Source organism: Carya illinoinensis, chromosome 14 (assembly GCF_018687715.1).
Source record: "Carya illinoinensis cultivar Pawnee chromosome 14, C.illinoinensisPawnee_v1, whole genome shotgun sequence".
NCBI lineage: Eukaryota > Viridiplantae > Streptophyta > Magnoliopsida > Fagales > Juglandaceae > Carya > Carya illinoinensis.
Window position 1 is genome coordinate 7,011,444 of NC_056765.1, and position 125,290 is coordinate 7,136,733.

General features: G+C 36.9%; 9 protein-coding genes and 1 pseudogene across 17 annotated transcripts; all 10 read left to right on the plus strand.

Moving 5' to 3' along the window:
• Positions 1–2,212: 2,212 nt before the first annotated feature.
• LOC122293516 lies at positions 2,213–17,808 on the plus strand (annotated as a pseudogene).
• Positions 17,809–19,584: 1,776 nt separating this feature from the next.
• LOC122293517 (protein FAR1-RELATED SEQUENCE 5-like) lies at positions 19,585–22,804 on the plus strand. Its single transcript, XM_043102089.1, has 3 exons — positions 19,585–19,656; positions 19,842–19,970; positions 20,561–22,804. The coding sequence occupies exons 1-3, from the start codon at positions 19,585–19,587 to the stop codon at positions 22,802–22,804; spliced, it is 2,445 nt and encodes an 814-aa protein (XP_042958023.1).
• A 14,711-nt stretch (positions 22,805–37,515) lies between these two features.
• Positions 37,516–39,835, plus strand: LOC122294768 (cytochrome P450 714C2-like). The gene is made up of 5 exons (XM_043103704.1): positions 37,516–37,881; positions 37,985–38,211; positions 38,292–38,539; positions 38,696–39,050; positions 39,165–39,835. The coding sequence occupies exons 1-5, from the start codon at positions 37,581–37,583 to the stop codon at positions 39,588–39,590; spliced, it is 1,557 nt and encodes a 518-aa protein (XP_042959638.1). The 5' UTR covers positions 37,516–37,580; the 3' UTR covers positions 39,591–39,835.
• An 8,152-nt stretch (positions 39,836–47,987) lies between these two features.
• Positions 47,988–51,256, plus strand: LOC122293447 (bifunctional bis(5'-adenosyl)-triphosphatase/adenylylsulfatase FHIT-like). 2 transcript variants are annotated; one of them, XM_043102026.1, is made up of 5 exons: positions 47,988–48,119; positions 48,251–48,361; positions 49,907–50,053; positions 50,687–50,785; positions 50,888–51,256. In XM_043102026.1, the coding sequence occupies exons 2-5, from the start codon at positions 48,251–48,253 to the stop codon at positions 50,999–51,001; spliced, it is 471 nt and encodes a 156-aa protein (XP_042957960.1). In that variant the 5' UTR covers positions 47,988–48,119; the 3' UTR covers positions 51,002–51,256. The 2 variants fall into 2 exon arrangements, with proteins under 2 accessions (XP_042957960.1, XP_042957962.1); XM_043102028.1 differs by having other exon boundaries at positions 48,251–48,359; positions 49,989–50,053.
• A 2,227-nt stretch (positions 51,257–53,483) lies between these two features.
• Positions 53,484–55,813, plus strand: LOC122295168 (calcium uniporter protein 6, mitochondrial-like). The gene is made up of 2 exons (XM_043104247.1): positions 53,484–54,494; positions 55,169–55,813. The coding sequence occupies exons 1-2, from the start codon at positions 54,039–54,041 to the stop codon at positions 55,652–55,654; spliced, it is 942 nt and encodes a 313-aa protein (XP_042960181.1). The 5' UTR covers positions 53,484–54,038; the 3' UTR covers positions 55,655–55,813.
• Positions 55,814–61,314: 5,501 nt separating this feature from the next.
• Positions 61,315–64,873, plus strand: LOC122295119 (CBS domain-containing protein CBSX3, mitochondrial). 3 transcript variants are annotated; one of them, XM_043104174.1, is made up of 6 exons: positions 61,315–61,474; positions 62,537–62,820; positions 62,953–63,034; positions 64,085–64,158; positions 64,285–64,345; positions 64,470–64,873. In XM_043104174.1, the coding sequence occupies exons 2-6, from the start codon at positions 62,563–62,565 to the stop codon at positions 64,610–64,612; spliced, it is 618 nt and encodes a 205-aa protein (XP_042960108.1). In that variant the 5' UTR covers positions 61,315–61,474; positions 62,537–62,562; the 3' UTR covers positions 64,613–64,873. The 3 variants fall into 3 exon arrangements, with proteins under 3 accessions (XP_042960108.1, XP_042960109.1, XP_042960107.1); XM_043104175.1 differs by having other exon boundaries at positions 61,467–61,607; XM_043104173.1 differs by lacking the exon at positions 61,315–61,474 and adding an exon at positions 62,266–62,423.
• A 7,141-nt stretch (positions 64,874–72,014) lies between these two features.
• Positions 72,015–77,379, plus strand: LOC122294772 (TLC domain-containing protein 4-B). 4 transcript variants are annotated; one of them, XM_043103707.1, is made up of 10 exons: positions 72,015–72,130; positions 72,213–72,418; positions 72,577–72,794; positions 73,308–73,388; positions 73,498–73,636; positions 75,034–75,108; positions 75,605–75,726; positions 75,811–75,886; positions 76,551–76,610; positions 77,073–77,379. In XM_043103707.1, exons 3-10 carry the CDS (start codon positions 72,610–72,612, stop codon positions 77,208–77,210), a joined length of 876 nt encoding a protein of 291 aa, XP_042959641.1. In that variant the 5' UTR covers positions 72,015–72,130; positions 72,213–72,418; positions 72,577–72,609; the 3' UTR covers positions 77,211–77,379. The 4 variants fall into 4 exon arrangements, with proteins under 4 accessions (XP_042959641.1, XP_042959645.1, XP_042959643.1 ...); XM_043103711.1 differs by having other exon boundaries at positions 72,577–72,723; positions 73,300–73,388; XM_043103709.1 differs by having other exon boundaries at positions 72,039–72,130; positions 72,260–72,418.
• Positions 77,380–78,145: 766 nt separating this feature from the next.
• LOC122294773 lies at positions 78,146–83,335 on the plus strand. 3 transcript variants are annotated; one of them, XR_006237720.1, is made up of 7 exons: positions 78,148–78,363; positions 78,469–78,500; positions 80,435–80,584; positions 81,411–81,461; positions 82,588–82,645; positions 82,718–82,840; positions 83,041–83,335. XR_006237720.1 is itself a non-coding variant. In XM_043103713.1 (6 exons), exons 1-6 carry the CDS (start codon positions 78,290–78,292, stop codon positions 82,719–82,721), a joined length of 312 nt encoding a protein of 103 aa, XP_042959647.1. In that variant the 5' UTR covers positions 78,146–78,289; the 3' UTR covers positions 82,722–82,970. The 3 variants fall into 3 exon arrangements, 2 of the variants coding, with proteins under 2 accessions (XP_042959647.1, XP_042959646.1); XM_043103713.1 differs by lacking the exon at positions 83,041–83,335 and having other exon boundaries at positions 78,146–78,363; positions 80,492–80,584; positions 82,718–82,970; XM_043103712.1 differs by lacking the exon at positions 83,041–83,335 and having other exon boundaries at positions 82,718–82,970.
• A 1,618-nt stretch (positions 83,336–84,953) lies between these two features.
• On the plus strand, positions 84,954–99,114 carry LOC122294769 (monocopper oxidase-like protein SKU5). The gene is made up of 9 exons (XM_043103705.1): positions 84,954–85,216; positions 87,811–87,920; positions 88,002–88,272; positions 88,344–88,482; positions 95,631–95,994; positions 96,310–96,675; positions 96,773–96,851; positions 98,284–98,480; positions 98,725–99,114. Exons 1-9 carry the CDS (start codon positions 85,085–85,087, stop codon positions 98,831–98,833), a joined length of 1,767 nt encoding a protein of 588 aa, XP_042959639.1. The 5' UTR covers positions 84,954–85,084; the 3' UTR covers positions 98,834–99,114.
• A 2,760-nt stretch (positions 99,115–101,874) lies between these two features.
• LOC122294771 (scopoletin glucosyltransferase-like) lies at positions 101,875–103,662 on the plus strand. The gene has a single exon (XM_043103706.1). It carries the CDS (start codon positions 102,006–102,008, stop codon positions 103,467–103,469), a length of 1,464 nt encoding a protein of 487 aa, XP_042959640.1. The 5' UTR covers positions 101,875–102,005; the 3' UTR covers positions 103,470–103,662.
• Positions 103,663–125,290: the final 21,628 nt, after the last annotated feature.

Consider the following 125,290-nt stretch of genomic DNA (forward strand, 5'->3'; position numbering starts at 1 on the left):
CGCCATTATTGAAGATGTCTCCTTTCCACTAACTGGATCTAACTGTAGCACGAAAACCGACTATAAACCTGATGCTCTGATACCATTGTTAGGAGGTTGTGGTACGGGGCATACAATTACAACTGAAGTAGAAATGAGAAAGAATAAAAGAAATAATAAGGAACTCCAATTGTAGAAGAATTTCACTTATAGCAAAAGGATTACAAGAATTTCTCTCTTGAATAAGGAGAGCACAATTGACAATACCCTCTCTTATAAAAGGAGAAAACTCACTCTTTCTTATAAAAGGAGAGACAATATATAGGAGAAACCTCACTATTTTTCTCTCTAAAACTCTCTCTCTTTCTCTAAATTTTTCTTTCAAAATTTAGGAGTTAAAGGAGGTGGAAGATGGCGAAAGCAAATGTGAACGCAAGCTTGATGTAGGTTGTCAACTAGCCACCATTTTTGACCCATAAAGGTGGCGGTGGAAGATAGCGAAAGCAAGTGGAAGATGGCGGAAGCAAGTGTGAATGCAAGCTCAACTAGCCACCATTTTTGACCCATAAAAGTCCATAAAAGTGGCTTTACCGCTACACCGACTCCATCACTTAAGTTTTTGGGACGTTCAATGACTTCACAGTTACCTCAAAAAATAACGTTTGCACTTTGGCAATGACACAGCCTCAAATTAATTAAGGCATTCCAAAGCCTTTTCGATCTCACCTTTCTTCTCGTGTGAATACGCTAAGGCCCAGTGTCTCTCTGCCTCTGATTCCATCTTTGTCGTGCACCCACGCTTGCTCCGGAAGGCGAGCTTTTTCAGTGTCGGCAAGGATTGATGATGTAGTGGGCTTTTGGTTTTCGTGGGTGGGAGGCCATGGCACGAGCAATAATGCCAACATGCGAACAACCATGGCCTTGCCAACCTCAAATATGACATGACATGCATGGGTTATCAGTTGGAAGTGTGCTAAGAGTTCAAGTAAATTTGATGCAAGCTGGATGATGCTATATATTCATATACATCATGATTTTATATGGTTTTTTTTTAATAGTTTTAGTTTTAATCATTTAAAGATACATTTAATAATAGAGAAATTTTATTTAAGAGTCTTACTTTTTACGCACTAAGCACATAAACAAGCTTTTCACGTCAACTATACTAAAACATGATTGGTGGCTTGATTTTTTTAAAATTATAATAGATCTCACTTTAAGTACTGGTATATATGCTAACACACATACTTATGTGTAGCAAAATTCTAAATAATGATTTTGTAATTATATATGAAAATAACCTAGTATTCTCAAATTTTAAGAAAAATTACCATATAGAACTTGGATGACTTTGAGAGTGGCCCTATATTTTAGTTTTTAATCACAATATGCATCTTATCGCTTTTTTAGTATCTTGTATCATAAACCCTCTATTGTATATATTGTTGACAATCCAACACCACATTCATAATGCCTTTTTGTATGGTAATCTTTCGTTGAATTTGTGCATATGACTCAACCACCAAGCTTTGCCCATCGTCAATTTTCTCATCATGTCAATAAACTAGATAAAGCAATTTATGGGCTTAGACAAACTCCTCTTGCACGGAGTTTATGGCTAAGTTGTGATCTCTTTGAAGTTGGGTTCTAAACTTCAGATTCTCAGAATTGATCATTTCTTTTTTCATATTTAGAATACCAACAGATTTATGTCAACAATATTTTTGTTATCGCGGCTTTTCCTAGGTTGTTATTAACGATCTCATGCATCATCTTTAAGTTGGACTTTTGATTAAGGATTATACCTTCGGATTTTTGTTTTAGATTGCCATGTAGCATCCTACTAATAATCATTAGATTGATATTAAGCGAATCCTTCACTATCTCAAATTCACTTCCTCTCATGGGCTTCTAATCCCTTGCAATTCGCCATCCTTTCTACAAGCTTTATTTGATACTTTTTCGGCACAGAGTGAACTCATGATCACCATTTCTAGATATCATAAAATAGATCTAATAGATTAATAAAGTCACATCAAATATACAAGAAGAGTAATATTGTATAGATGTACGTATTTTTTAAAAAAATTTAAAAATTCAATTTTTTCTCTTAATTCAAAGAATCAGACAGATAAATTAATCCAATAATTCGTTCCAACAACCGTAGAGGAAAATTAAAAGGATCACGAGAGAGTTCAGGTTTGACCAAATTGTCTAGCCAAACTCATCATATATGTACGTATGTATGGGGAAACAAACCAAGCCAACCAAGCTCATTTCTATGTACGTGAACGGTGAAAGACAAAGAAGACTACGACCATGGAGGATCAACTCAAGTTTGATGCAGCAAATTAGATATTCATTGCCATTGCATTTCTTGGTTTTGTTGGACTGCTTGTACACCTGTATAATTCACTGGTGCTGAAGCCTAACAAGCTTCAATCTGCATTGAGAAAGCAAGGCATCACCGGACCACCGCCAACTTTGCTACTCAAAAATATTTGGGAGATAGTGAAGGCCACCACAGTTAAAGCTCATGCAGGAGAAATCCTCGCCTCCCATAACTATGCTGCTCTCATCTTTCCATTTTTTGAGCGATGGAGGAAGCAATATGGTGTGTCTCCTGCATCACCTTGCAATATCCTATATATTTATCTCAAATTCTTGTGAGTTTGATCTCATCATGTTATGAAAGAAGATTGATATTATTACAGGATATCAGTTGTCCCTTTCCATATTTCAAATTGTACAACTTACTTTCCTTGTATACAACTCAATTATAGGACAAATTATAGGTCTTGTTCCTTGTATTTAAACTCTTGTATTCCTTCCGTAAATAATATAAAATATTTCAACAATTTTGCACATATTAACTCTGTTTCTTAACATGGTTTCAAAGCCATCGACGCTACCTGTCTAGGGTTTCATCGTAAGATTCTTCCATGGCTATCGGCGACGAAACTCAACCCATTAGTGATGTTTCTTCTCCCTATTTCATTCACTCTGCAGATCGCTCGAGTTCTCTCCTTGTATCCTTTCTTCTTTTAGGCAATACCTACTCCATGTGGCATCGAGTGATGATGATGGCTCTTAATGCCAAGAAAAAACTCGGTTTTGTTGATGGCACGCTCAATAAGCCAACCAACAACAATGCATCCCCAAAATTATGGGAACGATGCAGCAATATCGTTCGCTCTTGGCTTCTTAATAGCATCGATAAGTCTCTCACAGGAAGTCTTATCTATTGTAATACCCCACAAGAAGTCTAGATTGATCTGGAATCTCAATTCTCACAGAGCAACAATCCACTCATATTTCGCCTCAAACGCAATATCGCCACACTTCGTCAAGATGCCATGCCGATTGCTCAACATTACAACACTATCAAACAATATTGGGAAGAGCTGGCTGCCCTTCAATCAACGCCTACTTGCACTTATGAAGGTTTGAAAGACTTAGCCAATATTCAAGCAGTGGAGCGAGTTTTTCAATTTCTAATGGACTTAAATGATTCCTACGCCCAAATCAGAAGTCAAATCTTAGCAATGGATCCTTTACCTCCAGTTAATCGAGTCTATTCTATCATTCACCAAGAAGAAACTCAATGACTTCTTCATCTACCTCTATTGACTCTAGACGTTTCTGTTGGTATTTTTGGTACAGAGATGTGGTAAAAAGATGAAAAAATAGAGGAGAACTTCAACTAAAATACTTGTTGATTGATATTGATGTTCTGTCGATTACAGATGGAGAAGTACATTATATAAACAGCATTGAAAATGACAGAGAATTAATAGTCATGCTGTCCCAAGATGCGTGATAACAGAGTTTGACTACAATAACAATAGACTAAAAATAGACATTATTGAAAACTGCATCATAAACAGACGTTAGTTTCAATACTCCTCCTTGATGCATTTTTCTGACACCCCAAGTTTGAGCCTTAACATCTGGAATTTGTCTCTTGGAAGTGCCTTTATGAAAATATCATAAACTTGTTCTTTGGACCTACAAAACTCTAGCTTCACATCTCCTTTTACCTCTACTTCCCTCAAATAATGATACTTGATTGCAATATGTTTAGTTCTGCTATGAAAGACAGGATTCTTTGCCGTAGCTATTGCTGATTTGTTATCACAATAAATCACAATTGGTAGCTGCTGTTTTGCACCCATATCTTCAAGAATCTTACTCAGCCAAATAGCTTGATTTGTAGCTCCAGCAGCAGCCACATACTCTGCTTCAGCTGTGGATTGTGCTACAGATCCTTGCTTCTTTGATCCCCATGAAAACACACCAGTTCCAAGATTAAAACAATACCCGGATATGCTTCTCATATCATCCACAGAACCAGCCTAATCACTATCAGTAAAACCAGTCAAAGTTGAATGAGAACTTGGTTTATACCAAATGCCGAAATCCTTCGTGCCTTGAATGTATCTCAACACTCTTTTTGCAGCTCCAAAATGGATTTGACTAGGACATTGCATGAATCTTAAGTGGAGGCTGGTTGCATCAATGATGTCAGGCCGAGTGGCAGCCAAGTAGAGTAAACTTCTGATTAAGCTCCTATATGCTGTTGCATCAGCTTCTTTTGCAACATCTTCCTTCTTCAATTTCTCATTAGCAATCAAAGGAGTGGCTACTGATTTGCATTCAGCCATATTGAACTTGTTGAGCAAATCAAGAGCATATTTCCTTTGTGAAATGAAAATGCCTCCTTCTTGATATACTTCCATTCCAAGGAAATAGTGCATTAATCCCATGTCACTCATTTCAAATGTTTTCATCATCTCTTGTTTGAATGATTCAATCATAACTGAATTATTTCCTGTTACAATTAAATCATCAACATAAAGTGAGACAATGAGCAAACTTTCACCTTTGAGCTGGACATAAAGTGTAGGTTCACTAACACTTCTCTTGAAGATCACAAAATAGCCATCTATTTTGCTGTACCAAGCTTGGGGTGCTTGCTTAAGCCCATAAAGAGCCTTTTTTAACTTAGATACTTTCCCTTCTTCCTTCAGAAAGCCTTCAGGTTGCTGAACATACACTTCCTCCTCGAGTTCTCCATTGAGAAAAGCTGATTTTACATCAAGTTGTGAGATCTTCCAACTTCTTTGAGCTGCAAGTGCAACTACTGTTCTGATGGTGTCCAACCTAGCTACGAGTGCATAGGTTTCATTGAAATCTATCCCAGCCTGTTGTGAATAGCCCTTTGCAACCAATCTTGCTTTACACTTATTTAAAGAACCATCTGGTTTGAACTTTGTTTTGTATACCCACTTAACTCCGATAACATCCTTGCTGCCAGGATATGCAACCAGCAGCCATGTATTGTTTTTCTCAATCATTTTAATCTCCTCTTTCATTGCATCCACCCAAACTTGTTCTTTAGAGGCTGCTGCATAATTTTCAAGCTCTATGGAAGTGAAGTTGCAAGATTCATAGATCTCATTCAATGCCCTGAATCTTCTTGAAGGAGTCTCGGGTGATAAAAGTGATGAACTTCTAGAGTTGCCATCACTTCCTGAAACCGAGAATGGTGATGAAGGTTGATCATTTGGAGATGATGTTTCTAGCCTCTCTTCAACTTGCTCGATAACTGGAACATGAAGAGTCAGACCTGGTTCATGCTCTTCTTCCCATTTCTAGGTTGAATGCTCATCAAATTGAACATCTCTACTTGTGACCAGCTGCTGAGTTTTGAGATTGAAGATCTGGTATCCCTTGGATTGAGAGCTATACCCAAGAAAAATCCCTTTCTCTGACTTTTCTTCTAGTTTGTGCCTCTTTTGTTCAGGAACATGAATGTAACACAAACATCCAAAAACTTTGAAGTGATTAACAGTTGGCTTGTGTCCACTCCATGCTTCGATTGGAGTCATATCTTTCACTGCCTTTGTGGGGCATCTATTTAGCACATATACTGCTGTATTAACAGCCTCTGCCCAGAATTTTTTTGGAATGCCCTTCGCCATTAGCATGGACCTAGCCATCTCCATAATAGTCCTATTCTTCCTTTCCGAGACTCCATTTTGTTGTGGAGTGTAGGCTACTGTCAATTGGTGTTCCAACCCTTCTTCTTGGCAAAATTCATCAAACTTACTAGAGTTGAATTCACCCCCTCTATCACTTCTCAAGATCTTTATCTTCCAACCACTTTGATTTTCAACCAGCATTTTGAAGTTTTTGAAGACACTAAAAGCCTCTGCTTTTTCTTTGAGAAAGTAGACCCAAGTCATTCTTGAAAAATCATCAATAAAGAGCATAAAGTACCTGTTTTGGCTTTGAGAAAGTGTCCTCATGGGACAACACAGATCAGTATGCACTAGCTCAAGTACTGATTTTGCTCTCCAAGCTTCTCCTCATGGAAATGGCTTCCTATGTTGCTTTCCCATCATACACCCTTCACAAGTAGGCATGTTTTGGTCCAACAAGGGCATATCTCTTATCATGTTCTTCTGATTTAACATCCTTAAGGCATTTAGGTTGTAATGACCAAACCTTTGATGCCAAAGAGTTGTTTCATCAGATTTGGCCATCATTGCTCTTGGGTACTGCCAAGTAATGGGAAAATTTCTCCCATTTCCCATTTTAACTTCTGCCACCACTTGGTTGTTTTTCTTCAAATCAAGAATAACACATAGCTCTCCCTCAAAGTGAAGTGAGTAGCCATTTTGCATCATTTGCCCAACACTTAGCAAACTTTGATCAAGGCTAGGAACATGAAGAACATCTTTTATGAATCTAGTCCCTCTCTTGGTTTCTATGGCAATCGTACCTTTGCCACTTGCCTCCACCAAATCTCCATTTCCAAGTTTCACTTTAACACATACAGATTTATCGATTTGAGGAAATAAACTCTCATTTGGTGTCATATGGTTGCTGCACCCGCTGCCTAGAAACCACTCTCTTCTTTGCTCGGCTGCAACATGACAAGCATAGAACAACTGCTCTTCCTTGTCCTCGGTAAAATTTGCTTGCTGATTTTTGTTCTTGAACCAGCAATCTTTCTCCTCATGCCCAAACTTTTTGCAATTTGAGCATTGTGGCTTGCCCCGATGGTAACAATCTTTCTCCAAATGATTAGTCTTCTTGCAAACACCACAAGGTGAAAATTCTCCCTTCTTTTTTTGAGAATTTTCTCCTCCTTTTACTACGCCCTTGAACTTTTTCTTGAAGTCCTTTTGCTTTTGATTCTTTAGGCTAACTTTGGATTGAAATGCATTTTCCAAAGACACCTCATTCCTTCTGCCAATCCGTTGTTCATGAGCATAAAGTGATCCCATTAACTCAGTGACAGAAAGTGAAGAGAGATCTTTAGCTTCTTCAATGGCAGCCACCACATGGTCATATTTTTCAGTCAAGCTTATGATGATTTTTTGAACAATCCTTTCATCTGAAATATTTTCATCATAAGCCCTCATTTGATTAACTACTTCAATGACTCTAGAGCAATACTCATTGATATTCTCAGATTCTTTCATTTTGAGATTTTCAAGTTCCCTTCTTAGCCCTTGAACTTTGATAGTTTTAATTTTGGTATTACCTTGAAATTCTTGCTGCAGGATCTCCCAAGTTTGCTGGGAAGTAGAAGCCCTCATCAACCTTGGAAAGATGGACTCACTCACAGCCTGCTGCAGAATAAACAAGGTTTTTGCATCCCTTTGCTTATCAGACTTGACTCGGGTAGGATCATAAGCTCCTTCAGACGTGCCTTCAACAGTTGAAGAGACTCCATTTTCAACAACATCCCACAGATCAAGAGATAGGAAAAGGGTTTTCATTTTTATGCCCCAATAGTCATAGTCACCAGAAAAAATGGGAAGAGTTGCAGATGAACCAGGCGCAGCCATCATATCCCAAAGAGATCGTAACCTTGGGCTGATACCAATTGTTGGTATTTTTGGTACAGAGATGTGGTAAAAAGATGAAAAAATAGAGGAGAACTTCAACCAAAATACTTGTTGATTGATATTGATGTTCTGCCGATTACAGATGGAGAAGTACATTATATAAACAGCATTGAAAATGACAGAGAATTAATAGTCATGCTGTCCCAAGATGCACGATAACAAAGTTTGACTACAATAACAATAGACTAAAAATAAACTTTATTGAAAAACTGCATCATAAACAGACGTTAGTTTCAATAGTTTCTACCATGTCTGTCAATCATTTTTCCAGCACATCCACTAATGATTCTCACAATAAGTGTCGTAGCTACACCATTTATAATCATTGCAGTAAACCTGGCCATTCTAAGGCTTCTTGCTACAAGCTGATTGTGTATCCGTCGCATTGGAATCAAACCACTCCTCTCAATGTTCTGACTTGCATAAACAATTGGTTGCACATTAGGTCTCTAGTAGTTCAATTGCCCCTAAACCGAACAGTGCCATTTCTGGACTCACTAGCAAGCAATACAGGAGCACATTATTTCTGACTATTGTTACAATTATTCTCGTGTTACTAGGATGTATTTGATGTGTTTCAACTACGAAACTTTACAATACCTAAAAAAAAATCCTGCTATGGTTCACATGCAATTTCAATGTAAAATTCACCACATTCGAACTGATAATGGTCAAGAATTTTCACCTCATCAAACTCAAGCCTTTGTTAATACTCATAGTATTTTACATGAAAAGACTTGTGGTGAAACACCTCAATAAAATGGCGTTACTGAACGCAAATATCACCATCTCCTTAATGTTGCACGATGTTTGTGCTTCCAAGCAAATCTCCCCCTCTTTTTGGGGTGAATGCATACTCACCGCCACCTACTTGATAAATTGGACACCGTCAACTAGTCTTGGTAATATTACTCCCTATGAGCGTCTTTTTAACAAAGCACCCTCTTATGATCATTTGAAAATTTTTCATTGCTTATGTTATGCCCAAACTTTATGCTCTCATAGGGATAATTTCAGCCTCGTACCTCTCTTTGTATTTTAGTCGGTTACCCATTTGGTCACAAAGCTTACCGTGTATTTAATTTAGAAACCAAAAAATTATTTATTTCCCGCGATGTCACATTCTTCAAGCAAGTTTTTCCTTTCCATCGTCACTCGCTACCATCATAGCCTATCTTCGTCATCCCTCAACCAATCCAGGACGTTCTCATGTGTACACCTACCCCTATATCATCAGCACCAATTGAGTCCATGGATCCTTCTTCCTCTATTGATCCTTCGCCACGTATATACCCTCCACTACCTGTCAGATCCCGTCGTACCATCACTAGACCATCTCATCTCTACAATTATGTCTGTCCTACCTTACAACCAGAGTCCACTACGCTCTCCTCCACTTTACAGCATCCCACAGGTACGATCCATCCTCTTGCCAATTTTCTTTCTTATCATCGTTTCTCTCCCAAGAATTTTGCCTTTTTATCTGCTTTGAATAATCATCCTGATCCGCATAGTTATTCTGAAGCTGCTTGTCATCCTTATTGGCATGATGCCATGATTTCTAAACTTAATGCTTCAGGTGCTAATCATACATGGAGTCTTCAACTGCTCCCTCCTCGTAAGAAACCTATTGGTTGCAAATGGGTTTTCAAAACCAAGTTTCATGCTAATGTCCATCAAAAGGTATAAAGCTCGCTTGGTTGCCAAAGGTTACACTCAGTTGAAGGGCTCGATTACCATGACACCTTTGCCCTAGTTGCCAAGGTTCTCACGGTTTGTTGTGTTCTTGCCATTGCTGTTGCTCGTCATTGGCATCTACACCAATTAGATGTTCATAATGTCTTTCTTCATGGTGACCTTGACGAGAAAGTCTATATGGTCCCTCCACCGAGATATTGTCGTAAGGGGGGAACTTATTTTGCTGCCTATACAAGTCTATATATGGTCTCAAGCAAGCATCGAGGAATTGGTACTCCAAACTCTCTTTTGTCTTTATGTCTGTCGGCTTCAACCAATCACATGCTGGCCATTCTTTACTTACTCACTGTCAAGGCTCTTTTTTTATTGCCATAATTGTGTATGTGGATGATATCTTGATGACAGGAAATGATTTTGCTACTCTTAATTCAATCAAACAATTCTTGGCCGCCAAGTTTAAGATCAAAGATCTTGGCGACTCAAATATTTTCTTGGCTTGGAAATTTCTTGGTCATTTCTAGGATTTTTTTTCAATCAACGCAAGTACACCTTGGACATTCTCTCTGATTCAGGTCATTTGGGTACTCATCCTGTGCATTTTACCATGGAACAAAATTTGAAGTTGACTCATGACAAGGGTGAACCGCTATCGGATCCTAGCATTTATTGGAGACTTATTAGTCATCTCATCTACTTAACCATTACACAACCTGATATTGTTTTTCTTGTTAATGTTTTAAGCCAATTTATGCAGCAACCTTAGCAGCCTCATTACCAAGCAGCTTTGCGTATTCTTCGCTACCTCAAGACTTCTCTTGGACATGGTTTATTCTTCTCCTCTGCATGTACTTTCCATATCTCGGCCTACTCTGATTCTGATTAGGTGAGTTGTCCCATAACTCGTCTCTTGACTACTAGCTTCTTCATCAAACTTGGTGAAAGTTCCATTTCTTGGCACACCAAGAAACAATCAGTTGTGTCTCGCTCCTCCGCTGAAGCAGAATATCGTGCCATGGCCACTACCACTTATGAACTTGTTTGGCTTAAGCTTTTACTTCAAGATCTAGCAATTTTTCATCCATTACCCATGCTTCTTCATTGTGATAATCAAGCTACACTTCATATCACCCACAATCCAGTTTTTCACAAAAGGACGAAAGATATAGAAATTGACTACCATCTTGTTCGTGACAAGTTTCATGTCGGCCTCATTTCATCTACTCATATCTCCGCTTCCAACCAATTGGCCGACATCTTCACTAAAGCTCTTGGTCAAGAAACATTTGATCACTTCCTTAGCAAGTTAGGCATTACGGATCTTCATGCACCAACTTGATGAGGAGTATTACAGGATATCAATTGTCCCTTTCCATATTTCAAATTGTACAGCTTACTCTCCTTGTATACAGCTCAATTATAGGACAAATTATAGGTCTTGTTCCTTGTGTTTAAACTCTTGTATTCCTTCCGTAAATAAAAGAAAATATTCCAGCAATTGTGCATGTATTAACTCTGATTCTTAACAATAATTGAGATTAAGTTTTGTAAGTGTTTGTGAAAATTACGATTTGATAGGTTTGGATAGAGAAAGTACTGTATGATAAATATTTAAAAATATATATATTGAAGATGAAATTAATATTTTTTTTTAAAAGTTATTTATTTTCTGTTCTTTTTATGTTTAAATAGGTGATTTATTTGTGTTTTCTCTGGGTACCTCCCCAAAAATATTCATAAACGAACCTGGCATTTTAAGAGAGAGAACCACATGCACATCCTTGGACTTTGGGAAACCATTGAAACAGCAAAAAGAGTTTGGTCCTTTGCTTGGTCAGGACATTTTCACTTTAGGACATTTTCACTTCAAATGGGACTATATGGGCCAGGCAGAGCAAAATCCTTTCTCCTGAGTTTTACATCGAGAAGGTCAAGGTATGATCATTTTAGTACATTAAATAATATTGGTTGCTAGTAGGTAATCTATACAAGGCATACTTAGATATACAAAATATCTTATAAAAATAAGTTTATAAACAATAATGTCAATTTGTAAACTTACTTTTATAAGATTTCTTTGTAAATTTAGCAATTTTCAATTGAGATACACACGAGTAGATTGTGATCTTATACGCACACGTAGATTGTGATCTTAAACCCATGTAGGGAATGATAAACTTAAATTATTGAGTCGACCACCCCACTGCTAAACTCATGGAAGAGTAGAGACTGAGGGTGGAACCGCAGACATACACATCAACTATTACCTTAGAAGTTTCTCTGGTGATATGATCACAAAGGCCTGTTTTGGCAGCAACTATGCCGAAGGGGAGCAGATTTTCCTAAAACTAAGAGCTCTAGTAGGAGTCATGTCCTTGAAAGATTTGTCCACTGGGATACCTGGCTTAAGGTGCGAGCTAGCATTCTTTCATGAGTTTTTTCTTTTATTTTATCCAAAAAAGTGACGGTTCTTCAATTTACTAAAGATAAATGATGTTATTTCTAAAATTATATTATTACTTACATAGCCCTTTTAAGCAATAGCTTGTACATTATATCCACTTTACATGTTACAGTTACCTTCCCACGAGAAGCAATAGGGAAGGATGGAGGTTACAGAAGGAAGTCCGCAGTTTGATACTAAAGGTAGTCAAGGAGAGACAGAGAGCCTCTGATCATAAGAAGGATATTCTGCAGATCATTCTTGAGGGCGCTAGGAACAATGACCTGAGCCAGAAGGCTATCGAACATTTCATTGTTGACAACTGCAAGAACGTATACTTGGCTGGATATGAGACCACTGTAGTTTCTGCTACATGGTGCCTCATGCTTTTAGCTTCAAATCAAGAATGGCAAGACCGTGTGCGCATGAGGTTCTTGACATCTATCAAGGTTGTACACCTAATGCTGATATGCTTCATAAGATGAAACAGGCAATAATATAAATTTGAATTAACATAACATCCTATGATATGAAATAGGTACCATTTGTATGTATTTTGCGACTACTTATAATAATTACTCCGTGTGCAAACCAATCTATTAGCTCAAAGAGTAAATAATGCATTTCTAAGCACAAATTTCAATATGGATATGCAGCTAACGATGGTAATACATGAATCGTTGCGTCTTTATCCACCTGCCGCTGCCATGACTAGGGAGGCCTTGAAGGACATGAAATTGGAGAACATTAATATCCCAAAAGGTGTCAACATTTGGACAGTGTTGTTGACATTGCATACTGATCCAGAAATATGGGGACCAGATGCCTTAAAGTTCAACCCAGCTAGATTTGCAAATGGAGTTAAGGGTGCTTGCAGTCATCCGCACTTGCATTATAGATAATTTGAACACTTGTATTTTATTGTAATTTTTGTCACACTATGTATTACAAAGGAGACTCCTATTTATACAAATATACCTATACAGACAAGAAAGGAAAGAGCACGTAATTGGCTCTGCTGTACGTAAAACAGAGAAAAACAAAAGACTAAAATATGGAAAGTGAATACAGTTGACTTTGTAATTCTTGCTAGACAAAATCAAGGAAAACGATTTGCTGTGATTACAAAGATTTGTTGTGATCATCTATTATGCCCCCGCAAGATGGTGCTCCCATCAGTGACACTAATCTTGGAACGTAAAAGCTGGAACCGCGGACGAGAGAGTGCTTTAGTCATTAAGTCAGCAAGTTGATCCTGAGTGGATACATGGGCAACGTGAAGAATACCTTTGCTGACATAATCGCGGACGAAATGTAAATCGATGGCGATATGTTTCATCCGAGAGTGAAGTACCGGATTTAAACTTAATTGGGTAGCGCCGACATTGTCACATAAAATTTTTGGAGTAGATGAGAGAGTGACGCCAAGCTCATGGAAGAGAGACTGGAGCCATGCAATTTCAGAAGTGGCACTCGCAAGTGCCCTGTACTCCGCTTCGGTGGAAGAGCGAGCAACAGCTCGCTGTTTTCGAGTGCACCACGAAATGGGATTGACGCCTAGAAAGATGATATATGCGGATGTAGAAGAGCGATCATCAAGATTACCTCCCCAATCGGCATCGGAATAGGCAAGGAGCTGAGGAGTGGATGAACGACGAAGGTGAATACCATGATAGAGGGTATTTTTGAGGTACCGAAGAAGCCTCTTGACAGCAGTCCAGTGAATTTCAGACGGTGCATGCATAAACTGAGCAAGCTTGTTTACAGGGAACGCAATGTCGGGGCATGTAAGGGACAGGTACTGGAGGGCACCAATGACACTCCGATATGTGGTACTGACTGCAGCACTCAAACCATCATCCAGACAGAGTCGACTGGAGGTTGCCAAAGGAGTAGTGACATCTTTGGCACCGTCCATTCCTGTTTTGAGAAGAAGTTCACGGACATACTTATGCTGTGTAAGAAATAGACCAGCAGGTGTGGGAATGACTTCAATGCCCAGAAAAAAATGAAGAGGCCCAAGGTCTTTTAAGGAAAACTGAATTCCAAGTTGATGAATGACAGTAGAGATAAATTGAGAGTCATTGCCAGTGAGAACCAGATCATCAACATAGACAAGAAAGTAAGCCACGGTGCTGTGTTGTTTGTAGATGAACAACGATGGGTCAGAGGCAGACTTGGTGAAGCCAAGACGATAGAGACAGTCATGAAGAGCACGATACCAAGCCCGCGGGGCTTGTTTCAGTCCGTAGATAGATTTTTGCAGATGACAAACATGCTGAGGATAGGAGGCATCAATAAATCCGACAGGTTGCATCATGAACACATCTTCATGGAGGGTGCCATGCAAAAACGCATTATTAACGTCGAGTTGGCGAATGGGCCAACTATTCATCACGGCAAGGGAGAGGATGATGCGTATGGTGGCAGGTTTGACAACTGGGGAGAAGGTTTCGGTGTAATCAATTCTGGGTCATTGATGAAATCCCTTGGCAACCAAACGTGCTTTGAAGCGATCAATGGAGCCATCAGATTTTCTTTTGATGCGAAACACCCATTTGGAGCCAACGAGATTCTGGCGGGGATGAGGAGGAACCAACTTCCAGGTACCATGTCGAACCAAAGCTGTGAATTCGTCACTCATGGCCTGACGCCAGGAAGGGTCTTTGAGGGTTTGCTGAATGCCAGTGGGTTCTAAAACTGGAGGTAAAGGATGTTTGGTAGCCATGAAAAGTCGCTTGGGTTTATAAATGTGATTCATGGAGCGAGTAACCATGCGAGAAGGCTGAGGTGGTCTGGGTTCAATGACTGATTCAGGAGGTACAGTAGGAGAAGGCAGGGGAGAAGGTACCTTATCACATGAAGGCTGTGCAGGGGAGATACTAACACAAGGCAGTGACGACGTCGATGAACTAGCAGCTTCCAACAGCAGACCCGAGACAGCATGATCACTGGAGGGTGTCGTAGACTGAGTTGGGATAGAAGAATCAAGAATGAGAAGCTGAGAGGAGGAGTGCACGGGTGGAGCAGATGAAGAAGTGGACGGCTTGTGAGAATGAGGAAAAATAGTTTCATCAAAGGGAACGTGCCGAGAGAGAAAAATGCGATGAGTGTCAGGGTCGAGGCACTTGTACGCACTCTGTGAGGTGGAATAGCCAATGAAGATGCATGGACGAGACTTAGGATCCAGTTTGTGTTGGGAATAAGGTTTGAGCCATGGGAAACATAGACAACCAAAAATTCGGAGTTTGTGGTAATTTGGACTGGATTTAAATAGAACCTCAAAGGGAGATTTGAGAGAGTGGAGAGGGGTCGGCATTCGATTTATTAAGTAAACAGAGACTTGAAAGGCTAAGTTCCAGTAGGATGGTGGAAGATGAGCTTGATGGATTAAGGACATGCCGGTTTCCACTATATGCCGATGGCGTCGTTCAGTCACCCCATTTTGTTCAGGGGTATGAGGAGCCGTGGTTAGGTGACTGATGCCATGTTGGCTAAGATATCCTTTTAGAGCAATGAATTCCCCCCCATTATCCGAATAAAGATTTTTAATGGGTAAGGAAAATTGATTTTCAAGAATAGCTTTGAGTTGGGGAAAAATGGTGGAAACTTCCGATTTTAGTTTCATGGGAAAATACCAGCAGTACTTTGTAAAATGATCAACAAAGAGAACGTAATAACGATAGCCTTCAAGGGAGGTGTGAGGGGCAGGACCCCAAACGTCCGTGAACAAGTACTCAAGAGGCAAGGAACTGGAAATAGTTGAAGCATGAAAAGAAAGTTTATGACTTTTATTGATAGAACATGCAGTACATAAGGATTTAGAGATGCTTTTAGTAGAAGGCAATTGAAAACGATTGATTAAATGATGAACAAGAGACCGAGAGGGATGACCCAAACGGTTATGCCAAATTTCTGAAGATACACGTTCAGTAGAAAATGCTGTCTTCGAGGTACCAGAACTGCAGGAGAAAGCAGGTAGTGTATAGACGCCGTTGTCACAGTTGCCTTGCATGAGTATCGCCCCCGACGTCGGATCCTTCACAAAAAAATGATAAGGGTGAAATTCAAGAGCAAGTTTATTTGTTTTGGTGAATTGATGGACAGAGAGAAATTTTTATGGATGGTAGGAACACACAGTGTGTTGGTGAGAGTGAGATTTCGAGTGGGCAATCGAAAATGCACAGTGCCAGTATGAGATATTTTCAAACCTGTTCCATCACCGATTATGACCTCGTCAGTGCCATCGTATTCAGAATGAATAGAAAGCTTGGACAGGTTGGAAGTAATATGATGGGAGGCTCTGGAATCAACAACCCAAGACTTATCTGTTGAAGGACTAGTGGCAGAACAATTAGCATTTGGTGAAGAAGGAGTCCAGAACTTCCGGCATTGACGAGCAGTGTGACCAGCGATGGAGCAGAATTGGCAAACCACAGAATTCTTAGGAGCGGATTGAGATGTATGTTGGGACTGATTGGAGCGCTGGTTGGGCCGTGAATGATGAGAGGTGCGGTTGGACTTGCCTCTGTGTGAGGGAGAGAAAGATTTTTTCTGGTGATAATTTGCAGTGGCAATGGTGTTGTGCTGCAGTGTCTCAAGGCGTTTGAGATAGGTCTCATGACTAACAAGCAGGTCATGAAGTTCCTCAAATGTGAGAGGAGTTTCGCGAGTACGAATTGGCCCCACAATATCACGAAAGTCAGATCCAAGGCCATTAAGAATATAGAGCGTTAAATCATCATTCGTGAGAGGAGAATCAACCAATGCTAGTTCATCAGCAGTGGTTTTAATTTGCTGAAGATATTCAGTGACACTTTTGGAGCCACGAGTCAAGGAATTAAGAGAATCCTTGAGTTGCATCACTCTGGTGCGAGAGCGATTGGCATAAAGCCGAGTCAATTTGAGCCAAGCTTCTCTTGAAGTGCTAGAGGTAGCAATCAATGGCAAGATGCTTTCAGAAATAGAAGCAAAAACACCATTAAGCAAAAGTTTGTCTTGACGAATCCAGCGACTACGAGCAACAAATGCTTCAGCAGTCGGGGTAGCCCCAAGAGTGGGACATAGATTAGAGCCATCGATGAAGCCCTGAAGGTCATACCCAATGACAAGGCTTTCAAGTTGTGCACGACATGCAGCAAAATTAGAGGAGGTGAGCTTGTAAGGAAGCTGAGCATGAGCGTTAATGGCAACAATATTATTGGTTGGTAAAAGGGTGGAATGGAAGGAGTTGGTGACAGAGGGAGAGGGAGGGGATTCAGACATAGCGGAAGAACAAGGAAAGGATCAAAACTCGTTTGAGAGAAAAACTCGTGATACCATATAGATAATTTGAACACTTGTATTTTATTGTAATTTCTGTCACACTATGTATTACAAAGGAGGCTCCTATTTATACAAATATACCTATACAGACAGGAAAGGAAAGAGCACGTAATTGGCTCTGCTGTACGTAAAACAGAGAAAAACAATAGACTAAAATATGGAAAGTGAATACAGTTGACTTCATAATTCTTGCTAGACAAAATCAAGGAAAACGATTTGCTGTGATTACAAAGATTTGTTGTGATCATCTATTATGCATGCCATTTGGATTTGGGCCCCGCGTGTGTGCTGGGCAGCACTTGGCCATAGTCAAACTCAAGATACTTATAGCACTACTTCTCTCCCACTTCTCATTCTCTCTCCCCAAACTACAGCCATGCACCTACTATTAGGATGGTGATAGAACCTGAAAATGGAGTAGATCTTAGGGTGAAGAAGTTGTAAGCTATACATTATCGAAAACTCTTCTTGCAGTCGACTGAAGGAAGCACCGCGCAACCGTGTCTTACGTGGTTAATGAAACGGTTCGTTTCATGCGTTTTTGGATTCCACGAAGACAGGCTACCCTTACAGTTCGTTTCTCCTTCTCCCCTCCACTTCGCCGTTCCCCTTCCTCCTCCATCTTGAGTTTCATTTCTCTCCTCCTTCTCCCGAGTTTCCATCCTCCTATGATATTCTCCTTCATTTCATTTGCTGAATAGACTGAACAAGCATTACTTTGATCTCAAGGGAAAATAGACAGACAAATGCAACGATCAGAGAAAAGGAATTTCTTATTTGTGCTGTTCTTGTGCTCTAGAACTTTTTTCAAAGAAAAGTGTTGTTCTTGTGCTGGTCAGAAAGTGCTGCTCTTGTGCTCTAGAATTTAAAAAACAAAAATAACAAAAATTGATCTTAAAGTCTATCTTTACTTCCTACTTGATAATTATGTAGTCTGCACAATCAAGTTGTTCAAATTTTTTAATTATATTTAGGCAAACACAGAAAGGTATACAATTATTTTTTTAACAAAACTCAAATCGATATTAACAGCAACCTAAACATATCCAAAACTTCGATTATTTGGAAACTCACCCAAGTATAATTATAGAGCACAAGAACAACACTTCATAATATTTCATATTATTTGGAAACTCCCCCAACTAGCTTCGAACTCACCCAGGTATGATTATACAAATATATTCTTCCTCTAGCCGACTGCAAGAAGAGTTTTTCTTTCATGGAAGGCTACCACAGTATTCCCCTTAGGTATTTAGTTAACAAAAAGTTATACAAAGGTAAATTTCAAATTTTTTAATTACATTCAGGCAACCTGAAACTATGGCTTTGCCAACCGAGAGAGATCCGTTCCAAAATTTTTCAACCCTGCTCAAATGAAGCCCATATGCCTATATGTGGATGAACCCATGAAGAGAACACCTCCAACCCACGAAGAGAAGGTCGATTACGCATGTAGACAAGCTCCACGAAAACGACGAAGCTCCAACCCACGATGAACAAATTGAAGAGAATCCACAAAGAAACACCAAAGAGCAACTCAGTTACGCACGCAGACAAGCTTCTCGAAGATGATGAGAACCTCCAACCCATAAAGAGAACCCACCGCTCGATCGATTATGCACGAGATGCTCCACCCACGAAGACGAAGAGAACCTCAACGAATAGAACCTCTGCATCTGTATATTTCGAGACTACACACATAAAGCGAACGTCTATTTTTGTTTTTGTTTTTTTTTTATAAATAAAATAGCAGCTGACGTAGCAGCCGACTCCGCGGCAATTGAATAAGACGACTAGCAGTTTTGATATAGGGAAACGCTTCAGACCGGTCGGGCTGTTTATACTCAAATAATAGCCCGCCAATCATCTGATGCCACGTAGGAGAAAGCTGTAAATAGCCCATAGACCGTGAAGTAGGGAATCAGAAGGCTTCAGCTTGGCATTTTCGTCTGCCCTTCCCACGATCGCGAGCCACGGGTTTTCTCCCTTCTGCCATTTGCCTCAGCCTGACGCCGACGGACGGCCAAAATCGCAGCCCGTCGCCGATTAAAGTATCTCAGCCCGACGCCGACTCAATCATCCAATCCGAAACCGACGCCGAAGTAAATCGGGGATTGAACCATTTGAGTCCGAAACCATTCACCCTTCCGAATCGGGCTGCCCTTCTCAGTCCAAAACCAGCTCAGCTACCGTTGTTCGCACTGCCTGTATATCAGTCCAATGCCGACGCAGCTTAGGATATTATTGGCCGACACAACCGGTTACCCAGAAGGAGTTATCATGGCTGACACGGTATGTGTTTGATTAAATGTCACAAAGGCCTCTGTTATGTTATATTCACATATTCCGGTTGGATTTTTGGCTAAACATTTGAAATATTTGAGATAGCTAGAAAAGAATAAACATTTGAAATATGAATTTCCATAGATACGTAAAAAGTGGCGAATATTAATATAAAAAATCTTGTTATTTCTTAGGGGTATAAAGCTCTTACTAAATCTGGATCTTCGCATGGCTTAAGCACATCATCAAACTTGGAAGATGAAGAACAATTTAGCCATGTATTGATTGATCCGTTATCACCCAGAAAAACAGGCATCCTGTCTGTAATGTTAGATAAAAAAAAAAAAAAAACTAAAGCATACTACCACTCAACTCTGGCAACATGGAAAAATTGGTTAGTAGATGGAAAGGAAACATCCTGCACCTCTTAAAAGAAAGAATTTGAAACAAGTAGACATGGGAAGTTGTTATGTATGACCCATTCTAGCCGTACCCGAAGTTTCTAAATTTGGATTCTTTTTTTTTTTTTTTTTTGAATCTTGATTTGTTTTTTGTTTTGCCCTTTTTCATTGGCCAATGATATTCCAACCATTGCGGGTTCCTATTTATAATACCAACAAATTAATGACGTTGTGATAAGTAGCTGGAAAACCACTAGGGAATATCAATTCTAAAGCCATATGTTATATAAGCAACAATCATGTGCATATATCTTCATAATTATTTATCAGAAAAATTTATTCAACTTTTTGCTAGTTATTAGATCATATATTACATTCCACTCTTTTTGAGGATTTTAATTTTTTTCTCAAACATGGTGGTGTTGAACCATGTTAGATAGATTTATAATTTGGTTGTGGTTGTTTTTTAATAAGTATTGAATTTACGATGTGGTTTTGTTTTTTTATGAAAGGAACAAAGTTATTGGGTTGATAGTGACGAAGTCGATGATGATAGTGTAGATGCACAATTTGATGTCAATGCTGAAGATGGGGTGGATGATGAGCGTAATGTGACTCTTGAAGATTGTGTGAATGTCGAAGATGGGTTGAATGTTGAAGAAGGAGTCAATCTTCAAGAACAAGTGAATGTGGAAGATTCGAGTAGTGGGGCTTTGGAGCCATTTATTGGTATGATATTTGATGATGTGGAAGACGCCCAATCATTTTACAAAGCTTATGCAAGACGGAAAGGTTTTGCAATTCGGACAAATCATACTCGATTGTCGAAAGATGACAAAAAACTTTGTGCAGTAGACTTTGTTTGCACAAGGGAAGGATTTCGACAGGTAAGTCGAAAAGAAAAAGAAAGAACAGTTCCTGAGATTGCTGAGACAGAGATTGAATGTAAAGCAATTATGGGAGTAAAAAAAGATGGTGAAAAGTGGATGGTGAACAAGTTTGTGGTTAGACATAACCACATTCTACTTACACCAAGGAGTGCTAGTTTGCTCCGCGGAAATAGAAAGGTTACTAAAGTCCAAAAAAAACTTATCATGACTTTGAATGAGTCCAGTGTACCGACAAGAAAGATTATGTCAGTGTTGAGTAAAGAATCAGGTGGTGACTTCAATGTTGGCTGTATTGGTAAGGATGTTGAAAACTACTTAGGAAACAAAAGGAGAAAAGTATTTGAAGAGGGGGATGTACAAAGGTTATATTCTTATTTTCTTGAGCGACAACTCACAGAACCTGGGTTTGTGTACTCCATGCAAGTTGATAAGGATGGGTGTATGGGAAGTTGTTTTTGGGCTGATGCGCGATCAAGAGCTGCATATCAGTATTTTGGAGATGTTGTTACATTTGATGCCACATACCTGACCAATGTGTATAAGATGCCATTTGTGCCATTTTCTGGAGTTAACCATCATCATCAGACCATAATGTTTGGTTGTGCGTTATTGGTTAATGAAACAGCTGAATCATATACATGGTTATTGAGGACATGGCAAGAGGCAATGCTTGGTAAAGCTTCTGCAACTATTATTACCGATGATGACAAGGCAATGGCGAAGGCAATTGCAGAGGTACTCCCGAATACAACTCATAGGTTATGTTTGTGGCATATTTTACAAAGGTTTCCTGAACACTTGGCCCATGTTTATAACAAATTTCCGGACTTTGGCAAAGATTTCCGTCATTGCATCCATGAGACAATTACAACTGATGAGTTCGAGCAAGAATGGGGCTGTATATTAGAGAAGTATGAACTAGAAGAAAATAATTGGTTGCAGAATCTTTATAGCCGACGGGATAAATGGGTTCCGGCTTACTTGCGTTCGACATTTTGTGCTGGCATGTCAACAACTCAAAGGAGCGAAAGCATGAACAAATTTTTTAAATATTACGTTCGTTCAAGCACTATGGTAAGTGACTTTGTGTATCAGTATGAAAAGGCAATAGATGCACGTTACTTTAAAGAAAAAGAGAAGGATGTGCGGACAAGATCTACACGGGCTATATTGAAGACACCTCTTAAAATTGAAGAGGAGGCGGCAATGGTTTATACAAGAAAGTCTTTCATGATCTTCCAAGATGAACTGTTCAATAGTTTACGGTACAAAGCTACAAAATTATCCAAAGAGGGTGAAAGAAAGACATATGTAGTGGTAATAAGTGGTAAAGAGAAACCACTTTATCATGTGACATTGGAGAATGGTGAAGAACAGACAACATGTACATGTCATCTGTGGGAGTTTATGGGGCTTCTTTGTCAGCATATCTTATGTGTTTTTGGCAAGAAATCGATGTTAGATAAATTGCCACAGCATTGGGTGAAAGAAAGATGGACTATTAATGCTAAGGCTCGACCCATTCCTAACATACCATTAATGGAAGGGCAAGTTCAGGTAGGACAAGATGATCCTATAATGAGAAAAAGCAAGTTGATGATTCAACTTTATGACATTGTTGAACTTGGCTCACAGTCAGCTGAAAAACACAATCATCTATGTATTGCATTGGAGAAGGTTCATAAAGAGTTACTTGCAATGGAAGATCATGTAGCATGTTCACAAAGAGGGGAGTCAACCAATATTATCCAAAACGAAAGAAGTCAAGTTGTATCGAATTTTTCACAAACAGTCCAGGATCCTCCAAGGGTGCCAACAAAAGGACGGCCAAAATCGTTAAGATCGAAAAACCCAAAAGAAACATAGACAACAAAGAAAAGACGTTGTAGCATTTGCAAGAATGAGGGACATGTTAAAAACAATTGTCTTTCAGTGAGGTATATTCCTGTTTAGTTGTATTTTATCAATTTATTATCATGATATGAAATTAGTTTTGTTTATGTTTTGTTGTTGTTTATGTAGGGATTTTGGGCAAGCAACTGACAACACATCGATACATTTAGAATAATTGATGGCTTCCCATGTGAAGATTTTGTGGCACTTTATTGGTTTTCGGATTTTTGTTTGAAGATTTTTGTTTGAAATTATTGTAATGGGATTTTGATAGAAGGTTTTTGCCTTTTTTCATAATTTCTTCAATTATGCCTTCGAAATGATAGCCCTTTATAGCATGTTTTGGACAACGAAAAAAAAAAAAAAAACTATACCAAAGTCGAAATACATTCCAAATTCATTCTACAATTGATCTCAGAATAAGGTCCAGAAATTTTAAAAGCATCATATATCATAGGATGTTCTCATTACATAAGAGACATTTAGTACATTTACTACAACGGCTTACATGAGTCGTAGCAGTGGCCGAGATACACTATAATTTAGCGGATTCATAAAAAGTACACTACAAGCTATTATTAAAAAAAACCATGTCAAGATTAATACTTTTAACACTCTCATGTATTTCTTCTCCAATGCTTTAAATTTGGATTCTTCGATGCGTAGACGCTCATGAAGTACCCTCTCGTGCCTCCGTTCAGCTAACTCCAATGTCATCTTACAGCAATTGTTTTGCTGACTTTGAAGATCAATCCACTCAAAAAAACCACATTGTTTATTCATCTTATAGTTTGGACAATTGAAAAATCTTCTACCAAAAGTATTTGCTTTTCCAGAAATCCGTAGCTTCGCTTGGCAGCCACAATAGCAAAGTGCAAGAATGAGAAGCAGAACTCATTTACTAAAAAGGACATAATCAAATCAACATATATTAGACAACAATTAAGAGGAATTCTAAGTTAGTAAAAAGAACTAAAAGAACTACATGAACTAAATTTAGTCAAAAGAACTAAAAGAAATAAAAGAACTAAAAGAATCACATGGGTTTAGGGCTTAGGGTTTAGGGTTTAGGGTTTTCGGTTTAGGGTTTAGGGTTTAGGGTTTAGGGTTTTCGGTTTAGGGTTTAGGGTTTTAGGGTTTAGGGTTTAGGGTTTAGGGTTTAGGGTTTATGGTTTATGGGTTTAGGGTTTAGGGTTTAGGGTTTTAGGGTTTAGGGTTTAGGGTTTAGGGGTTTAGGGGTTTATGGGGTTTATGGGGTTTCGGGTTTTGGGTTTCGGGTTTCGGGGTTTAGGGGTTTAGGGGTTAGGGGTTTAGGGGTTTAGGGTTTAGGGGTTTATGGGGTTTAGGGGATTTAGGGGTTTAGGGGTTTAGGGGTTTTTGGGGTTTAGGGTTTAGGGTTTAGGGAGGCCTTCTAAGTTGTCGGGCAAGCAAGTGATTTCTCAAAGGTTGACTAGCACTGACAAACTGTGACAAGTTTTAGATAAAATCATTAGAAATATCAAAAGGGCACTGGTAGTTGCATCAACTTTCAAAGCTAAAAAAGTATTTTGAACAAATTTTAAAACATAAGTGTGGTTGCGTACCAATACCCCAGTTTTAACAATTCCTAAGACTTCAGGAATACTTGGTGAACAAGGTGGCCAAAGAACCAAAAGATACACCAAGAATTGCAGACAAGAAAACTCCAGTGAACAATCCTATCTAGAAAAACATGCACATCAAGTCCTCAAACAGAATCTGCTCAACTAAAGGATTGCATCATACAATCAGAATCAATGGAAAAGCATTCATGACAAGCTTACCTTTAGCACAAAGAATGATTTCTAAAGCCCAACCTTCTGCTCTTTAGAACATTTTTAGGGTCACAGATTATGTATCTGCTAGCATTTTTATTTGTAACTGAATGTGGACAAATCCAACCTCTTTTCGTCATATACACAAACAGTTGGCAAGCAAGTGGACATCAAACAAAACCTATATATGTACTAGTTACTTTTACCCTTAATTACAACAAACAAATCCAGTTATTCAGAATGTAGAATGTAGATTTCCTACCAATACCATCAAACAAATCCACTCAAACTTGGGCGAGATATATTTCATTGCCATGAATACCATCAAACAAATCAAATATTTTCAGTATGTATTTTGTTTGAAACCAAAAGAATAGAAAATCATTGCTATGAATATGAAGTTAAAATCATTTAAGTAAATAACATCACCGAAAATCTTCCGAATCGCGAGGGCTGAGAAATCGATCTGAAATGGCGAGCGACGGCAGGCTGTTAATCGATCCGGTCGTGCCAACGTGAGGGATCGCTTCGTGGTTTCACAGGCTGAGATCGGAGATGAATATTGGAGAAATCACAAGCTGAGATCGCGTTAGGGCAAGGGACTCAACCACGTTCGGGAATCGCGTTAGGTTAGGGCTTCAACGTGAGGGAGGGCAGGGGACTCAACCACGTTCGGGAGAAGATTAGGGCTTCAACGTGAGGGAGGGCAGAGGGCTTCAACGTGAACGAGGAGAGGGGACTTCCACGTTCGAGAGAAGGGCTTCAGGGTGAACGAGGAGACCGGCCTCAGTTACAAATGAGGGCAGGGGGCTTCCATCAGATGCTGGTCCACGAGTTACTCGGTGGAAGTCCTACGTGGCATAAGATGATTGGCCGGCTATTATTTGAGTATAAACAGCCCGACCGGTCCTAAGGATTTTCCTTATATTATATGCCACGTGATCAGGTTGGTTCGATATCTACAAGGAAAGAGAAAATTAAATTCACGCACACTGTTTTAGTTTTTCGTTTCTTTGTGTAATATGTAGTAACTTCAGTCGTTGAACATTGTATCGCTTGATGTGACAGCAGGTAGACTTTAAAGTCCGAAGTGAAGTTGTTACATATGCGTACAACTTGAAAAAATAATGTTTAAGAAAAGCTTACTATTCTCTTACGATTTTTTTTTTTAATTTTAATTTTTATTTAATGGTTAAAAAAGTAAATACTAGTAAAATTATATATTTTTTTTAAATTTTTTTAATGTTTAAGAATGTTAAAAAAATATTTATAAGAAAATAATTAAAAAATAAAAATTTTAAAAATATTAAAATAATAAATGAGTGGTAAAATTGTGTAAACCTATCATTACCCTATCGCTTAAATTTTAGAGTAGTGACTTCACTTACCGCGAAAAATAACGGTGACACTTGGCTATGACACAAAGCCTCAAATTAAGGCATTTCAAGGCCTTCCCAATCTTACCTTTCCTCTCGTGCAAGTACGGTAAATCCCCAGAGTCCCTCCGCCCCTGCTTCCATTTTTCTTGCCCGCGCCTCGAAAAGCAGGCTTTGTCAGTATCGGCAAAGGCGAGTGCCTAACCAGACCAAACTTACGGCAACGACGAGGATTGACGATGGAGTGGGCTTTCGGTTTTCGTGGGTGGAAACAAAGTGAAGACGCTAATCCGTGTAGAATGGAGCTTGGTAGGCCATGGCACGAGCAATAATGCCAAGTTGCCTACCGTGCATCAAATATGACATCACATGGGTTATTATCAGTTGGAAGTGTGCTAAGAGTTCAAGCAAATTTGATGCAAGGATGATGCTGTTCATATTATACATATGTGTATATATATATATATATGATTTTTATTTTTGGTTTATTTCTTCTTAATAGCTTTAGTTTTGATCATTTTAAGCGACTTTTAATAATAAAATTGTATTTATATATTTAATGAAACTATTCTTCTTATATTTTAGTTTTAGTTTTTATTCACATTTTATCATTTTTTGTTGTTTCTGATTTTTTCTAATATTAAGTTCCCTATTTGATTTTTTAATCTTTTCACTGTCTAATTTTGGTTCTTTTTTATTTAATTGTTTTTAGGAAAAAAAAAAATATATAGTCTATGAGTTGTTGTTTTGTTTCTAAATTTTTAAAACAAAAATTAAATTTTTTGTCATTTAATTTATAATATAGTTGATTTTTAAAAAAATATTTTATTTTATTTTATATTTGGTAAGCTTTTCTTTATTTTAGTTTGTAATTTGAATCATTTTGATTTTTTGAAAAGGTTTTATTTGATGAGTTTTGATTTTGTTTCTAATTTCTAAGTATCTTTTTAAAAAAAAAGATTGTGTTTAAATTTCTAATTGAGTTCATTTTTTAAATTTTATTTCTTTATTTTATATATATTCAACATTTTGTATTGACATGGCATGCTAATAGTACTACATATGTGACACGTACGTTCCGATTCGTGATTAGTCATGATGTGATCATGAGTAAGTGCTACATCTTTAATTTTTCAATAACGAATTAATGAAATCTAAATAGAGATCTCATTAGGATATATGAGTATTTCGTGAAGGCTTTTTTAAAAAAAATTTCAACCCTAAGGACCATGAATCTATGAGTAATGTTAAGACAAAAAATCATGGCTCAAGCACCTCCAATACACACACAAGGAAAGACCTGTTGTCCACTGCATAATGCTCTGCCTTTGTACTCACTAGTTGGAAGAATATTCAAGAAGGAAAATGCACTTCCAACAAAACAATGATGTGGCTAAATCTTATTGTAACACCTGGCTGATTTTACTTTATAAATACTTGTACACTGTAGTGAAATATATTGAAAAATATATAGAGATGAGCCTTTACATTAAAATACAAAATTGTTCTTTCAAGACCTTTTATCAAACACTTGTTATGGTTGCTAGTATCATTCTTCAATATGGTATCTAGAGACGGTTAAAGGCCAACGCCTTCAGCCCTCCTGTGCTCCTTCTTTCGTTGGTTCTTGATCGTCTTCCATGGCGTCTCCAGGACTCAACACAGACACTCCCACCCCTAACTCAAGTGTCTCGAATACCACCTCTCCCAATAATGCCATTGTCACGGCAGCCAACCACTCTATTACTATCAATCTTTCTGGTGATAACTATCCCCTTTGGAAAGCTCAAATAGTACCTCTCTTAGTAGGACATCAACTTGAATCTTATGTTGATGGTACCTTCCCTCCCCCCTCCCCTCCCGCAACCATTAATGGCTCTATGAACCTCGAATATTGTCGATGGGTGTTTCAAGACCAGTTAATTGTTTCTGGCCTCACTAGCTCTCTCTATCCTATGGTCCTTTCCCAGGTTCTTCAGTGTCGCCCTTCCCATGAAATATGGTCGGCACTTGAAAACATCTATGCTGCCCAATCCTCAGCTCACATTCTTCAAACCCATTATTCACTAGCTACCTTGAAGAAGGGTTCTGAATCAATCACCGATTACTACCATAAAGCCCAATCTCTCTCAGCTTCTCTTAGTGCTGCTGGAGAACCTTTATCTCAAGCACAATTTATTGTTTACCTTCTGGCGGGATTGGGGACTGAATATGAATCTGTCATCTCCTCAATCACCACTCAGCCCGAGCCTCTCACAGCCCACCAGATTTTTGGTTACCTTCTAAACCATGAAGCTCATATGGTTCATCAAAATCAATCTCTACTCTCTCTCTTAGTCCCATTTCAGCAAATGCCACTTTTCGAGCCCCTGGTGTTCCTCAACGAGGCTGACATTCATCTTTTCATGGAGGAAGACGTGGTAGAGGCCGTGGGCCTCATCAAGCCGAATCTAATCAAATAGGCCTCTTTCCCTGTCCTGACTTTACTAAATCCACGTGTCAAATATGTCACAAAGTGGGCCATACCACTGTCACTTGCTACCATCATCTAAATCAGTCTTACCAAGCTCCCCTTCTTCCCTCTCTTACAGCCAATTTCACTTCCCTACCATCTCCCGAATCCCCATCAAATTATTGGTTTCCTGATACGACTGCTGCAAATCATTTCACATCAAATTTTGCAAACCTCAACTTAGATTCTATGCCTTATCAAGGCCTTGAACAAGTTAGCATTGGAGATGGCACAACTCTTCCTATACAACACACTGGCTCAATACACTTTAACACTTCTTCCGACAAATATCTTCTTACTCAACTTCTGCATGTTCCTTCAATCACAAAAAATTTGCTCTCTGTTCATCAATTTTGTGTTGATAATCCTGTATATTTTGAGTTTTACTCCACTTGTTTTCTTGTGAAGGATTTACAAACCAAGGAGGTGCTACTTCAAAGACCAGTTAAGAATGGGCTCTATGTCCTTCCTATGCCCAACACCATTCCTTCGTCACAATCAACTCCTTGTGCTTTTCTTGGTGAACGTACTTCCAGTCAACACTGGCATGCCCGTCTTGGTCACCCGTCCTCCTGGATCACAGCTTTCACTCTTCGGCATTTTCAACTTCCTGTAGCAAATAAGACACCTATATCCATCTGTTCAGCTTGTTCACAAGCTAAAGCTCATGCGTTACTACATATGTCATCTCCTTCTAGGTCTTATAAACCTTTTGAACTTCGTTTTTTAGACGTTTGGAGACCTGCACCTATGCTCTCCTCAAATGGTTTTCATTTTTACTTTTCCATTGTAGATGACTTTTCTAAATTTACTTGGTTATTTCCTCTTCAAACAAAGTCTAACATTTCCAATATTTTTGTTGCTTTCTTACGCTTTGTTTCAAATACATTTTCCACTAATATCATATCGATGCAATCTGATTGGGGTGGTGAATTTCGTCCTTTTACTCAAATTCTCACCTCCTATGGTATTTCTCATCATCTTACGTGCCCTTATTCACATGCCCAAAATGGCACTGTTGAAAGGCGTCATAGACATATAGTAGAAACTAGGCTCTCATTACTTGTTTATGCCTCAGTTTCACATAAATACTAGTCTGAAGCTTTTCAGACTTCTATGTATTTAATAAACCTTATGCTCACATCTATTCTTGGTAATAAATCAACTTTTGAAACTTTATTTAAAAAAATTCCAGATTACAATCTTCGACCATTCAATCACCATGAAATAGACTTTCGTTCACAACTCTGTGTTTTCATGGGCTATAGCCCCGATCATAAATGATATCGGTGTCTTCATTTGCCTATGGGTCTCACATATATCTCCCGAGATGTTGTCTTTGATGAAACACATCAACCCTTTCTATCTCAAGCCCATTCGGACTCCTCTCTAAGGTCTGCTACATCCTTGCCTAGCCCAAATACATCTCAACCCAAGCTGGCCCAACCCACCTCCTTAAACCTGCCAAACACTATGCCCGTGTCAGTCACACTAGCTCAACACTTCAGCCCATCTACAACTTAGCCCTCAAGTCCAACTCAATCACCCGTAAGCGTCCTGCCCATTTCCCTCGAACAACCCAATTCAACACATCTCGTAAGCTCATCGACGCCTCAATCTGACCCGGTCCATCACACACCTTAACATAACATTTTCCCTTCTGAAATCTCCAACCCTAATACGTAGCCGCCAGACTCACCTTCTTCCCAACCTTCAAACCCTAACCCGTTGGGACCTCCATCTCTTCCTTCTTCTTCATCAATCGGTGCCTCTCTCTCTCTCATCACCCTATGATCACAAGAACCAAAACACAAACCACTCGCCCTCTCATCCGAACCAACGGCACCATACCGTGGCCACCTAAACCTTCCATCTCCCTTACCACGTCCTCTATTGCCATCCCAAAAGAACTTTCAAATTTCACTAAAGCTTCTCGATTTCTGGAATGGAGAGCAACAATGAATGATGAATTTGCTGCTCTTCTTAAAAACAAACATGGGACCTTGTTCCATTCTCTCCCTCACTCAATATTTTAGGCTCAAAATGGGTCCTAAAATCCAAGAGACGGGCTTATGGCTCCCTTGAACGCCGTTAGGCTCGCCTTGTGGCCAAGGGATTTCACCAACAGCCCGGATTGGATTACGATGAAACCTTTAGTCCAGTTGTAAAACCGGTCACCATTTGTCTCATCATTTCTCTTGCAGTTACTCACAAATGGCATCTACACCAAATGGACATTCAGAACGCATTCTTATATGGTGACCTTGAAGATGATGTACACATGCAGCAACCTTCAGGGTTTGTCAACCCAGATCTCCCTCAACATGTTTGTAAGTTGAAAAAGTCGATCTATGGCTTGAAACAAGCCCCTCAGGCTTGGTTTTCCAAGCTCACAGATCAACAACTTCATTTCAGTTTCACTGGATCCAAGTCTGATAGTTCACTGTTTATTTTTAGAAATAACTCTGATTGTGTTTATGCGTTGATATATATTGATGACATTGTTGTTACGAGTTCAAATCCAACTTTAATAACTCAGCTTATTAATGCTCTGCGTGCTTACTTTCCAGTAAAAGATCTTGGATCCCTACATTATTTTTTGGGCATAGAAGTTTCAAATACTAACTCTGGTATTTTTCTTTCCCAATCTAAATATGTGTCTGATCTTCTCCTTAAAACAAATATGTATCAATCTAAATCTGTGTCAACTCCACTTTCGGCCTCTGAAAAATTGACTAACTTGGATGGACTTGCCTTTGAGGATCCTCACATGTATCGTAGTATTGTAGAAAGTCTGCAATATTTGACATTTACTTGGCTAGATATTGCATTTGCCGTCAATAAGGTGTGTCAATTCATGCATTATCCGTGGCTGCCTCACTGGTAAGCCGTCAAATGCATTCTTCGATTCTCAACTTCACTAAACATCTTGGTCTATATTTCTGCATAAACTCACCTATTAAGTTGTGTGCATTCTCTGATGCTGATTGGGCCGAGTGCCCTGATACCGTAAATCTACTGGGGGGTTTTGCATTTATCTTGGGTCTCACTTGATCTCTTGGGGGTCTAAGAAACAGCCCACTATAGCTCGGTCTTCCACTGAAGCTGAGTATAAAGTTGTGGCTAATGCTACTTGTGAAGTCTTATGGCTTCAATCTCTATTACAAGAACTTGGAATTTTTCTGGTTGAAGTACCCACATTATGGTGTGACAATCTAGGAGCTATTTATCTCTCTGTAAATCCTGTGTTACATGCTCGCACTAAGCTTGTCAAGCTTGACTATCACTTTGTCTAGAGAGGGTGGCTGTCAAAACACTCCAAGTCTCATTCATTCTAAGGAAAGATAAACTTGCTGACATTTTTACTAAATCATTGTTTTTAGCTCGTTTCTCACAATTCCGATAAAGTCTCACTCTCACTCAAGTGCCACTTGAATCGTGGGGGGATGTTAAGACAAAAAACCATGACTCAAGTACCTCCAATACGCACACAAGGAAAGACCTGTTGTCCATTGCATAATGTTCTGCCTTTGTACTCATCAGCTGGAAGAATATTCAAGAAGGAAAATGCACCTCCAACAGAACAATAAAGTGGCTAAATCTCATTGTAACACCTAGCTGATTTTATTATATAAATACGTATACACTGTAGTGAAATATATTGAAAAATATACAGAGATGAGCCTTTACATGAAAATACAAAACTGTTCTTTCAAGACCTTTTATCAAACACTTGCTATGGTTGCTAGTATCATTCTTCAATAGATAATATATATTTCATATTTTAAAGAGTGACCATTCTTCACGAAATATATATATATATATATATATATATATATATATGTCATAAAAAAAATCCAACTAAAAAACAAAGGCTCTATTCCATGAAATAAAACATGTGTCTTAATAATAAGTGCAAATTAATACAGAAATAATTCAATTGGGCCGCCTTATAAGAATATTCGTGAGATCGAGCTAACCATCATTTAATTTTTTCGGTTATATATAAGCCACGTTTTCTATTCCTTAATTTTTCCTATTTATCACGGCAAGTTGTTTTAAAAAAATGTACAAAATCATGAACTTCTTTGAATTTCATGTTTTCTTTTGTTTTTTCTTTTTTCTTTTTTTATAACCAAACGAACGAACCCTTCTCTATATATCGCAATTTAATATGAGCTTAATATTTATTTATTTATTTATTTTGGGTTTATTGTGCCTTAATTAAGAAGATCACTTTCTACATCATAAATTAGTTTTTCTTTCATCTCCCATAAAGAGATAAAAGAAAATAATATAAATATATATATAATTATGAATATAATTACCAGAGAATATTAATCTTGAAGCATCTATTTATGTATTTTTCTTTCTTTATGTATGAGTTGAATTAGGTAGTGTTTTGCTAGCAAAGACCGATACTAGGGAAGCATTGGATTAAAACTAATATTGTTAATGTATTGACATAACTTCATGTGATAACGACACGTCAATTTGTAAGCTGTTTAATTTTGAAAAACCTAATTCATGTAATTAAAATATTTATCTACAAAATATTAGTCATGAACATAATACATGCCTGCTTGATCTTGAAAGGGGTCCAAAACATTTGTCGATCCTGATCATATTTGCGTTATAGTAAATAAAAATTAACTCAGCAGTGATTAAAAGGGTAAGTAGGAGCACGAGTTCATGATGTTGAGAGCAATGCTATGCTTCATCTTCAATTATATTATTCTCATGAGCTATATCGATTGATATAGTTCATTTTTAAGTAGTTTTTTATGCCATAATTAATATGAATAAGGGATCTTTTTAATTAAAAAGTAATTTCATCTCATTTTATTATTATAATTTTTTTAAATTCTTACAAAAAATATAATAAATAATTCAACTTTTTTACATTTCAATTTAATTTTTTTAAATTTCAAAATAATAATTATATTAAAAATAATATTTTTTTTAACTTTTATCTAAAATTATTTTATTATCTAATGAATCTAAAAAATTATTTTGACACGACACATAAAGAGTAATTACGTACTTTGATTGATGAATCATGAAGGACATTCGACCTAGTACTATTGATATTGACGTCTCACCATTCATACTGCATGATGAGTTCTTAATTACTTCTTCTTTTTTCTATTTTTTGTGCACATTTTTAAGGAAAATGCTTGAAACCCACTTTGGGTTCCTGTTGAATGATCCGCTTGACGTGTAAAGTACACCTATATTCTAATTTTTATTTTATTTTTTTCTTCTTTAATTATTTAAGAGTTTTATTACATATAAATAAAATTATATACTAATCTATATTAAATACTGATTTTTTTATATTTAAAATTTAAATTATCATTATTTTTAATAAAATTTACTTTTTAATCAACCATATTATATTAATGTACATATTAATATTTAATTATGCTTACAATTAAATTTTTTCCTAACTTAAAAGCTTGTACTCTGACTTTTATTTCTTTTTTTTTTTTTTTTTATCTCCATTCACTTGCTAACAGCGTGTTCGATCCCCTCCCCTCCTATCCATTTTCCCTACCTTGCATGACTACCCCACCCATCCCCTCCATCTCCCCGACCTCCAGCTCTGACAACCAGTTCCAAGCACTACTGCTACATTTCCGACCGTCTCCCCTCCCATCACCCAGTTCGGCTACTTCAAAGTACTTGGAAAAATCTACAATTTTTTTATTTTTTGTCATTGTTTTCAAAACAATTTTACTTTGTTTCCAAAACAATCACAAACAAATCCCAAACAAATTCCAAAATAAATTCCAGAAACAAAGAGATATCCACAAATCGCAAGCATTTGAACCCACAAATCGCAAAACCTACAAATCCTTGATCTTCTTCTTAGTGATCTCGGAGACGAGTTTGGCCTTGACAATGATGAGTTGGTTCTCTGCCTTGATAAATAACGACAGGCTGGTTCTTGGACAACAATGGGCTAGTTTGGCCTTTGAAGAAGCTGAACTAAGTAAGGGGAGGGGAGACGGTCTGAGCATTTTCCTGGGTTGTCAGAGCTGGAGGTCAGGGAGATCGAGGGGATGGGTGGGGTAGTCATGTGGGGCAGGGAAAATGGATAGGGGGAGAGGGTAACAAAGTAACAAACACTCTCTAAGCATTTGAAGGAGAAAAAAAAAAAAAAAAAGTAAAAGTAAAAGTCAGAATACACAATGTAAGCAATTGAAGGGGAGAGAGAGGGGAAAAAAATAAGGAAAAGATTTAAAAAAAAAAAAAAAAAAAAGTCAAAATACAGGTGTACTTTACATGTGAAGCGAGATCATTCAATGGGAATCCAAAACGGACGGATTCCCTAGCATTTTCCCATTTTTAATTAGGGTGGATCTTTTGACAGATAACGAGATGGATGTTTAACTAATGTAGCAGACATTTTTGACCTTGAAATGAATATAAAAGAAAATTATATAAATGACGGCGTAAGTACGTTAAACTTATTCATATTTTACTAGTCGTTTTGTTTGAGAATTTAAAACGTCCGTCTATTACAATGATCTCATTGCATTGTGATCAACACAAGTCATAAAAATAATGATGACGATAAACTTGGTGCATGCATTTAATTCATTGCATGACTTTGGTGCCTTTAATCTTATTTGTTAGATACAACCTCTCACCAATTCACCCATTCTTAATTTCTTCCATCTCTTTAATCTCCATTAAACTATATATATAATTTTGTGATGCCTGCAGCAGCCTGCTGTTCTTCGTGTCATGGTCTTGCCGGGACTGTACATCACTTTGCCGGTCCTAAATCGGGGGAACCATGAACAAGTCATTTGTATTTGTGTGTGTGTGTTTTTTTTCCCATTCACTCTCTTTGTTTGGATGGTAAGGTGTTTTTATGTTTTATTGGATATTTTTAGATATTTATTTCTTAAATATCACTTAAAAATAAAATATTTTTAATTTTTAATTTTTAATTTTTTATCTAATTATTACAATTTTTTAAAACTAAAAAAAAAACACAAAAATAATATAATTTTTTCAAATTTTAAAATAAAAATAATATTATAATATTTTTATTTAATTTTTTCTCTCTTTTTCCAAAATCTCATAAAATGTCTTAACTAAAACTATTTTATTACTACATTTACAAATTCTAAGTATCAAAACAAGCCATTAGTTTCTGTTCAAACTCAAATTAGAATTTAAAGTAAGAGAAAAATAGACATATATTGTAAATTAAGTTTTACAACATTAATTTATAACTATTAAAGTAAATTTCTCAAATACTATTAAATATTTCAGAAATATTGTCAACCCCACTTTCTATAGCTATCAATTGGCCCTAAAGGGTAAAGTTTAGACGGAAACTTGTGACAAGTTTCTACCCATTTTAATGATATGCTTATAACAATATTTCTAAATAAAAGGTTTTAGTAATATTTGTAATGCAATAGCGTACCATTGCATTGGTCTATGTCAAAATAATTAATCTATTATTTTAATAAAATAATACCATCACATTGATCGGAATATTTAAATTATATTTATATTATGGGAAAACTTGGAATTCCTAATATTTTTTCAAACCCACGCGGTGACCACGAGTCTAGGTTTGTTAATCAAACATCTACAACAATGACCGAGGCTGATAGGCCAGGGTGGTTTGTGACCAATTAAACGTGGAACTAGTTGACCTGATAACGTATTCAATTCCAAAGTGGACCATTTTTTTAATAACTTTCTAGTTAGGGGGTTGGCCGACTTTTTTTAATAAGTTTTTTATATGAGTGGTGACCATTTCATGACATGGTAGCGAATCAAAAGTTTTGAATTCCATTTTTGATTTTATAATCTATTATATTTAATTAAATATTTTACGTGTTGAACTACTTATTAGACGATAGTTTGGCCTGTATGTGATGGGTATGATAAGAATATAATACAATTAATTAAATCTGTATTTTCTCATCAACTTAACTTTTGGAGACAAATACTAATTTCACAAACTGGCGTGATTTGATATGATACGTACGTTAAATTATATAGCTATTTTTATTTTGAAGTATATAAATCTAACGTATCTTATGAAATCATATTAATTTATGAGTTTACTTATATAGAATATATTCCAAATTAGATTATCTAATTTTAAGGTAAAGATAGACAAATCATGGACACCATATCATATTTGTTCATGTTTAATGGTTTTTTTTAATTGTTTTAATTGAATCATCTTATTGGTTCAAATGATCTAGAAGATCATCTTAATCTGCAATTTAAGAAGATAGATCGTCCTAATTACACCTTCACAAGGAAAAAGAAAAAGGAAGAATTCATTTCTTGATCTATACGTACATAAGTTTGGCGTTTAACACACTACTACTTACGGCGAAATTAATCGATAATATTAATAAAAAATTAAAACATCTGTATTTTTTTTATATAAGTTGATGTGTTAGGCTTTCACATAACAATGTGTTCAGTGTGTTAATAAATAAGCTTACAAATATAAAAAATTATTAGACTTATTTGTTACCATGACAGTGTGGATGAGGCAGTTTTAATTTTCCATTAAAATTACTTATATAAATACTATTTTTAATAACATGTTGTCTTATGTAAAGTCTTTGCACCGCATATCATTTACGTAACATGAATTGATTTGTAATATTTAAATTTTAAAATTTATTTTTTAAAATAAATTATACCTAATAAATTAAATGAGACGTAAATATTTTAAAATAGAATTGGGTTCGTTTGGATAGTGAGATGAGATGAGTTAAGATAGTTTGTGAATAGTAATAAGATTTTTGAGTTAAGATGAAATATGATGGTATTTTAAAATTATGTGTTTGGATTAAGAAGTAAGAAGAGATGATATAGTTTTAGATTTGAAAATGGTTTTAAAATAACTATTTAAATAAAAGAGTGTCTTGTTACTCGACAAATGCATTGATTGTTCACGTTATGACCGAATTGTCCGGCCAAGCACACTATATATATGCCTGTTTTGAGCTGCAAGGTGAACAAACCAAGTCATTAAGAGAGAGAACGGTGGAAGACAAAAGAAGACTCCGGCCATGGAGGTGCTCCAGTTTGATCCAGCAAAGATATTCGTTTCCCTTGCATTGCTTGGTTTTACCGGACTGTTGGTACGCCTGTATAATGCGCTGGTGGTGAAGCCAGAGAGGCTTCGATCTGCGCTGAGGAAGCAAGGCATCACCGGACCACCGCCAACTTTGCTACTCGGAAATATCAGGGAGATAAAGAAGGCCAGATCCAGTACCTCAGTTAAAGTCGCTCCCGCCGGTGAAAGCCCCGTTTCCCACAACTGTGCTTCTCTCCTCTTTCCCTTCTTCGAGCAATGGAGGAAAACATATGGTACGTTTAAACTCAAAACTAAATTAATATTCTTGCTTGGGACAGAAAGCTCATCGACTTTGTTATAACTAAATTAATTATTTTGTGTGTTTAATCTAAACAGGAAATGTATTTGTGTTTTCCCTCGGCAACACACAAATATTATTCATAAACAAAGCAGACATCGTGAGAGAGATAACCACATGCACATCCTTGGATTTGGGGAAGCCATCATATCAGCAAAAAGAACGTGGTGTTTTGCTTGGTCAGGGAATTCTCACTTCAAATGGGGCTATCTGGGCCCATCAGAGGAAAGTTCTTGCTCCCGAATTGTACATGGAGAAAGTTAAGGTACAGATTATTTTAGCCAACAAATCCTAGCTAGCTGGTTGATATACGTAAAATATTTGATGATCTTAAAACCCATGTAGGGAATGATAAACTTAATTACCGAGTCTACAATCACTCTGCTAAACTCATGGACGAGTAGGATCGAGACTGAGGGTGGAACCGCAGACATACACATCGACGAGTACCTGAGAAGTTTCTCTGGTGATGTGATCTCAAGAGCCTGTTTTGGCAGCAACTATGCCCAAGGGGAAAAGATTTTCCTAAAACTACGAGTTCTGCAGGAGGCACTTTCCAAGAAAATTTTATACACTGGGATACCTGGGATGAGGTACTGTGCGCATTCTTCCTAGAAATTAGTAACCAAAATCAATGTCCTTAACTACAATATTTCGTTCAATTACATAATTAAACGATACAAAAGCCTTCCTCTAGTTTTATCCTGAAAAATTGACTCACTTCAGTGTACGTATGTAAATGTTATCAGGTACCTTCCCACGAAAAGCAATAGGGAATCATGGGAGTTAGAAAAGGAAGTCCGCAGTTTGATACTGCAGGTAGTAAAGGAGAGGGAGAAAGCCTCGCATGAGAAGGATTTACTGCAGATGGTCCTTGAGGGAGCTAAGAACAGTGACCTGAGCAAAGAGTCTACTGAAAGATTCATTGTTGACAACTGCAAGAACATATACTTGGCTGGGTACGAGACCACTGCAGTTTCTGCCACATGGTGCCTCATGCTTTTAGCTTCAAATCAAGAATGGCAAGACCGTGTCCGTGCTGAGGTTCTCGACATCTGCCGAGGTGGTAACCCTGATGCTGATATGCTTCGTAAGATGAAACAGGTATCCTAAACAATTTTAGTATTAATGTGTGTCCGGACCCTTACAAATCTATAAGCATAGAGTAAAGATCATGTATTAACTTCTAAACACAATTGAATCTGCATCCTCCTGCAGCTAACGATGGTGATTCATGAATCTTTGCGTCTGTATCCACCTGTTCCTGTGGTGTCTAGGGAGGCCTTGAAGGACATGAAATTCGGAGACATTGATATCCCAAAGGGTGTCAACCTTTGGACCCTGGTGCTGACATCGCATACAGATCCAGAAATATGGGGACCGGATGCCTACAAGTTCAACCCAGAAAGATTTGCAAATGGAATTACAGGTGCTTGCAGTCTTCCACACTTGTACATGCCATTTGGAGTTGGGCCCCGCGTGTGTCTTGGACAGAACTTGGCCATGGTCGAACTCAAGATACTGATAGCATTACTTGTGTCAAACTTCTCCTTCTCCCTCTCCCCAAAGTACAGCCACACACCTGCACTTGGGTTGGTGATAGAGCCTGAACATGGAGTTGACCTCTGGGTGCAGAAATTGTGAGCTATGCCTCGTGATACAAGCTGGAAGTAGAAAATAAGATTCACGTACCAGTTTTTTTTGTTTTTTCTTTTTCCTGTGTGATAGTAACTTAAATATTCTCTCGTTGAAAATTGGCTTGCCTGTTGTCACTGCAGTAAGATCTTTTTATCTCTTCTTTCTGTACTCCTAGCTAGCTAGCTAGGTGCTTGTAAGATGTATATGCCCACGAGGTACTGAATATATACGAATAATGAATATTGGACTCATTGATCTTGATCATCACCACATAATTACAAAAAGAGGGTCTTCTTTGCATGCATCACGGGAATGTTCTGATAATTTTGGTCATGAATCACGGCAATATTGAATATTGATTTTTATGAATCTGGAATAGCTATATATATACATATATAGTTGCCGCAATTTCTACTCCCCCCACCGCGCTAGTCATTTTTTAAAAGAGTGGAAATTAGGAAAATTTTGGTCATGTTCAACCAAATCATCTTTTCCCACCGAAAATGATCTCTTTTCTTTCCTTCAAATTGGATTGCGATGGAAGTTTGAATTCAGTTTTGGAGCTTATAAGGTGAAGATAAGGTTTCTGTGAACGGAATTCACGAACCCAAGTTCCATGCAATTGCTAGCTGAAATGTACAACAATATGTTTGTTTGTTTGTTGTGACATTGCCTTATTAAAACGACATTAATGTACGTACGTAATAATTAAGTAGTCCCGACTACAATAATATAAGCACTAGTTACGAGGTCATGCACCACGTGACGAAGAAAATAATATTAAAACGACATTAATTATAATATTAATGCATGGTTGTTTATTTTGTTTTGTTTTCATGTGTTTTCAAGCTGTAAGTTGATTATATTAATAGATCATCGATAAAAAGAGGATGCCGTTCTTCCCCTTATGAAAATTTAGCAGACATTGTGATATTATCTTTGACCAAGGAAATAGAATCATAGAAAGTCTTGGTCCCATGCATTACAACAACAAATTAACAAATTCCAACGAATGAGTTTGTCATTTTCGTATAACTACAAATGTTGGCTGGGAGAAAAATGTTACAACACTTACTATTTCTCATATGATCGATTATAGGTCATACTTTTGGTTGATCGTACGTGGCCGGTCAATTCTCAATTCTTGGACTTAGACCTTTCCAAAACAACGAGATAAATTACTAAATTTATTGATCTTTAGCTGCTTACTTGAAGTAATTCAAATTTGTAATTGTTTCTTTTGTCATGGACAAACAGAAAATAAAAGTACCAACGCAACTGGCAGAACCCAACAAATACTCCATTAATTAATATAGATCACTAGTATGGTACGTACTTATATAAACATGAATTAAGGAATGGACCGTAAAGCTAGCTAGCTAGTCCCTTATTATTATTATTTGGTTTGAAACTAATAAAACGTACCTCATACTTAGGCCTGCAACCCGGCCTAGTACAGTGAGGTTTGGGCCCAACCCGATGTGGAAGAAGTCCATTTTAGAGTCCAAGTAAATCTGACCAACCCGACCAAAATAAAATTGGGTCCTACTACAATAGGAACCCATTTCTTTATCTTTACTCAATGTTAGAAATCATTTTCTCTTTTGTTTTTTCATGAGCAAAACAATTAAAACCACAACAGACCATATTCCACAACAAGAACCCATTTCATTTTTCTTTACTCAACATCAGGATTCATTTTTTCCTTCATTTTTTCATGAGCGAAACAACAAAATCACAACAAATTCTATTCAAGTACGGGGAAAAAATCCCCGTAGGTGTATTTGAAAACGTTGATATCTCTTTGCAACACCTTACGGAGCACGTCGGTTTATTCTTCTTCTTGGAGTCACAGTTTCCTGACTTATCATGCCTCTCCAACATCACCTTCTCGTTCTCTCCATCACGCCCCGTTGTCTCAATCAACATCGAACAATTCTCACAAACGACAACCACAACCTTTCTATTGTTGTGGTCAGACTTGAAAGTGTCCTTTTCGAAGACAAGGCCAATGGAGTAGACAAAGACGGGCATGAGGGCCTTGAGCGTCTGGATGAAGGAGACAAAGACGCAGACCTAATGTAGAGGCGGGCTCCTTCACGACTTGAAGACCAGACAAGGAGGAAGGAGATGGAGGAGCAGAAGGCCATATGAATCATGGTGAGTGAAATTGGGAAGGGCCAATTGTAGAGCTTGCAATCCAAGATGTAGTACTTGTTGTAGACAATGACTGAGAAGCTCAGGAAAATCCAAATCATCACGTATAGGTACGAGAGAATAGCTTTTCTCATGACGCCATCAGAGAGTATGGTTTGAGAGCTTAGGCAGTTAGGGTTGCAGAAGTGAAGATAAGTATGCTTACAAACGGACGGGTTGAAACAAAATGCAAACCTGTTAACTAGTCAGGTTGGAGACCTAATCAGATAATAACTCTGTTGCCGAGATGACTAACACAAAAAGGGGGTGAATTGAGTTGTATTAAAAAAATAACAATTATAAATCAAATATACAATATATAAACAAAATACAAAATAGTAATAAATATAAAGAGTAAGGGTAAGAGAGAAGCAAACTCAGTATGTTAACGAGGTTCGACCCCACTGCTTACGTTCTCGTCTCAAGCTACCCCTTGAGGATCTCCAAATTCACTATTTAACCTCCTTCAAGTGGAGATAGAAACATATTACAGCTTTGAACAACACTGCTACAAAGGATCCGTGTAGAACACCCTCTACACTTGCAACCACCTTACACGTGGTGATTCAACTATTCCCTATATAGAACACTTTCTATACGCACAAGGGTTATACACACCCTTTTACTGATACAAGAGTTGATAGTGGGTAGGTTATCAGAAAACACTCCTTAATGAGTGAAATAAGAACAATATAGTGCAAACTATATTTCTCTCAAAATGAACAAGGATTAAGGCTCAATGCTTAGATAAGAGATGATGAAAGTTTTGAGTAAATGTTGTATGCTCTTGATATTGTAAATGTGAAACTCTCAAATGATTTATTTATAGGCATATGAGATTTCGTATTCAAGTTTAAAAAGATTCACATATCAAAGACAATATCATTCACTTTTCAAAAAATTCAAATAAAAAGGTTCTTCTTTTTCAATTGTCAAATACAACATCATTCATTTCTCAAAAACTTCAAACCTAATCTTTTACTTTTGGCATATGAAAAAATGAGCACACTTTACTTTTCAAAAAATTCAAACTTAATCTTTTTACTTTTTGCATATGACAAAAGGAACATACTTTACTTTTCAAATATGTCAAACTAAAATCATATACCTTTTGCATAAGTAAAAAAAAGTATCAATCACTTTTGAAAATATTCAAATAAAACATGCACGTGTAAAAGATGACAATCAATCATTTTTAATATTTTCAAAATTCAAACATTTAATCATATAATACACATGTGAAAGATGACAATCAATCATCTTTCAAAATTTTCAAATTTAATTTTCAAAATATTCATACACATGTGGAAAATGTATTTTAATGCTTTATGATAAAATATTAATTTTGAGTTTTAATCCTAATTTCAAATTTTTAAGAGATTTACAACATTACTCTATAACTTTGATGTGAACTTGTTCTTTTCTTACTCATGCTTGTTTCGTTGATGTGTTTGACTCCATTGTGTAGATAACTTGAGCTTGAGACTCTTTTATTCTTTGAATTCATTTGTTATCATCAAAATCTTTGTGTAGATATATAATTACACAAAATTTGAAACTTTGGATTCAACAAAATCGATAAAATTCGGGTTGGATTGAGCCATTTTAATCGAGTCCATCCGGTTTACGGGCCATATGCACAACCCTAATCATACTACAAGAAAAATGAGCATTTGTGATGGATTATTTACGATGAAAACATAATCATTTAGCAGGAAATAGTCATTTTTGCCCAAAATAGTTAACCATAAATAAACAGTTTTCTTCTAGCGTTATGGCTTAAGGTCATTTAAGGTAGTCCAAAATAGTATTAGCCAGACAACATGTGCTTTATAAAAAAATTCACCAAATTAATTAATCTACGTTGTTGAATTGATCTAGTCATACGCTGTAATTAATTAAGTAGGTGGATCTTGAAGTTCTTAACAAAAAGTGATGAGTTAAGAGGATGAAGAAATTAAGCAAGATCAGCATACAGTGCAATACTAAAGGTGGTTGATTTCAAGAAATGGAGGGACAAGGATTCCCTACAATTTTCTTCTCAAACATTTTCTACAATTTTTAGAAAAATAAAAACAATATTATGTGATTCCAACTTTAATTAATGTTATGTGTAGAATTTACATTGCGCACATAATAGTTAATATTACTGTTAACAATTTTTGTTCATCTCTTTCCAAATTTTAAATATATATATATATATATATATAATTTAGAGCATAAAATTGTAAAAAATCATAATCCAAATGAGAGAGATCAACGACTTACAAGCTGTTGAGAGGCTGGGGAGGTATAACTTGTAAGGGAGCAGATCGAGTGAGATTGTTTAAAAAATAACCTATTGATGTCGTGTTTCGCAGCCTGAACAGTTCTACGATAACCAAACTCACAAGGCCTGCAACAAGGAAGAAGAGAGGGCAATGAGGTCTAGAGTCCCTCTAATGCCAAAGTCAGTGGAGAGTATTTAAGAATTAGAAGAGTTCAGAGAGCTTCCCTCTAGGTGGGATTGTAGTATTTATACCAAGCTTGGACACGGTTGCCGAGGGAGATCGTGCGGTATCAGATTATGCTTGGGTCAAACTTGTTGCCACTCTCCTGCCATGGTAGGGTGTCAGGCCAAGGTCATGTCATCCTACGGCACCTCAGGTAGCATGTCGTTGTGTGTACAGGTTCCCTGACACGCATTAAATGCAGCATGTCTCTGGCCTGGTGAGCCCAAGACCAACAGGCCCAGTTGCCTGTGCTCTACGACAGTTGTCTGTTACATAACTTTTTGCAAGGCTCGATTGTCCACCGAGGTCCCCGGTAACTGTTGCTCATGGTGGGCTCATCGATTGGGTCGGGCTCGATGCTAGGGCCTCTTTAGATGAGAAGGTGTGTCATGGGCTTGGCACATGGCCTCCGTCTTGGGTCCCTGGTTTTGCTTAGATTCCTGCGCAATGGGCCTGGGGCTTTCTCGCTCTCTGTGGCCCGATCCTATCGACCTGAGCCCTTTCCCCCTCACAGAACCAAATTGCATTATCAAAATCCTGACAATATCTCATTATTGTTGTCCATGATGACCATATGTATTTGATATTAGTTGAGATTATCTTTCAAGTTCTTTCATTCTTCACCACAATCTTATTTCTACAGTAAGGAGGAAGACATATGGGAATAAATTAAAAAGCTTCGACAATAGAGCTTCAATTTGATGCAAAGCTACTCTTTTCCCTTCATTGCTTTCTTTCATTGGATTGCTAGCATGTTGCATCTCTATTGCATTGGTGGTGAAGCTGGCCCTTATCTCCCCTAGTTGGGCTCTGCCTCATATTTGAGAAATCATGTAGGAACAAATGGAGTATATATGTACCAAGTTCTCAACATTATTCCATCAATATACTATCTTATAGAGTTGTATGCAAACTTCATTAACTTTAACTCCTAGTTAGTAATAGATAGGAGAAATTTCACACTGAGGAGGAAAATGCTCAAAGGCTTAAGAGCACTCTCATTGGAATAGCTAAGTCCAAACCCAAGTTTTAGCTAATATGACATAAATTTTTCTTTATCTATTACATTCACATTCAATCCCCACATTGGATTATCCATATATTCTTTATATAATAATAAAATAATATTAATTTATTTTTAAAAAAATTTAAAATTAATTAATTTTATTATATTTTACTATTCTATCGATTATATGTTAATTAGTAATAATATTATAGCCCTAAAAAATTGCTTCAACCAAATCATTGTAAGAAGTAAGGAAGAAAATATTTTTTATTCCTTTTGGACATGCTACAGTAACTACCAAATTTAACCCACAACACTAACTTAGAGTAGCAAAAAGACATCCCTTTTGACGTTTACATAATCCAATGCAACACATATTGAGACTCTATTAGCGAAACACCCCATTAGAGCACTAGCAATGTTAGTGCCTAGTCAAATTTTGGCTAACTTAGGCAAAAGTGATCTGTATTGGAGTAGTCAAAACTCCATGGCTTCAATTTTTAGGTACATTAATTCCATTTCTTTCTCCAAATTTGACCAGCAACTACTCATCTCTAAAATAATATTTTACTCTTAAAATATTCTCAAATGTGTTTGCTGGATAATTAGCTTGAGAAAGAAAATAATGTGGAAACAATTATTTAAAGTAAAACTTAAATTCTTAATTAATATATGGAGTGTATTCGCAAAATATTAAAAAAAACAATTATTAAAATATATAATATTATATTATTATTTTGACTTTAAAATTAATAGTCTAATATGAATTAATATCTCTATTGAATTTTGGCTTTAGCCAAAACCTCAACTTTTAATCAAATTTTGAACTATTTGGCAATGACTAGATCATTGTCAATACTTTTAAATTTGTATTTGCATAATCCAACGAGAGTGCTTTAATAGAAAATGAAAATTGTTTTTACCCCGTAACCTCTTCTTTTGATCCAGGGGCAAAAAGAGTCCCCTCCATCCAATGATCCAAATTCATACTTTAGGTAAGGTGCCATCCATTTTTCTGGTTTCACAAATTGTAGATTGGCAGGATGAGAGGCTAATGCTTCTTCAAAACTATATGCTTCGAAGCTGTCTAATAAAACCCGATCCAGTCGTAACTTCATGAACCTGCCAAACCACACAATTAGTCAAAGATAAATATGTTGGGTATGTAAATGAAGATCATGTTGATTAGAGGAGATTTAGATGATAGGTACACATTGATATTGCTGTCTTTTTCATTTAAGGGTGTGCTAATTCCCAATGCACTAAATTTATCTATAATCAATGAGAGTTGCTATATACAATTATTTTTGTGTATTCTTTGCACACTCTAGTAATATCATTGGCCAAAATAGTTATTTTATATTTAAAAAAATGATGCAGTCAATCATATTAATAGAGTACGCAAAGAGTAAGTAAAAATAACTGCACATTGAGTTTTTGATAAGAAGATATGAAAATGTTATGCAATCATCATTACATAATCCAATTTGGTTTGACAGAGATTCCAATTTAATTTTTTTTCATCATCAAAAAAATCAAAAGTTGAAGATAAGTGCCAGACACCCTGGCAGTCAGGTTGTAACTGTCCATTGCTTACCTATAATAAGAAGGTAAATGAAAAGAAGAAAAAAAAGTGATATAGAACATCAAGATTATCTGGAGTCCAACATCTTTTTCAGGAAAAGCAAATCAACAGACTGGCTACAGTTTGTAGTGTGTAATATCCCTTGCAAGCAACTCCATATTTGTTTGGATTCAATAGACAACTACAACATATAGAGTAATGCAATTATGGAATCTCAACATTTTCAAGGATCCATATCAGAGTTTTACAAAAGCGCACACACAAGGTAGGGGGAGAAAGAACAAAAATCAGAACTCATAATTAGCAGACACTTGAGCAAGGGTGTTCTTACATGATTCAGGGCCCATTGGGCATGTGTGGATGGTTGTTAGTGGTAGCATTGCCGTATAGAGATTTTCATAGCCGTTAGACAAGCTATTTTCTTGTGTAGCTTCAATAGGATCAAGCATGGTAGTCTGCACTTGTACGTATATGAAAAACCCAAAAACCAGCAAGTCAACTGAAAGGTAATATAGGTATCAATTCACCAACAAACACACACAACTACATACATCATACATACACTGAGGCAAAATGGGGTAAAAGAAGAAACCTTTCCGACGGCATTAGAGGAATTGATGTGGTTGGAATCAACAGCGCCAACAGCAGTCTTAACAGATGAGGAAGACAATAAAAGAACTAACCGTGGTGGACATCGAGATTACCAAACGTGGACACCAATCCCAATCGCAAGCCACAATGATGATAATGACCCAAGTGAGTCGGCAACTGCCTCCAATGGCTTTGATAATGTCTACACAGGCACTACAACTTACAGTGAATTAGAGAAATTGATGATATTCATAATATAAAATATAAAGTGTGCATGCGCACTGATTTTAAAAAATTGAATAAATATAGAATTTATATAAAAAAATTATTATTTTAATAATAAATTTTACTTTTTTTTAAAATGAATGTATAACACTTACAAATTCATGACTGTATCTAATATTAAAAATTAAAAAAATTATAATAATTAAATAAGATAAATTAAATTGAATAGAATTAAACTTAATAACCAAATGCAGCCTTAATCTAGCATTACTTTACTTTATACTGCTTATTATATAGGGTCCTGTACTGCACGATTCGTCAAGATAAATCCAGTTGGCGTAGAACCGGTAAAAAGTGGATGCTGCTGCATTCGTTGACCTCTCGCACTTCCAGACCAAGCTGCTTCATCAAGAGGGCGCCGATCAATCTCCACCATCAAGGCAAGTGGTCATTTCGTTCTCTTTAGTACTTATTTCACTGTTTACTCATCGTCCACTTCAATCTATATACATATATATATATATATATATATATATAATATGAAGTTCTTTCATCTGCAAAATGGACACAGATGTCTTCGGAATTCTACACGTTCGGGCCTCACAAAATATCCCACACGGGTGTATTCTACACTACTCAGCTTTCCTTTGCCATGGTTAATCTCCGCCCTGTCGCTCCTGGTATGCGTCTCGACTCTCCCCACCTCTTATTTACCAAATAGAAAAAGAAAAGAAAATGCGTGACCTTTACGTCTTTGAGAAAACAGGAAAGGGAAAAGATGATCTTTGTAATGATGCAAGTTAAAATTATGATTACTCATCTAGTGCTATGTAAAAATCCAATTTAGAATCTGTGCTGTACTCAATGACTACAATAATGGGTTGGGTTCAGAAGTACTTGTATGCTCTAAACTAACAAAAGGAGAAGGCTTCATTCAGAAGCGTGTCTGCCTTATAATCTAAGCCTAGAAGATACTACTACCCACTAAACAGTAAAATTAAATATACTCGTAGAAAGAAGTAATACTATAGTCGTGGCGCTTCGCAATCGTTTTGAAAGATAGTAAGTTTGTTATTAAAAAATATTTTTTTCTATATAAATATCGTATTTATTCATTTTTTTTCAAAAAAATTACATGACGTTTGCTTACCCCACAACTGTAAATATAATTTCTTACAATAAGTTAATAATTTGGAGACACCCACTGAACTTCGAGAAAGAGACAATAATCGAGGCCTTTATATTGAATCAAACGGATTGATATATCAATAAGAGGTGCGTCATACAATATTATTTGATTTTTCATTGAATCACCTTTAGTAAGTGAATTAGATACTGTTCTACAATCATGTCACTTGATTTCCCATTCTACATGTATTGGTGTGCTTCATACTAGATTCATTGCTTCCTGCAAACTTTTGGCCTTTTTAATTTCTGCAGATCCTCTCTTCATACATGCGTACCTGTTAATTGTTATTGACTTAGACATGGTTAATTTGTTGTGACCCCGGTGGAGGGGTGCTAGTGAAATGATAGGATGGCCCAGAAACTGCATTGTGCAGTTTTATGAGGAAAGGCATATATAGTTATATAGAAAAGGCGCTAGTGGTCTTTGCCTGTTTTGCTTTTGGGGAATTCCTTTTGTACCGTTCTTATAGTTTGAATGACCAACTATTCTTCTCTTGTTGTGATGTGATTCTCTTTTCTTTTGCAGGTCATATCCTTTATCCTCAACATTTGAATGATATGTTGGGATTGATTTTGGAATTATTTGATGTTCATGCTAGATTTATATTAGAAAAAAACCATCTTCTTGCCTTTGTTTTGTTTTGAAAATAAAGTACAACCATGCTGGATTCGATGCAATATTTTGTCATCTGGTAATGTGCAGTACATGCTATGTGCAACGCGTTTTCTCCTGCAGAATCTTAATTGAGAGGAACATCTTTGTGAGTGAGCATATGACACGCATTTATTCACACATACAAGGGCTGTCTTGAGAATCAGAAACTTTTTAAGGCATAAATCATGCATCTTTATCTCTACAATGGACCTGCATCACCACTTGTTATGATCACCACTTAAAATTGTACATGCTGCTATATGCGCCCCAGAATTGAAATTGAGAGTTTTACATGACAATGCAAATATTTGGATTTTGAGGTATTTTGTTGTGGATCTGTTATCTTATGTGGTTCAACATTCAAGGTTGACTTGACATTATGTACATGTGCTCATATGTTCAATGCGTGAGGTTAAGCGTGTTGCTGATCTCACTGCTGATGAGATTTGTGATTTATGGCTCACAGCACAAAAGGTTGGTGGTATGCTTGAGTGCTACCACAAAGCATCATCTCTCACATTTACAATCCAAGTAAGTTGGTTGTTATTTACCGGAATATCAGTTACTATCCTTCTTTTATATCCCTCTTGCTATTGTAGAATATTTGCTTGAGTGTTTAAGAAAATTGGCATGGAAAGGCGCATGATGTTGGAACCATCTTGGTGGTCATGTTGGTTTCTTAGACAAAAACATTGTCGGGTCAAGGCCATGGCTTTCAAGATCCAATACAAGTTAGATTCCAAATTTAAGGGTGTGTGTAGGATACAACTTCATGTAATTATTGCTTAAGAAAAAACTACATGACCTTCTATTATTCACGCAACTTCCACACACCACACTTTTTTTAATTTTCTTATTTTTTTTATTTTATCAAATATTTAATATACGGATAATGAATAGAAGAATTCAATTAGTTAAAAAAGAATAAACTCAAAAAACAATTTTAAAAAAATATTAAAAAATTAAAAAAAGTGCGTTACATGTTCAAACTTTTTCCAGTTTTCTAGAATTATGTAACCAGGTGATAAAGTAGCAAACATCAATGGTGTTTGATGACAGACAGCACTTCATGATCATATTTTCACACCCCAAGTCACTACTCCTGAGTAATGATGTATTTTTAGGTCATTTGAAACTAAATGCATGATTTTGTTTAAACCTTAGGATGGACCCGAGTCTGGACAGACAGTACCCCATGTTCACATCCACATCGTGCCAAGGAAAGGTGGTGACTTTGAGAGGAATGATGAGATCTATGATGCTGTAAGATGGAAACTTTCTTCACTGCTTACTATTGGTTTTTATGCTTGTGTTTAACCTTTTACTTGAATATTTACATTTTTTCTGCTTATTAACATGGTTTAGATAAACGAAAAGGAGAAAGAATTGAAGAAAAACCTTGACTTAGATCAGGAAAGAAGGGACAGAAGCCTTGAGGAGATGGCACAAGAGGCAGATGAATACAGAAAGATCTTGTAAATCTTCCATTTTATCAGCCAGAAGCTTCTACACTAGGTTATCTTTTCCGCATAAAGTTCATGTTAAATAATAATATAATAATAAATTTATGCGTGATTATCTTTGTAACTTGACCTTATTTTAATTGTAAAGAGGAAAACTCTTTTTCCTTTTTTTCTGAAAGGTAAAGATATTTGTCTTCCCGATGTCTAATGAGAGTGGAGATTGATATTCTTTGCTATAAGATTATATATTCTTGTCGTTTCCATTTGTGGAGACATGGTGTTCCCATCTAGGATAATTATATAAGGGCAGTTCTACATAGACCTATAGGTCTAACTATAGAATTGACCTATCGATCTCTGTAGAACTGACCGATGTCACCGATCACTTCAAAATGATCTTATTCTTTTTTCCTTAAATATTAAGAAAAACATTTCTTAATAGTTAAGGAAAAAAAAACACCTATAGATGCAAATGCTTCGGTAGTCTATCGGTCTACCTAGCATTTTTCATTCTATAATCATACTTCCGTTAAAATTCATATTCAAATGGTTAAATAGTTCAAAGTTGTGATGAACATTTGTATGGGAAAATTGGAATGTATGTATAGTTTCCCTCAACTCGGTTAGAAGGAAAATTCTATCAATAAAGATTCCGACTAATTTCAAGGGTGCACATGTATTTTTGTAAATAGTTTATCCCAAATATATTTTAAGTAATTAAGGTGATGTTTGAATAATGAGATGAGATAAAATAGTTTTATATGAAGAGCAGTGCTACTCTACTCTCTACTCTGCCGCTTAAGTAGCACTAGTCTTCCTTACCATTAGGCCAAAATCAATTTTTCATTTTTTTTCAAATTTCTAATTTATAATTTTTTATCATTTTAAAAAATTTTAAAAAATATAAAAAAAAATATCAATACACTAATAATCACTTGCTTAACCATTAAGTAAAGTAAAATAAAATAAAATAAATTTGAAAAAATTATAATAATAAAATGAGATGAAAAATTTTTTGGTCAGTTTTGGACCGGACCGAACTAATTAAAAAGTTTTATGAAAAATTTGTATTTTATTAAAACCGAAAAATCGAACCAAACCAGACCGGAAACTGGTAAAACCGAAATACTGGTTTAGGAGGAAAATCGGTACGTAATCGGTTTTAAAAAATACAAAACTTGTACCTACCGGTTTCGATCCTAGATTTTGTCCAAAACCGGACCGGTTACACCTCTAGAACCTAACTTTAAACAAGAAGTTCTATCTGTATGTATGATAATTCTTAAAATTTATTTGCATTCAAGAATTCGAATTTTAGAACTAGAGGTCTTACCATTGGAGCCAATCCTTAAAACTTCTCTCATTACCAAATAAATGTGTCCAATCCATCTTTTAAGAAAAGGGAAATACTCTTAATTACAAAAAAAATTACACAAAAACAATCATTCACACTGACATAATTTTATTTAATATGTTAAATTTACTTTATAATAAAATGAAGAAAACATAATTCGAATAATTAAAAAAAATGATAATTTATTTTATATTTGTTTGAACAAAGAACCAGTATATGTAAAGTGTAGTTTAAATTTGCATAAATTCCGGATCTAAAAACAATAATTTCTTCGCTTAATTTTAGGCATTGAAGCGGCCATTACGTGGTTAGAAATAGAATGACATAGATCACTTCTACTATTTAATTTACTACAGTTTAGGCAGGATTTGTTTTTTTTTTTTTTTAACCTTTAAAACCTAATAAATCGATATTTTTACCTCTTACGAAATAAAAATAAAAAATAAAATATGAAAATAATCATTTCTTTTAACTCAATCTCTAAATTAACTAAATTAAACTCTTAATTTAAGAACTATCCGATCGACAGTTAAAAACATAACACATCATTTAATTTTTTTTAATAAGATTGTCTCTTTTTTTTTTTTTTCCTTAAACATTAAGCAAAACATTTCTTAATTTTTAAGAAATAAATAAAATAAAAAAATAATTTAATACACTTTTTAACAATTCATATATAAACACCCATCGGAGTACAGTATAAATATAATTTTTCAATAAATTAAAAAAAGAATATAAATAGTGAGTATGCTTTTAAGAGTAATGCTGATATATATATATTTTTATTCATTTAAAATAATTTCAAGTTAATAAAATGGGAATAAAAATCTAATTTATGCTTGTAAATAAATATAATTTCTAATCTTTTCTTGATTTTTAATATAAAAAAAAAAAAGAAAAGAAAATCAGACACATTTAATTAGAGTAATAGAGGTTAAAAACGGGTTAATTACGGTTAAAAGCATAATTTAAATTTAAATTAACGATACGTACAGCACAAGTTTGGCATATTTTTTCTTAAAAAAAAAGTAAGATTTATTATTAAAATAATAATTTTTTTATATAAATTTTATATTTATTTATTTTTTTAAATAAGCTAGACTTACTGTAACTATTTTTTTTTCTTTTCTCAAAAAACAAAAAGTACATAGCTTAGCAAGTTAGCGGTTCCTCCTCTCCTTCCTAGTTCCTTGAACTTCCTTCCATAATTTGCTGCTTCTCTTGGCCTTTCGCGTTGTCCGATGGCGGGTCACTCTCTGGTCCACCTATCCTTTTGGTGTCTTTGTCAGTTAATTTATTAAGATAACGCCTTCCGTTTCTGGCTAATAAATTATGCGTACCGAATGTATTTTATTTTATTTTATTTTTTCTTGGAGATTTGGGAAGGGAGCATCGAGCTGATTCGTTTTGGGATAGTTTGGGATTTTTGCGTTTTGTTCGAGAAAAATAGCCGTGGGCTATGTTTTGGCGATTGTCTGAAAGTTTTTGGTTGGTGGGATTTGTTTGTAAATGCGTTATCTACTGTTCAGTTTCCCCTGTATCCGTGTTTGGGTTCGTGTCCCCGCGTAAAGGAGGTGTTGTGACTTCTGGGTGCGTGTGTACGAGAGAGAGCGATTGCCCAGCAAAAGAAGAATCTTATATTAAGGCGGGGAAAAGATTTAGATAAGGATCGAAGAAACAAGAGAAAGAAGAAGAAAAGATGTGGAGGCGATGGTGGAGTGGCGGTGCAGTGAAGCAGAGCGTCTCGGTGGTTTTGGGCCAATTCAATGGGAGGAAGATGAAGCCTCCAAATCCTTCTCAAATTCTGGGATTGAGGGTTATTGTTCCTGCGTCATCTTTATGGTTGAGGACCTCATCGACGTCGCCGCCGTCGTCGTCGCCGTTGTGTGCTGATTCAAACACTGGCGGTAGTAGTGACAGTGTCATATCGTTCGCGGAGGCGAAGAAGGTAATGAGACTGGTGAATGTGGAGGAACTGAAGAGGAGATTGGGTACAGAAGGGAAGGAGGTTATCAGCTATTCGGAGCTTCTGGACGCCTGCCAAAGCATGGGTGTCGCCAGATCCCCCGAGGAGGCCGCTGCTTTCGCCCGAGTCCTCGACGAGGCAGGTGTTATCCTCCTCTTCCGCCACAAGGTCTACCTTCATCCCGATAAAGTAAGCATTTTTCCATCTTTTATCCTACTATAATATGCTCTTGTGGGGCAGTTTTCTTTCCTGATTTTATAATATGTAGGGGGCACCCTTTAGATTATGCTTATTTTCTTTTCTGCTTTCCTTAAGAGGGAACATCAAGATCCATCTTAAAAGGTTGGTGGCTATGAATGTTGTTGAAATGAATAATTGAGATGACTCGGGAAAAAGAACAGAAAACAAAAAACAGCTGGACCAAGTTGCAAACCAAAATATGGCCTTTAATGCAGACTGCAGCCTACATCAAATTGTTATTAGGATGGACAATGCTCTTGTTTCTTTTAAGTTTTTCCCGTCCAACGTTCTGGGTATTTTGAAGCTATATCTGAAGGTGGAATATATACAATGGAATTCCGTGTTGAGTGCTCTCTGCTAATCTGCATACTATATTAAATTGTTAACCAAACCTGTATTGGCCAGGTTTAGTTTGAATTGGTAACTTCCAACTGTTTGCCCCTTTTCTTTTTAGCTTATTCCAGCTGTGGACATCGGTTTTGAAAAAGAACTGATAGTATAGTTTGAGCAAGTGATAAGGGTCTTTCCACAATACATTTTGGTCGTCTATATTGAGATGCCCTGGATTATTAACCCCCAATCATATTAACTGGTATTGCTCCACCTCATTCTTATTTGTTTAGGTGGTTGATCTGGTCAGAAGAGCGGTGCCCCTTGCTCTGACTTCTGAAGATGATCCTGTGAGGGATGAGTTAAAGAGGCTTCAGGAGAAGAAAGAAGAAATTGATGTGTTGGCACATAAGCAGGTCAGGCGCATCCTCTGGACTGGGTTGGGGATTGCTGTGGTACAGGTCGGGCTCTTTTTCCGGCTAACATTCTGGGAATACTCATGGGATGTAATGGAACCCATTGCATTTTTCACAACAACCACTGGTATAGTCATAGGTTATGCCTACTTCCTGTTCACTTCAAGAGACCCCACGTACCAAGACCTGATGAAGAGGCTCTTTCTCGCAAGACAGAGGAAGCTAATTAAAAAGCATGATTTTAATTGTCAAAGATACAAGGAGTTACAAGATAAGTGCAAAACATGTCTTCATGCCACTGCCTCTATTAAAAATCGGGTGGGACTGGAAGTGGAACTGGAGGATGCTTTACACAGGGACTAACATTTTCTGGAGGAGTTTATTGGCGGATCAAGATCTCTTTTAGGTCTGATTTGGATAATGACCTGAAATGAGTTGAGTTGAAATGAAAGTTGAATATAAATATTATGAAGTCAAAATATTGTTAGATTATAATTTTTTTATATTATTTTTATTTTAGTATTTGAAAATTTTAAATTATTTATTATAATTTATTTGGAAGTTTGGATGTTGTATTGATTAGATGAAATAAAATGTTTTCTCAAAACATTCAAGGCCTTAAGTTCTCTTACATGAACTTGATAGACTCGAGCGAAAGAAAGACATGGGTGCCACAACTTTTATTGCTGCGTGTGGATTTTAAAGACAACATAAATGCATAACAAATGTTGTAGGGTTAACTCCATGTGTTCATCTCTTACTTGAGAGTTCTTTCACTTCAATGATCTGGTCCCTCTTGTTTTCATGCAGGGTGCCTACACTTAACGTAATCTTTTGTTTTGCTAGCTTCTTCCAGTCTTTGGCGCTGTCATTTTTGCAGCTTCTCCTTATACAAAATTAGGAGTGGTAATATGTTACATGACTCATTAATCCAACACGAACACGATACAATAATAGCAGGTTGGGGTTTAGTTTTAAAGAGTTCGGTTCAAAACGGATTGACCCATTAAAACACGATTGCTTGACGATTTAATAACGGGTCAACTCGTTTTGACTCATTATGATACGTTAAGAAAGTTAAAATTATAATTATACCCTTATACCTAAAAGTAAAATTGTTAAAATTTTAATTTCGATATTTTTATTATTTGAACTTGTAGTTAGTTTTATAATTTTTATAGATATTGTAATTTTAACATTTATATAAAATTCTGCTAAATTTAATCAAGTCAAATGGGTTAATTTCAGACTTATTCAACTCATTTATATAAATAGTTTGAAACAGATTATATTATGTCGTATTAACCTATTTTGTAGTTTTTGCTAATGGGTCAAAACGGGTTGACACGACACGATTCGTTATGTTAACGGGTTGTGTTAGAATTTGAGATTTTGACACGATAAGTTTAACGGGTCAGGTTAGTGTTGATCTATATAATATAATATACATGTTTTGATACGATCCGTTAACACGATTTGACACCTTTATACAAAATAGAATAGAGGCATAGATGTATTAGATATGAGTATTTTCTAAACCTTTTTAGATTTTTAAAAATAATATTTGCAATTATAAGTGTGTAAAATTCATGCAATTATTTTTAAAAAAATGAATAAATATAAGATTTATAAAAAATTTTAATAATAAATTTTATTATTTTTTAAAACGATTTACCCACTATGTAATATTACTCTTAGACTTTAGTTTTTTTTTGGGGGGGGGGGGGGGGAGGCGTACATGCGTCCATATTCCTCATTCATTAACGTTGAATTACGGAAGAGCAAAATCATGGATCCAACATATTGAATATTTATTATCTCAAATCACATTCCTTTTGTAAGCCAATTATGAATCTTCTGCCAAACCTATTTGCAATATATATAAATCTGAAGGTTGGAGAAACGGTAATTTCGACTAACATTTTTATTTTCAATTTTGCCCTTACTTGCATTCTTAGATTACATTATGATTCTTTTTATTCTTCTTTTACCAACTACTGATTTCGTCTTTTTGCCAAGTACTGAATCTTTTTAAATTTTTGAGCTGCACACACCGTCTCTTTCATTTTCTGTTTCTTTATTTTCTACTCTCAACTAGTCATCTTTCCACACAATCCTTTCGTCAAAATTTATAATTCATCATCCTCCTCAATCTCAGCATCTACTAGGTATGGTTTCTTTCTCATGTCTGTCATTACAAGATGTATTTGAATATGCATATGCATAAGAGAAAATGCCCACCGACGCATATTTCCTTTGAAATTGTTTAACTTTAACAAAAAATTTATATCCACATAGACGAAACCAATGCAAATCCAAACAAACAAATGCAAATCATACCCATTCAGTAAATAAAACCCTTCAAATTTCTAAATTTCTAACATGTCTATATTTAAAGAAGATAAAAAATATCATCACACCATTACAAAAATTACCGCTCGGATCTGTAAAAAAATAAACATAATGTGAAAGGAAATCATACACATATGGCAACCAAACAAATCTGTTGAAATTTTTAACAATTGAGAATGAAATTTTGTAAGAGAGAATAGACAGAGAGAGAAAGAGATGAAAGAGATAGAGAGGTAAGGGTTCTTCTTCGTGGACAACGGTCAGATTTCTATACATTGAATGAGTCGGTCCTTGTGTGGTTGCAAGCCGTCGAGAGTGGTGGTTGTTCTTGGTAGAAAACGAATATAACACAGACTCGAGAGAAGAAATTGCATCTCAATGACAGAGAGCGAGAGGGAAAGAGTTTTGTTACAAATCTTCATGGCGTCAATGTTGGAGGAAGAAGAATGGGAAAGAAAGAAAGAGAGAATGAGAGAGAGAAAAAGAAAAAGAGAAGAAAATGTTTTTGGGTTTCAAACCTAAATGCGAAAGAAGCGGCAAAGAGAAGAAGAAGACTTCTGGAAATCGAAGTGATAAGGATGCTTTTATATTTGAGTTTTGCTATATACAAGTAAATTTATGTACTAATCTGTGTACTAATATTGATTCTTTCATATTTAAAATTTAAATTAGTACTGTTTTCAATAAAATCTACTTTTTGATCAATCACATTAAATTGATATACATATTAGTGCACAATTATGTTTGTAAATAGATTTTTCCTTTATATTTAGGGTTACGAGGATATGTTTGTCTTTTTTTAATTATATAAGGTTATTTCTGTCATTTAGTATTTACTGAGTTATGTGTTGGACCGAGTCTTAGGACGTGAGTCGTGGGCCAAGTGGGCCAGTTGTTAGTTAATAGGTTAGTTATCACGTTGTTAATACGTGGGCTAATTTTTTTTTACTACGTACAAATAAAGTCACGTACTAATATGTATATCAATACTGATTCATTCATTTTTAAATTTTAAATTATCATTATTTTTAATAAAATATATTTTTTGATCAATCATATTAAATTAGTGTATATATTAATGCGCAGTTATACTTATAATTGCAACTAAATTTTTCCTTCAAACATTCAATATTTTTACATCAATGATAATCAGAAGAGTTTTACTATATACAAGTAAAACTTGTGGAGGTAGTGGCTCCTCAAAAGTCATAATTCATCTTCATTTCTCTTGGAATCACTGAGTGTTTCAAAATGTTTAGGCTTTTCTGAGAGGGAGACCAAGATGGAGAGAGTTTTGTAAGTTTTATTTATTTATTTATTTATTTTTTTGACATTTTCATGGTGTCAGCTCTCAAAGAAGAAGAAGAAAGGGAAAAGGAAAACGAAAGGGATAGGGAAAGAAGAAGAAGAAAGGGAAAAGGAAAAGGAAAGGAAAAGGAAAAGAAAGGGGAAAAGAAGAGAGAGAATTATTTAGCATTTTCTGAAAAGTATTAATGGGGTTAATGCACTGGATGGGTTTTGGGTTTCTCATATTAATTTTTGGGCTTTCATATGAAAAAAATTAATATTTTAAAAATCCATCAATGTAAAATAATATTATAAAAAATACTAACTATTCATAAAATTGTTATAAAAAATACTGAATTCTTAAAAAAATAAATATGAATCTTAAAAAATAATATTAATCTTGAGCGGCATGTTATTTTCTTAGGTTTTAATTTTTATACTCTATAATTATTGAATTTATTTATTACATTTTAGTTTTATTTCGCATCATATTGCTTTTGCTTCTTACTATTTTACATATGATTAGTTACAAATATAGAATAAAAAAATGTTCATTTTTTTTATTAATGTTTCAAACAAAGTTTGTCAAAAATTTTGACATCAATTAAATTTATACTTTTTTTTCTAAAACTAAAAATTAAACTGTATTTCAAGTTGTACAGCAAAAGCCTTTTTTTTTTTTTTTTTTTCTTTTTCGGGAAGTGACGAACACTCCTTTAGATCGAGTTTTAGGTTCCATTTGGATAATGAAGTATTCTAAATTTATTATTTTATTATTATTTTTAACATATTTTTTATTATTTTTTATTACTATTTACAAAATATATGAGATCACTTCACTACCCAAACTTAACTTTAATCATAATTTAGCCTCCAATATTATTAAAAAAAAAAAAACTCAATAAATTTTTACATTTACGCGTTTAGTTCCAAATAAAAGAATTAATAAAACATTTTAAAAAAAAACTCTCCTTTTAAATTTTCGTTTCCTAATAAGTTGTTAGAATGGCCAGAGATCGGCCTTCTCTTGAAGGACACCTTCACGATCAGAACCAGACAGACTCACGCCCACGACTCATGGACTAAGCGTTAGACTGCAGATAAGGTAAGGCAATAATGAATGGGTCCTCAAGTATAATTGGATTAATAATTCATAAAAGAAATCTTTAAGATTTTATGGGTTTGTCCTCTTAAATTTTATTTTACTTTTTTTTAATAATTAATAAAAACTTTGGTCCATTTATTTAGTATATAATTTTTAAACTCTTTTTTCTAACATTTAAATAAAACTTTTTAGCATTTTTAATAAAAAGGGGCATGAATATTATTAGACAGTTTTATTTATTTATTTAAGATTAGCAATAAAATAATTTTACAATACTTTATTTGGGAGAATTTTCGTTAGGGGCCTAAAGTCCATGCTGACAGCCCCAAACCTATGACCTTCCCCCAGTGCCATGAGTTAATATGTCACCGATTCAAGCCTGCGAGGGTATCTCCCAATTCGTGGCAAGCTCCTGATCCATACGGGTCAAAGGCAACCATTTTGCGTTGAAATGGGACGTTCTAGAACAACATGGTAAATATCAATCAGAAGAAAGGGAGAGAAACACGCTAAGATGAATAGACGAAGCTAAGCAGTAATGCTAGAGGACCACATTGCATTAAATAAAGATACCAGACAATCAAGCCGCATTAAATGACTTACACCAAGATAACACACCGCATTAAAGACAGCATGGCGATGGAGGCTTCGAGAGAGGTCTCCCTCTTCCCCAGAATGCAAGGTAGGGTCTCCTCACTTGAGGAGTCAAGTATAAAAGAACGCTCAGAATTACAAGGTAAGGGAAATCGATTCATGATAGAAAATTATTATTAGACTTTTGTATTTTTTTTTAAAATATTTTTCGAAGAAGAAGATTGACTTAGGCATCGGAAGCTTCTCGGGTCACTGAGGGCCACTCATTTTCTTGTTGCAGGACACCGATTGAGCAGCCCGGCCTAAAAGGATACGAAACACGACATTTATACTTCTATTTTAAAGCATCTACACCACAAGTTATTTACGTAATATAATTTTATTTAAAAAATAAATTTTAAAATTTAAATCTTACTATTTAAGTGATATGAAAAATGTACTCTATATACCGATTTGAGAATATAATAAATCTTACCAATATCATTATTTATAATTTTTTCTAATTTTATTTTTATCGTGGGGCTCATTATAATTATAAATACATTGAAATATTAACTTTTTCTGATATAGGGGGTGATGGATTCGAACCAAAAAGTGACATTTTTATATTTTTCTATAATATAGTCTATATTTTAATAAAGATATTGGACAAGACTGGTATATTAGAGGTTGTATACGTCATTTCTCATATTCTAAGGCAAGAACTACGAACGTGTGAAGTAGGGAATAAATCTCGCAGGGAACGTGGACCAGACCTTCATCACTCGACTCCACTTCACTTCATTCATTATCCCAGAGCCGAGTTCTCCCCCAGGCCACTGCAAGGATCGCTTTCTTGTATCCGGGTATGCTTTGTTTCATTTTCTTTCTTTGCTAGATGATACTCCTTCCTTCCATTATCTGTGATTTGGGAGAGTTGGTTCGCTGTTATCACTGGGCGTTTAAGACCCCACCCCCACCGATCTTCTTTGCGCTCCGGTGCGTGCTCTAATGGATTCATCGGTGTACTTTTTCTGCCAGATTTGTGCTCATTTTTCTTGTTAGATATATTTCATACAAATTCGCTAGAGAAACTGGGATCAGTACGAATAGTGGACGGATCGATGCTGCATATGTTCATGATTTCTCCCCTTTTGGAAATCCATCTTTTTTCTTTTTCTGAATCAATTTCCATCTCTCTATCTGACATATTTATCTTCGGATTAAAATCCTGTAGTATTTCCACGTAAGCTATGGCAGAATTCCTTAATATAGTAATAAATTATTTAAGGGGGTTCATATTTTTATCGCTTTTGAAATAAGGGGACATATTGGATCGGTGAGAAGCGGTAAATACTAATGATTACAAAATATCATCCTTTCGATTTGAAAGCTAGATCTCATTTAAACGTTCGAGGACCCTTATCCATTTTTCTTCCTTATCATAAGTTTAATAGTAGAGCTTTTTCTGATGGGAGAAATTTGTTATACGACATATCCAGCCAAGTATGATCAGAGTTTGACTTGTCATTAAGAGTGGATCAGACCAAGTTGTATCTGCATTGCCTTTTTCTGATCGGAGAAATTTGTTTCCCAATGTTTTTGCCAAGTTTGATCGGAGTTTTGCCTTGTAAATGTTGAATAGATCAGACAAAATCGTAGCAGCATTACTAATGTGATATTACTTTAAACAAACCAGTCAGCTCGAAATCAGTTCTTTTTGGAGGTTATGGATTGATATAGGACTTGAGAATATCATTTCAAATTTTCCGTTTGTGTATCTGGAGTTGATACCCATTATGAACTTCTCTTCCAGTTAAGCAATAAATTTTGAATGTGATTGGTTTTTGGTGTACTTGTCACTTTTTCCCTTGTGAAGGACAACCACCATCGTCTTTAAGTGTAACATCATTTATCAATTTATGCAGCACCACCTCGCTTGATAACAGGGAAAATGCAAGGAGCTCTTCAATCATTTTCATCTTGTGGAAACATTGTAAAAAATACAGTTCTGAAACACTTCCGTCTCATGAATCCACTGATGCAACCTGTTATGTTCTCACGCTTTCAGTCAATAACACCTGCTCGAATGGAAGAGCATGGTTTTGAGAGCACTACAATTGCTGATGTCTTGAAAGCGAAAGGTAAAAGTGCTGATGGCTCTTGGCTTTGGTGCACTATGGATGACACTGTTTACAATGCTGTTGAGTCGGTATGCATCTTTGAGCTTAATAATGTCCTTTTTATTTTCTTTGTATGACAAGTATTTAAATGATTTGACGGGCTTTTCTGTAGAGAAAATTAATCTATAGACTACACAATGTCACAAACCATTATTTTGCAGATGACACAGCACAATGTTGGAGCCTTGGTGGTAGTGAAACCTGGAGAGCAGAAATCAATTGCAGGAATCATTACAGAGAGAGGTTTGTGCTTATTAAAAGATTTTTTAGCTCATTTCCTTTCCTACAAAGAACTATTGTATTTGTCCGAAAATCATGATATGAAGGGTTGTGTTTAGAATTTGCGCTCTTATTTGATATACCACGACATATTATATCATTCACTGGTATATGAGAATTTAATTATTTACTTCTATTATAGTTTAATTGCATTAACTGATTTAAACTTTTTTTGAACTGCAATCTGATATTCCACAAGATTCACTGACATTATTCTCCAATGTGGTTTCTAATTCATTCTACCACCTGAAAGGTCTATCTTGCTTCTTATGTTGGATGGCATAAAATTTAGAATAGTGGATATAACATGAGAAACTTCAAGAAATATCTATGATCTGATGATATGTTGAATGAATGCTGACCATTTCCTCCCCTCAGAAGAATAGGGTGTATGGTGAGGTTCCGGATTCAATAGCACTAGGTTGCATCTTTAACTTTTACCAATTGAAAAAAAGCAGCTGGCAACTATTGGATTCTTTTTTTTTTTTTTTTGAGAGAAGTAAAAGAAAACAACTATTGGATTCTACGTGGGAATACTTCAACATTTAAAAGTGATTGAGGGAACGAGCTCTTACACGTTCCAAAACCCACTTCATTACGAGATGACAGATTTTCCCTGGCCACAACAATTGAAGATGATTTGTTCGGCTTAGTTGAGATGACTTTCATATCTCACTTGAGTTTAGAGTTGATTCCATGGACAGTTGGCTCATGGCTGGTGCCATAATTGACAGGTGTGATATCACTGGAATCTTGCCAAAAACTCAACTGCCAAAAGTGGGAAAGAAGTGACTTCCTGGTTTACTCTGAGAGAGAGAGAGAGAGAGAGAGAGAGAGAGAGAGAGAGAGAGAGAGAGAGAGAGAGAGAGAAGAAGTGACTTCCTGGGCTTGCAAGCTCATATACTATCACCGTTATTTACTTGTCAAAATATAATATCCTACCTGCAATTCTTGGAAGGCATGTCTGTACTTGCCTTAGTTGATCATGTTTTCTATTTGATGATATATTTGCAGATTATTTAAGGAAAATTATAGTGCAGGGAAGATCATCCAAATCAACCAAGGTTGGGGATATTATGACTGAAGAGGTATAAAATTTTCTCCCCATTTGCAGAAAGCCACGGTTCTTGGTTTTTTTCCCCCAGTTTTACATTTTATTCTATCTTGCATTGAGCAATCTGTGACGTTATAATTCTGTAACATGATGTCCACAGAACAAGCTTATCACAGTAACACCTGATACAAAAGTTCTGCGTGCAATGCAACTGATGACAGGTATTATATGCCGCTTATTGTTATTGACGGTTATTCTTACCCCCTCTCTTTCTCTCTCGCTCACGCACGCACACATACACAAATTAAGACAATTTAAGCTTGGACCTAATGTTTGGGTGTGCAGATAACCGAATCAGGCACATTCCAGTCATAGATGAAAATGGGATGATGGGGATGGTGTCCATTGGAGATGTGGTCCGTGCTGTGGTGAGTGAGCATCGGGAGGAGCTAGACCGCTTGAATGCTTATATACAAGGAGGATACTAGATGACATATGACAATGGTGTTGATGCACTTACTTGGAAGCATTGCCTGCTCCATGAGCACTAATAAGCTTTAACTGCTTGTAAATATATGTTTTATGGGTCTCTTTGTTTCAGATGTGGATGTATGAATGGTACAAACTACCTGCATATGGTCGAGTGGAAGACAAGCTGATAATAAGTACTGGAATTTTTCTTGAAACTCTGTTTTCAATTCATAGCTTAGTGCGTGTTGCAAGCGACACGGCAGATGCTTTTGACTTCATCAATCTTTTTACTTAATGCCTGAAAATTCATCTCCATGTTTGTTGAAAAGTGTACGTGTTTATCAAGTTTCAGAAACCAAAGTCTTCGCATCATTAATTCCATGTCTTATTATTCTCAACCGAAACAGGAAGCAAGGCCCCATAAGTATGATGAGATCCTCCTGTCGATTGACTTTAATGCACAAACACACAGAGACATATACATATATAATATTTTATCTGTACACCTTTTTACTTTCAACAAGTAATCAATTTTAACCCATCTTGAATTCGATTCTGAAGTAGAAGATGTAGATTTCTAATTGTAGGCATTCAAGACTCGATTTCGGTGTTATTTAAATTTTCTTTAACAAAAATAATACTTAATTATTCTATATCTTTCTAGCATCATCATCATCATCTTTATTTTCGGGTGGAATGATGAATGCATAATTTTGTAGCATTTTAGTTTGAAAATGATATGCAAACAATCATATTTATGTAACATCGTTTTATTTAAAAATACTCTCAATTTAAAACATGATTAAAAAAATATTGTAAAAAAGATTATAAGTATATTATTACTCTTTTTGTTTTGATAGGAACGCTTCAAAAAGGCCAAAATAAATGACTAAGGTCCCGTTTGGGGAATGAATGAAATGAAAAATTTGTAAATAATACTTTAATTATTTGTAAATAATACTAAAATAATTTGCGATAAAATATTTTATTGAATTTTATGAAATAAGATAAAAAAAAATTGAATATAAATATTATAAAATTATATTATTTTTAGAATATAAAATTATAATATTTTGTATTTTGTTTAAAAATTTAAAAAAGTTATAATGATTAGATAATGATTAAATGAAAAATTTAAAAATTTAAAATTAAAAAATATTTATATTCAAATGATGTTTAAAAAACATGAGAAGGGTTGAGAGTCAATATGCAAGAGTTTTATGATCCTAATACACTGCTAATGGTAACAATTACTAAATTGTTTATGTTTTTCCTCTAGCAAATAATTTATTTATTTTTCACAGCATTTTCCACCAATTTTCTCTCTCTTCTCAAAAATAAAACTTTATCTTTTAAACCTTTAGTTTAAAGCTTAGTTTGAATAAAGAAACGGTTTCATCTCATCTCATCTCATTATTATAATTTTTCTAAATTTTCACCCAAAATATAATAAACAATTCAACTTTTTCAAATTTCAAAACAATAATAGTATTAAAAAAATAATATTCTCATAATATTTTATTTAACTTTCAACTTTTATCTAAAAGTTTAGTGCTGCATACCTGACTCACAGGCAGTATTAAGGAGAAAATCCTCCTTGTACACTTTTTTTCTGTATAGTTTTTTTCCTTCATGAATTTTCATCCCGATGGTGTTCATGAATGTTTGATTGTCTGTGCTTGTTTGGTTGGGAAGAAAAATGGCTCCTTTAAAAACTGTTGTGATTGAACTGAAAAATTTTGAGGAATCAAGGGTGGGCTAATGGTTGATTCTTACTGAAAGAGGGTGGAAATTTATGAAAAGCATGAGATTGGAGTTAGCCACTGCACGGTGGTTTAGCAAAGCCTTGAAGGATGGCGTGAATGGTAGAAGGAAAGGGTTTTATGCATGCCATTGGGAAAAGGACAAGGGCTTCACGGTACAGAGGTGCACAAATGCTCAAGGTGTTTTTATGGATTTGGAAGAACATCATGGGGGTGGGTGTCGTAACTACATATTTGTTCCTGAGTATAGAGATGGTAGCGGATGGTGGAAACTGGCAGAGGTGCTGAGGGAGGTTGCTCAATTTGGTGGGCAAGCACCAGCTGCGACGACGATAGCGCCTCTTTCGTTGTCTTCTCAATCGAATAAGGAGGCTCTCCAAAGACTGAGGTTTTTGGACCTATCCCGTCAACTAGACAGGAGGGCTACAAGTGGGGCTGCATTTTCTATATGTGGCGCTATTTCTACTAGTAATGGCTAACATGCAAAAGCAAATGGGAGAGTTGTAAAGTAACCCTAATTGGATGAAACAATGCGTTGAGAATGAGAGTGGGCTGGGGGTGGCTCAGGCTTGGAGGATGGGTTATCTTATGGGGCAAGTCCCTCTTTCTTTAGGTCTAAATAGTCTTACGGGCTACTTATTAAGGGAACTAGCGATGGGCCTATAGATCGATCCAAGGGCAAGGAGCCCATGGTGCTCCTAAAGGGTTTAGCTGCTGGCTCGACTCAAGGGTTGGTTGGTGGGCTTTGCATGGGTAAGGGCCCCTCCAATGGACCCAAGCCTCTCGAGTAAGGGGTGTGAACAGACCCAGCAGTCTGTCTGGAGGCTTTGTGAGACTTCTCAGCAACTCGCCGCAATGGGCTTTGTTGAGGGTCGTGGGTCTCAGCCTCCGGTGCCGACAAAGAGCCTGGAGATCCCGACGAAAGTAGCAGAACCCAATTTGGAGGTTTAATAGAGTTCTAAGTGTGCAGATTCATGCAACATGGCTTGTCCCACCTCGGGTGTCTCTGACTTGATGGAACCTATACAGAACAAATCGATGGAGGTTGTTGGACCCTTAACGGCAGCCTTAGCTTTGATGCAACCACCGGCAGCTGTCATTTCTTCTTAAGGGGCTCCGATGGAGGTGGGAAGCCAGCTTTTGTCACAGTAGATGGGTGGGGAGCCTATTCACTCGATGACAGTCGTGGCCAGCTTGAGGGCCCTAAGCGAGGTGGGTGGCTAGTTTAAAGAGCTTCTGTTAGAGGTGACGGCTGGTAAGCTTAGGGAGAACATTACGGATCTTGCTGTGACCTCAAATCATGTTGAAATGGCAATGACCATTTTTGACAACAAGCAACCTATTTTTTTGGGAGGGGGGGGGGGGGAGGAGGGCAGGATGAACCAACTCCTTTATGCACATTTCCCCCTAACCCAGATTTGTATGTATTGGATTAAGTGTCCAATAAGGTTGAGGAGATGCAATCAGTTCTTGGGTTTTCTTGTGTAGGCTTTAAAGAACAAGTTAGAGCCCTTCTTATATCCATTGAAGATAGTCGCTCAAAGTCGGCCATGAAGCAAGAAATGGAACTTAAAAGGCTCTCGTGCTCTATTAATTATGAAGGCAAGGAGGGGGGGAGAGGGATAGATTGAAAGGGAGGGGCACTCTTTGTAATTATGAAGTCTAAGATCCTATCGTGGAATGTGCGGGGGCTGAATGATTGTAATAAGTGTCTTTGCATAAGATCCTTATTGCGATCATGGAAGGTGGATGTGGCGTGTTTTCAAGAAACAAAGTTTAGGGTTGTGGATAGAAGAATCATCCATAGTTTGTGGGGGTGTTCGTATGTGGGTTGGTCTTATTTGGCCTCGTTGGGGGCTTCCGATGGTGTCCTTTTAATGTGGGATAAAAGAGTTGTGAAGGTGGTTAAGTAATGCATTGGGGATTTTTCGATTCCTAGTCGTTTTAAAAATATAATTAATGGATAGGAGTGGGCATTTACAGGCACCTATGGTCCAAATTTGGATAGATATAGGAGGCGACTTTGGGAGGAGTTGATGGGGCTAATTTATTTATGGGAGGTGCCGTGGTGCATGGGGGAGTTTCAATATTGTTAGACTCCCTAGTGAGCGTTCGGGGAGCCAACGCAGCTCGGCAGCCATGAAAGAGTTCTCGTAGTTTGCATTTGATTTGGATCGTATGGACCTCCCTCTTATGGGGGGCGAGTTCACGTAGTCAAATAGTCGGGGATGGTCAAGATTGGATAGGTTCTTTGTCTCTCCATTGTGGGGGGGTATACTTTTCAGAGTTTTCTCAAAACCAGCTACCTCGAGTGTGCTCAGATCATTGTCCTATTGTATTGGATTGCGGAGGTATCCTTGGAAGATGCCAGTATTTCAAGTTTGAAAATATATGGTTAGTAGCGAATGATTTTGTAGAAAAGGTACATGCTTGGTGGTCTTCTTATTTGTTTTCAAGCATGCCCAGTTTCATTTTAGCATGTAAGCTTAAGGCTTTGAAACAAGATCTTAAAAAGTGGAACATATAAGTGTTTGGTAGTATTGACAATTAGAAGAACACCCTTATGGAGGAATTACAAGGGTTAGAAGGAACATAATTGACTGGAGATCTCTCGGAGAAGGCCTTAACAAGGAAAATGGGGGACGTGACTAATTTGGAGATGGTGTTATTGATGGAAGAGATTTTGTGGCGACAAAAATCTAGGGCTCTTTGATTGAAAGAATGTGACAACTATTCAAAATTCTTTCATAAAGTGGCAAATTCTCATAGACGCAGCAACACTATTGAGTCACTTCATTCATGTACTCAAGTGCTCTCATCCCTTGATGATCTAAAAAATCATATTGAGCATTATTATGAGAACCTCCTTTCGAAACCGACATGCTTGAGCCAAAGCTCGATGGCTTGTTGTTCGATTCTATTGATTCACAAAGTGCGAGTGGTCTAGAAAGGCCTTTTGATAAAGACAAATTTTATAAGGTTATCCGTAGTATGGCGAAGGACAAAGCATTGAACCTGGATGAGTTCTCAATGGGTTTCTTTCAAGCTTGTTAGAATGTTGTTAAATGTGATATTATGTAGGTTTTTTTTATGGAATTCCCCTCTTTCCAAAAATTTGTGAATAGCCTCAATGTGACGTTCATCGCTCTTATACCAAAGAAACATGGGGCTAAGGTAGTTGAAGATTTCTGCCCCATAAGCCTTATGAGCACAATATACAAAATCATCTTAAAAATCCTTCCTAATCAACTTAGCCTGATGTTGGAACACATTATCTCTAAGCCTCAAAATGCTTTTATTCGAGGGAGACATATTCTGGATTCGATGCTTATTGCCAATAAGTACTTGGATCATAGGATGCGGGAAGGAGTCCCAAGTATTCTTCACAAACTTGATATGGAGAAAGCTTATGATCATGTAAACTAAGATTTCCGTTTATACTTGCTAGAGAGGTGTGGTTTTGATAATAGGTAGATTTCTTGGATTCAATATTATGTCTCTATTGCTTGTTTCTCGGTGCTAGTTAATGGCACTTCTGCGGGTTTTTTTAATAGTTCAAGCAGCCTGAGGCAATGGGATTTTTTTTTATCTCCCATTCTGTTTGCCATTGTTATGAAGGCAGTTGCTCGGATTGTAAAGGTTGCTGTTGGATGAGGGTTTCTTTCTGATTTTTCAGTGGGTAATGGCACAAATGGCCCTATTTCACTCTCACATCTCTTATTTGTAAATGATACTCTCTCATTTTATGATGTGGATCCTGACCAGATTCAATCTCTATGAGATCTTTTGCTATGTTTTGAAGCAGTGTTGAGGCTTAAGGTGAATTTTGGTAAATCTGAGAAGTTCCGGTGGGTGCGGTGCCCAATATCAACAGCTTGGCACTGTTTTTGGATTGTAAGGTGTCCTTCATTGCCTATGAAATATTTGGAACTCCCTTTGGGGGTGACCTTTAAGGCTCGAGCTACATGGGATGGGGTGATGGAAAAAGGAGATAAAGTTTGCGAGGTGAAAATGGATGTTTTTATCGAAAAGGGGAGACTTCCTTTAATTAAGAGCTCTTTAACTAATTTCCCCACATATTTCCTATCGCTCTTTCATTTTTTTGCAGGGGTGGAGACTAGAATTGAGATATTATTCCGGGCCTTTCTATGTGGGGTTGTTGGGGGGGGGGAAACAAAATTCCGATTGTGGGGGGGGGGGGGGGGAACAAAATTCCACCTGGTTAATTTGAACAAAGTTTGTTCTCCAATTCTGAATGGCAGCTTGAGAGTATGCGATTTAAGGACTTTCAATAAAGTTTTGTTGGAAAAATAGTTATGGAGGTACCATCTAAAGGGGAACACACTTTGGAAGGAGATTATTATTTCTAGACATGGGAGTGCGTGGGGAGGATGATGCTCCAATGTAGTGAGGGGGTATGGCTTGGGCTTATGAAAATTTATTAGGCGGAAATGATGGTGTTTTGAAAGTCATATACGGTTTGTGGTGGGAGAGAGGTCTAAAATCAAGTTTTGGCATGATGTTTGATGTGAAGAGTGTGCTTTGCACAAGGCTTTTCCAGCACTCTATCGTATTGCAGCTAACAGTAAGGCCTCCATGGCAGAGATGCGGGTATTCTCTCATGGTTCTTACCATTGGAATGGTCTTTTTACTAGGGATATTCATAATTGGGAATTTCACTCCATGTATGATTTTTTCAGTTTGCTCTATTCCATGGGAAATACCATGGCACATGAAAATTAAGTGCAATGGAGGGCCAATGACAGTAAAAAACATACAGTCAAGACATATTACAAGATTTTTTCAGGCCAAAGCCATGCTTCATTCCCATGGAAGAGGATTTGGAGGTCATGAGTGCCTATTAAAATAGATTTCTTTGTTTGGACTGCGGGTCTTGAGAAGATCTTGATTATGGATAATTTGAAAAAGAGGGGACTCATTGAGAATGATTGATGCTATTTGTGTAAAAAACATGGAAAATCTGTAGATTACCTACTATTACATTGTGAGTTTACAATGGGGTTATAGGATGAAATATTTGGAAAAATGGATATTACTTGGGTAATGCCTTCGAGAGTGGTAGATTTATTGGCTTGTTGGAAGGAGCTTCAAGATTGCCCTCAAGTAGCAATAGTATGGAAGATGATCCCGTTATGTATCATGTGGTGTACATGGTCGGAAAGGAATGTGAAGTGTTTTGAAGATAGGGAGCGCATAATGGTGTAGCTGCAGAATTTTTTTATGCACACTTTAATGCTTTGTTTTTCAGTTATTGTACTTGATGAAAATAATGTCCATGACTTTCTTTCCTTAATCTAGAATGCATTTAGGTGGTATTTTGTATATTTCTTGTGTACGTACTATGTCTATTTCATTCGTATGAATAAAATTTAATTCTTACTTATCAAAAATTTTTTTTACATAAAATTATTTCATCTCATCGATCTCAGTGTCGCAACTACATGTAAAACAAAAATTTTAACTTATGCTTTGTTGAGAAACTGAGATCGGTTCATAGACATTAAAAACAAATAACATAAATAATTTTAGCAGTTCAAATGAGTAGTAAAATGGCCTAGAAAAAAAATTACTGTAAAATATAAAAACTAAGAAGAGTCATAATTGGAGAGAGAAAATATAATTAAAGAATAAAGAAAAAAGAAAAAAAACAATTGACAAAAATTAATGTATATAAACATCTTGCGTGCACACAACATTATTCTATTAACTTTACTCCATCTTCCTCCAATCTTATCCCGGCGACTCTTTCAGGTAAAGAATCCGGGCAATTTCTTGTGTTCGCTTAACGTGCTGCTATGATTATTCTAATCATTCTTCCTTAGTCTTCTTTCAGTTTCTTTCGTGTTTATGCTCTTTGTTTGACTTCCTGCCTCCTTAAAGACTCCGAAGTTACAAGGAGAAAGAGAACCGAAAGCAAGAAGAAGAAGAAGACCCTTCCGGCTGCTCCGTCCCCTACTGTACCGTGTTGCGATATTCACGCCGGCTTGAGTCAAATTCAAGCGGCTTCCACCCTTCTATTAGTTGGGCTGTTTTCTTGAGGTACTGATTCTTCTGAACGTCTGCTCTGCCCCTACCCTGCGCCCTTATTTGTATTTTTCCTTTTTGTTATTCTTGGATTAATTTTTTGGATTGACATTGAATCCCCAGAATATTGTGTTAAAATGGGATTCTTATGGTTCTCTTTGGGTTTGGCGCAGTTTCCTTTAAGATAGCCGTTCCAACAAAGCAATATGATCGAATTTCCCCTTCCTCATAATCTTCTCTCCGACATTGGCTACGTCAGTCCGATCAAAGTATATCACTGGCTGGCGTCCGTCTTTTCTGGCATACTAGTCTGCATAATTGTAAGCGTGCTTGTAAACGTTAGCGCTACAAAGTTACATCTTGATGCATACAGTATACGAGAATACATGCAGTTGAGCTTCTTGGTGCCTTCTTTCTTTTTGTTTTGGTGAAATTTCTTTCCAGATAAGTCATGGGAAATTCAAATTCTTGGAGCTTCTTGGTGCCTTATTATTTGTCTTGTTTACTAAAAGAAGAAAGAATGCAGCGTAGGGCATTCTATAACATCACACCAGGAATTATTTTTGTACAAAACTAATATACATAATCAAGAACTGATTTCAGTTGTAGACGAAGTAATTTCTGGCTCCTGCCCCACCAAAGAATAAGTGACCGAAGTTTGCTTGCAACCTGTGGATCCAGGTTTAGAAATGAGTTTTTGAGATGAATTTCTTTTTGCAGTTGTTAGTTTAGGAATAATATGACTTCAACTTATATTTCTTGGTACCTTCAAAGTTTGAAATATTCAGGTCAAGTATCTTATCACTTTATACATTTCTTGTTCTTATGTTATATTATTAATGAATTTTTACTTTTTTTTTTTTTTTAAAAAAATTGGTTCCTTTATCTTGTTGAAGGTTTACAGATTAACAGGTCGTATTAGCCTCCTATGCTTCAAGGGATATGGCAAACTTAGCACTGCACAAAAAGTTGAATGGAACAACCGGTGAGAAACTCTTCTGCATGCTAATTCCTGTTTCTGCATTCAAAATTTTTGTCCATAATAGATTTTTGGTTTCGTCATGGGCATAAAGGTTACAGTTTCTGTCATGCAGGGGATTCTCGACATTCCATGCTCTTCTAGTGGCATTTGTTTCTCTTTACCTCTTATTATTATCAGATACTTTTGATGAGAACTCCGATGGTGACTTACTAGTTAGGAGAACATCTGCTTTATCAGATACGTTATTGGGGGTAAGTTGACTCTGAAAGAAGCATTATTTGGCTTTCTTGGCATGATTTCTCACCCTCTAAGTAATCAATTCAACTTATTTGTGCTGTATAAATAAACATGACCCTCTAAACCGACATAATTTTACCGATACGTCTAGCTAATTCCAATTGGATGGGATGTCAAACACTTTGTATTTTAGCTTCACTTTTCTATTTTTAGTACATTTTTAACATAAGAGAATTCGAAATATCATAGCAAAAGAATTTTAGAAAAAAAAAAGGGTAAGACTCTACTTCTCTCTTTCGTTCTCTCGCTGGCCCCCCAAAAAAAAACAAGTGATGAGTTTTCTTGATCTAAATCATCAAAATAGAATTTGTGGTTTCATAGTTTATCTTCAAGAAAAGTGCATGAAACTGGGGGCCCATGTTCAAAGGTCGTCTACATGCTAAGCCAAAAACATGAAACAGTCACTCAAAAAAGGGCTAAAAGAGTTGCAGTAGACAATGATATTCTCCGACTGTTGAAAACCAATTATATGGAAGAGAGCACATTTTCAAGAAATGCATAAAAGATTTTGCGTCTTTTAGGTGTCCATAACTAGGATAGATTTTGCAGTTCTTTAGCTAGAAAAAAAAGGGGAGGAAGAACAGGAGGATGAATAATAACTCAGAGAGATATGAAAGAGGCCGTGCTTCATAATCTTTGACAAAATGGAAGATTTGAAACTTCAGGGAAGGCCATTTTAGATTTTGCGTGTTTTAGCTGCTTCTAAATTGTTGTTTAGTAAGGTGAATTGATGGTGGAATGCCATTTTAAAGTTTAGTTCTTAGGCCTAAGGTGGAAGAGACTGTTCTTTGCTCTAGATCTTACTAATTGGGGAGTGCATATTTGCGGAGCTTGAGACTTAAATTAAAAATACCTAGTGGCTGTAGTGGTATTTGTTGAGGATTTCAGATGTAACCAGTTGGTGAAGGAATAATGACTATTTTTTTTGTTTGTTTGTTTGGATATGTGGACCCTTACCCTTGGACCCACCCATGGGCAGTAAACCTCCAATACATGACCTCACACCAACATAATTGAATATTTATATCCTATTAATGTCTATCATTATGGTGGATTTGATTAATTGGATTCACCTGTAAATGTTATTGTTATTCTATCTTGTTTTAGATGCGATTTTACTTTTACATTATTTTCTATATAAATTAGGAGTTCCCTCTTGGTTTGGGTATAACCTTTCTCTCCCATGCATATTTATTAGCACACGACATATGGGCACAGGCATGAGAGGATCCTAGCTAAGTTGACATTGTTGTTGGGCAGTGTGATACTGCATCCTAGTTGTAATATTCTTTTGCATTTTCTTTGAATGCAGTTCACTCATTCTTGTCCGTTTTGTTTTGCATTTATACAGTTCTCCATTGGTTATTTTGTATCAGACTTGGCAATGATTCTATGGCTCTTTCCAGCTCTAGGTGGTCTGGAGTATGTAAGTGCAGAAAACACTTGCTTGATATTTTAAAATTAATAGTGTCATATTGTACAGGTTTATCGTTTTCCAGAATGAGTAATGCTAGGTACAAGCCTCAAATAGACAAGTCTCGTACAAGCCATTTGTAAAAAAGTGGGTCCCACTAATAAAGGATAGTTTTTCTTACACTTTTTAAAGGTGGGGTCCACTTTTTTACAAGGGCTTGCATGGGGATTCTCTATTTGGAGCTTATACAAATCATTTCTCTTCCAGAATGGGCTTTTCAACTTTGACTAAGATTACTTGACATCCAAGTTTTATTTGACCATTCGAGATTGAAAAAGTGAAAAGTGTGATTTATGTATCAACGGGATCTAGTTATGGTTAATTCAATAAGTTGGTAGATTGGGTACTCTTTTTCAGGTCAAGTTGAATTATATAATCTTGGACTTCTAATTTCAAATATTCATGTTTACTAGTTCACCAATGCATTGATTTCATTTATTTCTAACAGGTTCTACACCATGGGCTATCCATGTTTTCAATCTTTTTCTCCCTCATAAGTGGTCAAGTGCAATTTTACATACTAATGGTACTCTTTTCCGAGAGCACAACTCCTTTCGTAAATCTAAGATGGTAAAGTTAGCAATTGGAATCTCCTTAATTTTCAGGATGTCTGTTTTTTAACTGTGGCTTATCTCTGCTAATACATACTTTCAGGTACTTGGATGTTGCTGGTCAGAAGAACTCCAGTCTTTACATCTTTAATGGTGTTGCGTTGTTCCTTGGGTGGTTGGTATGGTCTTGGATAGTCATGATCTTGGTTATTTTCAGTTGTTAACCAAAGTTTTGTGTATACTAGGTTTATGATGGGCCTATTGGCATTTGTGTAATGCGGGCAAAACTGCATACTTGAAGGGAGTTCTTTGTCAAATAATTTGGAAAAATTAAAAAGAAAAGGACATGCAAAATATAAACTTTATGGAAAACTCATTTTTCATTCTTAGTTTCATTGACATGAATTAGTACAGAAGCTTTTATCTGTTTGTAAGGCTCGTGGGAGGCTACATGATAATGAAGATGGTTGATCTTGTTGGACATGATCCAATTTCACGTGTACTTCAGCTATTATCTTTTCTTCTTTGAATAAGCTTATTAAAAAGTACTCCCCTTATGACAAATGTCTTAAGGATTTGGGGGTGGTTTCTCACGGTGCCACCATAGAACATACTATGTAATCCAGATAGAACATTATAAACTACTTAAGTGCAAGAGCAATGATCTTTTATACCTTCGGTATATTTAGTGCTTGAATATGCCCAAGCGTGCACAGGTCAAGACAACTGTATGTTGAGAAAGAGAGAGAAGGGTGAAGGGGAAAATTAGATTTTATAATTTACAATGGTAATTTGAAAATTAGTAATTCTTCTAATGTTCGTTGTAATTTTTTCTTCCTTCAGGTTGCAAGGATTCTTTTGTTCATCTACTTTTTTGTGCACATGTTCATCCATTTTGATCAGGTTAGTGGACGCTTTATGGTTTTCCCCTTAATTACAAAACCTTTCATATACAATCTTTATTTTATATTTTTTTATTTGTGAACTAGAGGTCTTCGTAGCTTGCTTGCAGATATCTCATCACACGAATTTCACAGCTCAATTAGAGTAGCTCAACTTTTGCAGTTTTTGTCTCCCTTTCCTTCCCCTTTTCAGAAATTGTACAGATCTAGCTGCTCGGTGCATTTATTCTTTTCAATGTGTTGAAAACTATACTGCAGAGTTTGGACTTTCTTTGGTATGAATCAAAATACACCTAAACAGCCTGAACTAGGGTTTCTCCCTATTTCTTGATCATAGCAAATCCATGGCACGGCCAACCTTAAATAATAAGAAGTCTGTTTCTGATATCTGACTTCAAACTCAGCTTGACCTGTTAACTATAAATAGTGTTTCTGTTGAATTGTTCTTTTCTTTTTGTTTCAGGTCAAGAAAGTTTTTCCTCTGGGCTTCTACAGCTTGCTTGTGGTGCCTCCTGTGTTGGCAGTGATGAACGTGTATTGGTTTTGGAAGATTGCCAAGGGTTTCATTAAAACTATTACCAAAGCAAGACACCGTGAATAAAGCATGCTGTTTGCCTTGATTTGCCTGCATAGAATGGCACATTCAGTGCTTGTATTTATATTTGTTTTCTCTCTCTTTTTCGTTGTTCTGGTTTATGTGAATAGTACATGCCTTTCTGATCTAAACCAACAGCTGCATTAAGAAAGGGTTGAAACCCTTTTTCATCCAAGTTTTCTATCCCAATAATTAACACGATTGGAGGGAGGGCCCAAATAAATGAAATTTGGGCTAAGCATAAGTGTTTTGAATGCCGTTCGTTCCGTATGAGCCGGAATGGTTGGAATTTATTGTGTTGGAATAGTATCCGGCACGAGAGAGGTAAGCGTTTCGTACCGGATTACTGGGTGCATTTTGGTCAATTTTAATTATTTTTCAAAATTTTTATTTTTTTTAAAGAAGTCGTTTCAATAATCAATTTCATTTAAGAAAATACAAAACTTTGCCAATAAATAAATAAATTTTATTTAATTCCATCAAATTTGATTGTCAAAAACTCTAAAATAGACTGTTGCACTAATGAATAGAGATCACATAGAGTTCTTGATATAAAATAAGAGAGATATACATATAAAGTGAGTTTCATAATATTTATTAGATTTCATTTTATGTGTATCACTTTTTCACTCTTGGCCTTTTTCTAATATTGAGTTATGTTACATAATATTCTTGATATGATATTGCTTTAATTTCTAAATTACATGATTGTCCAATGAGATTGAAATCTAATATTAGAAGTAGCAATAATGTTTGATACAGTTTTAAGATATATAAATCTCGCATATTTATTAAAAAATAACAATAAATATGGACCCATATTGAAAAAATTATCAATTTAATATTAGATCGCTATTACAATATTATTTAAAAATACTTTCTTAATCATTAAAAAAAAAAAAAAAAAACCACGGTGGCTTATATACTTGGACTGAAGGCATTATCCAACTTTACTATTTCTCATATCGGATACCCGCGATTGATGTAATATGTCAAAAGAACGGCCGACGCACGTGCGCTAACCTCTCCGTCTTCTCAGTCTTCGGCTTCGACTCCTCGAGTCCTTTCCCTTGTCGGAAAGAGAGATGCTTGAAAACCATACCCCAACACTATCTGCAGCAGATACAGCCGTCAGGCGTAATGCTCCTTCCAATCTAAGGTTTCTATTGTTATTATTGATAGCTTAGTACTTTTCCTTTTCTCTTTCTTGAGTTAATTTATTTTCGCTTTTTTCGTGTTTACAAGTAAAACTCTTCGATTGCAGGAATCGACCTCTCAACAGGCGCAAGTCGGCAGGTCATTTCTCTTCCTCTTTTGTATTCGCAGTCTATCGCTTCTTTTTGTATCGCATTGTAAGATGATAATCTTTTGGATGTTCATTTCATTGGCCGTAATGGGAACCATATATTATGCCAAAAAAAAAAAATAGAATACCCATGTTTAAGATTGTTAATAGAAGTTGGCTATCACTACTAATTCCTACTCTCTGTTGTAATGCGATTAATACCATGCTTTGGTTTTCTAATCTGCATGCGTTTTCCAATTTTAGCTGTGTTCTGGACAGCGCAGGCAGGAGTACATAATTTATTATTTGAATTCTCATAACAAGGATGCCAATAGATTAAAAAAAACACCGAAAATAAGCCCTACTTTTCCTGAAATGGACCATGCTCTACTCTGTAGGAATATTAATTTGGATTTGCGTCCAGCAAGCCTGGTCACCAGGATTCATCTGAGTTATTTGCGTCCATTTGCTTGTGTCCCATTTTAATTCATGTACTTTTAATTTCTATGAAAAAGGAACTTGATGACATAGAAATTTTTTTGATAAGTAAACGATTGTATTATTAATAATTGGAACTTGATGACATAGAATTGGTATCGTTCTTTCCATGCTTTCTTTATTGTCACATGAAAATCGAATCAATTGATTTGAATTTATGAAGGATTAAGAGAATGAATAAAGCATCCTGAATCAAGCCAACGAAAACAAAGGTGACACCAATTTTTTACAAGCAATATGAACCTCCATCAAAGTTAAATTAGTTAATGGCACTGAAAATTACTTGCATGATTTTGCAAACTGCACCACTTCAAGTTTTAAATAAGCAATATATCATGTGTTCAGCTTTTATCACCCGAAATTCTGTTGAAATGAGACTTCATGAGACGTCTAAACATGCCCTTATCAATCTATTTTTTTTATAAGTAAAAGTAAAGTTTTATTGATATAAAGGCATAGCCCAAGTACAACGGTAGTTTTCAATGAACATGCCTAATTACACCTAAGTACTAATGAGAGATACAAGCAAATCATGAAAATTGTCCGTATTACAAATAATGGCTGAAGCCCAAGAGAGTAAAGTATTATAAAAAAATCGCTTCAACTTATCCAAAGAACGCTCCATGTCTTCAAAGCACTTCTCGTTTCTCTCCATACACAAACACCACATAATGTAAGGAGGGATCATTCTACACACAGCAGTGATGTGGGCATTTCCCCTAATTCCTGTCCAGCACCTCAGAATATCCCTAACTCTTCCAGGCATAACCCATGCCACCCCGGTCCGATTAAGGATCTCATTCCATAAACACCGGGCCGCCTCACAATGTTACAAAAGATGATCCGCTAATTGCCTGTTTTTCTTGCACCTATAGCACCAATCAAAAATGATGAGACCACGTTTTCTCAAATTATCCGAGGTGAGAATCCACCCATGAGATGCGGTCCATATAAAGAAAACAATGGTCATTAGAAAATCCCAAGATAGCCTTATGGAAGGAGCGCACAAGGAATTTTTTGTTTCTACTCGGGTTCCAAATCATCCCATCCTCCATTTCATTGTCAATTGACATAGCATACGAGTCAAAGAAATCGGCAAACATATCCAACTCCCAATCTTGAGCCTCTCTCTAAAAACTTGAATTCCAATGGACAGCACTATTGTCAATCTTTTTTAAAGCTTTTTTCTTGTTTTTATTAGTTAACTTAGCCTGTTTAACAATTTTGTTAGTGAAATTTTGGTTGAGGAAACTGAATTTAGATGCAGGAATTTGGTAAAATGACAATTTTGTCGTGGACATGGTTGATCTGAAATTTTATGGTTTGTGTTTGTTTGACTTCTCTTTACTTCACCAAGTGATCAGATAGCTCATACATGAAATAATGAAGTTATTAAAGTTTGCAGATTGATTTGATCAAATAAATTTTTTTTATGGAAATGATGTAGAGAAGAATCAAGTTGGTGCTTTAAGAAACTTTCCCATCATCGATAATGGGGTTTCAGGGAGCAGCAATCTTCTGAATGAAAATCATCGATCAGGGTTAATAGCTTTAGAGGGATGCTGTTGCAGTGAAGCTTCTCAGCTCTTGGATGATCGTATGTTTCTTGCAGCAGTCTCTTAAAAATGATTATTTTATGTTTCTAGATTATTTGTTTGTGATCTCTTGTGTCCTTCGTACATCACCTTTATGACAGTACAGTCCTGGTAGAATACCCAAGTTCAACTATCTATGCAGAAGTGCTGGCCTATTCATCTAAGTTAAATAAATGAAAAACCTACTTAAAATATGACAAAATGTCTGTATATATAGCAAGTGTGGCTTATATATGAGCTTGTTCCAAGCCTCATTCATGAACCAGCTCAGGAGCTTGTGTTGCTTGCTTAAATAAGCTGAGCTTTGCCTTGCTCAAGCTTTGCAGGTTTATTCGAGCATTAAAATCAGTTGCTAGGTTTTTCGTTTGAGAAATACAAACATCAAGCGCTTTTATCAAGGCAAGTTTCAGGTTGTTCTTGAACAACTTGCTCATTTGTTGTGCTAGTGGATATAAATGTACCAATGTACGCAACACAGTGTCTTGGGTGTGGGATGACTTGGTAGGAGTCCTTGCCTTGCTTAATGAAATTGATTCACTCTTCCTTATCATGAATCAGTTGTGTATTATTTGCTTCTTTGACAGATATGTAGTTACATTCTAGTAAAGTCCCTTGGCTGCTTCCTTTGTACTCTTAATAAAATGGACTTAGTAAAAATATTAAGGAAATCCCTTGGCCGTGAGATATAAAAATCAGCATGAAAATTTTCCTGATTAACACTTATGGTGAAAGAGAAGCTTAAACTATTTTCTTCAGTGATTTGTGTGTGGCCATTTGGATGTCATCTAACATTTGTTATGTCCACTTTTCGCGTATCTTCAAATTCAGGCTGGGCAGCTGCGTTGGATTGCTACAATAATCCATCAATAGATTTATCTGGTGAGTGGATGAACTTTTACCATTTTCTTGTGCACTCTATCATGATGGAACCTAGGACAAATACGAGTTGCCAGAATTAGTTCGTCATTGTGCAGAGTTTAATGCAATATACCAAACAGTGTAGTTAATAGAACTGATTAACAATTTGAAATCATCAATTTTGCACAAACAATTTCTTAGTTCTGATTTCTTTTTCTTATTGGCTAACGAAAACCTAAAGTTTAAGAGTAAGATACAAAGTGTAATTGAGCAATGTGATATTGTAAGATGACACCATCTTAGCTCAATTAAATTTTAACCTTTTTTATTTTTCTGAATAGCCTCTGATCAAACAGCTAGGCTATGAATATGAGCGATGTTCCATCTAGTTCAGTTATGATATTTCGCCATTTGGCGATCCATCAACTTCAGTTATGTTTGCTTAATTGTTAAATAGACATCTACCAAGTTTTTCGATTTAGTGTGTGGAATTGTTTATGAATTTTTACTTTTATTTATATGTTCTACAGCATGGCATGTACTAATCAAACAACAAATTTAGTCCGCTATTGCATGTGAAAACAGATGAGATGCCATCAACCATTATCGCGTCCAACACTTTGTGGACTATATTTATGTTGTTATCTACTTAACATCAGCATATTAGAAAGGATGAAAGAGCCTGTATTTAGTTTTAGTATAGAATGATGTACTTTGGTAGAGTCCAGTTGATTCAGCGGAGTTTCAAACTAAATGATGCTTTGGTCTCTTACCAATTTCCTAACATTTTTGGATGGGAGCTGTGAAAGATAGGGTTTGGTGAGTGATTTATAAATTTCAGGTAAAAAGGACTGATAGATGAGAATGGAGAATGGGTAGCACCATTAAGGTGTCGTGCATTGATATGCTTCACATCAGCCATAGAAAACACTCTGTTTGACTGTCTACCACATCAACATAGTTACTTATAAAAAAAAAAACCACATCAACATAGTCACTGGTGTTACACTTTGGGTATTTGAGTAGGATCTTCTTGGAAAATCTAGCATGGGATGATATGACTGAATTGCATGCTTACCTTGTTGTGAATATCCAAGTGGGTTTATTTACGTTTTCAGAGCTTTTTTTTTTTTTTTTTTTTTTTCAGAGAGACCAGTTATGTACTCAGGAAGTGCCCCATCAGCATGTTTTAGACTTCTCATCAGGTGAATATGAAAATTCTCACTGCTCCTATTTAAGCTTCTTTCTCTCTCATATTTGCATTGCTTATCTTTCAGTTGATGGCTCCAGTTGATGCTGGCCCTTATGGATCACTTATGGACTTCTTGGGTGAACTTCGCCGAGCACAGCGCAATGCAAATACCAATTTTAGCACTTAACACAACATCTACACATGACTCGTATGTTCCTGGATGTTTACTTTTGGAACTTAATTTCAGTCGGAAAAAACAGTACTACCCTCTTGTTTGTGATCTTCAAACTAAAATGTGTATGAAAATGAAAGTGAAGTTAGAGCGTCAATTTGCCCTATTTCCTTGGCCCAATCGGCTATCTTCATTATTCTTTTACCCTGTTTTTTTTGTTCCTTTTTGTCAAATAGACTTGTGACTTCTGGGGAGGTGCGGGGAAGTTAATGGCGTGAATCAGCCGGATCAACGGTCAATCATCTATCTCAATTTTCAACTCAAATACCCTACATTAGTCTAGTTGTCAATGATTAATGGCCAAGGTATTGGTTTAAAAAAAAAAAAAAACTTTGAATTCGAAGGCCCTTTTTTGGACGAAATGAATGGTTGCTTGTCTTGCTATAAAAAATATTGTAGTTTGAAACTTTGAAATCACAATACCAATCTGTCTGTCTGGCTGGGGCCGGGGCTGGACCTACATTTGTCAAACCAAAGGGTAGCCTGAACTTTGATCTTGCAGAGAAAAACTTACGCAGCTCTGTCATGGGAGCTACCCCAAATTGGGTACCCCAGCCAATCGCTTGCTTGAAGTGGTTAATTTAAACACATTTTAGAACTGGAAGAGACAACAATATCCATAATTTTCTCTTTTTTGCAGTTGTAATCCATAGATGCAGATCATTATGATTTGTTGACTAACTAAGGGACTATATCCAGCGGTGATCCCAAAAGCTATATGGTCATTCACCGGCCTCTTGACCAAAAAAAGAAAAAGCAAACCCACTACTCTCCTCTCTTTTTCTCCCTTTCTAATCAAATCCACACACTCCATTCCCTTTTGCGTCTACATGTGTGGCCAACTCCTCCCTCCCTTCTTTTCTTTACTTCCCTCTACCATGACAAGGAGACTATAGTTCTGATTTTTTATTTTTTTAATTTTTTCTCCCTTTGGGTCAGAAGACTGAAAGAGGACCGTTTTATTTAGCCACTCGATTGCTAGTTTTCAAAAAATGTCTCTATAATTACTGTCATACGACTAATGCAAGAGGTTCATGCACTATTGTTAATGCAAGCCACCAATTATCAAACATCATGAATGATATACATATATTTTTTTTCAAATTTTTTAGAATTTTGCTATATATAAGGCCATATGTTAATAACTACTTATAGTGGGATTTATTATAATTTTAAAAATTTTAAAATACAATTCTTTTTAGCATAACTGATGTGGAAAACTTCTATATCAGTAGTGTTTTAGAAAAAGGCTTATAAATAGATTTTTTTTTTTTTATAAAAATAACTTCAAAAAATAACATTATTTTATATAAATAGTCTCAATTTAAAATATGGTTGTGGAAAGAGTTTTAGAAAATGTTGCACGTATATCATTATTCTATTAAACATATGGCAACAATTGATTCCAACACGTGGATTTTAAGCATCATCAATCTAGAAAAATGCTACAAAACACAATTCTTATACCATTGCAACGCAACGATCTATATAGTACCATCATATATTAAAGGAAAATACTATTTAATCCCTTTATGGTTACTGTTTAAAGTTATCGTTTGAATATTTTAATTTTTTTTTAACTTAACAATTAAATAAGTAATTATTAATGAAATTATATATTTTTATAATTTTTTAATAATTAAAAAAAATATTTACTCTTAACGGTGCGCGGTTAGCATTACCCTAGATTTAAAAAACATCAAAGACGGGTTAAAATATGTTATTTTATCATTAAATAATAATATAAAGTATTAAAAATTGTCTATATTATTATTTTTTTCTCCCTGTCGGTTCAAAGCGATTAGCAGCAGCAGCAGCCAGCAGCAGCTCCAATTCCCCCCAACTTTCCCAATGCGATTTACGCTTTAATGGCCCGCAATGTGATTCGCGTTCTCTAAAGTCGTGCAAAACACGGTGGCTCCGGCTCGATTCTCTATAAAAATGGCAGCAAATGGGACCCACAACACAACACAACAGGCACCTCTGACGGCCATAGCTGTTTCTCGAATCTCTGCCAAAATATGCCACTACCGTTGTTTCCACTCTACTCGCTACCTCGCTCACCCATCCCGCCCCCCCCCCCCCCCCCCCCCCACAACTCTCTCTCTCTCTCTCTCTCTCTCTCTCTTATCTTCTCAGTGAAGACAAGTAAGATACGGATACCCATTACCCAGAAAGGAAATAAAAAAAAGAAAACTTTGGTATAGGAATCTGGATCCAATGCCACCTTCATCCTTCTTTGTTGTCCTTCTCTCCTGCTTCCCAATTGCCGCTTTGGCAGGTGATCCTTTTGTGTTCTTCGATTGGACTGTCTCCTACATCACTGCTTCCCCACTTGGAGTTAAACAACGGGTTATTTCTTCACTTCATTCTCTGCAGTTCTCTTTACTTGTTGATTTTGTTCCTCTACTCTCAAGTTTTTGTCACTCTCGTTCTTAGGAAGTAAATGCACACTGTTTAGAAATAGCTCATGTTAAATTTTGGGTATTGTTCATTTTATTAGTTTCTTGGAAATTAGTTGCTTACTAGAGAATGATTCTAATAAGCTGTAGAGTGAAAAGCTAAAGAAATTTAACTCGGAACAAGTTCCTAATGCAAATCTTGTAATGCCTACGGCATTGATGAAGTATTCAAAGAAATTTACACCGCCAATTTCAATTAAGACAATACTTGTTTATCCAAACTTTTCAACTCTACCCCCGTGGTCGACCCAAAGTAGCCAGCCTTGTAGGAGGGTTTGGGTCAGAATTCAGTTCGCGAAGTAGAAGAAGCTATACCCCTTCCTCCTTCCCGAGATGTTAATAAAAAATAAAACTCACCTTGCAGCGTCACAATCTTTTTTGTTTTCACCCAATGAGACTATTGTACCATTATGGAAGAAAATTCGGGCAAAATATGTACTTCCTCGGGAATGAAAAAGAATGGATCTATTTTCCTTTGGTATTCTTTTTAAAGATGAAAGCAAAGAGAAAAACGAAGAGATAAAAATTAAAGGAAAAGCTGAGGGCAGATGTAGTAATCTAGCATTGACTTGGCTCGTTTGGGAAGTAAGATGAGATGAGAATTCTATTAATAGTAGTGAAATGGTTCGTAAATAGTAGTGAAATGATTTGAGTTAAGATATTTTATTGGATTTTGGAAAATGAAAGAGAAAAAGTTGAGTAAAAATATTAGTTAAAATACTGTTAAAATATAATTTTTATTTTGAAATTTGAAAAAGTAGTATTATTTTTTGTGATTTGTTTGGAAGTTTGAGAAAGTTGTAATGATTAGATAATGATTAAATGAAAAATTTGAAAATTTGAAAATAAAAAGTGTTTGTGTGAGTGATGGTTTGGGAAGGAAATTATGAGAAGAGACAAGATGGTTTGTGTTCCCAAAAAAACCTATAAAGCAGAAGGAAAATTAAGTATGCTAGCATGTGCGAAGAGCGCTTCCCTTCACTGGGATTCAGAGAAAAATATTTGTTTTATTTTTTGAGGTTTTATTAGGATGAGTGGTGCCTGAAGATCTCTACTGTTAATCTATTGGAGCGATGACAGCATAGGAGCTCTCTTGTATCTCACAGAAGTGCCGTTAAATAAACTCAGGAATTTGTCACTGTTTACTAAACTCATTTATGACGTATGGTTTGTACTTAGGTCTTCTTATTATGGCACCTGAGTTCTTTTTCTGTCTTTCTTTTTATATTTTAATGATTTAACTAAAGCCTGAATTTTGTATAGACAATCTTATTTGCCAATTGCTCTACATGCGAGAATTTCTTTCCTTCTTTCTTAAAAAGGCGGCAGGGCAACTGCCCATCTGCCCATCCACCCCATCGGACTTTCCCATCCCTGTTGGCAATTATGTTTGGCAGTGACCTCACTTTTCTTACTGGGGGAAAATGTTGATTTGTGCCCAAAGTGCTTTCAGGCTTAATTTTGGGTTGTGGAATGTGATGCATTTCTTCTTGTGCCCACGCAAGTGACTCTTGGTTATTAGTTATCATAATATTGATATTGGTTGTTGCTTCATCATCAGCTAACTAGACTATTAACAAGTAACACTGTCTTTAGAAATCTATGAACCACATGTTTCCAGCAGTTGCCATACAATATAGATTAAATAAATCCATACCGGCAACCAAAAGTTTCAAACTAGTTTCGCCTCAAAACAGTCATAATCCATCTTACCAAATTTATGGGTTCAGATACTAAATCGAATTATTGAATGTGGTAATTGAGACCCTATCACTCAGTAATCTAATCGTGAAGCATGTAGTGGCCATATGGGTGTGCTTTTCAATTTATCTGAATCCTTTAACATTCTTGTATTAGATGTGCAAAGTCCTACAATAGTTTGCTGATTCAAAAATCAGGCATTTGTGCTTGTATAATATAATAAATAAATTACTTGCTTTGTCACAATATAATCTTGGGAATCTGCTTCTCACATCTGGAGATCGATGCCACTATGAAGACACCTTTGTTTAATGCATTTTTTGCACTCTTCTTCTGCCAGGTGACGTCCACCACATTTGTATGTTACTCTTAGAACTTTATTCTTGTTCTACCCATCAACACTTGATTCCCTATTAATTTTTACTCTTAATATTTGTGCTTCTTCAAATATGCTGTTAATGTGTCATTTATTTCTTTAACCATCTACCATTCCTTTTTCACTTGATGCATGAGTTATGAGTAATTGACCTAAACTTGGGTACAAAGATGAGGCTTACCTGCTGACTGCTTAAGCACGGTCAACCTATTCTATAACTTTTCCATTATTTCTTTCTCATACTGATCCTAGGTTTTGGAGTGGAGGCTTTATTTATCTGTGTTCCTGTGATATCGTGCATCCATTTACTACAGTGTCCATCTTTATGTTGTGGTTTATATACTTTGTTGTGCTTAATATCTTGGCTACTCCCCCCTTGCCAATTAATTTTGATCCAATTATTCCAGGTGATTGGGATTAACGGGCAATTTCCAGGACCAATTCTCAATGTCACTACAAATTGGAATGTTGTTGTCAATGTCAAGAATAATCTTGATGAGCCGTTGTTACTGACATGGTATATCTACTTCTACTGTAAAAAATAAGCGAAATGCATGTATCTACTTTATTAATCTTAATATTGCTTAGTGTAATGCAGGGATGGCATACAACATAGGAAGAACTCTTGGCAAGATGGTGTTTCAGGGACTAATTGTCCAATTCCTGCTGGTTGGAATTGGACATATCAGTTTCAGGTTAAAGATCAAATAGGGAGTTTCTTTTACTTCCCTTCCCTAAGCTTTCAGAGAGCTGCTGGTGGATATGGGGGAGTCATCATCAACAACAGAGAAGTGATTCCACTGCCCTTCGGGACGCCAGATGGAGATATTACAATCTTCATTAGCGACTGGTATACTAAGAGTCATAAGGTCGGTGTATATCTTGTTAGGGTTATTTTTGTTGGTTTCCTTGGTATTGACCGATGCTTATGGGGAAACAGGAACTAAGGAAGGATGTTGAAAAAGGTACTGACCTTGGAGTTCCTGATGGTATCCTCATTAATGGACTCGGTCCCTATCGCTTTGATGAGGCAGTTGTTCCAGATGGCATTGCTTACCAGACAATAAACGTTGAACCAGGTAACTTTCTACAATGTATGTGCCAATCATGTAGCATTAACCTTCTCAACTAATCTAATTGTTTGTCATGGATAAGGATTCTTTAGATTTTCTGGCGTAACCTATGGGGTGGATTTCTCTAAATCTCAACCTTTTCAATACAATAGTAGAAGTTTTGCCATAGAAGACACGTACTGAACTTTTTAGCAAGAACATTTTCCGGCCAGGCCTTACTATCACTTTGAAATTCAAATATCTATCATTTTAGTATTTGCCTTATTTTGTTCATTGACTTGAATTTGAAAGTGAGAAAATGTTAATGCGGTAAAATCTCTACCACTGAATTTAACTAATCACAGTAAGCCCATAAACCCCTACCAACTTACAATAGATCAATACCGTCCATTCGTCAAGTTTTGATCACTTAAGCCTTCATCAGCAGTTCAAATATCATCATGAACTAATCACATTTCTTGATTTACCTTAGTGCAAACATAGAATTGTTAGCTTACTAATCTTGTACTAATTATTTGGTAAGCTGCAATGATCTGAGAGTCACTAAAATAGAGCACCTATAATTAGGACGCCCTCCAATCACAAACTGCTACATGAGAATTCTGCTATTTTTTGTAAAGGCCATACTAAACGGTTATTTTTCAAATTTTGTTTATTTTTTTTTAAAAAGACATATATAACCACCCTTAGGGTGGACCAGAGGTGGTGATCACCATGCGACCACAACCACTAGTGCAGCCAAAGATCCATCTCGGAGCAGGGTGGTTGGAGACCCACCTTGCCTGGGGGGACCTGGCCAGGGGTGGCTATCCAGCCCTCTATTTATTTATTTTTTTTAAATTTACATTTTTGCAGATTTTTTTTTTTTTTGAAAGTAACCTCGTATATTCATCACAACTAAGAATCACCAGTACAATATGACTCCTTACAAACTTGTAAAGAAATAAAGTCTGGACACTCATCAATCCAAATCTGGTCCTGCTCAACTAATAAAGCTTTTTTTGCTAACAAATGTGCTACTTCATTTCCTTCTCTTCTTGTAAACTGAATCTTCCATGATCTTCTTTCTCTTAACACAGCTTTGACATCCTCTACTATATGCCCACCAGAAGATAGATCCTCATCCACACTGTTAACAGCATATATCACCACTTGAGCATCTCCTTCAAGGATGACTCTATTGAAACCCAACTCATGGCTCAGTTCAACAGCCTGCCATAATGCCATAGTTTCAGCTAAGCTTGAATCCAAAACTGGTGGCTTTTTAAAGCAAGCACAAGCTAGAACTTCTCCAACCTCATCCCTCAAGACAATTCCTAGTCCCAGATTTCTTGTATTTGTAGAGGCATCCCAGTTTGCTTTAATGAACCCCTGTATAGGCTTTATCCATCTTTGACTGCCACTTCCCATATTAGCTGCACTTGTTATCTTTACTTCATGTGTTCGAGCTTCTTGAAAGTCCTCAATAACTGCTCTAGCTGTGCAAACTACAGAATCAGGATCTTTGAACTTCTTTTCAAATATAAAAGAATTTCTTCTAAGCCACAGAAGCCTCATCAATACAGCCACTAATTCTAGCTCTTTTTCAGACAGTTTATCCATCAACTTCTCCCATAGAATCAGAAAGTTGTCTTCTGCACTGGACCACTTCTGCACTACTCGAATTGAACCTGTCCACACATCCCTGGCAGCAGGACATTGCCACATAGCATGCATGGCAGTTTCCTCCTCAGTGCCACATATTGGACATAAAGCATCCTCTGTCACCTTCCTCTTGAGCAAATTCACCTTTGTTGCAAGCACCTCATTGCCCAATTTCCAGAGAAAAGCTTTGTAAACTCCTGGCACTTGTAGACTCCAGATGTTCTGCCATCTCAAATCTTTTTTAAGCTCCCTAGAGGTTTCCCCCTTTAAAGCTCTTTTTCTTTCTTGTTCCACAAAGTAAGCACTTCTAACAGAGAAGAGACCTCTATTAGAAGGGCCCCAAATTAGCTTATCACTCGAGCCAAGTTTACTTAAAGGGATGCTTATGATCTGATCAGCTTCCTCTTTAACAAACACCTTCCTCACTAACTCCTCATTCCATTCTTTCCCATCCTGCTTCAGCAACTCACACACCTTTGCCTTGCTATCCAGAAGACTGACTGGAGATTGAACCTTAAAGGAAGATGGGGAGTTAAGCCACTTAAAGCCCCACACACCAATATCCTTGCCATTCCCTACCCTCCATCTCAGTCCCTCCTTCAATAAATTCAGTGAGCCCCATATACTCCTCCAGATTAAAGAAGGATTTGATCCCAACTTGGCTTCCAGCAGGTGCTTAGACTTTAGGTACTTCTCTCTGAAAATAGAAGAAACAAGAGAGTTTGGCTTTTGTAAAAACCTCCAAGCTTGCTTTGCTAGTAAAGCTGAGTTGAAACTGTCCAAATCTCTGAATCCCATCCCTCCCTTCAGCTTCTGTGTTCCCATTCTATCCCAACTTTGCCACTGAATTTTCTTCTCACCCTTAACACTTCCCCACCAGAATCTTGACAGCATACCATTGATTTCTGAACATAAGTTCTTAGGTAGCTTGAATACACTCATGGTATACGTGGGTACTGCTTGCAAAACTGCTTTAATCATTATTTCTCTTCCTGCTTGGGACAAGAACCTGTTCTGCCAGCTACTGATTTTTTTCCATATTCTGTCTTTTATAACTGAGAAGGTATTATATCTTGATCTCCCCACTAGAGATGGGAGGCCAAGGTATTTCTCATAGCTGCCACAAGCCACTGATCCACCCTCCCTCAAAATACAGTCTCTATCCATAGCCTTCGTGTTAGAACTAAAGAAAATAGAAGTTTTCTCTTTATTCAAAAACTGCCCTGAGGCCCTCTCATAGACTTTTAGCAAGTCCATAAGCTTCTTCCATTCCTCACACTTGGCCCTTCCAAAAAGGACACAATCATCTGCAAAGAGCAGGTGATTGATCCTAGTCCCCCCTCTTGCCATTGTCACCCCTTTTGTCAAACCCCTTGCATCAGAAAAATTAAGCAAGGAGCTTAACCCTTCTGCACAGACAATAAACAGGTAAGGGGATATAAGATCCCCTTGCCTTAAACCTCTTGCTGGACAAAATCTCCTCCCAGGTCTACCATTTAAAAGTACTGAATAAGAGACAGAAGAAACACAACACATGATTAACCTGATCCATTTTTCACAAAAGCCCAGCTGTTTCATGATTGCCTTGAGGAAATTCCATTCAATACGATCATATGCCTTGGACATATCCAACTTAACAGCCATTGACCCCACCTCTCCCTTATGTCTAGTCTTCATAGCATGGAGGGCTTCATAGGCAATCATTATGTTGTCAGAAATCAGTCTACCTGGGATGAATGCACTTTGATTGGGAGAAATAATCACTTCCAATACCTTCTTGAATCTGTTAGCAATAGCTTTTGAAACTATCTTGTACACTACATTACACAGGCTAATAGGCCTGTATTCACTCACTTTTGAAGGGTTTTTAACTTTAGGGATAAGAGCTATGTGAGTGTAATTCATCCATTCTTCCATTTCCCCACTATTCAAAACAGCTAGTACTGCTTCACTAACATTATCCCCCACTACCATCCAATGATTTTGGTAGAAGCTAGCTCCTAGTCCATCTGGTCCAGGGGATTTTAAAGGCCCCATATGTTTAATAGCTTCTTCTATTTCTGGTCTTGTAAATTTTTTTGATAGCATTTCATTCATTTCTTCAGTTACTCTTGGCTCTACTGCCTTTAAACACTCAGTAAGCTCCTCCTGAGTTGGGTTGGTCGACTGAAACAATTCCTTGAAATATCCATTGAAAGCCCCTTCAATCTCCTCCATATTAGTCACTTTGTTCCCTTGCTCATTAATAATCTGATTAATCATGTTTTTCCTCTTCCTCTGACTAGCACAAGCATGGAAAAATTTGGTGTTCCTATCCCCATGCTTATACCAGTTTCTTTTAGATCTCTGCCTCCACTTCAAATCCTCTTGCTCAAGCAAGCATTCCAATTCTTTCTGAAGGCTTCGAATCTCCTTTACATTGTGGCTCCCTTCCTCTCTCTGTAAGAGCTTTAGAAGCTCAGTTTTTTCATGGATTTCTGGGGCCTTATTTCTCCTTAGACCTCTACTCCATTTCTTCAGAAAACCAGTACATCTATTGATCAAGCCTTGTAGTTTCCCAACTGGTCCTCCTCCACTTCTTATTTGTTGCCACCCTTCCTTAATAATCTTCTCACAATCTGTTTCAGTAGCCCACCAAGCCTCATATTTGAAATTTCTGTAAACCTGAAAAAAAGAGGATTGATAAAAAGTTAGCAGGAGAGGCCTATGGTCAGACCTCCTAGCCACTAGAACTTCCACCTTAATCTCTTTTTGAGCTTCAATCCAAGCCTGATTGGCCACCACCCTATCCAACCTTTCCTTTATAAAAGTCTCATCATCATGTCTATTGCTCCAAGTATACTTGTCCCCTTCCCATCTTAGATCAAATAATCCTCCCTCCTCCAAAGCATTTCTGAAGTTGTTCATTAAATAGTCTCCTCTAGGCCTGCCACCCACCTTCTCATCATGTGTAAGGATCTCATTAAAGTCTCCCATAACACACCACCCTTTGTTGCTGTCAGGTTTAATGGATGACAGTAGTTGCCAAGCCTCTTGCCTCTTACTAGCCTCAGGATGGCCATAGAAGCCTGTTAGAAGCCGTAAGTGTCGCCCCTGATTATCACAAATCCATGCACTAATATGCCTCTGAGTGAAGTTCAAAATCTTCACCATACCTTCATTTCTCCAAAACAAAGCCAGACCACCCCCTCTCCTATTCAATTCCACCCCAAAACACCCTTCCATTCTCATCCTTTTTCTGATTCCTTCCAACCTGCTTGTCTGTATCTTAGTTTCCATTACAAAGACCACACTTGGCAGCTCCTCTACTAAGGAGCAGAGGTCTTGAACTGTCCGAGGGTTGTCAAGCCCTCGGCAGTTCCAACTTAGTAGTTTCATAATACTTGGCTGGGCTGCTTAACAGCCACCGCCAATTCTACCTGTGCAACAGGTTCCTTCACTTCTAATTGTCTCCTTTGTTTCTTTACATTCTTCACTTCTTTTATCCCAACCTGCCCTCCTTCCACTGGCCTTTTTAGAGGCCCTGATGGTAATGGCAAACTACTCTTGTTTCCCATAAATCGAGCCCTTCTTTTCCATGTTTTCCTTCCCTTGACCAAATCCTTAAGTACCTCTCCCTCCCCTTCAACTTCTAACTCTTCATCAGGAACACTAATCTCCTCCCCCTCCACCCCTTCTTCCTCATCTACCCGTACATCAACTTCTTTTAAGCCAAACTCCATCCCTCCCCTTACTATAAGTTCTTCATCCCCTCCACTCACTTTTTTTTCACTCCCCACTGTCTCTTGACTCTCCTCTTGCTCCCTTGTTTCTATATCTCTCAGAAGTGCCTTTCCTCCTTCATGACTAGATTCTACTTCTTCTCCTCCATCTCTTCTCCAAGAACCTTCTCTTCTAACTTCTCCCTTTGCTTCTGGACCTCTCCATTTTTTCCCAACTGAACTTACTCTTAACCAGGCCCCAAATTGCTCCTTAGTCTCACTACCCCCTTCACTCATATCTATCTTCCCTGGACAACCATTAGTTTCATGAAGAATTCTACCACAAGAGAAACAAAGGAAAGGTAGCTTCTCATACCTGAATGATATCCACAGGCTTTTTCCTTGGACAGAAACTGTTCTGCCCCTCGCCAATGGTCTTGTTAAATCTAGTTCGATTTTGACCCTCAAGTAACTCCCCCAACCACTCCCATCACCTTGAACATCGACATCTCTTACCTTTCCCACCGTATTCCCCACCTGCTCTCCCTTCTTTTGTGTCATCATAGCTAGGGGCAGATTGTACATATGCACCCATAGCACCTCATGATCAAAGCACATTTTCATCGGTGGATTCAATCCATCATACTCTTTAAGCACCATCACCTGATTATCAAACAGCCATGGTTTGCCTCCCCAGACTTTCTGTTTGTCTGCATGATTTGCAAAGGTGATAACAAAAGTGTTCTTACCTACCTCTACAAACTTTGCCACTCTGCTGAGAATCCAAACCTTTGCCATCGTAGCTTCAACTACTCTGGAATTTATTCTCCTCTCAAGCCATATCCTACCAACTAAACTCCTTTCTCCTTTACTCTTCAGTTCCTCAGGAGTATCATTATCCAAATCAACATTAATCTTTTCTTCCTCTGTAAGCGTAAGCTTCTCCCATTCTGCCTCCAAATTATCCATCGTCACCTCCAGCCTCTAGTCTGTCTGCACTTCCCTGAGCCTTCTCTTGACGAAAACTCACACCAAAACACCCAGCTCCGCCCCCTTCTGCCAATAACTGACAAAAAAACCTCCACTCACCGCCTGACTCCACACCGTACAAGCCACCTTTCTGTTAGAATATTCCTCCTTGGGGCCAGTACGACCCACTTCTCCTCTCTTTCCACTAACGGAAAAGAGAGAGAAGAATTTAGTGTGGGCAAACCTATTTTATTTTTTTAATCTGTAAATAAGGATTTTATTGACGAGAGCCTATTTTGATTTGTAAAAGGCTGATATGTCATCTTGCTATTTTAGGGTGTAGAGGATCTGGTTTATGCCAGGTTCTAATTGAAGATAAATTAAAAAAATAGATCAATATTTTTTCTTATTAACCACTAGGCTCTCATCCACGCTCATAAGTTCACATTCTTAAAATCAATCCGTTTTCCTCCACATGACTAAGTAAATAAGCTTAATAGAATAATCATAAAATATCTTTTGCCATATACTACTCCCAAATTAGCTCAATGAGCCTAGAATATTATTTATCTGTATACATGAAGGCCAGGTTGTGACGAAATAATTTGTCTCCAACTTAATTCATCTTCAAAGCATGACCCATAAACCAATTTTCACATGTCAAACATTTTTTGTATTTGTTTTTAATTATAAACAATTGTATATTTGAAGTACTTTTTAAGCCACCTAAATCCCAGTTTGGGATAAGAGAAAAAGTTCAGTTAACATGAAATATATGTGCAGTTTCTCTTGGTTGCAGTTTTTGTAATAGCCAAATGTTTGAAATTTCATTTGCTACAGGAAAAACATACCGCCTCCGGGTGCACAATGTTGGTATTTCAACTAGCTTGAATTTTCGAATACAAGATCATAACTTACTTCTTGTGGAGACTGAAGGATCTTACACAGTTCAGCAGAACTACACAGACATGGATATTCATGTGGGTCAGTCATACTCATTCTTGGTCACGATGGATCAAAATGCTAGCCATGACTACTATGTGGTTGCAAGTTCGCGGTTTGTCAATTCATCTGCATTGGTTAGGGCTACTGGAGTTGCCATTTTGCATTACTTCAACTCTCTAGGACCTGTTTCAGGTCCTCTTCCTGATCTTCCTAATGAATACGACTCTTATTTCTCAATGAATCAAGCAAGATCCATAAGGTTGTAGTTAAGTATATCTCTTTTTGGATTAATGACATAAATATCCCATAAGGACATATTGTAGACTTCACCAAAGATTCTTAGTCTTACATCAATCAGTAACATTTCCTATGCAGGAAAGTGAGTGGTTGAGAGATGGTTTCATCCCTGGTCTCAACATTAATAAGTTATGTGATCTGGGATGAAGTATCTTTTCAACTGCTTATGATTGACATTTTTGTCGGATGGCAAAGCAACATTGTTATTGTGTTGGATGAGTAGTCATGGATGCTGAGCAGACTATTGTCACATTCTCATCTCCATGGTGCCTTTCAGGTGGAATGTGTCTGCTGGTGCTGCTCGTCCAAATCCACAGGGATCTTTCAAATATGGTCAAATTACAGTTACGGATGTATATGTGATCCTCAATAGACCTCCAGAGCTTATAGATGGGAAGTGGCGTACTACCCTCAATGGTATTTCATATTTGCCACCTGCAACACCCCTAAAGCTCGCGCAGCAGTTCAACTTGCTTGGAGTCTACAAGCTGGATTTCCCGAATAGACTGATGAACAGGCCTCCCAAAATGGATACATCTCTAATTAATGGTACTCACAAAGGATTTATGGAAATCATCTTTCAAAACAATGATACAACTGTCCAGAACTACCACATGGATGGTTATGCATTTTTTGTTGTGGGGTGAGCCTTTAGCTTTGATGTCCTTAGGACCTTAATTGAAAATTTCTAGTTTGTGTACTTAAAAATTGATTTGGACAATTTCCTTTTGCAACTGTAGTATGGATTTTGGAGTGTGGACAGAGAATAGCAGAGGCACTTATAACAAATGGGATGGTGTTGCTCGTTGCACTACACAGGTATGTCTATCTCTTAATCTTGACCCAAAATGCTTTTGTAGCGAGATCAACTGGTGAAGTAATTTTTGTATTGGAAAGCTGCAATGGAGGGATGGGAGAGACAATAACTTTTTTTTTTGATAGGTAAAAGAGAATTTATTAATCCACGTAATTAGGCAAAGCCCGAGTACATAGGAAGTATACAAGAAAGAGCCTAATTATAAACTATGCGCTACGTAAAGTAGCATAAAAGTCATTAAAACTCGTTCCATCCAATACAATAGAAGAAACCCAAAGCAACAATCTATGAAAGAAAAAAGCCCTAAAACCATCTAGAGAGCGTTCCCTATTATTGAAACAGCGGCCATTTCTTTCGTTCCATGTACACCACATTAAGCATAGAGGCACAATCTTCCATACAGCTGCAATGTGGCGATTGCCCTGAATCCCTCTCCAACATGACAATAAATCTATCACCCTCCTAGGCATTGCCCATGCGATATGCCAAGCCTAGTGAAGTTGGGAGAGACAATAACTAGGAAGGTGATTGAGCTTAATTCAGGAAAAGAAAAATAAAGATTATTTTAAACGCTAAGGAGTTCTATAATCTGTGTGAATGCTAATTTTCTTCAGATTATCTACCTTGAAGAATTGCAGGATGGGTCTAGGGGATTGTGAGTTTGCTATGCTCCCTGCCTCTCACTACAGTAGGAACTTACTAGGCATATGGTCAAAATGAAATGCAATTCCTAGGTGTTTAATTTTCTGGAAAGATTCTCTTTGAAATCTAATAAATGAATCCTTTTGATTTCCACTGTGACGTAATGCTATCAGCATTTGCCAGGTAGCCCCTTTCAATATTGAATCTTAAGAATATCTTCATACTAATAGATCAGAAGATACCTAAGATTGGATACTAGAATCTAGCTACCAGAAGAAATCGATTCAGAAGCCAGAATTCCAAAAACAGTCACCCTAGATGAAGTAAATCTGTTCATAGAAACATTTTGTGAGTCGAATAATTGATTTGACACATGAAAAGCACGTATGTCTGGATGCCAGAAGACATTCAACACCCACCTTTTAGCTTCTATTATAAGTTTTTCAGTTACTTCGCAGTTCGCACTGACTTCAACCTTTTCATGTATGACTGCTGAAGGTGAACACATAAGTATGAGTGTATAACAACTACATACTCATTCCCCTTATATTCGCACAATCTAGTTTGATAATAGGAGCTTTCATATCTAAATCTCTCTTTATTTTTACTCATCAAAGTACTTGTGCACACATGTACATGCACACATAATGACAATATATGTGGTATATATTTGATTCTTTGTTTATAAATGATTAGCTAGAAACAAAAAAGATCGAAACCAAAAAAAGAAAACAAAAGGGAAAAAACAATGAAATATTATATTGATATACTCTTATTTCTTCTTGAGAGCAGGTCTTTCCTGGAGCTTGGACAGCCATTTTAATTTCTCTTGACAATGCCGGCCTTTGGAACCTTCGTGCAGAGAATCTTAATTCATGGTATCTGGGGCAAGAAGTTTATGTGAATGTAGTAAACCCAGAGAATGATGGCACTGAAGTTCCTTTGCCTGACAATACTATATATTGCGGCTTACTTTCATCGTTACAAAAGTAAGAAGGCAAACACAACTACACCTTGTTAGTTTGATTATTATACCATATTTATGCAACGGAAATCAAAATGCTTTTGCAATAATCTATATATATATATATACTGAAAAGTTACTTTCCATCATTTCTTTGAGTTAATTTTCCATAAATCTTCCAAATATACCATCATGAATATACAATTCATACAACAAACACCTTCCATCACCTTAACCAATAATTTTATTTGTTTGTTTCTTGTCTGCAGTGATCAGGCTCACAGAGTCAAGTTCTCTGGTGCACCGTCCTCATCAGATGTAAGTAGAAGAATTTTGGTTATTGTAGTGATAGCATTCTTAGGAGCTTGCATAGGGTAATCAAGTTGGATTGAATGATAAGCAAGCATTATGTATTAAGTAATTGAACAAGATATTTTTTTATGTAATTTGAGGAACAGTGGAATACAAAATATATAGGTTTCATTTGTTTCCACGGGAAGGGAAATCAAGGGAATGGAGTACTGTAGAATATTGCTGGATGAAAAGCATGTAAAATTGTAATTCTATTGTCTATCATTGTAATTTTGAAACTGAATGTATTACTGATCAAGTGTTGTGATGTAAAATTACAATGCCAACATCTACCGCTTGTGATTAAAGACATCCATAATGTCAAATAAACTTGAATCCTTTTGGGATCATTTATGGCCATCGATTTGTTTTAAAATCTGTTGATCACTGGCCATTGGCGCAACCCCCTTAAGATTTTTTTATAGGTTGAAAACCTTCCCTTTTTTTTTTCTCAAAATTTTATGGATATGAAAATTGGCCCCCAAAAAAATTATATGCATAGAAATATCTCTCTTCAACTTCTTTTATATGGTCCAAAATTTTATTTAATTTTTATATATTATGTATTTACTATAACATGTTCCCTTCAAAATTAATTCTTTAACCCTAACAATTCTTTCGATAAATTCTGAATTTACAATTTTTGAATTTACCAGAAATACTTAACTATTAATAAATAAATAAAAATTAGGTACAAATTATGGCTTCATAAATCATTTCATTTCTCCCGTAATAATATAGAAGAAACCTAGTACGTACATGCCAACTCATCTTGATGCATACCGTTCCAACTTCATCTATATAAGGGTGATCAGATTTGTGGGAAGCAGTGGATTTAGAATATACGTAGAGTTCAAACGTTATGCATGCCATATAAGAAGATGGAGTCTTCTAAAGTGTTTGTGTGGTAGAGGACTGGGAGAGACCATGCTGTTTGGGGGGGATCATGCTAGGGGACTGAGAAGGGATGCTAGCTCGGTTCCAAATTTCAATAGCATGATCCATATTATTACATGTGAATAGGAGAGTCGAACATTTTGTTTTGGTATCGAGTATTCGGAACAGTGTCCTGACTAATCCTGATGGTGCATAGGCACTTGGTAAGGACTTTTCTACAAGTACACCTTTAGTAATTCAAGGGAACAACTCCCTAATTCGAAAGCTCTTAAAGATTATTTCCATCCAAGAAAGTACATCTTGATGCATACCCTTCCAACTTCATCTATATATGGATGATCAAATTTGTGAGAAGCAGTGGATTTAGAACATACGTATAGATCAAACGTCATGCATGACATATAAGAAGATGGAGTCTTCTAAAGTATTTGTGTGGTAGAGGATAGAGAGGGACCATGCTGTTTTTTTGGGGGGGGGGGGGGGGGGGGTGTTGTCTGTTTCGACGGGATCATGCTAGGGGACTAAGATGGGATGCTAGTCATCAGTTAGAACCCTCGGTTCCAAATTTCCAATAGCATGATTCATATTATTACATGTGAATAGGAGAGTCGAACATTTTGTTTTGGCATCGAGTGTTCGGAACAGTGTCCTGACTAAAACTGATGGTGCATAGGCATTTGGTAAGGACTTTTCTACAAGTACACCTCTAGTAATTCAAGGGAACAACTCCCCAATTCGAAAGCTCTTAAAGATTGTTTCCATCCAACAAAGTACATCTTGATGCATACCCTTCCAACTTCATCTATATACGGGTGATCAGATTTGTGAGAAACAGTAGATTTAGAACATACGTACAGTTCAAACGTCATGATGACATATAAGAAGATGAAGTCTTCTAAAGTGTTTGTGTGGTAGAGGACTGCGATGGACTATACTCTTTTTTTGGGGGGGGGGGGGAGGCGTTGTTTGTTTTGACGGGACCATGCTAGGGAATTGAGAGGGGATGCTAGTCATTAGTTAGAACCCTCGGTTCCAAATTTCCAATAGCATGATCCATATTATTACATGTGAATAGGAGAGTCGAACATTTTTTGGGGGGGGGGGGGGGAGCGTTGTTTGTTTTGACGGGACCATGCTAGGGGATTGAGAGGGGATGCTAGTCATCAGTTAGAACCCTCGGTTCCAAATTTCCAATAGCATGATCCATATTATTACATGTGAATAGGAGAGTCGAACATTTTGTTTTCGCATCGAGTGTTCGGAACAGTGTCCCGACTAATCCCGATGGTGCACAGGCACTTGACAATGACTTTTCAACAAGTACACCTCTAGTAATTCAAGGGAACAACTCCCTAATTCGAAAGCTCTTAAAGATTATTTCCATCCATGAAAGACTTGAACCTTAGACCTAAAAGAGTAAGAACATAAGTCGGTTATGATAATGGGTAAAAATATACTTCTAAATCAAAAGAGCAATCACCATTTATGAGGTTAATGAAAAATAGAAGAAAATATTTATATTACAATTCAAAATATGTATTAAATTGATCTATAATTTTTGAATTATATATTCAAGTTTTAAGTTGGTGTTGAAAAACTCCACATACCATTAATATGGCATAAGTGACTTATAAATTATTATTATTATTATTTTTTGAATTTAACGTGTTAGTATAGAAGGTTGTCCTCCATGCTGACTTCTAAATAGAACCTTTCAATATTTTTAATTCTATCATCAAAAGCACAAAGAGATCATGGATATAAAGTTTTATATAACTAAACTTACTAATTAATATAACTTAATTAACATAATATGTTAAATTATAAAATGAATTAATATATTACATAAAATCATGTTAATTTATAAATTTATTTTTATAAACTCTTAATAATATATTATTTATAAATATAATTATATAATATATATAATTTAACTAATTATATAATACCACTCATATACCTTCCACACAATATAATTTGATTTGTAAGATTGAGATTTTAAAATTTATCTTCTAAATTAAATTATGTTACGTGCATGCAGGCGTGTGGTATAAAGACTTTTAAATATAATTATAATAATATAATATATGCATATTTTACATATTATTCTAAAAATTTAAATTATAAAAAAATAATAAACTTAAATATTTATATTATATATTATTGGACACGAGCCAAACATAGTGCACGTAGCAACACAACCTACCTAGCTAGCAAACTCTCTCCATTTCCAACTCTCCTTGTTGCCTTCTTCATCAGCGTCACCACTCGTTCTTGTTCTGAAACTGGGTCAAAATCTGCTATGGGTAGCACAAGCCGCCAGGTCCATGTATTATTCTTTCCCTTTATGGCCCCTGGCCATATGATACCAATGTTAGACATGGCCAAGCTATTCACAACCCGAGGTGTCAAAGCAACCATAATCACCACCCCGCTCAACGTCCCTATAGTTGCGAAAACGATTGAAAGAACCAAAACTCGCGGCAATAGCGTCGTCAAGATTGATATCCAAACCATCGAGTTCCCGGCAGTAGAGGCCGGCCTCCCAGAAGGGTGCGAGACTACTGATTCCAGGACTACCCATGAAAAGATGTTCACTTTCATCAGTTCCCTTAAGATGCTCCGGCAACCACTCGAGCAGCTACTGCAAAATCATGATCATCCTCATTGCATTGTTGCTGACATGGTCTTTCCATGGACAATTGATGCTGCCGCTAAATTTGGTATCCCAGTGCTTGTTTTTAATTCAACCAGTGTTTTTTCTGCGTCCGCAGGGGTGAGCATGCGACAGTACAAGCCTCAAATGGAAGTTTCATCTGATTCTGAACCATTCGTCATCCCTAACTTTCCTGGAGAGATAAAGTTGACAAGGATGAAACTGTCAACCCCCACTGATAACAAATACGTTGAAGCATCCCTTTCCGACCTCATGAAAGAAGTTGGAGAATTCGAGGTGAGGAGCTATGGGGTTATTTTGAACAGCTTCTACGAGCTCGAGCCAGATTATGCAAATCATTACACAAAGGTTTGCGGAAGAAAGGCATGGTATATAGGCCCAGTTTCACTCTGCAACAAGGACGCTGAAGACAAAGGTCAGAGGGGAAAAGAACCCTCGATTGATAAACATGAATGCATGAATTGGCTTAACACAAAGCATATTAATTCAGTTGTTTATATATGTTTCGGAAGCTTGACTAACTTCCGTGATTCTCAGCTAATGGAGATTGCAATGGGTCTTGAGGCTTCGGGGCAGCAATTCATCTGGGTTGTGAAGAAGGACAAAAATGAAAAAGAAGATGAAGATTGGTTACCCATGGGATTTGAGAAGAGAATGGAAGGTAAGGGACTGATTATAAGAGGTTGGGCACCCCAAGTTTTAATTTTGGATCATGAAGCAGTGGGAGGATTTGTGACACATTGTGGGTGGAACTCGACATTAGAAGGAGTGACTGCTGGGCTGCCTATGGTGACATGGCCATTGTTTTCTGAGCAATTTGCCAATGAGAAGTTAGTGACTGAGGTATTGAAGATTGGGGTTCCTGTTGGTGCTCAGCAATATGTTGATTATAGTGGTAATGATAATCCTATAAAGAAGGAAGCAATAGAGATGGCAGTGAGGCAACTCATGGAAGGTGAAGAAGCAAAGGAAATGAGAAGCAGAGCCAAAGAACTTGGGGAGATGGCAAGGAGAGCCATAGAAGAAGGTGGATCATCTTATTCCCATTTGAATGCTTTAATTGAAGAGTTAAAGGCCCTCCACAGTTAAGTATGTTGGAATGAATGGATATGGATTTTTTCACTGTTCTAGTCGCCCATTATATGGGTAAGATTTGTTAAAATATCTTAATTATCTTCCTAGTTTGGATTAGGTACTTTTATTAAATTTTAAGAGCCTGTTTTTTAGATTTTGTTCTGTAACTCTTGCTCATCTTTATAAGATATTTCTCCGTTATAATTGATGGCTTAGTCATAAAATAAAATCAGTTATCTTTCTTCAATAATCGACTTAACGAGATTTCAAAGTACTTTGATCAAGACTATGATCATAAGGTTCAACCGGATGTATGATATTCTTAATCCACTCTCCGAAGGATGCAATGATGTTGCATTTTTTTTGCTTAATTTTCTGCTCTATTTAACGAACCAAGAATAGAATGCTGAATCCAAACCTACATGCCTCTGTAAATGGATTGGACTTCAATTAAGGCACCTTCCAGCCTCCAAATCATGAATTTGGTTAAAAAAGAAAAAGAAAATAGGTTTCTTTCTTTCTTTGATCTGTTCATCCATAACATTTATCTATCATCAAGAAATTACTGAAGTTTATAAGTTGTTGCATGATTCAAAAAATAAACAAGAAGTCGACATCACCTGGAAACCTCTTGGGACCCTTAACAACACTTGCATGATTGCATCTCCGAAGGTGCACGTCCATGTCTGACCTTATCCTCACGTCCATGTCAGACTTGAGCTGTTGTTTTGGATCTATAGTAGATATTTTACTACAAGGGAATTTTTTCGTGGTTGGAAGCGGAATCGAGTCGTTGGTAGTCCCACTTGAGAGGTTACAGCTGTTCAAGTTTTCAGACTTCACTGATCAACAAGAATATGACGCGTGGCAAAAGATGGTCTCCTCTTGCATCCCCGCTTGTCACTGGATAATTAATCATATTCTATATTACAGCTACCAAATCAATTACAGTTACCAAATACTACCAAATCCCATGATTTTAGGAGCTACCGAATCAATTACAGTTACCAAATTTCAACAATTACAGCTACCAAATTTCAGCTACCAAATCCTACAAAATCCCAAGATTTCTCTATATAGTTATTTGTATCTTTCTTTCCATGTATAACTCATCAAACATGTCTATATATTTGGATATGAGATCAATGAGAAATATGAGGAATTATTCTACCAATTTATTTCCTAACATCGTATCAGAGCAAAATCGTTCCTGACATACCTTTCCCTTGCCATGACTTCCTCCAACGATGCTTCCCAAATTTCCTCCCCATATCTTCTCCATCCATTTGATTCTCCAAGTCTCGTCCTCGTCTTCGATCATCTCACTGGAGATAATTTCCCCAAATGGCAACGTGCATTTCGTCGAACCCTCAACATAAAAAATAAACTCTGTTTTGTTGACGGCACTCTCAAAGCACCTGCTAATAGCTCACCCAACTATGCCCAATGGAGCAGGACCAAAGATATGGTACTCACTTGGGTTCTTAACACCATAACCCCTTCCCTAGCCAATTCTCTGGAATACCACGATGACCCTCGAGCTATATGGCTCGATCTTGAATCTCGTTTTTGCCATGGCAACAATGCCCGTCTCTTCCATCTCAAATGAGAAATTTTCAATCTCCATCAAAACTAACTCTCCATACCTAACTACTACAATACCATCAAACAACCCTGGGATGAATTGGGCAATCTCCAACCACCAACCGATGCCAGCACCTTGGAGAAGAGAGCTGAAAATGAACGTGTGTTCCAATTTCTACTGGGACTTAACGACTCATTCGCTACTCTTTGAACCCAAATTCTCACCACTGATCCTCTCCCATCTCTTAACAAAATTTTCTCAATCCTCTTTCAAGAGGAACAACAATGTCTTCTCCAAGTTTCCCGTACGCCCTTCGAAAATCTTGCACTTGCTGCTCGAACTTCGCACACCAGTCGTCCACCCCTTAAGTGCACCGAATGTGGGAAAGATGGTGATCTGCGTAATCGTTGTTGACTCCTTGTTGGATACCCTCCTAGACATGAACCTCGTCATCAATGCCAACCCTCACTTCTTGGCAAACCACCTACTGCTGCTACTACTAATCTCGCCGGATCCACCTTAAGCCTAGTTCTAGGCCTTTCGCCATAAAACTACCAACAACTCATGAACCTCCTTCGGCCTTCCCTTCTGGTGGCTAATTTTGTGGGTAATTCTTCAACCCTCCCCTGTTCTCTCAACTCTACTATGGATTGGATAATCGACAGTGGCGCCAGTGACCACATGAGCCACTGCTGATCCTTCTTCTCAAGCCTTCGACAGCCACCCTCAGCTTGCACGGTCCGATTACCCTCGGAATAAATTGTTCTCGTTGAAGGCATCGGCTCTGTTTCTTTATCCAAATATCTCATCCTTCCAAATGTCCTTTACATCCCCACCTTTTCTTATAACCTCATTTCCGTCCCTTAACTCACTAATACTTTATCCTGTGTAGCTATTTTCTCATCTTCTAAATGTTTTTTTTCAAGACCTTCAGTTGAAGAGGCTGATTGGAGCGGGTGAAGCTTGCAATGGGCTCTATAACTTTTGGCCTCAACAGTCCGCTGCTTTCTCTGCTCACAACCTTGATAATAAGACCCTCTGGCACCAACTTCTAGGTCATCCTTCCAGTTTTACTATTCCTAATATTTTTGGTAGTCCATGTACTCTTTCTCATTGTGATATTTGTGCTCGTTCTAAGCACACTCGCTTACCTTTTCCAAATCATGTTAACAAAAGTACGACCCCTTTTAATCGCCTTTATTGTGATATTTGGGGTGGTTATTCCACTGCTTCTATTTGTGGTGCCCATTATTTTTTGACTATTGTTTGATTTTTCACGCACTACATGGATTTATTTAATGCGTTTTAAATCCAAAATATTTAGTCTTTTGATGCATTTCTTCGCACTTGTTAAAACTCAATTCAACTCAACGGTTAAAATGATCCGTACTGACAATGGCCAAGAATTTCTTTCTCATAATCTCCAAACTTATTTTCATGATCACGGCATCATTCATGAGCGTACTTGTGTTGAAACTCCTCAACAAAATGGTGTTGCAGAGCATAAACATCGGCACCTCCTGAACGTTGCTCACAGTCTTCGCTTTCAGGCATCCCTTCCCCTTAAATTTTGGGGAGACTGTGTTCTTACTGCTGCATACCTCATCAATAGGACTCCTATTTGTTCTCTCCATAATCAAACCCCTTTTCAACTTCTTCTCAAAACTACACTAGCCTTAAGCCCACCTTCGTGTGTTTGGTTGCCTTTGCTATGCTCAGACTCTTACTACTCATCGCGAAAATTTTCACCTAGAGCATCCCGTTGTGTCTTTCTCGGTTATCCTAGCAATCGTAAAGCTTATAAGTTATATAACCTTGACACAGACACCATCTTCTACTTGCGTGATGTCACTTTCATGAAGACCAATTTCCTTTTCAAAATTCTGTGCCTTCTCACACACCCAGCTCCAACATTCTTGATTTACCTATCCCAAAACCCATTCCTCCTTCTAACCCCTCCTCGATCATCTCTTCAAACCCTACACCCACCGTCCCTACTTCTTCACGTCCTTGTCGTAGCTTTACTCGTCCAGCATATCTCCTTGATTATGTTTGTCCTACCAAACCCATGGAGTCCATTGCTTCTTCGACTGCTGCATAGTCCTTAGGTACTTCTCATCCCTTATCTACCTTTTTGTCATATTCTCGTTTTTCTCTTGCTCATTATTCATTCTTAACTGCCCTTATTGCATCTGTTGAACCTACCTGTTACTCTGAAGCTACTCACCACTCTTACTGGCGTGAAGCTATGGCCGCTGAACTTCGTGCCCTTGAAGAAAATTCCACTTGGACACTAGAATCTCTTCCTCTTGGTAAGAAACCCATTGTTTGCAAGTGGGTTTTCAAGACCAAACTCCAAGCCGATGGTACTGTTGAGCGCTACAAAGCCCGTCTAGTGGCCAAAGGCTACACTCAAGTGGAAGGCCTTGACTATCATGAAACTTTTGCTCCTGTAGCCAAGATGACCACAGTCCACTGTGTTCTAGCCGTTGTCGCCACTAAAAATTAGATTATTCACTAAATGGATGTTCACAATGCCTTTTTGCATGGGAACTTGATGAAGAAGTTTACATAAACCCACCACCTGGTTATTATCTTAAGGGGGAGACACGTGTATGTAGCCTTAGGAAATTCTTCTATGGCCTCAAGCAAGCCTCCCGAAATTGGTTTTTTAAGCTAATCTCTGTTCTTCTTACTGCAGGTTTTGTCCAATCCTAGGCCGATCACTCTCCCTTTACCTTGATCACTACTACCAATCTCACCCTTGTTCTTGTTTATGTGGATGACATCTTGGTTGTCGGCAATGATCTTTTTCAGGTAACTTATTTCAAGTCTGTTATCTCTACTCACTTCAAAACCAAGGATCTCGGCCCTTTCAAATATTTTCTTGGACTCGAAGTTGCTCTCTCCTCTTCAGGCATTTTTCTTAATCAACGAAAATATGCCTTAGACATTCTTGCCGACAATGGCCAACTTGGCTCTCGTCCTGCCCTCTTTCCTATGGAGCAAAACCTGAAGCTAAACGACACCACCGATGAACTTCTCTTTGATCTTGCTCCTTACAGACGGTTAGTTGGGCGTCTCATTTATCTCACCATCACCAGATTGGATATCGGTTTTGCAGTAAATATTCTCAGTCAATTCATGCATGCTCCCCGGATTCCACACATGACCGCTGCCACTCGTGTTCTTCCCTACATTAAAGGCACTCCAGGCCAAAGCATTTTTTTCTCTTCCTACAATGATCTTCATATTAGTGGTTACACTGATTCTGATTGGGCCAACTGCCCCACCACTCAGCGCTCTACCACTGGTTTCTTTATCACACTTGGTTCTAGCCCTACTTCCTGGCGCACTAAGAAACAGACTACTGTCGCCTGCTCCTCTACAGAAGCTGAATAACGCGCCATGGCTGTCACTACATGTGAACTAGTCTGGTTACAACAGCTCCTTCATGACCTCGACATCTCACATACAGCTCCCATGACCCTCTATTGTGACAATCAGTCCGCCCCTTATATTGCTCACAATCTAGTTTTTCATAAGCGCACCAAGCAGATTGAGATCGACTGCCACATAGTCCGTGACAAACTCCGCTCTGGTCTCTTCACCACCACTGATCTTCCATCTTCCAAGCAAATCACTGATATCTTCACCAAAGCTCTGGGTTCTGATCTCTTTCATCATTTGTCTCGCAAGTTGGGCATTTCGGATCTTCATGCACCAACTTGAGGGGGAGTATTACAACTACCAAATCAATTACAACTACCAAATTTCAGCAATTACAGCTACCAAATCCTACAAAATCCCACGATTTCTCTATATAGTTATTTGTATCTTTCTTTCCATGTATAACTCATCAAACATGTCTATATATTTGGATATAAGATCAATGAGAAATATGAGGAATTATTCTACCAATTTATTTCTTAACATTCTACTACACAGCAACTGTGGCAAATCATTCAAGGTGCCTTCGATAGACCCATTGAAATTGGGAAGAACAATGACTCTATGCAAGTGCTTCGTAATGCTGTTATGGCTCTTCCCCCCTTCATTTCTCTGCAACTAATGCATATACATTTCCTTCTATTCGAATCATTAACTAGAAATACCACATAATATAATGAGAAAATTAAATTTATAGACTTATATAAGAGTTAGTCTACATACAGTCTCCATTTGGCGCTTGCTTATGCAAGTCCATATAATTATGTTAAATTTTTTTAAAAAAATTATAGTAAAATATTTTAAAAATGATATTTTTTTCCTTTTACCCTCATTTATCATTGGCACACGCAGTCCTTCTCCCATGACTGTAAATAAAATTTCTCTTTATATAATACGTTAAAACTAATTTATAATAAAAATAATTTTACAATTAACTTACCACATTAAATTAAATCATTTTATAAATTTATTTTGCTATATTTATTTTTGTTAAAAAGTATTTCTATGTCAAATGTTTTCAATCCTTCTATGTATATACAATGTTGTTAAATGGAGGGGCACCCACGTGGGGCAGACCCCTCCTCTCCTGAGTATAATGCATGGCTTTAAGCTATGCATTACTTGCTTATAACTCATGGCTTAAAGGCCATGTGTTACTGCCATTTATTTGGCAGTTTAAGGCTGGCCTTTAAGGTCAGCCGTGTGGGATGGGCTATATATAGCCCCCCTCAATTGTTTTTTGGATTTTAATCTGAAATACAAAAAAGCTCTCTCTTTTTGTTCTCTCTTGATAATATATTTAGGTTGTGGTTTTGTTAAGTGTTAATCTAGTTTTATACTACGTAGTACACTTCACTACTAGGAGGAAACACTTGGGATTTGTCAATCTGGAGAAACTTGTAGAGCAATTTTATAAGCTGAGCTTAAGGTATTTTTTCGATGTGCTTTCTAACATTGGTATCATAGCATGTTTTAGTTGTTCCCAGTTTATTTTTTTATTTGCATATGCATGTAAACGGTAAGGGAGCCATTTTGTTTGTTTTTTTTTTGTTTTTTTTTTTTCAGTAAATGTTGTTCACGCAACAGTGGTGTTGCGAAGTTTTTTTTAAAAACTCTATCTAGGCTGAGCCGCAAAGGAAATGTGACGGAAGGGCTGAGCCCATCCGTTACAGCCACTGTGAAGCGGTGCTGCGTGCACCTCAACGGTGTTGTGCGCACCATTTGTGCACATAGGTGTAGTGTGCATCGAAGGGTGCTGTGCTCACCACCTACACTTGGTGGTGTTGCGCGCACTATTTGTGTGCAGAGGTGCCACGCGCACCAAAGGGTGTTGTGTGCACCTCCTGTGTAGTAGAGGTGTGGCACACACCGTGGTGACTTCCACGGTGCTGCACACACCAGAAGTAGCCCACTGTACTTCTTGCACCATGGTGGCACCTGAGAGGTGCTGCGCACACCTGAGAGGTGCTTTGAGCACCACCTAGGTGCTGAGGCAACACCTAGATTTCAGAAGTTGTTTTCCAATGGAGGACAGTGGCAGCGGCTACTCCTAACGGCGACTGAAATTTGCTGCCATATGAGGTACTGTTCATGTGAACAGTGCCTAGTTGAAGGAAGAAGTTGACTTTTGAGTCATCTGGGCCTATTTTTTGGGGATGGACTTGGGTATTTCGGCCCAATTTTTTTTAATAAAACTGGGCTTGGGCCCTTCGGCCCACAGAATAAAAAAAAAAAAGGTAGGCAGCTGGGCCATTTTTGGCCCAGTATTTTTTTTAAACCCAATTCATTTTAAAGGAAATAAAACAATGAAGTGGCACACTTGGGTTTTGAACCAGGACCACCTACTAAACTAAGGAGATGGATCACCATTGGGCTACAAATTTCATTTGGTTTAGGTGGGGGTTTTTAAATGTATTTATAATACATTTGTTTTTCTTAAAAAATGAAAAAAAGAAAGTTTTTTTTTTTTGCATGATTTAATATATGCTTAGATATTTTGTTATATTACATGTGATCTTTTATTTATTTATTTTTGATTAGATGTGATTACATGTGAATATTTGGTTATATTCATGCTTATTTTTTTATTCCATAATGTTATATTACATGTGATCTTCTATTTAATTTTTTTTAGATTAAATGTGATTACATGTATGTGTGTATTAAACATGTGGATATGTGATTATTTTATCATATATGAATGTTAGATTTGAATGTTTAGACATTAGTTTTTATTTCTTTTAGTGATAAAATAGAAAATCTTACTAAGTAGTCTTAGTTAGAATTGTCAGTGTGAATGATAGGTTGAAAGAATTGCAGTGAGTCCAGTAAGAACTGTAAATGCACTATATAGCCAAAAGACCATGGTGGCTCCAGTAAGAACTGTAAATGCACTGATGGAATAAGAAAAATTGACTGTAATGATCTTATATGAACCATTTTTGTAGACTGGCCCAACATGTTGCTGTAATCTGGCTGTCTTTATAGACTGGCCCAACAGGTTGCTACGGTCTTGATAACTGTCCTTGTAGACTGGCCTAAAAGATTACTGCGATTTTAGTAGGTTATGTCTTTACATGTGACTAGGGCTAGATGACTACTTAAGATAGTGGGAGTATGGTTGAGATTTATGATGATAAATACTCCCATATTTGTTTTTAAATTTGTGCAGAAATTAGTTTAGAAATTTAATAATTGGATATTGTGGTGCAAGAGATGATTCTGAAATTTAGCGATTTTTCGATCTTGCGACATGTCTAAATTATTCTTTTTATAGCTTGAATGGACACGACAGATTTCTTAGGTGTGTGTAATATCTATTTTTTACGTATTGTAGTGAAATAGCATCCAAGAGTATTGTTGCCGACTTAAACAAAGGTAAGAAATTAGATGGGGAGAACTATGATATATGGCCTCGCAAGATCCAATATGTGCTAGATGAGCAAGAGGTCTTGGAGGCCTTATCTCACTCCCTAATTGAGCTCGAGAAAGGAGACTCGAACTAACACAGGATAGATCAACTAGATTATACGGAGTGGGCTAAGAAGAACCGGTGCGTGCACATAATCATGTTAAGTGATGACTTGCAAAATTTCGTATTGTAGATTTTACAAGATAGCTCGAGCGGAGGCTTTTGGCCGCTCGAGCGAATTCAGGTAGATTCAAACGCTCGACTGCCGCTCGACAGTGAGCTCGAGCGGGTTGCGGGAAAACAAAGATCGCTCGAGCAGAGACATTGGCCGCTCGAGCGAAATCAGGCAGAGTCGAACGCTCGATGTGCGCTCGACACCCCGCTCGAGCGAACATCGTATTTTGACATATCTGGGGTTTTCCGCCGTCACACCATATAAAAGTGATTTTTCACTCTATGGCCGTACCTTTTGACTGGAGAACACTTTTGGGACAGAAAAACACAGCTAGAAGGATTCAAATAATCTGTTTTGGAGAGGGAATTCCATATATTGCACGTATGTTGGAATCATATACGAGCACAGACGAGAGAAAAGCATTGAAACATTTCCTTGAGTTTTTGAAGACGAGTTGCGGCTGCGAGGAGTATTTTTCAGCGTTTATTTTCTTCCAATATTCTCAGAAAAATTATGGTGAATTCGTTTATGTTGAATTCCCTTTCTAGCATGAGCTAAATTTTATTTATTCTAGGAAAACGATGTAACCTAGTTCCGAACTATGCTTGATTGCCTATGCTAATTTAAGGCAATTCTCTCTTTGTTTATCTGATTTATTCTGAGTTTATTACTTCTAATTAACTGGTCACTAATTAGATGATATTTAATCTTGTGATTTCCTATCGAAAGAGGGAATCATAGGGTAGATCTTGAATATTTCAGCATAGGTAAGTATAGAGATCGAAAGACTTGTATGAACCTATGTAGTAATTAAATCATTGGTCTTATTGCTTTCTTGATTATTTAATTTGCATATTCTTGTGCGAATTGATAAACAAGAATAATTTCCAATTGACTATCGAAAGAGGCTTTTGGATGAATTAGAGATTTGCTAATAGACAAAAAAGAATTAAATTAAATTAGTTGGATGAGTAAAACATAGTGAAGAATTAGGTGAAATCGATTTCCTAGAAGTTTTCTTTCCCATTAATTTGATCTTCGAACGTTAGTTTTATTTCCTTTGCGTATTTCTCTTTAGGTCGATTTTAGTTTAAATTGCAACTACAAAAATCTTAGTGATTCCTCTAGATAAAATCGAGATTAGTATAATTTTTGTATTTGGCAAAAGTAAGGTACCAATTCCTGAGGACGATACTCTTCTTATCACTTAATTATAAAACTACGATACTGTGCACTTGCAGTTTTGCACCGGTCATTAAGCAGCATGCACAATGATCTAATGTGTGAGCTCGAGACCTATGATACTGCCCAAAGCATGTGGCAAGCCTTGAAGATGAATTTTGAAGGAACTTCAGCCATTAGGTTACGTGGATTAACCATGAGGTTTGACTCCTATAAGATGCGCTCTGACCACATGAGGAAGCAGCATCTCAGGGCTATATCAACCATGATCTGTGAACTTAAGACGGCAGGAAACAACCTGGCTGATGAAGAGCAAGTCCAGGCAGTGATAAGATCACTCCCTAATTCTTGGAAAAATATGAGTCAGAACCTAATGCAGAACGAGAATATCAAAGACTTTGATGATGTCTCAAGTCACTTGGAATTGGAGGCTGAGCGCCTAGAGGCTGCTAAGCCCAATCATAAGGCCTATGTGGCTAATTCTAGTTCGCGCAAGGCATCAAGGCCTAAGCATAAGAAGTCCAAGAATGGGGTAGCTATTGGATCAATTAAGAAGGTGTCAGGAACTTCTCAACGCAGCAAAATGGGCAAGCGCAGGAAGAACAAGTCAAAATTAGAATGCTTAAACTGCGGAAAGAATGACCACTTCACTCGTGACTGTATTAAGCCGAAGAAGGTACACTCTGTTTTTTCTCACATTATTTTTGTAACTAGCCATGTGATGGTTGCTTATTCCTATCTTGTGTGGATTGTTGATTCAGGAGCGACCGAACACATAGTGCGAGACAGAGTCAAATTTGTGGAGTATAGTCGGATTTCAGTTGGGAGCCGTGATATCAAGAAGGGGAATAGAGCTAGCGTGGAGGTACTAGGACTTGGTACCAACAAGCTGGGCTTGCGGGATGGTCGCACTCTTTTCCTCCACAATGTGCTATACGCTCTCAAAATTTGTCGAAACTTACTTTCTGTAGTTACTCTTTTAAGACTTGTTTTTTGTATTATATTTGAAAACAATTATGTTTCCTTTTATTTGGCCCAGGTGTTTTATGCCAATGCTTTTCTTCAAGACGGTTTTATGACAATGGATTTGGATTATTCAAATATGAATAAATCTATTACTTTTTCTTTTTATATCTAATAATTTGGATTCATATAAATGATGTGGTAGGCTTGGCCATATAGAGCAAGATAGAATGACTCGGTTAGTTAGAGAAGGCCTGATAGGCAATCTCGCTAAGGTCATCTTGCCCACATATGAACATTGTCTAATGGAAAAAGTTAAGAGAAAACCGTTTGGAAAAGCAACTAGGGCATCTTTTCCACTGCAATTAGTCCACTCAGAAATCTGTGGTCCAATGAGTGTGAGGGCAAGACACGGAGGTGTCTACTTCATCACATTTATAGATGATTTTTCGTGTTACAGTCATGTCTATTTAATCTCCTATAAGTTTGAAACATAGGAGTGCTTTAGGCAATATCTAAGAATGGTTGAGAATCAGTTAGAAAAGATTTTAAAAACTCTAAGAATTGACCGAGGACGAGAATATCTCTCTGAGCAATTTAAAAGGCTCTGTGATGAAAAAGGAATAAAAAAATAGTTAACGATGCCGAGTACGCTGCAACAAAATGGTGTGGTGGAAAGGAGAAATCGAACACTACTTGAGATGGTTAGGTCAATGATGGCGCAATAAAACCTACCATTTTCTTTTTGGGGGGATTCACTTTTGACTGCTACCTACATTTTTAATCGAGTGCCCTCAAAATTAGTAACTTTCACCCTATATGAACTATGGACCGACAAGAAACCCAATTTGAGTAACTTGCAGCCATAGGGTTCAACGGGTTTTGTTCATGATCTTTCTCATAAGTATGGGAAGTTAGGCCCCAAAGGGAAGAAGTGTATCTTTATAAGGTATTCAGAATACTCTAAATAGTAGCAAATATGGATTTGGAACTCTATTAGATGGACGTTAAGACAGCATTTCTCAATGGAGAACTAGATTAGGAGATCTATATGGATCAACCAATGGGTTTTGTGGTCAAAGGTCAAGAGAGCAAAGTGTGCAAGCTCAAACGATCTATATATGGCCTAAAACAATCATCTAGACAATGGTACCTCAGATTCCATTGAGCCATTCTCTCAAATGGGTTTACGATGATCACGAAGGACCATTGTGTCTATGTCAAAAGATTCAATAAGAGTTTCATTATGCTGTCATTGTATGTTGACGACATACTACTAGCTGGATAAAGGGTTGATAGTCGCCATAAAAGAGTGATTATCCTTTAATTTTGAGATGATAGATATGGGTGAGGCAGAATACATTCTACGAGTTAAGATCTTCAGAGATCGCTCAAAGAGACTTTTATGTTTGTCCTAACAGACTTACATAATTAAAGTTCTTGAGCGCTTTCTAATGAGTGGATGTAAACCCATTGACACCCCTATTGTAAGAAGCGAGAACTTGTCCAAAGAGTTGTGTCCTAAAACTCAAAGAAAAAATGAAAAGATGGCCCATATCCTTTATGCTAATGATGTAGGTAGTCTGATGTATGCAATAATATGTATTCAGCCTGACATATGCTATACAGTTGTCTTAGTGAGTATATTCAAATCTAACCCCTGACTGGCTCACTAGAAAGCAGTCAAGAGGATTATGTGATATCTCAAGGGAACTACGGACTATGTGATGTGCTATCAGGATTTAGATTTGTAGTTAAGAGGTTACAATGATGCTGATTGGGGCAGTGAGCTAGATGAGCACAAATCAACCAATGGGTATGTCTTTTTGCTCAACAATGACACCATTAAATGGAGCAGCAAGAAACAACCCTATATAGCTTTATCCATTATGGAGGCAGAATACATAGCTTGTTCTGCAGCAGTTTAAAAGGCTGTTTGGTTACGGAGGTTTATTAAGCATTTAGACATTGACACGGATATTTCAGATTCGATGACGATATTCTGCGATAGCATGGCAACTCTTGCATATGCTAAGGACTCAAAGTATCATGGTAGAACCAAATACATAGATATCAGATATCACTACATTAGAGACATAGTAGCGCAAAAGGAAGTGGTTCTGAAACACCTCTCTACGAGTCGCATGGTTGCTAATCCCTTAACGAAGCCTATAGTAAGAGATGTCTTTGAGGCTCATGTTAGGAATCTAGGACTGCATAGACTTTAAATGTAATTTGTGTTTCAAATAACAATGAGATGTAACCTTTCCTTTGGGATATTAATACAATATGATTAAGGTCTTGTCTTTATCGTATTGTTTTTCTAATACACACACGCAAGATATGTCAATTGGCTTAGATCGCTCACTCACATGAGCGATCGCCTCTAGCGCTTGAGTAGCGAGTAGAGATGAGACATTGTGTCCTTAGATACTTGTTCAATGGAATAAGTTGGTTGACACAAAGATATGTTATCTTAATGGGAGCTAAGATGAGGTCCATTGAGAGGACTATGCATGGGCCCACAACCTATGTAGCCTGTGGTTAGCTAGAAGCGAGATCCTCTTTGACGCCTTGGAGGTGAGCAAATGGAGGTACTTGGGTTGGATGCTTAAGGAGTGGCTAGACTAAAATCTATACGGTGTTGATATAAACATATGCTCTTTGAGAAAGAAAAATCCACCGTAGCATGTGTTTCATACTACATGTGCTTATTCGACCAAATGAGTAAGTGAGTAAATGTTTCCACTCTTTCTCACTGTGTGAGTCTCATTTTTTTAAGTGTCCTTTACTTTTGACTATGTCACGAGATGGAGGTTGTGATATTTGCTACTTTGGCATGTTGTCTATGGCCATAACTGATACGGTCTAAAGAGGCATTGCTGGGAAAGCGGTTCGATCAAAGTTGAATGATATGAGTGCAAAGGGAAGATTCTTCGATAGTGTTTGTTGACGTCAAACTATGGCACTACATATTGGTAGCGACTAAGGTTGTGAACACATTGAAATGATTTGGAGGTAGTTGAGCATTGCTATGAGTTTTCTGAACTCAAGAGGGTACAAAAATGCTTGATCTGATGCGATCAAATGAGTCTAGGACATGACCAGACACTCTAGGGATGTTACTATGCTGATCTTCTCTAGGAGAGATTTGGTGTATGTACTCCCACCTTTCTACATATATGCTTGGTGGTTGCACGACCTATTTACTTGTGTGAATAAGATTGAGTACATTACAGAGATGCAAACCTGGGGTGTAACGCCCGTCCTTGTGGTGGGTTCTTTTCAAAATAATTTTAATAAAAATCGACGGAAATTACGGTTCATTTTAAAATTTCTTTTCATTTCATGTCAGGATACAAAAGACTTCATGTTATAAATAAAATTCATTTTCTTAATTAAAAGATTACAGAGAAAAAAATTAAATTTTATAATTAAAGTTTCTCGTACAAAATATATTGCCTAGGCCTTCATGCTCTTCCCCTTGGGCTGTGCCCTTCCTGACTTGTCATGCTCATCTTGTCCCTGAGAGGACACACGTAAAAATAAAAATGAGTCGATGACTCGTAAGCATTACTTTATACAGTTAAAATATAATAACATAGGTTTTCAGTCTTGCATTCATCACTTCATACATACATATCGTACTTATCATGTAGAGACATACAGTTCATTTTAAAAACGTTGCGAGGTGAGATTTTTCTTTAAAAACGTTTTCTTCTTTAAGACAGTTCCCCACGCCTCGCTGCCTTCATTTCTAAAAGAGTCTTTTCATACATACAAATTTTCATACATGCATTCACATACATCCATTCATGCATTCATCTTTTCTTACCTACATTCATGCATTTGTCTATTCATACATACATGCATTCTTTCTTAACATGGATACGTTCTTTTCTTATCACTTGTATTGGCCGTTGCACACTATTGCACCCCGTGTGCTGAGGTTAGTGGTCTTTTGGACCTGATTCCTCCCATGGCCAAGGGTTGGGAATCCATTCCGTCAGGGTGCAGCACTGGCTGCACTACCAGTACTACTTACTTGGCATTACAATTTGCCCAATCCATTCATTTAGTACCTTTTTCCTTTTCCATTCATGTGGCCATTACATATCTTCATGCATCATACATTCAGTCCATTAATTTCTTTACAGTCATTTCCTTCCTTTACAGTCCATTCAGTCCTTTACAGTCCATTCGTTCATTTCAGTCTTTTATAGTTCTTTACATTTCTTACGGTTCTTTAGTTCATTTCGTTCATAAAAATTCATTTTTAAAGAAAATAGTTTTCCTTCCTTTTTTTTTTTAAAGTCCATTTAAAAAAATAGTTTTCTTTCTTTTTGTTTGAAAACGTCGGTTCGCGTGTCTTTTAAAGCCTCATTTCGTTTCCTTTCGTGAACATACATACAATATGTATCGCTTATAGCATCTATTCACATGCATACATATACGTACTTTGAGTGCGTGAAAAGGGGCTACCAAGGAGGGCAGCTATATACTTATACTTGAAAACTTATGTTTCGTTTTCTTTTTCATAAAGCGTGTCTCGTAGAGAAAAGTTTCATTTTCCTTTTAGAGAAAAAGCTTTCGTTTTCTTTTTCTTTTATTTAGGAAAAACTCTAAAAGAGTATGAACGCAATACTTACTTGGACTTCATGCCATACTTATTCCATGCAGTCCATTCGTGTGCGTGTCAGATGGCAATCTACATGCATACACATAACCTTACATCATTTTCTATCTAATGCATAAGCAACTATACTAAAAAATGGAACTATGCTTCACTTGGAACACTCTCCATCCATCCCTGGATTCTTATGGGCCATTTACTATACTAAAACCTTCGAGGTTTTATTCCTTAAAGTGAACCTCCGTGATTCACTTTAGAGTTAAGACACTAAGACCTTCGTCTCATTCTTCTATTTTCACATTCCGACACATGATTCCGACTGACAGAGTCACGCGTTCCAACCTTAGACGATATACTCGTCACTACCTTCATGCATCTTAGTCCATACTAAATCCTCATTCCCATCCAGACAGGCTACATGAATTCAAGCCAACTCTGGGGCTAAAACACCATGTAACCATGCTGAGGACAGAGTATCCATTGCATATGGTAAACATGTCCGGTACATGTGTCTCACCAGAGGAAATGTATCTTATCCCTTTTATCACCTAAGACCAATTTATAGTCCAATGAACACCCGCTTGTATAAACAAGCTCTATACTCCGATACCAACTTGCTCAGACCCAATCGATAGGACTCTTCCTACTTCTCGGCTCTGTACAAGTTTATCCCGACACTTGACGAGAGGACTACATATACAAATGCACCTCTTTCACTTCACATAGCTCAAGACCCAATCTTGAGTCACGTCACAGCGCCCGTCATGCTTCCACTGCACTCTCTGATACTTTTCCACCACTTCACACATACTCTCAGCCAAAAGTTAACCACAAGGTGACACCTGTCACCTTGGACTTCAGGCCATGTCACAGCTATTTCGGGACACTGTTACACAATTCCTGACACTGCTCACACACTTTATGCTTCTTAGCCACGTCATCCAACCCTTAGTGACACACCGCTAGGTGTATCACGACATAGCACAGAGGACACTCACGTGAACTCTCTTCCATTCACATTACAATATACATCACCACGATGCACGCCTCACGGTGCATCTCTACACAACATGGAGTACGCACTATGCATACTCCCTTTGCTATATCACTTATTATCACGACGCACATCACACGGTGCATCGCCATACAACACAGAGCACACGTCACCTGTACTCTATTCACTCTACACCACACGTCACTACAGCGCACGTCACACGGTGCGTCGTACATAGACTCCCTTCACAATAGTATGACGCATCACAACCAAAAACTTGACTTGGTTTCGAATGTGCTTCCAAGTGTAGAAGTGTCAAGTTGTATCAAGGATAAGTCCAAGATCGTATTCCACAGGGACAAAGGGTTATCAAAGTATTTGTGGCATCTTTTTTTACGTAAAAGAGATATCGAGTACAAGAGATGAAAATAAATATGAATCTATGTTTCTAAAATTATCCAAAACCAAGAGATTTAAGGAAAAAGTGTAGAAGTTGAATTAAACTTGCAAGAAGCAATAAAACAAACACTTGGGATGCAATTTTCGCCCATTTCTAATTTGAAATTGGTTTTACCTCTAAGTTCATCTTCTCTCAACCATTTTCTCATTTCAAGAGATTATGATCGGTTAAATAAACAATAAGCACACTTTTTCAGTATAATCAAGGTGCTTGACAGATTTTATATCAAGTGTAAAAGTGCAAGAAAGCCATCAAAGTCTTGTTACAAGTTCAAGCATCAATCGTGCCTTCATGTCTACGACTGATCAAGTTCAAGAACATAGAATTTTAATCCTTCCCATATGTAAAATGAAATATAATCTATCAAGTTAATCATTTAAAATTCCATAATCTTGAAGAAAATCCAACCCCAAACAGTCATGAGCTACTAATTGAATCCCAAGCTAAAAATCTAGCCTATCATTTCTAAATGGATAATCTTTCTAAATATTTGTAAGTCTATTGAAAAATGAAGTAAAATAAACAAAAAATAAATAAATAAAAGAAATAGAACCAAGAAGCTATTGTGCATAAAGCAAAACTGCATAAACATAAAATGCCGAGAAAAATAAATTTGACCTCTCAGATCTGGAATTGAAACATAACGCAAGAATAAATCTAGCTGCCAAAAAGGTCTGGAAAAATAATCTAGCAAAACTAAAAAAATGACAACCGACAGAGTAAATAAAACTGAGAAAGAAACGAATAAAAAAATACCAAGCCGATTGAGAGAGTTAAGAACCAAGAGGGAGATTAACTCCCGTCCGTCCGAAAAGCTAAAACTGAAAAACAAGTAAAAAAAAAAACAACCGACAACTACGAGCTTCTCTAACGAAAGCAGAGTGAAAGATTAAACAATCCAGCCGCTACCTCCTAAGCAAAAGAATGAAAGAAGAAAAAGCCTGCAGCCTTCCGTCTGCACGAGAAAGAAAGGAATTTTCCTCCTCCACTACCCTGCCGCTCCAGCTAAACGAAAAAGCAAACATGAAAATTCCAAAGCCAAAAGCCAGCCGCCCCTCTGGCCCACGAAAAGAAAACTTAAGAAAATGCCAAAAGAAAGCTACCTACCAACGAAAAGCAAAAAGTAAAAATAAAGACTAAAAACAATTCCGTCTAAACTGGAAGCAATAAAAAATAAAAAATAAAATGCCCAATAACAATCCCATAATCACGAAATTGCCCCTTGCATCTTTAGTCTATTGTGAGGTCATCTTCAGCCCTTCCTTCTCACGAAAAATACCCTACATCAATTCAAATTAAGTGTTCATAATGAGAAAAATAAAATTGCGATATTAATTCTGATATGGCCTAACAGCTGTATTATAAACCCTTTTAAGTGTAAAAATATCAAAATTTATTAATTTACTCAAATTTCATAATCTATTCTATAATTAAGTGCTTAATTCATTTTGGTTAAACAATTTAGTCACTTTAGCAACTTAATTATGTGATTTTGACACTTTATCACATCACAACTACGACATACACCTCACGCCTATACTTCACAACACAGTCCACAACCACAACACTACATAGTCAAGCTCAACACTTTACAACTACATAACGAACTCCACAATTACAGACTACACATTCTACAGTCCAACCAACCAACTAATATGAACATAAATAACGAGAGATAGAGGGTTATACCATCGGTTGGATAACCCGTGCGTCGCTCATTGTCCGTCACGACCAAAGCGTAGGATGAGTCATACGTGGCGGTTAACACCACGTACGATAGTTGTCCACCACGTAAAGTGGAGGTTTGGGCTTGAGAATAGTTAGGCGTGGTCTTGAAAAGGCTCAAGATGGCATTGTGGTGGTCTAAGGTGGAGGAGCACAGCGGCATCACGCCGTGAATAGTGCATCCGAGAGAGAGTGAAGGTGCTTGAGGTGGAGGAAAGCTATGGAACTTCGTGGGAAGCTAGGGAGAGGTTGAGGGAGGTGTGGTGGAGTTCTGGTGGCGAGGTGGTGGCTAGGCGGTGGCTCATAGCGGCGGATCGGGCCTTGAAGTGGAGCATGAGCCTTGAGAGAGTGGGAGAGAGTGAGGGCTGTGTGTAGCTCGGTTGGGCAAGAAAATGATTGGGGAAGGTTGTGGTGGTAAAAGGAACATGATAGTGGTGGTCAGATGCCATGGGTAGCCGTGCATGGTGGTGCAACTGAACATGTGTGGTTGTGGAGACCCATCAGAGAAAGTGAGAGGTAGGGGGAAAGGAGAACATGGGGAGGAAGCCCATGATGTGGTGAAGCCGTTAGTGGTGCTCAGTGGCCATTTTGGCCGTGTATGGCTGTGCTAGGAGGAAGAATAGGCTTTAAGACCCATTTGGTTGGAGGGAGAAAAGGAGAGACAGAGCTGCCCATGTAACTCACCACTAGTGGGGTTGAGCTCGCCGGTGGTGGAGGTGAGGCATGGGGGCTGAAGGTGGCACCGGCTGGAGGAAGAGTATGGTGGAGAAGAGAAGAGAGAGGAAGCATGTATCGGGCTTGACGTGCACGCTGGGGAGAAGAAAGGAGAGGCAAGGAAAAGAGAGGAAAAAGAGAAAAAGTGAGGGAGAAAGGCTAGGGGCTTGGGTATTTAATCCAAGTCATTCGTTTCAGGATCCTCAAAACGATCTAACGGTGAGTTTAAATACTGATTTAAAAATACATAAGTGTTTTATTTAAACTAAAGTTAAAAATTAAACACTGAGAGGAATTAAGATAGAATATTATTTCATAAACTAAAGTTTATAAAATAATATTTTTTCATCATTATTTAAAATGATGAAGTATCGTTAATTACTCAAAAAAATAAAATCATTTAAATTAATTTAGAGTTTTTAACGTTAAGTTAAATTTCTTAATATTTTAAAATGACTTAAAATATTTAATTTAAATAATTATCCACAATTATAATATTTTGATGGGTCATTTTTAGGACTCATCAAAATATCATAATTGTGTTACTTTAAAAACAAGCTTATCTAATAATACTGGAAATATCACATATAATATTTTCAGAATATTTAAAATATCCATAAATTTTAAAATATCTATCTTACTTTAAAATTCGATGGATAACTTTCGAAACACGTCATCGGGATTCGGCACATCAAACGAGACCCATACTTAAAGAATGAAGAATGGGCGGATAATCACATGGGGTCATGCCCACTGTGTACTGGTGGAAGATGTTAAATGAAGGGGCGCCCATGTGGGGCAGACCCCTCCTCTACTGAGTACAACGCATGTCTTAAAGGCCATGTGTTACTGCCATTTATTTGGCAGTTTAAGGTTGGCTTTTAAGGTCAGCCGTGTGGGGTGGGCTATATATAGCCCCCATCAATTGTTTTTTGGATTTTAATCTGAAATACAAAAAAGCTCTCTCTCTCTCTCTCTCTCTCTCTCTCTCTCTCTCTCTCTCTCTCTCTCTCTCTCTCTCTCTCTCTGTTCTCTCTTGATAAGTATTTAGGCTGTGGTTTTGTTAAGTGTTACTCTAATTTTATACTACGTAGTACAATTCACCACTAGGAGGAAATGCTTGGGATTTGTCAATCTGGAGAAACTTGTGAAGCAATTTTGTAAGTTGAGCTTGAGGTATTTTTCCGCTGTACTTTCTAACAAATGCATTCTAGCTTACCCTTTTTACTTTTGTAAAAATTTTGCTCCTTTAACTATTCTCAGACTACTTTTTTCTTTACCCATATTATTTGAATTCTATGTAGCACGAAATAATCTTTATTTAGTATTTATTATTAATAATTACTAATTCATTAATATCCAATTATAATAGTATAGTATAAATAGTATCTAACTTATTAGTAAGATTATGTATTTACTGTAACATGGTCCTTTCAAAATTAATTCTTTAACCCTAAATTTTTTTAAAAATTCTAAAAAAGCTTAAAACTAAAATTAAATGTATGAGAATATAAAATTTATAACCCTCATTTGATTACGCAGTTCAAATGAGATGAGATAAGATGTTTTATTGAAAGTTGAATAAAATATTTTTGTTTTGAGATTTGAAAAAGTTGAATTGTTTATTATATTTTATGTGGAAGTTTAGAAAATTTGTAATGATGAGATGAGATAAGATAATTTGGTTTTATAGATGAAAGAGTCTAGCGAGAACTAAGTTATTAAGAAGATAGACTTCATCTTAATTTTGGTTTTGTAATTTGGATAAATGTAAAATACCTTGACTTTATCTATAATTACTTTGAGTCTATCTCAAAGTTGTTTGTGAGTGTTTTAGATAAGTCAAAAGTATAGAAATTGAGTTTTAAGGGTTTTGGTTTTATCCAGAGAAGAGCTTGAATAGGAAATTGCGACTGTTGAGAAGATTAAGTACCGGGTGTCATCATTTCGTCAGTAGAGTCCATCGTGACAGAGTTACTTTGTCAATAGAATCCTACTACAATTCAAACTGTTTTCAAATAAGTTATTTATAGGATCCTAGCGTGCAGTTAGGATCAATAGAGTTTTGACCTTGGTGATTTTGGAGAGTCTTTCCAAGTGCATATGTGTGAGAAAACTCCTCGAGAATTTTCTAGTTGTTTTTCTCTCATCAAGTGTGATTGTGATCCATGTTGGAGATTGAGTGATCGTGATTCAGTCATAGGAGCTCTAAAAGAAAAGCTAATGTTTAAAGATCGTCAAAGGTTCTGGTTGTTACTGCAGTAAAGACAAACGGGTCGTTTGTCGTATCAAGTAACGTATCAAGTAAAAGATCCAATTGACAAATGTTTTGTAATTGAGACTTATTTGTAACTTGATTTTCAAATAATAAAATTAGTTTTTCTGAGTTTGGCTGGTTTTACCTTTATAGAGTTTTTTAAAAGATTTCCATTTGTTACCAAGATTGGTGTTATATAATTTATTTACTTCATGTTATTGATTTATTATTAACTAATTGCATGCTTGACGACTAACTAATTTGTTGAGTAAATTGGTAGATCTTT

Excerpts from the sequence above, each read along its gene's own strand:
- LOC122294768 (XM_043103704.1), top strand. The coding sequence starts at position 37,581 with ATGGAGGTGCTCCAGTTTGATCCAGCAAAGATATTCGTTTCCCTTGCA. Across the intron at positions 37,882-37,984 it reads GCAATGGAGGAAAACATATG|GAAATGTATTTGTGTTTTCC; the intron begins GTACGTTTAAAC and ends TAATCTAAACAG. Across the intron at positions 38,212-38,291 it reads TGTACATGGAGAAAGTTAAG|GGAATGATAAACTTAATTAC; the intron begins GTACAGATTATT and ends AAACCCATGTAG.
- LOC122294772 (XM_043103707.1), top strand. The coding sequence starts at position 72,610 with ATGATCGAATTTCCCCTTCCTCATAATCTTCTCTCCGACATTGGCTAC. Across the intron at positions 73,637-75,033 it reads TATCAGATACGTTATTGGGG|TTCTCCATTGGTTATTTTGT; the intron begins GTAAGTTGACTC and ends GCATTTATACAG. Across the intron at positions 75,887-76,550 it reads CGTTGTTCCTTGGGTGGTTG|GTTGCAAGGATTCTTTTGTT; the intron begins GTATGGTCTTGG and ends TTCTTCCTTCAG.
- LOC122295119 (XM_043104173.1), top strand. Across the intron at positions 62,821-62,952 it reads TTTACAATGCTGTTGAGTCG|ATGACACAGCACAATGTTGG; the intron begins GTATGCATCTTT and ends ATTATTTTGCAG. Across the intron at positions 64,159-64,284 it reads GGGATATTATGACTGAAGAG|AACAAGCTTATCACAGTAAC; the intron begins GTATAAAATTTT and ends TGATGTCCACAG.
- LOC122293447 (XM_043102026.1), top strand. The coding sequence starts at position 48,251 with ATGTCTTCGGAATTCTACACGTTCGGGCCTCACAAAATATCCCACACG. Across the intron at positions 48,362-49,906 it reads TCCGCCCTGTCGCTCCTGGT|CATGTGCTCATATGTTCAAT; the intron begins ATGCGTCTCGAC and ends TGACATTATGTA. Across the intron at positions 50,054-50,686 it reads CTCTCACATTTACAATCCAA|GATGGACCCGAGTCTGGACA; the intron begins GTAAGTTGGTTG and ends TTTAAACCTTAG.
- LOC122293517 (XM_043102089.1), top strand. The coding sequence starts at position 19,585 with ATGCCGACGCAGCTTAGGATATTATTGGCCGACACAACCGGTTACCCA. Across the intron at positions 19,657-19,841 it reads GAGTTATCATGGCTGACACG|GGGTATAAAGCTCTTACTAA; the intron begins GTATGTGTTTGA and ends GTTATTTCTTAG. Across the intron at positions 19,971-20,560 it reads GAAAAACAGGCATCCTGTCT|GAACAAAGTTATTGGGTTGA; the intron begins GTAATGTTAGAT and ends TTTTTATGAAAG.
- LOC122294773 (XM_043103712.1), top strand. The coding sequence starts at position 78,290 with ATGCTTGAAAACCATACCCCAACACTATCTGCAGCAGATACAGCCGTC. Across the intron at positions 78,364-78,468 it reads AATGCTCCTTCCAATCTAAG|GAATCGACCTCTCAACAGGC; the intron begins GTTTCTATTGTT and ends CTTCGATTGCAG. Across the intron at positions 81,462-82,587 it reads TCCATCAATAGATTTATCTG|AGAGACCAGTTATGTACTCA; the intron begins GTGAGTGGATGA and ends TTTTTTTTTCAG.
- LOC122294771 (XM_043103706.1), top strand. The coding sequence starts at position 102,006 with ATGGGTAGCACAAGCCGCCAGGTCCATGTATTATTCTTTCCCTTTATG.
- LOC122295168 (XM_043104247.1), top strand. The coding sequence starts at position 54,039 with ATGTGGAGGCGATGGTGGAGTGGCGGTGCAGTGAAGCAGAGCGTCTCG. Across the intron at positions 54,495-55,168 it reads TCTACCTTCATCCCGATAAA|GTGGTTGATCTGGTCAGAAG; the intron begins GTAAGCATTTTT and ends TTATTTGTTTAG.
- LOC122294769 (XM_043103705.1), top strand. The coding sequence starts at position 85,085 with ATGCCACCTTCATCCTTCTTTGTTGTCCTTCTCTCCTGCTTCCCAATT. Across the intron at positions 87,921-88,001 it reads GAGCCGTTGTTACTGACATG|GGATGGCATACAACATAGGA; the intron begins GTATATCTACTT and ends AGTGTAATGCAG. Across the intron at positions 95,995-96,309 it reads AATCAAGCAAGATCCATAAG|GTGGAATGTGTCTGCTGGTG; the intron begins GTTGTAGTTAAG and ends GGTGCCTTTCAG.